General features: G+C 57.6%; 4 protein-coding genes across 6 annotated transcripts in view; 3 read left to right on the top strand and 1 right to left on the bottom strand.

The window, feature by feature from the left end:
* Window positions 1–3,401, top strand: part of MMP9 (matrix metallopeptidase 9) — a 7,636-nt gene extending 4,235 nt beyond the window's left edge. The window contains exons 9-13 of the mRNA XM_088154466.1: window positions 1–92; window positions 264–403; window positions 639–789; window positions 1,171–1,274; window positions 2,459–3,401. The exon at window positions 1–92 is cut by the window's left edge and continues 104 nt beyond it. Coding sequence (XP_088010592.1) covers window positions 1–92; window positions 264–403; window positions 639–789; window positions 1,171–1,274; window positions 2,459–2,568 — 597 coding nt within the window. The 3' untranslated portion in view covers window positions 2,569–3,401. The remainder of the gene's footprint in view (window positions 93–263; window positions 404–638; window positions 790–1,170; window positions 1,275–2,458) is intronic.
* A 57,063-nt stretch (window positions 3,402–60,464) lies between these two features.
* Window positions 60,465–89,243, top strand: SLC12A5 (solute carrier family 12 member 5). The gene is made up of 24 exons (XM_088154456.1): window positions 60,465–60,566; window positions 60,800–60,931; window positions 61,472–61,618; window positions 62,550–62,604; window positions 63,495–63,625; window positions 66,213–66,454; window positions 69,573–69,784; window positions 70,130–70,297; window positions 70,860–70,958; window positions 71,566–71,623; window positions 72,004–72,178; window positions 77,843–77,961; window positions 78,141–78,239; window positions 78,383–78,502; window positions 78,712–78,816; window positions 79,634–79,802; window positions 79,963–80,158; window positions 80,548–80,717; window positions 80,929–81,060; window positions 81,472–81,579; window positions 82,014–82,136; window positions 83,401–83,591; window positions 83,957–84,090; window positions 86,287–89,243. Exons 1-24 carry the CDS (start codon window positions 60,552–60,554, stop codon window positions 86,376–86,378), a joined length of 3,192 nt encoding a protein of 1,063 aa, XP_088010582.1. The 5' UTR covers window positions 60,465–60,551; the 3' UTR covers window positions 86,379–89,243.
* A 4,061-nt stretch (window positions 89,244–93,304) lies between these two features.
* On the bottom strand, window positions 93,305–104,336 carry NCOA5 (nuclear receptor coactivator 5). Its single transcript, XM_088154467.1, has 8 exons — window positions 104,226–104,336; window positions 98,742–98,808; window positions 96,777–97,016; window positions 96,593–96,708; window positions 96,385–96,511; window positions 96,010–96,209; window positions 94,651–94,974; window positions 93,305–94,546 (listed from the first exon to the last, which is right to left on the bottom strand). The coding sequence occupies exons 2-8, from the start codon at window positions 98,777–98,779 to the stop codon at window positions 93,936–93,938; spliced, it is 1,656 nt and encodes a 551-aa protein (XP_088010593.1). The 5' UTR covers window positions 98,780–98,808; window positions 104,226–104,336; the 3' UTR covers window positions 93,305–93,935.
* A 3,038-nt stretch (window positions 104,337–107,374) lies between these two features.
* CD40 (CD40 molecule) lies at window positions 107,375–119,644 on the top strand. Of its 3 annotated transcripts, XM_088154488.1 has the most exons (10): window positions 107,382–107,536; window positions 108,760–108,841; window positions 109,251–109,376; window positions 109,459–109,605; window positions 109,954–110,047; window positions 110,679–110,740; window positions 110,930–111,037; window positions 112,216–112,250; window positions 112,397–112,528; window positions 118,972–119,637. In XM_088154488.1, the coding sequence occupies exons 1-10, from the start codon at window positions 107,459–107,461 to the stop codon at window positions 119,047–119,049; spliced, it is 942 nt and encodes a 313-aa protein (XP_088010614.1). In that variant the 5' UTR covers window positions 107,382–107,458; the 3' UTR covers window positions 119,050–119,637. The 3 variants fall into 3 exon arrangements, with proteins under 3 accessions (XP_088010615.1, XP_088010614.1, XP_088010616.1); XM_088154490.1 differs by lacking the exon at window positions 118,972–119,637 and having other exon boundaries at window positions 107,383–107,536; window positions 112,397–118,949; XM_088154489.1 differs by lacking the exon at window positions 108,760–108,841 and having other exon boundaries at window positions 107,375–107,536; window positions 109,251–109,605; window positions 118,972–119,644.
* The last annotated feature ends 17,317 nt before the right edge of the window (window positions 119,645–136,961 follow it).

Below are 136,961 nucleotides of genomic sequence, written 5' to 3' on the forward strand. Positions count from 1 at the left end.
CCCCCTGTGGACGGCCAGAGCAGCGCCTGCCGCGTGGAGGGCTTTGAGGCGGTGGGCGAAATCCAGAAGGCGCTGCACCTCTTCAAGGATGGGTGAGAGCGGAGACGGGAAGGGGCTGTGCAGAGCGGGGACCGAGGAAGGGAGGCTCAGCTCTGCCCCTGCCTTGCCCATGGCAGGGTCCCCCTCCTCCCGCCACCAGCGTGGAGGGGCTCAGGCATTGGGGGCAGGCCAAGGGCAAGGCTGAGCCGCCTTTTCTGCCCCAGGCAATACTGGCGAAAATCAGCCACTGGGGCCGGGCCCCTTGAGGGCCCCCTGCAGATCCAGAGCACCTGGCCGGCCCTCCCAGGTGTGATTGATGCGGCTTTCCAGGACGTTGTGACCAAGAAGCTCTTCTTCTTCTCAGGTGAGGCTGTTTCCCCGCCCAAAGGACTTCCGCCTATTGGCCCCTGCCCATTGGTCCTTAAGGGGGCGGCTGGGGTCCCAGAGCAGCCATGAGCTTCAGGATCCCCCAACTCTCTCCCAGCCAAAAGCCAAGGAAAGGCAGCCTGCCCACTTGGGAGCTCCCAGGGGCCTTGTGGCTGCCCTGCCCGTGGAGGAGGAGGCCCGTGCTCCACGACCCACCCAGCTCCCTCTTGCAGGCCAGCGCTTCTGGGTGTACCAGGGGACGAAGGTGGTTGGCCCTCGGAGCCTTGACAAGCTGGGCGTCGGGAGGGAGGTGCGCAAGATTGTCGGGAGCCTGCAGCGGAAGCAGGGCAAAGTCCTGCTCTTCAGCGGAGATCAGTTCTGGAGGTACGTGGGCCTGGGGGGAGGGTGGCAGAAGTTGGGGGTCCTCTGCCCAACCCCCTACTCTTGGGAGCAAGGGGCTGGGGCTAGGGAGCAGCAGAGGGCTCGGCCCCGGGAACCCCCAAGCAGCGGCCTGCCGGGGGTGCTCCTGCATCACCAGCCAGGCCCCCCTTGGCCTGGGCAGAGGCTCTTGCCCTCTGGTTCCCCCCGGGCTGTCCTGGAACCTGGAGGGGCCAGGGAGGCCGCATCCCCGCCCCACCCACGCTGGAGCCCAGGCAGGAGGAAAGCAGAATCGGGATTCCCCCGCCCCCGCTCCCCCCCAGCAAAGGAAGAGGCGCCCTCAGGGTCCATCTTGAGGGCATCTGGCCTACTTTTGCTCCCCCCCAGGCTGGATGTGAAAAAGGAGCAGGTGGAAAAGGGGTACCCCCGCCCCATTGACAGCCTCTTCCCTGGAGTCCCCCTTGATGCTAATTTCATCTTCCAGTACAAAGGTAAGAGGGGAGGAGGGATCCGGGAGGGGAACAGCCTCCGGTGGGGTCCAGACAGCTATCCCCCGGAGCTCCCACAGGTGGTCCATGCCTGGGGGGAACCTCAGGAAGCTGCTTCCTGGTCCAGCCAGCGGCAGAGGCAGCAGGGGCAGCAGAGGGCTAGGGGGCAGGAAAGGCTCCTTGCCCACCTCCCATTGTGTGGGCAGCTACTGGGGCTGCAGCGGGCCAGAGCTCCCCGTGTCCCTCGACTGCCGGCTGGGTGGTTCTGCCACAGCAGCAGAGGGCGGGAGGGGCGGAAGAGGGAAGACCTGCCGCCCCCCCTCGCCTGTGCCTCACAGCAGTTGCAGGACACCCCTTCCTGCTCTCTCATGAACGGACCCCCCCCCCCCGAGATATAGGAAACTTTAACCTGTGGGCTGCCATCCAGTGCTGCTTGGAGCATGCTACTCTGGTCTGGCTCTGGGGAAAAGGCGCTCAGGTGGGGGCTCTCCTGGGAGGGAGGAGGGGGTGCATGCCTGAATGGCTGTATTCTGATAGTGGGAGGGAAAGAGGCCCCCTGAGTGCAGAGGAGGAGGGAAGAGGCACATTACGAGACCCTCAAGGGCTCAGGACCATGTCTGCTATGGGGGTGGAAGGGGGCCTTCCTCTCCCCTTTCTCCTGCCTGCTCTCAGTGGCTTGGCCCCAGGACACTTTCTGCGCCCCCCCCCATCCCTGGCACCCTTCTGGGATCCACAGCTGAGGGAGGGAGGGGTGCGCCAGCCCACACAGTGGACCACCTGGAGCTCCCATCTGGGTCAGTGGGGATGCTGGCTGGCCCTTGAGGGCCTTTCCGCCCCCCAGGTGAATAAAGGCAGCTTTCCCCAAACTGGGGAAGAGGTGAGGGAGCAGCATGGTGGATGCACCCTGATCCAGCCCCCTCGCCCAGCCAGGCGAGGCCTGCAGGGGGGCCTCAGGACGAGCCCCACATCGGCCACCTAGTGCAGTGCCGTGCTGGGGAGCTCTGGACTGGTTTCGGAAGGCGCTGTTCCTCCCTCCCTCCCTCCTGGAGAGATTCCCAGGGGGCTGCCCTGAGCCACGTCCCGCCCGGGCTGCCCTCTGCCCGGTCTCTCTGGCCGCGAGGAGGTTGGGATTCACATCGCGTGGCCGCTTCGCAGTGCCACGGCCCCAACGTTTTCTCCCGTTCCAGGAAAGTACCATTTCTGCCGCAATCCCTTCTGCTGGCGAATGACCTCCCGCTACCAGGTGGACCGGGTGGGATACCTGAAGTACGATGTCCTGAAGTGTCCTGATCAGTGAGGCTGGCCCAGGCCCACCTGGGGGCCCCCCGCTTCGAAATGCCTCTGGACTAGGGGGCTTCGCTGCGCAGCTTTGACCCTCCCCGGCCAGCTGGCCAGGGCTGTTTTTCCGCTGGCCGGCCAGGCGCTCCCCGGTGCCCTCAGGGCTGCGGCACAGCTTGCCGAAGACTTGCTGGGAGCAGGGGAAGGACTGCGGCTGGGGCGAGGGGCAGTTCTCCCTGGCCGTGGTCCTGCTCCACCGCGCTGATGGGAGCCCCCGGCCACAAGCACTCCTTCCACGCCTGCTGTCACTTGCATGGGGAAGCAGCCAGTCAAGAAGCCAGTGGAAATCTGGCCCATTCAGAGAGCCTTCGCTGGGGGTGGGGGGAGAGGGGTCAACATGCCAGGAAAAACCTTTGCTCTTTTGGAAGTCAAGTGTGGTTGAAGGGATGGGGGAAGCCCTCGTCCCCTCCCCACTTTGCTCCGCCGCAAGGGCCGCTTCACATTGGGGGGTGAGTTTGAGACACGGCTGAAATTCCCCCAAGAAGCAAAAGAAGGCTGGCCTGGACTGCTCTAATTCGACGCTGCGTGAAGGTTGAATTCCCTTTGCCCAGCTTGCAAGAAGCTTCCATTCCTTGTCTCTGCGGAAGTTGAGCATGTGGTGTGCTTCCAGACTCGGTGCAGGGTTTACTTTTCTCTTGATACATCCCTTGAGGGCCGGCTTTCTCCCCCGTCTCCTCGTCACGGGAGACGAGCCCTATCCGGGTTGCTTAGAGCGTCGCCTGTAGCGTTGTACTCTGGGCAGCGTATATCGTACCCTTTGAGTTCTTTTTGGGAAATAAAGTTTGATTTTGTTTTACCTCTTGCGAAGTTTCTGTCTGTCTGGCTGTGACTGCTTATTCGTGGGGAGTAAAATGATGTCTGGTCCCGTCAGTATCGGAGGAGGAGGAGAAGGGTCATGTTAGTCTTTGGGGGCAAAGAATCCGGAGGCGCCTGGTAGCCCCCTTTCCATCCTGTGCCTCGGACGAAAGCGCCTGCCTTGGAACAGAATTTGTGCCTTGGAGAAGGTGCCGCCAGACGCCTGGTGTTTAACTATAAAAAAGTTCAGTCGTGCAGACTAAAGACATCTTGTTTTATGGCTCCACAAATTGTAATGGTGGCCCTGTGAAACAGAGAGGAACTCTGTGCGCTGAAGCAAACAGTCCCTGGGAGGTGGGAGTCCCTCCTTCCCTTCTTGGTGGGGCCTGAGTCCCACCACTGGCCAGGAATTCTCCCCCTCTGTTCCTTCAGCAAAGGGGAGGAGCTCCACACCCTCAGCCCCGCCCAGCCAGCGGGGCGCTGACAGAGCCCACTGGTGCAGGCTTTTAGCTGTGGGCGTTTTGGTGCTTCCTTCTTCTGCCGCTGCAGGACCCACTTCTGCAGCCCTTCCTTCCACCAGCCCCCTCCCAGGCACAAAAGCCGCGCAGGTGAGCCCTGGCGGCCTCTGCTCAATGAAGTTGGCATCAGGAGAGGAATCAGGTTCACCAAACATCTGTGAAGGAAATGTCATGACACACCAGAGTAACTTCTGGGTCGCCTGGTGGCGACCCCATCAGCCCCAACCCTCCTTCACGCAGGCGGCAGAATGACTCGGTCGTCCACCTCGCCCAGCAGATGCTTCAACCGAGCAGAGCCGCCCTCCCTCTGGAGCTCCCCACTGGGGGAGCACTTCCCTTCCCGAAGCCATGGGAGTCAGCCTTCCCATCTGCCCTGCAGCTCTGCTCCTGGGGGGAGGTGACCCCCCCCCAGCTCCCAGAGGAACATTGCCATAGGCAGAGTGGGACCGAACGGCACTCTGCGCTCCTGAGGAGTGCTTGTGACCTCCGAGGCCATCTCGGGAGCTCCCCCAGCGTCCACTTGCCTCACCCACAGACCCCATTGGGCCCTGCCGGGCTCTATCGAGGGAGAAAGGTGTCTATGGTGTGCCTCGGTCTCAGTTTCTCCAGCAGAAGGTCAGGCTTGGCAGCCAGGGAGGTCAAAGCCTCCTCAACCCTGGAGCTGGAAGGGCCACTGGGGTCATGGGGTACCATGCCTGGTCAGTGCAGGAATCCAGAGGAGGTGCCCAGCCTCCCCCCCCCCGAGCACATTCAGGGAAGGAGGGCCCAGCCCCGCTCTGTAGAATGGGCCCCTCTGTCCAACGGCGGCTTCTTTTTCCAGCAGTCAGTCAGAATTTGCCCTCCTGGAACTTCAGCCCTTCGTTCCATGCCCCGGAGCGAGAGGAAAGGGAGCTCCACAATCGCTTCCAAGATGCCAACGGATTCATGTCTCTGCACTTCCCCCTGGAACTGGTCTGTAGCTCTCTGAGGACTCCTTCTGCCCATTTCTGAAGAGAAGGACCACGCCTGCCCTCCCCGAGTTCCTGCCCCTTCTGCAGTTTGTGTTCTCCAGTTTCTCAAAGATTACATGTGCCCTGAGAACTTGGCAGGACCAACACGAGTTCCTTCCTTTCCCTAGGATGAGGTTCACCTGACCCTGGAGATTCCTGATCTCATTTCTATCGATCTCAGCCTCAGTCCTGCCCTTCATACTTTCCTGGGACACAGAGCTGCTTACTGGCAAGGAATGAACCAAAATAGGGGTTGAATAACTCTGCCTTTTCTTATTATCTTAGCATTTTGTCACCATCTCTGAGTGGATGCATCTTTTTTTCTCCTTATACTTTGAACATCTTTAACAATCCCCTCTGAGTTGCTCTTAGCATCCTTGGTTTACAATCAGTCAACGATAAAGTATCCACCATACACAATCAAAACATTAAAATGTTCCTGGTAAGAAAAACAGCTGGAGAAAACGTAACCAATTGACAGTAAAAATACTTGCAACCAATAATAATGATATTCTTAACAAAATAAAATTCAAGAAAATTCAAAATTCATTTGGGGCTTGTTTAGCTTTGCTTTCACCCTTCACAGGATTCCCCTCCTGACCTACTTTGCTTTGGCTAAACACATCTTGGTGAGGTGCGTTGTGTCGCCTGCCACGTTTTTCTCTGCATTCTTGGCCCTCCTTCTTTCAAGGGCTGCAGCTATTCTTTGCAGCTTATACAGGTATCGGCAGAAAGGGGGAATTGTGCCCCTGACCTCCCTCCTAAGAGACAACATCCTTCAGGAGCTGAGGGGTCCAGTCAACATACATTCCTTTCAACTGCTCAAAGTAGAGTCACCCGCCCGCCTGACTCTTCTCTGTCTCCTCTTATGACACACGTGCATCCTCTCTGACCTTCAGGGATCCACCATTGTTTTCGGTGCTGTGGGACCTTTTTTCCTTCCCCAGGTCTTCTTATTTAATAACTCCCTCTAAGTTCCAGCAGTCAGATTATTTTCTAAGTCTCTTGCTTCTACTTTTACCTCCATCCACTGGACCTGCTCCTTCATCTTCCTCCTTCCACTTTCTGCCTCTCCTAGCAGCTTCCTTTCTTTAAACTGATTTTTTTTTTTTTAAATCTGCGCTCAGTCGTTACCGATTCTGCAGTGACTGCTTGGACGAGTCCTTGCAGTTTTCAAGGCAAGGTGTTTCAGAAGGGGTTTGCCAGAGCCTCCTTCCTAGAGCAGAGCCCAGCTGGCGAGCGCAGGAGGTGGGGTTTCCGTTGCTTCGCGGCCTTTTCGGGCGAGCGCGGTTTCGCGCTTAACGGCAACTGCTCCCGACTCCTTTTGCAAGGCGCCGCCAGCATTTTTCCTCCCACCGGCGTGAGAGTACCCATTTATCTACTCACGTGAGTTTTCGAACTGTAATCCTTGTAATTTCTCATCAGCTGGCAAGTGGCTACTTGCGGCTGAAACCTTGACACTTTCTTCCTGGACTGCTACAAGCTTGCATTTGCTGCTGACAGGGTTACTTCCAGGCCAGAGGAGAAACTCGCTATAAGCATGGCACGTCAGAATTGCAGACTCCTGCCAGCTCATTTTTTTTGTAGCCAGTTGCAGAGATAATGTTGGTGAAGGAAGTTAAGGACAGCTCAGGCCTGGGAAAGGAAGCACTGTGAGAAATAACCCTGTCTTGGTTCTGTTTGGCATAACAGGAGGCAGAGGGAAAATTCTGGCAGGCTTTCAAGAGTCAGTTATTATACCTGGCAACAGTAAGTTCCAGTAGTTCCTCTGGTATCTGTCCTAAGCTAGTCTACCTTGAAGGGCTGACATTTTTCTTTATATTCTTCTTTTTCCTTTCTCAGGTTTTCTCAGGTTAACTCTCAGCTTTGAAAATGTGATAAGCTCCCTAGGCAAAGTCCTGTTAACTCTCCCAATTTGCTCTCTCTGTCAGCTTGGTCCTTAGAAAGCAGGGTACCTTATAGTCCTCAAACAGTCTCTGTTTCCTCAACAGAAGGCAATCACCCACAATGGGCCGTCAGCAGCTATTGGGGAAATGACCCTCACAGTTCAGCACACAGCTTCTCTGATCACACTTCTCCTGCTTACTTCCCCCAGCAAATAGCTCTCCCTGTACACCTGCTCACACCACCTTCCTGTCCAGTGTTCCCACCCACCTTTCACCAAACTCTGGATGAGGGCTGGTCCAGATGGCCACAGAGGTTTCCTTCCAACTCTGTCGCTGGATTCACATAACACAACAGACCTGGCTGAACTGAGCAGCTTGTAATTCAGCAGGTTGTTGGATCCCAGCCAGAAAGTCTTGGCAGGGAGATTTCTGAAAATCTGCTCATACCAACATCTGGAGGCAATGCTTCTCAAGACCTCCTGACCGCGAAGGGACAAGATTTGATTTAATCAAGAAACTATTGACCAATATCTTTGTTGAATAATGATTACAAACTGTTCACCATGATTTCGGCTGAAAGGTTGAAGGTAATTTTACAGGATTTTATTCATGAAGATCAGTGTGGGTTTTTGCCTAAAAGACAACTACGAGATAATATTAGAAGTGTTTTGAATATTCTGGAATACTTGGAGCAAGGTAATGAAAAACAAGCTGCGCTGATATTCTTAGATCCCAAGAAGGCCTTTGACAATTTGAACTGGATTTTTTTGTTTAGAGTTCTGGGACACATGAACCTGGGAGATCATTTTATTAAATGGGTAGGGCCGATTCATACTTCTCAGAAAGCCCAAATAATTGTTACTGGAGAACTAACAAAACCTTGTGAGATTCAAAAAGGGACAAGACAAGGATGTCCACTGTCGCCACTTCTGTTCAGTTTGGTTCTTGAGGCATTGAATGGAGACATAAGACAAGATCAGAAAACTATGGGAGTTAAGATTAAAAAAGAAACTTATAAGTCAAGGGCATTCACAGATAATTTGGTGTTAATTTTAGAAGACCCACTAGATGGAGTAGAAGCATTAATGGGAAAATTAAAGGACTTTGGTATATTAGCAGGTTTCAAGATTAATAATCAGAAGACAAAGATGTTAACAAAAAATATGAAATTAGAAGATCAAAAACTGGCTTTAAGATTGAGAAAAAAGTAAAATACTTGGGTATTACAATGACAAATATGAATTGTACGTTATTTCAAAATAATTACGTTAAGACGTGGACTGAAATTAAGGAGGACATGTTAAGATGGGAGAAATTGTCACTGTTGGGGAGAATTTCTGTGATAAAAATGAATCTTTTGCCAAGAATGATGTTTTTGTTTCAGACAATACCTGTTTTGACAACAGATGTACCATTTAAGCAATGGCAAAAAGGCATATCTAAATTTAAATGGCAAGGGAAAAAAACACAAGTTAAATATAAAGTGTTACAAGATGCAAAGGAAAGAGGCGGATTGGGTCTGCCTGATTTGAAATTGTATTTCGCTGCTTGTTGTTTGGTCTGGATGAAGGAACAGATGTTGCTGAGAAACAAGAGACTTTTGCTCTTAGAAGGTCACAACCTTGAGGTTTGGATGGCATGGGTATTTATGGTACGATAAAGTTAAAATTAATGTGGACTTTGAAAATAATTTTACTAGACATACCATATTGAGAATATGGAACAGATATAAGCCCAGGTTGTGCCCGAAAACACCTTTATGGATCTCAGCTCAAGAAGCATATTATAGAAGAGAAACGGCAGATAAAGATAGATGGTTGAGCTACCGGGACTTATTGGAAAACTATCGGGGGGAATTTAAAATCAGATCAAGAGAACAGTTAATAGCAGAAGGATATAGTTGTCAATGGTTTTCCCATTTACAGTTACTTGAAAGATTTGAAATGGATAAAAAGACTTACGGTATGGAGCAAAGTAAGTCAGAATTTGAAATACAATTGTGTACTGATGATGGACATGTAATTGCTAAAACGTACAAACTTTTGTTGAAATTTGAAACAGAGGAAGAACAGGTTAAAGAATGTATAATAAAGTGGGCTAAGAATTTTGGTTATAATATACAGATGGATCAGTGGGAAAATATGTGGTTAAGAGAGTTGAAATTTATATTGTGTTATGATCTCAAAAAGAATTTTTATAAAATGATGTATTGTTGGTACATGATGCCAGAGAAATTATCTAGAATGTATAAAGGCACTTCAAATGTATGTTGGAAATGTGAACAACATGAAGGGACATTTTGTCATGCTTGCTGGACATGTAAAAAAGCAAAAAAAATAAATAAATCTGAATTCACATACTTAATTTGATACAGAGGACTTTAAAGATCAATATTCAATTGAAGCTGAAATTTTTCCTTCTAGGACTGATGGATAAACAGCTAGAAAAAAGCCATGGAAGATTATTTAAATATATGATTACTGCGGCAAGATTACTGTATGCACAGAGATGGAAAGATTCGACATTACCTGCTATGGAAGAATGGTTGGTGAAGTTGACAGATTTTGCTAAAATAGATACAGGTAGTTCTCACTTAACAACCATTTGTTTCGCGACTGTTCGAAGTTACAGCGGTGCTGAACAAAGGGACTTACATCTGGTCCTTGCACTTACAACCATCGCAGCACCTCCATGGTCACGTGATCACAATCTGGGCGCTTGGCAACCAGCTTGCACTTACGATGGTTGCAGTGTCCCGAGGTCATGTGATCGTCATTTGCAACTTTCCCAGTTAGCTTTCGGCAAGCAAAATCAATGGGGAATCACATGATTTGCTTAATGGGTGCAGTGATTCGCTTAATGACCACTGCAAAAAAGGTTGTAAAAGCGGGTGCGACTCACTTAACATCCTCCCCACTTAACAAAGTATTTTCTGGTCTCTGTTGTGGTCATTAAGCATGGACTTCTTGTAAATTGACTTTTTTGATTAGAGGAAAGATGCTGTCTACATTTATTGGTAACTGGAAGCCTCTTATGGACTTTTTGTGTAAAAATGAAAAAAATGAACTTGTGATTTATGGTTTTGATGATTAGACAGGATAGAGGATAGAAAGAAGAGTAATATGATGTGATGTTAGAGAGAGAGGTTAAAATATATTTGTATTTATAACTGCTGTGAAGAATATCGGAAGCCACATCTTTGTATCTTTTCTTTCTTTTCTGTTTTCCTCAACTTGTTTTCTTTTCTTGCACTCTTTGCTTTCTTTTTCCTTTTTCTTCCTTACTTTATGTTAGTTTGTGTCAGTTTTTATCTTCTTGTTTAAAAGCTTTAATACAAATTATACGGCCTCCTGACCTCAGCGGTGATTGTCTGAGTTCACGCAACGTGCCTAATTAAGCAGGCCAGGGAAAGATGGTGGCTGCAAAGCACGAGGTGCGGAACTTGATTAGGCTGTTGTGGGATTTTTGCCGAAGACAGGAGCACGGTGCCGAGCGGGAAAAAAGAAGTTATTGGAAGATGCCTGCTTTCCAAGAAAGAGGACCCCGCACAACAGAAAGGCATAGATTTTTATACACTTTGGGGCTGAGAGGCGGGAAATCTGAGGGATCTGATTTGCGGGGGGTTTTGGACTGGAGTTAAACAGGGGGAAAGTGTCTTTTTATTGTGATACAAGAAACACGCTTTTGGAACAAGGCAGCGGAGCCAAGGCGTCCGCTGTAAGGAGCCGTTGAGGAGCGCACCTAGGCGCTTCACAGGGTAGGGTTCCTGCGGCTCCTCCTCGTCTCCTCAGGAAAGGAGCCCTCGCCGAGGCTGCCCCGGACAATCTTTCAGCAGGCAGTGGGTGGCGGCCCTCTCCCTCATTGATGCTGTAAAGAGGGCTATTTCGGCAGCAGAAAGATGGTCGTTCTTGGGTCATGCGGTAGCCTGGGGGTGGTCCTGTTTCACATGTGCGGGGGGGGGCAGGAAAGGGCAGAGGGAAATGGGGCAGAGTTTGCTGCAGGAGAGGCAGAGGGGAAGGGGGCAGAAAGAGAGGCGGGGAAGAGGGGACAGGTCTGCAGCCTTATTTTATTATTTTTCCATCACAAAATAATCTATTTCCATCCATTCATTTATTTATCCATTTATCATCCATTTATCAATTTCTTCCATTTATTAATTTACTCATTGTTCATTTCGATTTCTGTCGCTGCCCATCTTGCAACCGTAGTGACTCCGGGCAGCTAACAAGGTTAAAAGCTGAAAACAAACAAAACCAGAAGCCACAAACATACGCGCAGTGGCAGCCGAGGACAGCAGCAGCAGCAGCAGCTCCCACCCCCAGAAGCAGCCGGGCGCTTAAGGCTCCCCAGGATGCCGGCCGGGGGGGAGCGGCTGGGCCTCGGGCGCCCCAGAGAGCAGGTGCTGCGCAGCAAAGGCGCCGGCAGAGGGGCCCAGAGCAGACGGGCGGGTAGGAGCAATCGCGGAGGCCGCCCCACAAACAGCCCGGCCCTGTGCTGCGAAGGGCTTGATAGGCTACCACCAGCCCCGTGAACTGCGCCCAGAGGCACCCTGGGAGCCAGCGCCACCAGTGCGGCTCGCGGAGCAAAGGGGTAACCCTGGTTTGCACCTGTGTGGTTTAGGATATTATGCAAACAGACGGTTTGGTTAGTTTGTGCTCCAGGGTGTGGTGCAAACTCACAAGATGGTTGAACTTGGTGAACAGACTAAACACACTGTGTGAAAGCAACAAATACAGTATATTCCCCCAATGGGTTAATTCAGTGACCATGTTAAGTATGTTGTATGAACCCAGCCATTGCGTTGGCTAAGGAGACCAGCCGATGAATGGAGATCTCACCCGCTGTCCCTTGGGATGCAGGAGGGGCCCAACCGCAGCTCCCCTGTTCAGCCTGGCCCCAACGCTAGACCTGGTGGAGAACTCATCAAGGAGGCCCCTTAGTGGGAGCTCTGTGCTGGAAGGGGCTGACCGGAATCTGCCAGCACCGCCATGCCAAGTGCAGAAGAGGCTGGGGGCTTCCACGCCTCCCCCCAGGCGAGGCTATAACATCTGGAGCCCCTTAGGTTGGACTGGAGGGGGGGCCTGAGTCAGGTGCATAAATTCACGCGCGGCCTGGAGAAGGAAGGCAGGGAGACGCTCCCCCCCTCCAAGGGCTTCTCCACCCAGCGCATCATGAACGGGGGGGGGCAGGGAGCTCACCCAGATGTCTTTAAAGGGCCTGGACAGACTCCCGGGGGAGGGGTCTGTCTGTCAAGGACTGCTTCTCCTGGGGGCTCCGTCACCTCCAGGCTGGGGGCAGCCACCTTGGGGAGGGGGAGGGGGAGGGGGAGGGCTCTCCGTCCCCTGCTTGCAAGCACCCACGAGAGGCATCGGGTGGGCCAGCAGGAGAAGCAAAGGCTAGGGGCCCTGGGGACGCAGAAGCAGGCTCCCCCCTTGCAGAACGTGTGTATATAATATGTATACTGCTGTACATGAGGCCTGGCCCTTGGCTCCTGATATCGAGAAGCAGGTCTTCCAAAGGGCATTTGGATCTGTGGAGGGAGGTCCACAGATTGGACCTGAGGCAGTTGGCGGGCTAGGAACACAATAAAATTAGATTTTGGTGAGGATAACTTGGAGATCTGATTATTTATTGATTTTTACACGTTAATGTATCTATTGTTGATTTTTGCCGTAAGGCCTTTAGATCTGTACATTTAAAGCAGCATACAAACGTCTGAGCCAAACAGAGGAACCCACCGAGGAGCCAGCCCCGCCCTCGGAGGATGCCGGACGCTCTCCTCCCTCTCCCAGCGGAGACCCTCGAGGCTGGCTCCCGGGCCGAGGAAGACCCCTTTGGGGAGCCGGGGGCTTCCCGTCTACCACCCGAGGGCGTGGCAGTCTTCCCGGGCGTGACCTGCAAGGGGGAGAACCCGGGGGTCTCGCTCATGAAGGGCCTCCCCCCGTCGGAGAAGGCGGCTTAGTCCTCTGGCACAGGGCCAGGCCGGGAGGGGCGGGGAGAGCCGCGTCCCCTCTGCGGAGCTCAAACCATCGGGCAGCCTCTGGGGCTTCCGGGGACCGCCGCTCGGCAACAGGCCGCCCGCCGGTGCTCCCTCTCTGCGCCGAGGGGGACTCCCAGCCAGGGGTTATTTATCCCGGTTGGCTTTCGACAGTTGGCCGGTTTAGCGTTTGATTTGCCGCTTTCATCCGTTTTCTTTCATCCGCCGCTCTCCACATTTGCGGCTTCCTAAGCGTGTGGACCCTCCCCGCTCTCGTGCTTTCGAACAGGCTGCTGATGCTTCATTGCTGCGCGCTTTTCCGAAGGAGGAAGCGCCGTCGCCCGTGCCCACCTCTCTCCGTCTGCACGCGGATCGGCCAGGAGGTCGGGGGCACGCCGTTTCCGGGGGCTGCAGCCCGCCGTCCTCTGGAGCCGCTGCCCCGAACGGCCGAGACCTGCTTCCTGCGACACCGCGCGCAGGGAGTTCCGCCGATTAACGGCGAGCTCCGTGACGCGCGAAGGCGAAGGGAAGGCGGCGGGCTCTCATTCGCTGCTGCTGCCGCCGCCGCCGCCGCGGGTCTCCCGCCCTCCTCCCTCCCTCCCTCCCGGTTCTGCTCCGCGGCAGACCAGGCGCGAGCCAGGGGCGCTAGGACGGCACGGCGGCCGGGTCCGCGCCAGTCTCCGCTCAGCCGCCGCGCCGGGAGCAGCAGTCTCGGCCGCCGCCGCCGCCGCCGCCACTCCCAACCGCGGCGGGCGAGGAGCGCGCCTGGGCCGGCGGATATGAGCCGTCGCTTCACGGTCACGGCCGGCGAGGAGCCGCGCACGGGCACGTTGGCGGCCGCAGGAGCCGGCGGAGCCCCGGCGCAGGTGCCGCGAAGCAGCGGGCAAGGTAAGGCGCGCGCTCCGCTCGGCTCGGCTCGCGGCCGGCTGGGGCTGCTCGGCCGCCGGCGCCACGCTGCGCCCCCCCGCCCCTGCCCGGCTGCGACTGGTCCACCTCGGGGCTGCCTGCTGGCCGGCGGCGGACCGGAGAGGCGATCCGGGCGCCGCGAGCGACCGGGCGGAGGGCAGCGGCGGGGCCGGGCTGGAGAGCGCCTCGGTGGGCTTGGCGGGAGGGGAGGGGAGGGGAGGGGCGGGGGGCGCTGCCGCCCCCTGGCGCCCCGCCTCCTCCTGGCGGGGGACCCCTCTGGCGCGGCCGGCCGGGCGCAGCCGCTCCCCGCGCCCCGCGCTCGGCTCGTCCTGGAGCGGCGGGAGGAGACACGCCCCGCCCTACGGTGTGGTCGGGAGGCCGGGGCCTGTCCCCTTCGGTCCGCCTGCCTCGCCCCCCTCCCGCGCTCCCTGCGCGGGTCCCGGCGGAGCGGCTCGCTTGGGAAAGAAACCCGACCCGGCAGCCGGTTCAGCACTTCCCGGCTTGACCTTCCTCTCCCCCGGAAAGGGCAAGAGGCTGGCGGGCGGGGGGGGCTCGGGCGGGCGGGCCTCGAAGGCCGGCGGGCCGGTCTCTGCTTCCCTGCGGTGCTGTGCGCGCCTCCGCCCGCCGGTTGGGAGCCCGGGGCCCCTTGAGAGCCCCTTGGCTTGTGGGTGCTCAAGAGGCTTCTTTCTTGCTGCGACGATGTGCCCATTTCTCAGAAGCTTGGAGCAAAAGAGAGGAGGAGCCAGATTAGGCCTGCAGATGCCGGTGTGGCCTGGCCATTTGGTGGGCAGCGGGATTAAGGCCCAATTCTCAGAACAGCCTGAAGGATCCTTCAGGAGTAGGTGCTGGTCCTGCCAGGGTCCTTTGGGGGTGCCAAGAAGAATGTGGCCAGGAGGGATTCTTTCAACCCTGATTTCTTGAACAAACCATCATGGCTAGCTTCACACAGAGCAGTAAGCCATCAAGCTCCCTGAGGCCTGCCCTTAATGGCTTTGTGGGGTAGCGGGTGGTGAATGCAGTCCCAGCTGACCCTGGGGCCGGGATTCCAGAGGGGTAGGCAATTCCTTTGGGGTCTGAGGAGCTCGCTCCTTAAGCTGCTCTTAACACCCCCTCCCTCCTCAGGAGGATGCTGGGAAACTGCTCCTGGGGTGCAGCAACTGCCTCAGAGGAATTTTGGAGGGGCTCCAAGGGGTGCAAGAAGGGTCCGACGGGCTGCACGTTGTCAGTGCCAAAAATCATGCCTTACAAACCACAACCGTTCTGTGGCTTGTTTGGGTTAGCCTGTGGGAGGATGCAGCCCCAGCTGACTTGGGCCTTCAGAGCGGTTCTGGCAAAATCTGCCTGGAGCTTCCTCACAGGCCTCGCAGCCGTGGGGGGCGGGGGGGTGTGACCACACAACACTTTCCTCCACGGATGGATGCGTAAAGGATTCCCCAGGGGCGGAGCTTGGATCTGATACTTTGGGACCGTAGTAGTGACCAGTGAGGCAGACAGATTCACGGAGGGTGCCAAGCCGTTGAGAAGGTGAATCACCCAGAGGCCCGTGGAGACCTTCGAAAGGATCTTCTCTGCCAACCGGGGGATGGGCAGCAAACGTAACAGGGTGCATTTGGGGGCAGGAAATCCTAGGGTCGTCCCTGAAGAGATTTGGGGGACTTAGAGGAAAGCACAGCGGGACACCAGTCAGCTGCTGCTGGCACCCAGGTGGTTGCTCTGCTGTGGACGATGGGAAGAGAGGTGAGAACAATACTGCCTCGCTGTGGTGTGACCGTGCTAGGAATGTCGTGCGCTGCTTCTCCAAATAGGTGGGGCTCCTGGGAAGTGTAGAAAAAGCCGCCCGGATGGTTCTGGGCCTGGAGCAGCTTCCCCAGGGAAGAGCACAACGTCTGGCCCACCTGCTCAGGGGAGAATGGCTGATGGAGGGAACCCGCCTGGTCGATGTCTAAAAGTAGGCATTGTGAGGAGAAGGTGGGGAGAAGGCTTGCTCTCCCTCCCACAATGATCCTCCAAGCTGGTGGAGCCCTCCGAGGAGACGGGGAGGGGGAGGGGAGGGGCCAGCTTCCTGCCTGCCTGCCTGCCTGCCTGCCTTTGTTCTCTCTGGATTCCTCCTTTCTTCCAGGGGTGGGGGGGCGCTTCTCTGGCGCCCTCCCCCTGCCTTTGTTTCCTCCCTGTAACCTCGTGAGGTAGGTTAAGCTGAGAGGGAGGGGCGGGGCTCGGAGAACAGGCTTAATCAACCAGGTTCTGCGCTTCCATAATCCTTTGATCCCCGAGGTAACCGGGCAGGATGGGTTCACAGGGTAGGCCGATGCTCAGGCGTGATCACGGCCAGTGGCAGCCCGAGGTGACCCCAGGAGCTTTGGGTCGGCCAGGGCTTTGAACTGGAGCCTCCCTAAGCCACGTCTCTGAGAGCCGCCGCGCCCAGTCAGCCGGACTGGATTCTCCGCGGCTGCTTGTCTGGGCGGCTGCCCCTGACTTCTGCCGGTGGGCTTTTCTGGCATCTGCCGGTCACCGTGGGCAGCAGGATGCCGGGCGAGAAGTCCTGGGCCGGAGCTCCTGGGCCCTTCCGAAGGGGAAAAGCACCAGATCGGGGGCTCGCGGGATTCCTTCCCGTCTCCTTTGCTTGGAGGAGCTTCTCAATACGCTCCTGGTGCGGGACCTTGGCGGAGGAGCTGTCCGTGGGTTGTGGCTGATGCCCGTCTGCGTGGGATCGAACCCTGCAGGCAGCTTGGGAGGTTTGCTCGGCTGGAGAAGTTGCGCCTTCGCCCCACCTGGGGTGCAGATTCCCAGAGCTCCCTGCACGTTGCCCTCCGAGGGTTTCCTCCAGGCGTGTCTGCAAGGGAATGTGAGGGAAGGGCTCTGCTCCGGGGAAGGGGCTCTTTTGAATGCTGCAGCAGTTGCACGAGGAGCCTCCAGTGCAGCTCCTTCCTGGAGCCCTTGCCTGGCTCCAGACTGCCCGACACCTCGGTGACATTTAAGCCACGAAGCTACTGCGCTGTAAGTGATGCTTCCGCCCACGTTGCGGTCAGGATCAGCCGATGGCATCAGATGGCAAAGTTGACGGGCAGGGCTTGAGGAGGGCTGCAGGAGTTCCCAGAGGGATTTCACATTTTCCTGCTCCCTGTGAAGTCAGCAGCTTTTTCTCCCTCCCTCCCGAGACGGGGAGAGCCTCCCTGCTCCTCGTGGGCAGCTGGAAAGTGGTTGCTGCCGGTGGCCCCCCAGCCTTTGCCCTGCAGCTCTGCTCAGAGGGAGCTGTGGTTGGGGGGCCACAGGCAGAGCCTGCCACTGAGGACGAGGGGATCCCCTTTGGGAGTTTCTCTGGGGAGTTGGAAGGGCAAGGACCCTCCCTCTTTCGTGCAGACCTGAGGAGGGGAGAGGAGATAGTTTGAGGACCTGGAGAAGGTGTGCGTTGTGGCAGCTGCAGATTGGTGGGGTGGAGGAGGCAGGTGTGGTGAAGAACCACTGTGGCAGGGACAGTGAGTGTGTGCATTGGCTGTTAGCACTGGGGGCTGAGCTGGAGAGCTGCACGGTTTGGTTTGAGGCTCTGTGTTGTCCTAAGGGAATCTGGGAGGAAGCCCCCCCCAGTCCAGTACCATTCCTTTGTTTAGCTCCCCATTGCGACTTGGGCGTAGAAGGGCAGGCAGCTGTGCGGACCACCGGGTAGGCCCAGGGCTGAGCATCGTAAGTCGTCTTCTGAGAAAAAGCCATGCCCGTTCTCCTCCCCAGGGGCCTAGAATGCCCACGGGAGCTCTTCAGGCTGTTGGTCGTAGAATGTCCTGCCATTCCAGCCACCTGATACCCGAGTTCCATGGGGAGTAGTCACCCAGTTCTTTGCGGGCAAAATCGGTTGCTTTTGTGCTGGGCTTGTGAAATTTGGGCAGTGCTGTATTTAGGGTGCTGTCTGAGCCACCATCACTTCTTGTTCCCTGAAGAAATGGATGCATTTCCTGGCTGTTTGGGTCACTCTTTGCTCTTAGATCCTTTTGTTTATAAGGGCCTCCATCCTGCCAGGGATGAAATCTCAGGTGGATGTCAAGAACCTGAGAGCAGCCCTGCTAGATCAGGCCGAGGCCCATCTGGCCAGCCTTCGATCTCCACGGTGGCCCACCAGGTGCTTCTAGGAAGCCCACAGGCAGATCGGGGCGGCCCTCCTCCTCCTCGTCGCTGTACAGAGAGGCAGCAGAGTCTTCGAGGCCGGGGGCCATTGAGAGACCCGCCCTCCAGGAATTTCTGGCTTCGTCTAAATTGTCACCCAGCAGCACATCTTATGGCAGCACATTCCAGAGGCTGATTACACACTCTACGAAGAAAGAGGTTATCCTTCCAGTTTTAAATCTTCCACTAGTCTGTTTCACTGGATGGTCTCTGCTTTATGGAAGATGGAGGAAACCTTGCCCCTGTTCACCCTTTCTTGCCTGTGCATAATTTTATGAGCCTCAATCATATTCCTCACAAGTGTCTTTTCTCTAAGCTAAATAGCCCAACTGTTGCATCCTGTCCTGGTACAGAAGGTATTCAGGGCCCCGGCTGGCTTGGTTGTGCTTCTCTGCCCATTCTCCAGCTCTCTCTTGGGGGGTGGTATCCAGACCTGTACACTTAGATTTATATACGGACATTATCATATCAGAAGCTGTCTCTGTATCTGACCAATTTTAACAAACATGGGGGGAGGGTTTGGAATGGATTGCCTTGACCCTTGGGTTCAGGCCCTGATTTGCCCCAGAGATGGTAGCCCGGTTGGTTTTATTGTACCAGGCAAGAAATTAATTCTGAATCTTATAGCGACTTTTGATACCATTATCTTAATATGTGAAAACATTTGAGGGAGCTGCTTCTGTCTCTTCGGGTGCAATCAGAAAGTGATGATGGGAGACTTCTGCTTGATTCCTGGGAACCACAGACCAGGGATTGAACATCTCCAGAACCTCCAAGTGCCTTCAGCCTGTAACTGATTACAGTAGATGGAGGACAATCAGATGAAACTGAATTCGGATCAGATGATTCCAGGGGCTGGATTTGAGAGAGAAACTTGCTCTTGATGGGGACATCCTCCCTCTTAAGGAATTGCTTTGCAGTACATGGGCCTTCCTGGATCTGAGCCTGACACTGGATGACCATCAAAGACTAGACTGTTGCAACTGCTTGCCACAGGGCAGTCCCTGAAGATGGTTGAGAAATTGGAGCTGGCCCGGCATGTGGCAGCCTGGTGCTGAGTCAGCCTTGGTGGGATCCAGTTTTATTCCATTTTGAAACCGCTTCCCTGGTGACCAGTTGAGTCAAGGGACTCAGTGGTGCATGGGGCCTTTTACACAGGTCCGGCTCCATTCCACGTTCTTAAGTCCTCAGTGGGGGCGCATTTTGTAGATCCTGCCCTGAGATACATTTGTCAGCAAGAACCCATTCAGCGTTTTCTGTGGCCTCTTTGGGGAGCAAATGGGGACTCCAAATGTATTACGTTACTTATTTATTCCCTTTATTTTTACAGCATTTCTTGGCTGTCTCGCTCTCAACCTTCACTACCATTAAAACCGAGCAATTCATATAATAGGATTCCTGTAAAAACCTTTAAACAACGGCCCTTTTGATTCCATGACCTGAGTTTACCTGTTTTATGCCTGTTGGTCTGTCTGTCTGTCTGTCTGTCTAATTTATTTTTGGCTGAGTGTGGAGGAGATGATTGTCCTGTTTCCAGGGTATTTCTGAAATGCCCCCGTGAAGCTTTGATCCCAAGCAGAGGACGACTTTCAGCATCCCAATTCTGTGGGCGACTGATGGGGAAAGACAGGAGCAGAGCTGGTTACATGGCCAGCTTTTGTTGTGGGTCCCCTCAAATCATTACCTAGTTGGGTAACGACATGTCTGAAAACAAACAGCCAAGTTCAGGGAGCCCCAAGGACTCCACAGTCCAGCCCTGAGCCACAGAGATTCTCTTCTGCTGGAACGCTGGGTACCGGCAGCAGTGGAGGTCCTGGGCGGCCCGCAGGCGTAGTGGCTTTCAGTGCCAATCTGGCGCAGTGATCAAGAGGTGGGTCTGGGACCGAGGAAACTGGACTGAGGTCCACCCTCATCCTACAGGCTCCCCGGGTGGCTTTGGGCCAGTGACCTGTCCCGTGCGGTTATCGTTGTGTGGAGAAATGGGAGGAGGCTGTGGCACGTATCCCGCTTTAGCTCCTGGAGGAAAGTGGGCTATAAATCTAGCAAAATATTTCTAAGCGTGCTGTATTAAAAATAGGAGCCTTTTTATTGTTCCCACAGAATGCCTTTATTTCTTTATTTGCAAAATTTGCATGCTGCTTCAATCACCCTGCTAAGATGGAGAAAGTCACCAGCCTTGGTCACACCCAGCATTCCTGGCACCCACCCCTTTGGGCACATTCTGGTCAGGGGCCACAGAGTAATCAAAGAGCTCGGTTTCTTTCTCACAGAACTCTCCTAGCTCAGAAGCATTCTTAGATCTCCTTGTCTGAGATTTCCCCGCATGTTTTATTGAAGACAAAGGCTTTGGAACGGTCTTCACAGTCCCCAAATTTGAATATTACTGAAAGCCTTGGGCCCTGAAGGCCATTCCAAAACCTTTCCCTTTCCCAGGTACTTCATAGTTGATTTGGAGATGGTGTCGGACTGTGGTCTTGATGAAACGGCCAACCTCTTTTCAACTTCAGTTTCATCACTGACTGTGGGATATCCACTTCTAGGATATGTTGATACTAGTCAAATTCATTCTTCCTCCCACTGGGTCACTGGCTGCTGTGCAGCATATTAGAGCCTCCCCCTTGCTTGACGGGCGGCAGCTTGGCAGCCTTTCATCTATTCTGAAAACCCCCCCCCCCCGCTTTTGCCTTCCAGAATTGCACAGTCCTCTCCCAGGCCCCTGGCTCTTCCCTGATGCCCTTATCGGTTGGGGTGGGAGTCATTGCCCAGGGAGGGGGAGCTGCTTCTGAGCCTTTGAAGGTCTTGGCCACGAGGCTTTCTGTTTTCCTGCTTAGCCACCTTGGTCGCAAGGAGCAAGCTTAGTTCCTGAGCATTGGAAGTTCAGGGCATCAAGAGCCCACTGCCAACTTCTGTTCACCAGGCAGGTGGTCCTGAGTGTGACGTTCTGGCAATCTACTGGGTAACCACCAGCTCCTGCTGGCTTTTGATGTTCATGGCTAGTTTTCCTGGCTGGGCTTGCTTACTGGGAAAGCAGTAGGAGACGGAGGGCCAGTTGTCCTGGTGGGAGCAACTGTTGCCTGAGAGATGGACGAGAGGCACAATTTTCATTGCAGGGGAGGATGGCAGCCATGGGGCTCCCTCTGCTGGCTACGTGTGGTGGCCACAGCATTTTGCATTTTCCACGAACTGATGGCACTTTCTGATACAGCGACAGCACGTGGGTAAAGATGTGCCGCTTGCAGAAAGTGCGATAGGGGTGTGTTTCATTCACCACATGCCCCTTGTAAATACTCAAAACTGGCCCCTCGTGTTCTGGCTGGTTCTCCCCTCTGACGTTTACCATTGGTTTCCACACCAGGGGATCAACCGCTGTGTTTGCAATCTTCTGCAAATGTGGCGCACAAATCAAGAGACTTGGTTAGAAACCCTGCAATTTCTCTGCTGCGGCGATGTCTGCTGCTGCCTCCTCCAGTGCAGCCTTCCTGCTGTGCAAGGCACCTGTTCCTTGCCCAGTGGCCACTCTGCTCGGCCACAGACACGATGTTATTGTGGCACTGCCACATCTGTATCCAGTTTCCTGCAGGGAATTATTGCAGAAGCCTTTTTGGACTACAGTCCTCTTTGTCAGCGCCACAAACCAGCATCTTCACTTGGGGGCGTGAGAAATAAAAATGTACGTCAGTGATCATCTCATCTGTCCATCAAAACCGCCACCTACGGAGACCAAACCAGACCATTCAATTGAAATGGATGTTAAGACACAACCAGAAGTAGATAGTGCCCAGACAGAAACACACGCACACGCACACACACGCACCGCCCCTTCCCGGACAGGCAAACACAGGCAAAATGTCGGAAGTTTGCCTGCGTGAGATCGGGCAAAAAACCCAAGGTTTAAACTAACCAGTTAGCATGTTATGCTAACCTGCATATCTGACCTGCTTAAGTATGTCACGGGAACCTTGCCAGTATTAAGCCATGGCTTGTTTAAATCAGTATTTGATTGGCTGGCTGGCTGGCTGGCCTCACATCGCATCCAGCGTAAACCACAGTGCCTGGGGATCTGCGGTGGGTGAAGCCACAGAACGCATCTCTTTCTGGCGAGGGCTGTTGGTGGTTCTTCCCTCCGTGTGCCTGTGAAGATGGGGTGGCAGAGAGAAGGGCTCTTCCAAAAGAAGGGAAAGGGGCAACCGCAGCCTTCCGGATAGGCTGGGCCAGGCCACACGCAAGCAGCCGGGGGTGTTTAGTCTGAAACAGGGTAGCTCCTCTTGGTCCCTGGCCATGCTCCGAAGTACCATGCTGGCAAGCTGACTTTTCTGAAGACTTCAGAGGCCGTGTTCAAAAATGCTCGCTGCTGAGTGTGATTAAGGGGTGTGTTGCTGTGGCCAGAGCTGGCAGAGTCAGCACTGGGCATGTTTCACATGCCAGCCGTGCTGCTGATGCCCAGCTGGAGAGGTTCAGGGCTGCAGCCAAGCATGAATCGGGACTTCTAAGGGAGCGTATTCCGTCCATCTCGCCAGAATCCTTATGAACCCTCTTGGGATCCAGCAGCACTGTCAGACTTCCCTGGCCTGGTTTAAACCTCAGCTCACCTGCTCCTGCACATGTCAGGGCCGTGGCTGGCATACCCTGCTCTGAAACCTGAAGAGCTTCCCTGGATGTATTTACTTGGCGGGGCAGAAAGGCACTGCCCGCATGGACGACGACTCCTCGAGGGCCAGAGATGGCTACTCTTGGGTGGGGAGCATGACCTTCCTTGTCTTCCAGTAGTCTTGGAAGCTGTTGGCCGTGGTCTCCTGGCCCATCTGAGCCACCTTGGCTCTTGAGTTCCTGAGGCGCAGAAGTCAAGCTCTGGGCCACTCCAGTGGGGGTGCTGCAGGGCTCAGCCCCCCCCCCCATTTAACAGTGACATGAAGCTGCTGGGGGAGGTCACCAGTTCATATGCAGATGATGCCCGGTTATATATCCTTTCCCTGGACTGTCCAGGAAATGCGGCGGAAGTCTTATTCAACAAATTTATATAGCCGTCCATCTCACAAACACGACTCTTGGCCTGGTGACGGGGGCTGTTAGGGTCCAAAGGGGAGAAGCCAGTTGAGACGCAGGAGAAAACCTGTTCAGACCAAATGGCTGTTGATTCGGAAGCCAGCCGAGTTGGGGAGTGGTGCATGGGATTGTGCTGGCCTGCAACTCAGGTGTCTCCTGGACTCACGGTGGCTGCTGGAACAAGGGGTGGAAGCCCTGGTCAGGAGGGCCTTTCCCTGGCTTCAGTAGGCGAACCAGTTGTGGCTGTTTCTTGGGCAGGAGGTGCCGGCCCTGCTCGTGGACTGGACTACTGTAACATTCTCCCCATGGGACCGTCCTTGAAGGGCATCCAGAAACCACTGTTGATAAAGAAAGCAGCTGCCTGCATGAGAGCAGGAAGAGCTTGCCCCGACCGCAACCCTGGCTCTTACTCTCTATGGCGATGATAACCTTAAACTCCGTGCCTGGGGCCTGCGTCGTCCTGGCAGGGAGGGTGTGCTCGCTGCTGGGAGTCGGGGGGGTGGGGCAGAGCGCACCTGCAGGGCAGGATTCTCCGTTGGGCTCCTCTCCCGCGGAGTCCCCGGGAACAGGCTCTGCGCCTCGCCTCCTTCCCGTTCCTAAGGGGGCCAGCGCCTGGGGGGTGGAAGGGCGGCTGCCACGCCGGGCTGGCGGTTTTCTGTCGCTCGGCGCTCCGACTCCTGCTGGGTGTGTGAGCCCGGGTCAGCTGCTCCGACGGGCGACATAAAACCACGGAACGGCTAAACCGGCGCGGCCCCGAGGCGGCCCGGCCGGGTCGCTCGAAAGGCCCCGCGGAGGAGCGGTCCCGGGCGTCTCCCTCCCGGCCAGAAGCCAAACGGGTCTGGATCAGCGGGCTGCCCGCAGGGCCGCCGAGCGGAGGGGCTCCCGCCCGGCAGCCGCTCAGGGCGCAGCGAGAGGCTTCTCCCCTCTCCGCAGGCGACGCGTCCCGCAGCCCCGCGCGCCTTCCTCGCACCGGGAGCCTGGCGGGGGGAACGAGGCTGGGGGGGGGGCCAGGCGCCGGCGCGTTGCTTGGAGGAAGCCGGGCCACCATGGCAACGCCGGAGCGCGCGCCCGCCCTCGTCGCCGTAGCAACCCGCGACTGCAGGCGGGGGCCGCGGTTTCCATAGCGACGGGGGCTGCATCCCGCCTGCCTTCCTGGAAGGGGTTTTGGCGGGCAGGCTCGGGGCTCCGGGCGAAGCCCCGCGGGTCCGGCTGTGCCGGTCTCCGGAGGCTCGGACCTCCGCCCAGCTCGCAGGGAATGGCTGAGCCGGGCCCTCGCGGGGGCCGCCCCTTAACCCCCTCCCCCGTTGGCAGCAGCCCGGGGGTCCTCGGGCCCCCTTGCAGGGCCTTCTCTTCTCGGCGCTGGGGTGGCTGTGCGCCTGCTCTGCCGAGGGGGGCGGGGAGGATGGAGCGTCCTGACCGTTGGGTGCCACGGAGTTTTGCCTTCCTTCGCAGCTTGGCAGTTGGGCCCAGGCTCACCCTTTTCCAGGCGTTCTGTGAGAAGGTGGTTAAAAGAGCCTTAAAAGTAACGTTGACGCTTATATTCCCTGTTGCGATCCCTCTTTTTCATGTCTGGCTGTTTATTCGAACCTTCCTCCTTGTGTTTCAGGATTGGCAGAAGGTTGGCTAAGTTCTTGCTCTCTGCCCTCTGGGGAGGAAGATCCACAGCCAAACACACACACGTTTGTCACAGAAGAGCCACTAAAGAAGGAGCTTAGCCCTGAAAGGGAGGATGGGCGAGAAAAGAACCTGACGATTGCCCACCTTGATTCTCTTGGGCATCCGAGGAGGGAAAGAGAAGCCCTGCCAGGCTTTCAAGGTTTTGTCTTGTACCGTAGAACAACATACTCCCAGCGGTTAGCGTGTGTCTTTTTCCTGACCTGGCCAACCTTGAAGGGCTGACAGGCAGACGAGAGGCTGTCAGGAGCTGCTTTGCCCTGACTGGTAGCGGTCTGGTGCCCTTACCTTGTATGGGGGAGCTCTTGGACGTGGGGTCTGCCCAGAGGTCATGAGTGACCCCCTCCCAGCTGCAATCCCTGGCTTGGAAGATGAGGCCCTGGCTCCAGGAAGGGGCTCCTGGCCCCTGCTGGGAGGCCAGGCCTCGCCAGGAGCCTGGCAGGTGGGGTTGTCCGGTTTCCCCAGAAACACCGAAGCTGCCTCAGTCCAGCCCCAGGAAGCAGCTGCAGCTTCACCCAGCAGCGGGCAGGGTTGGGCAAACTCACCAGGGCATGGTGAAGGAGGCGAAGGGGGCATTTTCACCCCCTCTCCACTCAAGTAGCCTAGGAGTTCTTGGGTCACCCAGTATGCTAAGCCATGGCTTGTTTTAGCCACAGCTTCCTGAACAAGCCACTATGGCCTCACATCACACAAAGCTGTGAGAGGCGATTTAGGAATCCATTCTAGCCCCGCCCAAACTGGGGGAGGGCAGGGATGACTCTGCCCAGCCAGGCACTCACTTGGCCCCCCAAGGATCTAGGAATCAATAGCATTTGGAGGTGTGAAGCCACCGAGGGTGACAGTCAGGATAATGGACCCTCCTCTCGGTGCCCTGAGAGGACAAATCCGGAAGGTGGGACCACCTGCAGGGAACCGGCCCCTCGTCTGATCCAGAACTGCCCTAGAGACCTGCTGTGGCTGGTCCATGCCCCTGCCCTGTCTTTGGCAGCACGAGCTTTCTTGCTTTGTCTCTTGCTCTCGGCTTCAGCCTGGGGGCTTCTGAGAAGATCCAGGCAACGGAGCACGGGCTTTCAGCATCCGCGGCTCCTTTGCTCCTGCAATGGGTGATTTCTCGGCCGCCTTGCAGTTTTATCACCAGTGCCCTCTTCTGCCCTTTCTCTGCCAGGCATCCATGTATGTGCACCACACACACACAACACCCGTTGTGAGGTGCCAAATAGGGGATACAAGCTCATTTATCGCAGCAGCGTCTCTTGCTCTGAAGAGCGAGGCGTGCCAGGCCCTGCGTGCTGCATGAGGTATGGGGGAGAAAGGGGGCCATCAGACCTCACCGTCAGGCAGAGGAGGGATTTGCCCTGTCTCAGAGCAGCCACGCTCCTGGGAACCGCAGGGGCCTTGCGAGATCGTGACCCTGCCTCTGCTCCCAAGGCAGAACCCCGTTTGAGGAGAGGAGGCGGCTTCCATGGGGTACGAGTGGTCGGTCACACATTCGAAATTACGAGCCTCCATAACGGAGGATAGTACGTCCACCTGGGGAGAAGGTTGCTGATGGGTGGGTCTGCCACAGCCCTTTTCCCAGGCAGATCGGGGAGGCCATTGCTGCTGTGGGCCCCCGAGGGTGGGGGGTTCTCAGTTGGCTCGCCTCTTGCCAGCCCTCCTGCGACCAACCCCTTCCGTCTGGGGCGCCAGACCCTCTTTCCACATGGGCCAAAGAGGCCCAGACAAGTAGCATTTCGCATACTTTGGACATCTTTGGGTCCAGAAGCATCACTTTGGTGAGCTCCTTTTTCATTCGTTTGTTCCATTTATATAGCCACCCTTCTCACAAATGCCACTCTGGGTGGCATACAATAAAACAGACGATAAAAAACAAACATTAAAAAACATACCATGATAAAAACATTAATACTGTATTATTTAGAAAGACCAGGAGAGAGCATCTTTGATGTTACATACAGTGTAGCCATATCACCGCGCTCTGTTTCCCTGAGATCCCCAAGCCTGCTGACATAGCCACATTTTAAGGGACTTCCAGAAGACACCCTTGCACCAAACATTGGATCCAGGCCCGGTTTCCTGTTTTATTTTGTGTCATGAAACAGAAGAAATAGCATGCAATCTGATAGATTTAGCACAGCTAAATACATAAGCATGACCACAGGTGCACAGACCAAACCTTAGGGCAACCCTGGGCCTGCTTGGTGGCCTGAAGCCATGTGGCCGTTGCCCGCTGGGGCCTGCACCCACCAAAGCAGCCCTAAGTTGTGAGGCACGTGAAGACCCGCTTCCTCCCACACGCGCCACCTCCTGGTTCAGCAGCTGCTGCCTTGCCCAGCCCTGATCTCAAGCATCATCTCAGGCCCTCTGGGACAGGGCAGAAGACGCCTGTACCCCACCCCCTGCTCTTCTACCCCCAGCAGCTGGCTCTGAGAGGCGGCATGGCACGGAATGGCCACGCTGGCGAGGAGCCTTCGCCTTGCTGGGTTTGTCCAGCCTCCTCGGAAAACTGGGGGAGCCGGTCGGGGGCTGTGCTCGGCCGCCCAGAAACGCATTCCGCTGCTTGCGGACTCTCCGTCAGGGGCTCTTCTTTCGGATGTCCCTGTGCTGCTCAGCATTTGATTCCCCACCCCACCCCACCCCGGCTTCCTTGATTTTAAAGCCCCAAATTGCGCAATTACCTCTCAGATATTTATCCCTCCTCCCTTCTGTACCTTTTCAGCTCTCCTGCAGCCTTTTTCTGAATTGCAGGGACTGTGGCAGCCCCTCGGACTGGCCAAAGGCTGCGGTGCTGTCACCCGCGTTGCCCTTAAACCCTTCAGTCTGAATCCCTCTTTTGATTAAGCATCCCAGTTCAGGCCCCACCGCTCTTTTACTCCAGCAGGCTTCATTCTCCTTGCCTTGAGCCACGCGGGTTTTGTTTGTGTAATCCATTCTGTGACTCCTCTCCTGCCATGTCTCCCCTGCCCCTCCCAGGCTGGAGGGGGCCTTGGGGGTGCTTCGTAGCCTCGTTTGCTGGAGTGGTAATCTGGCTGCTCGCTGCCTTCCCAAGCAGCTGAAGGCGCTGATCCCGAGGATGATCTTGGGGGGAAACACGCTTCCCTTCAGCTTGTTATGCAACCAGTCATCGAGCCACATTTGTGACCACCAAGGCCACTTAGGGGAATGGAAGCTGCCTGTCCTCACTCACGAGATGTTACAGTCTTCTACTTGTTGGAACCTGAGTTGGAACCTTTCTCCGTCTTTTTAAATATAAACAGCTCTGGAGGAGAAAAGCTTGAAAAATGTCTTTGAGTGAGTGCCCTAAGAAAGCCACCTAAAAGCCCCCCTTGTCAACCCGAGGAGGCAGCTCTGCCAGCAGTGCCTGCATCTGTAGGCTTCTGGACCTCCCTTTGAAGAAGCCATCTGGAGTCTCGTTTGACAGGAGTTGTTATTCTGTGCATCGGATATTTTATATAATAATGCTTTCCACCAATTTAGCTAAGAAGCACGTGCAGCAAACATTAAATAAATACTTCCCTGTTTGTTTGTTTGTTGATCTGACCTACACCCCACCCTCCAGTCTGATGAGTGCTCAAGGCAGCTAACATTTAGAACAAAAACACAGTACAAAGTTTAAAGGATAGATTAGAACTGAAAGTAGGTTCAGAACTCAAACCATCTGACTAAAACCTGGTGAAGGAGATGCATATTTGCTGAAGAGAGTGGCGCTCAGGGGCAGTTCCCCAGGGAGCGCGTTCCCCAGCCTGGGGGTGGCGCAGGAGGAGGCCCTCTCCCGCCCCCCACCAAAAGGATGGGCCTCTGCAGTGGGGAGGGGGAGGGGGCCCCTAAACAGCCAGGCCCTAAAGGCTTGTTAAGTAGTGCCCAGTAGACGGGCCCTCGGGACAGGCAGCATGTGGACCCCTGGACCTTGTATTGGCTAGTAGCCCAGATGCCACATTTTGTACCAACTGCAGCTCCTGGACAGTTTTCAACAGTAGCTTCACATGAAGTCTGTTGCAGTGGTCAAGACAGGCTGAAACTGATAGTTGTTATTCCCACAGAACAGCATCTCTAAGGTGCTTTAATTGGGGTGATGATCGAGATCTGATATACCTCCTCTCCCTCCTTCCTTTCCTCCCTGTGACAGAGATCCCCCCCCCCCCCACAGAGCTACCCAAAGCTCTGGAGAAATTGAGCTGGGGAGGGGAGTTCATGATAGAATGAGTTCAGACCCCCCCCCCCATCCTTGGATAGTCCAGTTTGAAAGACCCCACTCTCCCTTCGGGTATGGAGTTCGTCAGAATCCAGTGCAGGTCTCGAGTATTCTTGCTAAAAGAGCAGCAATTTCATCTTTGAGGTTTTGGAGAATGGTCTGATGGCCCCTGTGTCTTCTTTTCTAATGAAAAACCAGTTAATATGGCTGCCCAACAAAATCTGTACTGAAGCTGGGCACCGCTCATGAATTCAGCTATTGTGAAGTCTCTTGATCTTTCATCAGACTGAAGTGGAGACCTCCCTGGCTCCTTTTCCTTGCCATGCAGCTGTCTTCAGAGTTGGCTTCCTGTTTCTACGGTTCCCTTGGCTGCAATATTGTTATGTGTACCCTCCTCAAAGTCCTAGAGGCAAATGTTTTCAAAGAATCCTCTGTGCGCAAACCAAGAGTTCATGTTCCATTCCTGAGTAAAGTGGAGGCTTCTTCAGTCCAGGCGGTCTCGAACGTGGTAGGTTCTTTTCTATAATTTGGCTGGGTTTGACTAAAATTGGGTTGGGCTCTTGGTGGCTCAACATGTTGTGGGAATTCAAATATTGTCTTAGCATGTTGGGTGAACTGGACCATAATATGGAGGATTTGTCTGAGGTCGCATGTTATTATGGTTAAATTTATAAGGCTGCCCAACTTCATTGTGACCCTGGGCAATGTTGCATGTTTTGTTGCTGTCGTGCTTAGGGTATTGTTCTGGTCTGCTTTCGATGGAATTTGGGGATGGGAGTCAGCAGGTATTTGGAGGCAACTGGTGATGGATGAGGAGGAGGAAGAGGAAGCTGGAAATGAAGAGGCAGCGATAGAGCTCTGAGGGTGGGGAAGCTGGAGGAAGCGCGCACAATTTGGAACTTCTGGAATTCTGTCGGCCCTTTGAGATAGGCCAGGTCAACCAAACCTTGAAAGCTTGTCTAACAAACAAAATCAAGGTGGCTGGTGTGGGTCTTCCGGGCCGTGTGGCCGTGTTCTGGAGGTTTTGTTTCCTAACGTTTCGCCAGCACCTGTGACCGGCATCTTCAGAGTGGTGCTGGCGAAACGTGAGGAAACAAAACTTCCAGAACACGGCCACACGGCCCGGAAGACCCACACCAGCCATCGTATGCCGGCCGTGAAAGCCTTCGACAATACACAAAATCAAGGTGGGTTTATTTTGAGTTTCTACCTTGTGCGTCTCTCTTTCTCAGGACTGAGTAGTCTTTTCTGGAAGTCCCTCCTTAATGGTTTGCTAATTCCTCCCTGTTCCCTCCCCCAAGGCCATTCCTTCCCAAATAGTCCCTCTCGGAGGAGCCACAGGTGGTCAGAGTCATGCATCACTTTTGGCTAGTTTGCTAGATGTGTCCCCATCCAGAGAAAGAGGGTTGCTCACAACCTGGTTATATCCAGGCCAGGTTGCCATCATCCGCACGATGGCTGGGTTTTCATAAAATACTTGATCAAATCAGGAGGAGACCGAGTGGTGGCATTCACACAATGTGTAATTGTTAGGATTAAGGTTGCAGTGGCATTTGTTGGGCAAACTCAGGAGTGTGTGGTGTAAACCCAGACAATGGTTGAATTTAATCCCCAGATGAAGCATGTTGCGTGAAAGCAGTCATGTGAGAGGATTTTGAAGACAGTATAGAATGTGGGGTCAAATGACTCTCTACTGCACCACCCCTTCCCCTGGTCCTCTGGGCCCAGCTGGAATTCACAGTTACTATCTTTGAAGCCCCCCTGGAAGCAGCCAGTTCTTTGAAGGACTAGGAACTCTCAGAGGTGTTTGCCAACTCGTGGAGATTGCCCACTGGGGACCCCAGCAAGGTTGGTCAGACAGGCAGGCCGTTTTTTCATTAGTCCCCATTACTGTAGAACCACAGGCCATCTTCACCCACCATGCTTAGCCTGGTTTTTGAGTTAGCTCCTTTTCTGGGTGTGTACAATCTGCTGACTCATGCTAAACAAGTTTCACATGCTGTATGAAGGCATGTGCATGACCTGGCTGTTTATGTCTGCTTTTCTCTGATCAATTTGGTAGAATTGCAGAGTTGGAGGGGACCACCAAGCATGATCTGTTCCAGCATCTTTCCAGGGAAGTGTTGTTCAACCTCGGCAGCTTGAAGACATGTGGACTTGAAGTCCACGCATCTTCAAACTGCCAAGGTTGAGAAACGCTGTTCCAGAGTTTGATGTTAGGCTCACTGGTCAACAATTACTGGGATCCTCTTTTTTTTTCCTTTCTTGAAGAGGGGAACCATATTTGGTCTTCTCCAATCTTCTGGCACTCCTGAAAAATGATCGGCCGAGGCCCCAACAGCTCTTCCACGGGTTCCTTCAGCATCCTAGGGTATATTTCATCAGACCTGAAGGCATTTGACTCAGCTAGAAGCGCCTTTGCTGCATCTCTGCCGACCAGGACCCTCCCTTGTTGTGTTTGTTCCCAGCCTGTGCTGCTCAGCCCACCATTCCTTTGGATGTAAAGATGGAAGCAGAATAGGAGTTCAGTTCCTCTGTTTCTCCGGCTCATTTGTTGAGATTTCTCCATGTGGAGTCAGCAGCGAACCACCACTCCCCTTGGCTTCCTCTTGGTCTTCCTCTGGCTCCCCAGACTATTAAGGGATTATTTTTAAACATGGCTTCACTTTTATTATAATGTGTTATTGCTGTTAGCTTGAAGTGTTAAATTGTACTTTCCTCTGTTTTTACTGTATTTCATGACATTTTATGACCTCATGAAAGTTATCAACATTCTTAAGGTTAGAAAGTCTTCCATTTGGTAGACTCTCACTTAATGGGTGGCCCCAAGCAAAGCACTGTCTTTGGCCTGAACATACCCATTGACAGCCTGGGTATGTTTTAAATACTGGTTTATTTTGCAGAATTGTTGTAGGAATTTATTGGAAATGCTTTGAAAATAGAGGAAAAATAGAAACATATGTTGTATGGTTGAGCCTAAAGTGGGTATGAAAAATTGTTAGGGGATTTTCAAACAGAAGAAGTCCCCAGTAGCCTGGTTACTTAGGAGGAAAAGTGACATTTTTATATCTATTCATGGAAAAGTTCCTGGAGTCAGCAGAACTGCACAGGGGACCAGACCGGGGGTGGGGTGGGGTGGGGTGGGGTTGTCAGCCAAACTGGAGAATGACACCTGGCAAACGGTGAGTTGCCTTGAGTAAAACATTCATAGAAAGGTCTCTGTGGAAGCTGAAAACTAGCCTGTGGGTGTGGCAATTGCTGTCAGAGAAGAGCTTTAATCTGCTGAGAACCCTCTTGTCATTGGAGATCACTGGGCATGAAAATTGCAGTGAGTAGAGGGTGAGCCTGGCCTGATGGAGGGGCTCAGGGCCCCTTGTGTCTGATAGACAGCCCCATGGCAGTTTGCCAAAGCTGCTCCACCCCTCCTCTTTGCCAAGTCACTGGGCAGGCTGGGCTGAACCCATCTGGAGAGGGGCACAGCGGGCACGGCCTTGCCCCAGGGCAGGGAGGAGAGGGGCTGGCAGTAATGCAGAGCAGCTGCCAGGGCCCAGGAAGAAGCCAGCATTTAATTACAGCCATCCAGGAGTAATAAGTGCTGGTGTTTGCCATGATTGGCGCTGGAATCCTGAGGCGGCTTCCCTCCCCTCCCCGCTTGGCCAGGCTTGCTCAAATAGGGCCAGAGTTCCCAGTCTCTGTCCAGACCTCCCCGCTGCCCCTCTCTCTGTGGGCCTGGGCAGGAGGCTGGGAGAGTGGTCCAGTTGGAGCCCGGCTCAGCCATTCTCCATGCCAGCATGATGCTCCTGGACAGCCAGCAAAGGCAGTGATGCCCCCCACCCCACCCCATGTTGGCCTGCGGTGTGGCTGGCAGCAGTGGAGTTTCCAGCAGGAGGGGGCTGGGGCGGGGGGCATGGATTTCCAAAAGAAAGTCAGGGCAGCTGAGATTCTGTTCTGATCGGCTTCTCAAAGAACAGGGGCTGGGCAAGAAGCTGGAATGGGAGCCGGGCTACCTCTCCAGGGGCTCCCTTACTCTTCCTGGGCCTCAGGCTTGGCATTAGGACAGGTCACTCTCCACACTGCGCTCTCAGCTCCTTTGCTTCTGTTAGGCAAAGGATGCAGGAAGGGGGTGGCCAGCAACCACTGGTTGAAGCCAGCCCCTCTGGTACCAGCTTTCAGGGCCACCAACGGTGAGCCTCAGGCTCCCGCGGACAGACAGTGCCCACTCTGGGACCTGTTCTGGCAGGAACAGATGGGAAGAAAATTTGGGTCCTGGCCGTTTCTTTGCAATTACCCCCTTCTCCTTGTTGGGAGCTGGTGAGAACTGTCCCAGGCCCTCATTCCATTCCAACTTTGGCTTGGGCCGGGAGGGAGAGCAAAGCAGACAAGTGGGCCGTGCCATTGGCTGCCAAAGCCAAGCTCTTCCCCACGTAGGCAAGGGGTAGATCCTGCGGTCACTTGGTCTGGTGGCTACAAGAATAACATTCTTTGGGCCCCTGAGAAGTGCCCCCTCCACCAAACTGGTGTGTAGTTGGGGGAGGGGGTTGCTTGCTTCCCCGCCAGGTCCCATTTTGCAGCATTCCTGTCTGCCTGGGTTTTCTGGACCCAGAGGTTGAGGTGGCAAGAACTGTCTGAATGCCAAGAGAGAGGAAGAGGGTAGAATTGGGCCCTGAGCTCTCTTCCCCCAATTCCACTCCACTGTTGGGGGGAGGGGAGGGGAGGAGCAGGCAGCCCCAGACGAGACTGCATCAGCGCAGGCGGATTGCGGGGGAGAGCCGCAGTGCCAGCCCCCAGATGCCCTAATTCTTCTGCCGCTGGCTCAGAGCTGCGCTGCCCTCGGAGGTGGCGTGTGGCTTCGTGGACGCTCCGCACCCTTCCTCTGCCCGCTCGCTTACACTGCTGCGCCCCCGATCTGCGCCCCCCCAAGACCGAGGGAGAGATGTCTCCTGAATGCACGATGAAGTGAAGGGGGCTGAGCGGCGGCGGCGGCGGCGGCGGAGGGGACGGCTCTGCTCTGCACTGCAGCGGAGCACGAGGCGCGGAGAAGCCTCCGGACCGTGATCCGGTTGCCGGGAGCCGAGAGCTGAGAGCTGAGGCGAGCCGAGCTGCGCCATGCTCAACAACCTGACGGACTGCGAGGACGGCGAGGGGGGGGCGAGCCAAGGTAAGACCGCGCGCGCGGCCGGGGCTCTGCGCCCCGGTTGCCTCGCCCGCGCGGGCCATGTGCGGCGGCGGCGGCGGCGGCGGCGGCGGCGGCTAACGGGCGGCCAGCAGGTCCACTCGCCCCGTCGCCCGCCGGCCTCAGAGCGGGGAGCCCGAGGGCGCCGCGGCTATTCTGATCCGGGGGAGCCCCTGGCGGCGGCGCGGCCTCTGCCGCTGTCCAGGGTGCTGGAATGCGGCCGCCGTCTAGGCTGGCATCTGCTGAGCTTCGCGCCCGCCAGCCGCCGGCCGAAAATGGTGGCAACTCGCGAGGGAGACATTTTGGCGAGGGAGCGGCCGAGGGTCCCCGCCTGGGCTGCCCCGAGCTGTGCTGCCTCCTGCGAGGGCGCGGGCGGCTTGGCAGGCGCTGCTGCGGACCCCGGCTCCGCTCCCGGCTCCGCGCAAAGCCCCCGTGGCCCTCTCGAAGGCGCCGCCCCCCGTTGCGGATGCCACCGGGCGCCCTTCAGTGCCTGGCGCTGAACCTCCGCGGCGGCGGTGGGCGAGCTTCCTGGGGTCGCTTCTGCAACACGGTGGGACCCCCCCCCAACTCGCCGGCCCAGAATGCGGCGCTCCGTTTCCCGCGGCCTTTGAGCCTGTGCTGGGCTGTTGCGGGGAAGGCTCGCCTCTTCTGCCTGCCGCTAAATTCAGGGACGGGTCCTCTGCTGCAGGTCCAGTGCAGTGCCAGTTGAGCTGCGCTACCAGAAACAAAACATTTGAACCTAGCCCCCTGCTGCAGCCCCCCCCCCCCCGCCTTGCCTGGCAATGGCATGCCGGGACGGGGGCAGCTGCGTCTCAGAGGCAGAACCCTCTGGATGGCTGGGATTTGGGGTGGAAAACTCTGGTCTGGTGCTGCTGCCCGGTGCCAGCCCAGCTGAGCAGAGAAGGAAACCCAGCGGCCTCTGCGCTGGCGGTACTGGGCCCGGTGTTTCTATATGGGAATGTGTGGGATGGCATGAGGCAAGGCAGATACCAGCTGATTGGAGGGAGGGCACCTCCAGCTCTCTGCCCCTTTTTCCCCTTGCAGTCAGAGGCTTGGCGTGGGTGTTCTATGGGAAGCTATGCTTCCTCCCTCAAGGGACCCCCTCCTTGTAGAGGGGAAGGGGATGCTGGCTGTGGATTTGAGGGAGGAAGCACTGCAGGAGCCCAGCCTCATGTGGAGAGGAGCGTTGCGCAGAAGTCTCCTTGCCTGCTGCTGTCCCTTGGGCTGGCAGTTGCTGGTTGGAGCCTCCCCCCCCCCCCCCGCAGTTTACTCAGGCTCACCCAGCCCCCAGGCCCTGCTGAGACTATGTCTGGAAGCCGATGTGGCTGCTGTGTCCAGCTGGGGGCTTGCTTGGAGGTGGCCTGCCTGGCACATGCCCAGCTGCTGTGTCCGGCTAGGTGTGTTCTCCAGGGCCTTGAGCAGGGTATTTGGGCAGCCCTGGCACAAGGGCCCTGCAGCCTTGATCCAGCCGTGCCTCAGGGACGGGATCGCCCAGAAGGCACTGAGTGTTCACTGCCAGCGGCACTTGGCAAGGGACGGTCCTGGGAGCTGTCAGTTCTCTGAGCAGAGGGTGGAGTGGCCCTCGCAGGAGCCAGACGTTTCTGCAGACTGTGATGCCCAGTGTCCGACAGCCACTGTTGGAGGCTGGTGATGGGGAGGGGGTGGGACTCCAAGCCGCAGGTGCATTCTGTCTGGGCCATGGCCCCCGAGGAAGGAGCATATTCTGGGGAACTGGGGCCTAGCACGGGATTCCTCTTTCTATGGACCCTGCAGAAGGTTCTCCATCCAAGGAGCACGCTCAGCACCTTTCGCCTGGAGGGAGCCTTGGCATTTAGTCCAGCTGAGCAGCAGGGCTGCCTGGGTCCGCCACACAGGATCCACCCTACCCAAAGCTCCTCACAACGATGCTGAGGGCAAAGGACACCTGTGGAGCCCAAGCACCCAGTGCCATAAGTGCCTTTTTTTAAGGAGAGAAGTGGGATGAAGCAGCTTAGGCCAATAAGGTTGTTAAGAGAGATGCTTAACTGAAGTGTGGGGATACAGTTGCTGATGAACCATGTAGGGCTGTGGCTGGAATCTCTGACTTAGTGCAGGCCAGCTGCCTTCCAGACGGAGACCAGGGTGACGGGGTGGGGGTGGGATTTCTTGGTTCCTTGGGTAGAGGGTCCCAAAAGGAAGGGAAGGGCTCTGAGCCACAGTCTGTGGCATCATCTTCCCCAAAGTGGCAAGAGGAGGGAGCCACAAGTGCTCTGGAGGCCAAACCACCACTGACCCCTTGGCATGATGGCACTGGAATGGGCGCTGCAAGATAGTTCCAGGTGGGCATTTGCATGAAGGCTGGGGACAAGAGCTGCCACCGCAGTTTTCGTGTCTTCGTGTCTTGGCACTAACCCTTGCCGTGTAAAAAAAAGCAGGGTCTGGGGGCGGGCGGGCATGCAGACCAGGTGGGACAAGGGTGGGAGAGCTGTTTGGGTTGGGGGTCTCTGAGCGTTTAGCACCGCGTGGTTTCATTGCTGGGTAGGACTGCAGTTCCACCCATTCCACGGAAGTTTCTGTGACAGCCAGGCTGGTGGCTTTCAATGCCCCTTTTTCTTTTTTTAATCAAACGCAATGGACATGTACAATATGGCCGGACTTGATTGGGAAATGGAGGGAGCAGCTAAAGAGCCACTGGGGTGCAGTTCATCCACCCGCAAGCCCTCCTGCCCCTCAGAGCGAGGGTCTTGGCAGAAGCCGCCCTGCTCGGCACATGGGCAAGAGACAAGCCCTGGAGCAGAGGGAAGACCAGAGCTCTGCAGGGCAGCCTTCCCCTCTCAGGGCCTGGCCAAGGCCCGGCAGCCCTGCCTGCGTTCAGAGGCCTCCCTTGGGCCAGCCCTGAACCTCCCCGTTCTGCTCCACAGGGGACCCCAAGAGCCCCGAGCAGGACTTCGCTCGGCCTGCCTCCCCACAGCTGCCGCTCTCGGCCTCCCTCTAGGCTTCTGCCAGGCCCTCCTCCCTTTCAAAGCCAGGGAGCCTTCTTCCCGGCGGAGCAACCGAGTCCCCACTGAGTCTGGGGGCTGGGCAGCTGCTAGGGACTCCCCCCACAGACCCCATTTGATCCCCATAAACAGCCAAGGGAGTCCCTCCCCATGCTGCTTCCCGCCTTGGGCTCCCTGACTTCCCCACACGTTGTTTCCTTCCATCTGAGGCAACTGCTCCCAGATCCTGGGGGGCCATCTCAGGCTAAGTTCTCTAAGCAGGAAGCCTGATCCAGTTCCAGGATCGCTGGGTGGGGGTAGCTCCTCTGCGGGCTCCATAGGTGTCTGGGCAGGAGGCCTAGCCACAGGCACCCCGGGAGGGGGAGCAGCAGGGCGTTTGGGGAAGGGGCTGGAGGCTCCAGAAGGGCTCTCTAGCTTCCTGCAGCATGAGCAGCTCAGTGTAGCAGGAGAGGCAGAGGGGGAGCCATGCAGGGCTCCCTTAGATGGGCTGCCTGGCCAGAGCAGGGCTGAGTGAGCAGGTGGGAGGACGGGGGGCAGCGGGCCAGGCTCTCAGCAGACTCCCTCTTGGTCCGCCAGCACAAAAGCTTACACCTGACCCACTCAGGTTTTTTCCCGGCCAGACCCTGGGCCAGGCCAGGTTTGTGGGGCTTGTTGTCCTGAGCCGGTGCTGGTCATCTCAGCTGGCTCTGCAGGAGGCCGTGTGGAGGGTTGGGGGGGAAACCAGTCTACCTGGCATGCATGTGCTCTAACCAGCAAGACCAGGGTCCTCCCAGGTTCCAAACGCTGCAACCGGGGGGGAAAGGCTCAAGAGAAGGAGGGAGAGCTGAGCAGGCTCCTCCCGCCTGGGATCAGCAGGTGCATTCCGAGCGCGGGAGGGGGGGCAGTCCTCCTGTGGAGCCAGGGAAATGGCTGGCAGCTGCCTCAGCTATTGACTCTCCCTCCCTCTTTGGTGTGGGGATGACTGGATCTTCGCACTGGGGCTGTTGTTTCCCTGCCAGCAGTCCATGGCCAGCCTTGCCAGCCACCGCAGAAAATTAAAAGGCCGGTTCTTGTTGAGTGATCCCTGGGGAGGAAGTGGGGGGGGGGGAACTCTCCCAGAACTGAAATGCTGGCAAGGCTGCTGCTGCTGCTGCTGCTGCTGCTGCCGCAGCCAGAGAGCTGGCCGGCCTGCTGGCTCCATGCCCTCTGCCCTCCCGGGTCTCAGTCGGCTGGAACCCACCTGCCCTCCCCCCGCTTCCGTTGCAGGGGGTCCTAAGGGCCCCATTCCTGCTCTGTTCTTTGCTGGAGAGGTCCCAGCAGGCCAAGCACCTGCTGCTGCCCGGGGCCCGTTCTGAGCTGCATCTGGCTCCCCGACCTTTCCCTGGAACTGTCCAATGACCGCCTGAGGACGCCTGACCAAGGATTTGAGGGGAGATGGGGGAAGGCTGCCACCTGGCCACCAGGGAGGAGAGCCAGAGGTGCCCAGCGGGAAGGCTGGTCAAGAGAGGCCCGACAGACATAGAAGGGGAGATAAATCTGCCGCTTCCCTGTTGCTGGGCTCAGCCTTGGAGCCGATTTCCCTTGCTCAGCTCTTGCAGGCTTGCCTCCCTGCTCCCCCCACCCCCAGCTGATGGCAAGTAAGAGGCCAGGATGCTGGGAAAACCTGCTTCCCTCCCTCTGCAGCCAAAACGGCCGGAGCCCTCCTGCTCAGATCGCCCTTTCTCTCGTCCGGGGAGGAAGAGTCATCCTCAGTGGGGGGAGCACCACAGAAATGCTTGGGCAGGAGCAGCCCTGCTGGAGGGAGTGCAGGGATGACTCAAAGCGGGGGGGGGGCAGTACTTAGAGAGACGCAAAAAGATCTTGACAGGTTTGAGCAGTGGGTGAAGGGAACGGGAACGAGAGAGAAATGTTGAGTTCTGCGAGGGGGCGGGAGGAAGGAAGGGACGGGCGGGAGACCCGCTGGGAAGTTTTGAGGCATCCAAAGGGCTGTCCCGCAAGGAGGAGCCGGACTCTTCCCTCTTGTGCCAGCCAGAAGGCAGGCCCAGAACCAACAGGGAAGGAAGTTCGGCCTCGTTAGCCCTTCGAGGTAGGCCAGGTCAGGAAATGACTCCGGGGAAGAGCAGAATCCTGCAAGTCTGATTGTGCCTCCTCTCCCCTCCCCCTTGCACCCCAGGGGGTCAGGGAGGGGCCCCCTGAGCCTCTTCTTAATGCTCTCCCCCTCCCCAGGACTGAAGAAGGCTGCTGACCTTGTGGTTTAGCTGTCAGCCCTTTTAGAATATACACGTGTGTTTATATTGGTGTGCAAATGTGAGAGAGAAGATTCCAGAACACCATTTTCCAACCAGGGCAACGAGGGGGCTGAGGAATTCTGGGAGTTGATATCCACCCCTCTGGAAATTGCCACAGTTGGAAAACCCTGCCCCAGAAGTCCAGATGCCCAAGTAGTGCCAGCTCACCTTCCCTTGTGGTGGTGTAAAGGGAATCCTGTTTTAGGAACAGCTCCCTCCCAGCTCGCCAGGGGTGGGAGCAAGGGCAGGTCCTCTCTGCCTACGGACATCTGGGCAGACCCATTCTCTGTGGGTGCTGTGGGGTCCGGAGGCAAACCGTCTTCCATCCCGGAGCCTTTTACAGCCCCTCCAGCCTCTGGCAATTGCTGTCTTTGTGGCGGACAACAGGCTCCAAGGCAAGGAGAGGAGGAGAAGCCTCTCTGCCCATCCACTTCATCCGCTCCACGGCTAATTTCCGGCCTGCACCACGCCCTCCCCTTCCTTGGCGTTTTCTGGGCTTAAAAGCCTCCAACACTGCAACCCGAGGATGGGCACCCTCACCGCGTCCCCCCAGCCTTGCAGCTGCCTTTTTGTGCGGGTCCCTCGGCCCACTCAAGTGGGTGTGCAGCATGGGGTCTTTTCAGACTGGAAATCAGCTGAGGGTCTTCCCGGCAGCTGCAGAGTTCTTGGGCCTTCCCCCGCACCTGCCCTCCTTCGGGATCTGCTCACAGCAGGGAAACCACAAGTGCCCCTTTGGGTGGACAGGACATCTTGGCATTGTCTGGTTCAGCTGAGGACGCAGAACCGGCCTCTCTGCTCTCTCCCCCCCCCCCGCCTGTTTCCACACAGGAGGTGGCGGCCGCAGAGAGGGGCGCAAGTCCAAGGGAGCCGCTACCCCAAATGCCGCCCTTTTGCTCCTGCCCTCCTTGGTTGAGGCGAAGAGAGCCTAAGACGCCCCCTGAGAGGCCCTTGCAGCTCTCCACCCATCACAGGTACAGATGCGCCGGACGCCTCTTCAGCCCTTCGAAGCGGCCCTTTATTCGGCCCCATCTCTGGCTGTGCCTGATGGGAGCTTCGGCTGATTTCAGAGGAGCAGCGGCAGCAGTTGGGTCTGCAGGACCCCGTGGTGGAACATGGTGGCTTTCTGATCTCCTTGCTTAGAGATGGAACAGAAGTATATCCAGGTGGCACAGGAATCCTGCTAGGGGCTTAGAGCCCATTGACGGTCACAGTTGCGCTGAAAAATTCGCTATCAAAAGCACGGGGCACCCAGGAAATCAAGCAGATTTGGAGTTGCCGCTTGATCACTCCTGGCTTGAGGAGCAACCTATTTTTGTCTGTATTGCTGCCAGGCTGAGTTTAAAGCAATGGAGCTTGAAGTATTCAGGAGAGAAGGAGTGTGAGTGTGTGTGTGTGTGTGTAAGTGTGTAATCAATCTCTTTCCTGCTCTCCATCTCTTGTAACTTGCTTCCACTTGTGCAATCAAGCTACTGTCCTCTGAAACGGGAGGAGGCGGGACTGGAGGGAGCAAGCCCAACCGGCCGGCCGGCCTGGGCTGCCAGTGCTGCAAGGTCACTAGGGTGGCGGCCCACGCAGTGGGCACCAGTGCCAGCCCAGTGTGTTTCACTCCCTTCAGCCCAGGATGGGCAGTGTTGCTGGGAGAAGTAAGGAACCAAAGAACTGGAGACAGAAGGTGCAGGAAAGTCACTTTATGGGGTGCACCACTATAGTGACTGCAGGACAGCCCCAGTGCCCACAAGGTTAGAGATTATATGCCCTCTGAAGGACTTACAAAAGCAGCGTAAATTAGGACCTCTACTGCAGGAGTGTAGGAGCTGATAACAACAACGTGGGGTGACCTTACTAGGGGCTGACCGGGGCCTCCAGGTTCTGCTCTTCTAGAGCGATTCCGAGCCTGTGGGCCTCCAGTGGTATCCCTGGGCCTTGGGGATGCGAGAGAGCCTCCGGCAGGACCCACCCGGCACGACCCATCCTCCCCTGCCCCGCAGAAGAATTCTTAACAAGCGTGGTGACCATAGAAGGTTTAGCTAGAACCCTACTTTTCCTTGTTTTGAAGCTTGGCTGTCCTCCCCGCTGAAAAGGGGGTCTGCTGTTGTGAAAGAAAATATTGCGGCAGCCCCGTCTGAGGAAAGAGAAGAAGGTCCTCCCGCACCCCTCTGCCCGTGCTGCTTCCCCCTCTGTGGGGTTGGGAGACCACCGAAAGCCGCACCTTCTCTCTCAGGTCGGCAGACGCTGCTGCTGCGGCTCTAGCTACTCAGGACTTCCCTGCCCAGGGCAGAGTGGCACCAGGCCCCCGTCCTGAGTGGGGCAGGGCCAGGGCCAGGGCCAGTCCTCAGGGCTTTGGCCTGGGAACCCCCCCCCCCCACACACACACCCCTTGGGTGCTCAGAGTGGTTCGGCCTTTCATCCTCCCTCCATCTAGGGCTCAGTTCGGCTGTGCTGAGCCTGGCGAGTCTTGGGGTAACCGCCGTGGCTCGCCTTGGTCTGGACGTTGTTCCCGTGTTTCAGCTCACTGTGCCCCACGCAACGCTTGGCGCGGCGCGGCGCAGCGCAGCGCAGCGCAGCGCAGGGCCTCCAGCCCTCTCTTCGTGGCCGGGAAGGAAACAGGTTTGAGCAGCGCAGATTAAAAGCAGGAGCCGAGGCGCGTTGCCTCGGCTGAAAAAGGGGCTACAAGGCTCGGCCAATCTCTGGGTCGCCAGGAGCCCGAGGCCCTCCCGAGGGGCGCCGCGTGGCTTCCGCCGGGCCCTCGGGATTTGCTCAGGGCTTAGCGCGAGGCCGACCCTGCCCAGCAGCTGTCTGCCAAGCGCCCCGAACGCCGGAAGAGCGGGCGACGCGTAAGCCGCCTCCGACCGCTCGGCTGGCCTCGCTCCGCCCGCCGCAGGCGATTCGTGACGCCCGGCCCCGCAGCACCGCGCCTCGGGCGCAAGGCGGCTGTTCCGGCCGCCCGGCCGTCCGCGCAGCGCCTCGGCCCGGCCCGGCCCGGCCCGGCCCGGCGGGGGGAGCTTCGCCGCCGCTGCCGCCGCCGCCGCCGCTCACGCCTAACCGGCACGTGCAGGGCAGCGCGGCGGCGCTTGGGGCCGGAGACCGGCTGCCCCAGCCTGGCCCGCCGCGCTGAGGCTGGTGAGGAGCCGGGCGGAGCTGAGTCGCAGCGGGCCTGGGGGCGCCGGCCCGCCTCGGCGCGCGGGAGGCGGCGGCGGCGGCGCATCCCCGAGCTGGCAGCTGGCGGGTTACATAAGCCTTCCTGGGAGCCGGGCGCCGGGCTGGGTTGCCAGGGAAACCGGCCCAGGGCCGGGGAGGGCCGCGGCCTGTTGGGGCTCGGCGGGCTCCGTGCCCCCCCCCATGCTGTCCCGCCGGCTCTCAGCAGGTCCGGCCGGAGAGGGGGCCTGGCTCGGCGGCGACAGGGCGGGGGCCAGCTGCCCGCCTGCCTTGCGGGGGCTTCTCCCCTCCGGGTGGTCTGCTCTTCGGGGCAACGCGGGGGCCCCTCGGGCGGCGCGAAGGGGGTCCCGGGCTGCCCTCGCTAGCGCGCTGCCCTCGGTTCGCGGCCGGCTTTCCCGGCGGCGGAGCGGCGGCCGTCGCAGTCGCTCCCCCGGCCCTTGGCCGAGCAGTCGCCCAGCCCTCCTCCCCGCCGGCCGGGCTGGCTCTGTCGGCGCGGAGGGCCGCCCGCCTGGCGCTTGGGCCCCTGCACGCTGCGTGCCGGCAGCCTGACGGGGCGGCGTTGGCTTCTCGGCGGACTTGCGGGCCACCGGAGCTGCCTCGGGTGCGTGAAGCGGTCCTCAGTGGAGCGCGTGGGCGACGGAGCGGGGCAGCCAGCCTTGCTTGGGGGACGGGGCCGCGGGGGCCCTGGGCGTGGAGGGCGCCGCCTCTCCCCGCGAGCCCCAAGTCGCGCGCGCTCCTCCGCGGTGTTCGCTTGCAGTGTCGGGGGGTCCTTGCATTCAGGAAAAAAGGAGGCGCGGCCTGGAAGGCGGGGGTGCTGCTGGGGGGTGCTTCGACTGCCCTAGTGGGTGGTGGGGCAGGACATGGTTCAGGGGCTTCTTTCATCGGGGAGGACGCATTTCCTCAGTTTGGGGTTGGCGTGCCTTTGCCAGAATTTGGAGTGTGTGTGCGTGTGCGCGCGCATTTTCTGGGTGGCCTCCTTTTCTTTTCTGGAGGGGTGGCCTTGTGCTCGGGGTCTTGCTGGTTCTGCTTCCACTGTAGGATTTGGCAAAACAGAGTTGGACCCGCCTCTCCGTCTCCTGGTGACTCTCTGAGAAAGGAGTGCTGTGTTTTGCTGCTCAGGCGCCATTTCTCTCTCGGCCTGAAGTTCCGGGCACCCCTTCCGTGGGGCGTCTTGTCTCAAGTGGGCCAGCTGGCCAGCAAGGACAGGCAGCGGATTGGAGCGACTCCCGCCTTCCTCCTGAGCTGCCTTGGCACAGCACGCCGTGCCTGGGCGCAGCAGCTTGGAGGTGAGGGGTCTCTGGCACTGCGGTGGCCTCTCCTGCAAAGAACACTTCCGGTGCCCAGGCTGGAGGGTGAGCACCTCCATCGGCCAACCGCGGCCCTTGAAGGGAGGTTTGCCCAGCAGTGACTTCCTTCCTGTCTCTTGTTGCAGTTCAAGTGGTCTATGAATGGGCAAGCGCTCTCCCACAGCAGCCATTTTGTGAGCATGCCCACGACATTCTAAATTGATTTGTGTGTCTCAGGCAAACCTCTTAGATGCGGTGGCCCATCCAAGGCTCTCTTCTTGGAGCTGTGCTAATTGTGCCCACCTTGGGGGCACCTCTTCCCTTTCAGGACAAGCAGTTTTTGGTGCTGCTGGTGGAGATGCCCTTGATTCGCTTGGCCCTCCAATCCCTCCTCCTGGGCATTAGCAGATGCCAAGCCAGTTGTTCAGACCACAAGCACTACCTTGGGATCTGTCCAACGCTCCCACTGGGCGGGCAGAGGCAAGCCCTTTATTGCAGCTGCACTTAGTTTCAGGCAGCCATTCCTTGAAGAAGCGGGGTGCGGAGTGTGGACCCCTTCTCACGCTGAAGTGCTTGGGGAGCTTTCTCTGGGGCCACTTGCTTCATGTGGGGCTCTGCAGGACGGCTGCTGGGGTCTTCTCAGCTCCCTTCTGCCTGCATCCAAGATGTGGAGAGATGGGCTGGGCAGCACTGGGCGATACCAGTGTTTGCCCACAAAGGTCTGCCTGGCGGGTTTCTCTGTGTGAATGCTGCTCCTTCCCTTCCCGGGTGCTTCTGCACTGCACGTGTGGACGTTTGTGGAGGACGGATTCGTGACTGCGCTGAGAGGGAGAGAAAGCAGAGCTTGTGGGCCTAGACGATGTGGTCTGGGTGCTTCTGGAACACTTGCACCTCTCCCCAGAGACCATAAAGTTGCATTGTTTTTAAACAGGTCAGAAATGCGCATTGATATCAAAACGAGGCACATTCTGTGAAGGGTGAAGAACTGGGATCTTACAGACTATTACAGGCCATATACAGGGAGTAGTCGATTGACTGAATGACATCGTCATTTTCGACTCCTAGCGACCACATACGTGGACTTTCTCTATGGCAGTCTGTCCCCAGCCCGGTCCTTCCGTTCTCCCAAAGGCGCCCCCATTGCCTGTGACGGAGTCCGTGCCCCGGCTGCTGGTTGGCCTCTTCTTCCCCTTCCTTCCCCCTTCTCCAGAGAGCTGCTGGGTCCTCGCATCGAGTGTCCGAAGTAGGATCGCTTGAGCCTGCCTGTTTGCACCTCGAGGGAGAACTCTGGGTTGGTTTGTTCAGTGATCCATCGGTTTGTTTTCTTGGCTGCCCACAACGTAAATGCTTACTTTCAACAGTACTAAAATAAAATACATTTTAAAACCAGATACATGCATGTATATCCACCATGTGCATATTTCTCCTCTGGGGTTAACAAGGTTAAGCGGTATGCAGAAAAAAATAGGAAACATTAAGCCCAAAAAATTAAAGGCATGCAATAATGGAAAGGAAATACAGCTAAAACTAGTTTACATCAACACCATCCGCTCACGCCTCTCTGTAGCTTTCTCTGTGCTTAAGCCATCCTTGTCTCGTGGGTTGAGACACGGATTGCTTTTTATTCTGTCCAAAATGCCTCCCTGCCTCTCTTTGCCCATATCCTGTGCAACTCTGTTTTTTCCTTCTATACGCATTATGCAGTCGCTGTTTCCCATCCTCATTTCTGCAGCAATCCTTGTCTGACCTGCATTCTGTCATCCATCGCTCTTTCGCTCTTCACTTCCCCAAGAATCCTCTTTCATGTGTCCCGTTGTCGCCACTCCGTGGCACTGGCGTGGCTTTGTCCGGGGCAGCTTCCGCATCCTGCTCTGTCCACGTTATTCACTGGGAGGGCCTTTTTTTCATAGGTCTGTACTTCCTTCTCTTGCAGTCGTCCTACATCCACTCTTTCCCTCTCCTTTTCCCCCAAGTTTCACTCTTGATATTATTGCCAGGATGATGATAGCTAGGTAATAATGTCTGTCCCACGTTCAGACCCTCTGATCACGCTTGCGTCCGTCACTGATCCCCTCCGTCTTTCATCAGAAGCAGTCGGACCAATCGTGCTTTTAGACTTAGGGTCCTTCCTTTGCCGTGCGCACACGAGTTGACCTGCGTGTAAGTCACCTATTGGCAACAGACCTCCTCCTACGTGGACGTTCCCCAAACAGCCTTCTCGTGAATTCTCGGGCCTGCGAATGGCTCGGCCGCTGCTTCCGGGCGCCCTCGCCGCCTCCCGCCCGGCCGCTCGCGTGGCGTGGCGTACCGGGAGAGTTTCCCCCCGAGCCTCGCTCGTTCAGGACGCTTCACAGCGTTCTTCCAAACTCACCTCTGGTTCTCCCACTGTCACCACAGCGCAGCGTGCAACCCACGGAGTCCTGCTTCGATACCTAGCCGTGGCAACCCAGATGGCTCCAGTTTGTTCTTTCTGACATACGTTTTAGTCCTTCTGCTCATAATCAAATCCGCATCTTCACTTCCCTGCGCGCATTCGTCAATTTCTCTCTACAGTATCAGACCCACTCGGTTCAGATCGATTGTCCCCTTTGTCACAGGCAGTTTATTGACATGCATTGCGATGCTTAAGTAGGATCATAGTTAAATGGAGGCTCACAGTGATGGAGAGTTAAAATTCAGCAAAGCAATGTCATTAACTAAAACAGTTGTACAAAATGAAGTATGTTTAACATAAGCCAACTTAAAATCATTTTCCTATTTTTCCCACTCTTGCTGCTTTTGCTGAGCACCATTCTGATTAGGTCTGTGTTGCTCTGTAAGGAAGCCAGGGGAGTACAGAACTACATTTTGTTGACCATTTTAATGGTCAATAGCCCCCTGTACCTGGTGAACTTCTCTAGGTGCTGTACTGTCTTTCAACCAGTGCCTGCTTCCTCAAGGAAGGAACCCAGCTGCCAAGGAATATGTTGCCGTGCTGGCCTTATGCCTGTGATTTATAGACCAGGAGGCCCGTTACGAAACCTGCCTGCCTTTCAGGCTGTACCACGTCCCTCCTCCGCTCTGCAACTTTACGCTGGGAGACGGACATTCATCACAAGCCCTTGTTCAGGCTTCAGTGGGCTTTGCTCCTTTGCAGCATCCCTGGACCTGGAAAAAAGGGTCCAGACACACGGAAGTGGAGAACGGGAAAGGGTGTTTGGCAAGTCCAGCGTAGCATGGTTTAATCTTGGAGCTGGCAAATGAGGAAACACTTGTGTATTGCAGCCATGCAAATCTATGCAATAATAAATCCAACTGAGACAGAATCCTCTGAGTTCTTTTGAAGCTTCTGAAGAAATAGGTCATGCCTTCTGGAGGCAATATGATTTCATAAATAGATGTAACCGTAAAGAAAAGGAGGGGAGAGTTTCTTCTTAGCTTAGCCTAGGGAATATTCAGCTATCAGCAGTCGTCATAGCTGACCAAATGGTTTCAAGAATATTTCAGGATCAATTAGCATCCAGTAACACAGGCGTTTTTTGCTGAATGTTGTTTATTTTGGAAACGAATCACTCAGTTCAGGCGTTATCTGCCTGAGAGGACTAGAAAATGCTCAGTATAAAACCATTTTAATGTTTATTTTTTAAGACATCCATCTTGGAATGATAGACAGTGAGCTTATTGTCTGTTCTGGGTAAATTTAGAATTTTTATTCAGTACGTGCATATACCTAAGGCCTATTTTTCCCCTTAATAAGAACCTTGTGGAGTAGGTTGGGCTGAGAGAAAGAGAGTGACTAGCTGGAAATCATCCAGGGAATCTCCATGGCTGTGAGTGGGCTGGATCCCTCCTTGATCTCATGGTCTGAGTCCACTATGCCATATGGCTAGAGTGTTACTGGCCTAAGGTCACCCAGAGAACCTCCGGGGCTGAGGGAGATCTAGAACCTGGGTCTCCTGCTCCTGGAACTCCCAAGTCCAACACCTTAACCGTGACATCAAATGGACTCTGTCAAAAGCACAGTTAAAGACAAAATTACTAAGCTAGCCAGCTGAAGACTGTCTTGCCAAAGAAGAGGGAGCATGACTTCAGTTATGGTAGATCCTGAACCACGTTCCGTAGTTTTTTGAGGCCACTGACAATCAGATATGGAGTAGACCTCATGATGCAGACTTTTGAAAGGATTTAAGGAAGTTGCACTCTCACCAAAGGCTCCTGAGCAGATTTGGCACCTGTGGGAGAAAAGGCCCTCTGAGGAAGCAGTTGCTAGCAAAGGATACAAAAAAAGGGTAGGAATGAATGGGCCCCTCTCAGGAAATGGTCAGCTTAACATGGTGGAAGGGTTCAGTAGCTTCAGTGACCCTGACAGCCCTGGGAGAGTCACTCTGGCCAGTAAGGTCAGAAGAGGAGGAGGGAAGCTAAGAGTGATCCACTGCAGGGCTAAGGGGCAGGGGGCTGTGCCGGCAGGAGGAAAGCCAAGCCGCTAAGAGAAGAACTCCAAAATCAATCAAATCATTGGCAAACCACTTCAGTGTTGATGCCAAGAAAATGATGCACACGTGGTTGAACATTTGCACAACTTGGGGTGCCAGTTGAGACCCCCAAGTGGGAAGGCATTCCTCTAATCACCAGAGAAGAATGGAGGTCTTCCACCAGTAGATCTGGGAGCGATGACATGGGCAGCCCAAGCCACGAGGAGCCTGGCCACTGATGGTGCCAGCAACAGAAGAGTTCCTTGCTTTTCAGCTACGATGCAGTTGGGATCCAGAACGTGGGAGGTGTGAATCAAGGAAGACTTGAAGTGGTCCACCTGGAGATGAAGTGAACCAAACTGGATACTCCAGGATTGATGGACTGGAAGGGGCCACTTTAACTCAAATGATTACTTGATCAGCCGTGGACCGACAACATTTGAAAGGTCACTGCTAAATATTGCTCAGCAGTAATCCAAAAAATGATAGGGTTGTATTTGTTGCATTCGGTCTCTTAAGGGGGCCATGGGGTGTGCTGGGAGCACAGACGCAGCACCTCTCTACAACCCGTGTCTTTTCCTGGGATGGCGCCGAAGCTGCTTTAAGGAGGGGCAGACAGGTGTGCTTCAGTCCAAAGGGCCTTTCAGAGTTCAGATCAGAAGCAGTGCGTGGTCCCCACATCTGTCAGGATTAGTGGACATCCTTGGGTGTCAGCTAGGTTGTTAGCATTTATCGCGCCACGTGCAGCATTCCTGCCAATAGCGACAGGACCCGTCGGTTTGGATGCGTTGTGGCGGGTGTGCCGCAAGCATCAGATCTCAGTTTTGCCCCAGGCCTGCTCACCTGATTATATTCAAGCCAGGATCTCTCCTCTAGGGACTTAGGTTGCAGGTTAGTGCACCATCGCCTGCATCCCTCCAGCTCAGAGGTACGTGCAGCGCGGTGACACACGGTCCAGATGAATGTGAGAAAGAAAATTTATTGTACATTGGTAGGTTTAGATAAAACGTATGATAAAGTGAATAGGCTTGAATTATGGAACGGGTTGTGCATGAATATGGAACTGAAGATTGCTTGCTGGATGTGGCAAATTTAATATACGATGGCAGTAAAGCTTCGAAGTAAATTGAATGCTTAGCAAATGGTCCAACAGTAAGCGGGGAGAAAGGCGAGGGTGTGCGATATCCCCTCACTCGTTCAATATATTTATGGACAAACGTATGAGGAATGTTTGTGGTAAGGCCAGAACTCCACTGGTTGGGAACTCGAATGTGCATGTAGGTTGCATACAGATGATGCTGGGTTGTTGGTTGAGAATGTGACAGTTTTGCAGCCAATGACAGACTGTATGACGCAACAAAGAATATGGATGTGAAAATTAACATATCAAAGACCCAAGTAATTACTGTTTGATAAGGAAAATTGGGTGAACAGTTGCAAGTTATGTGCAGATAGTGAATCGCTAGAGCAAGTAGAGCCAGAGTGGTGTGGTAGTGAAGGCACCAGCCTAGAACCTGGGAGACCCTGAGTTCTAGTCCCGCTTGGGCACGAAACCAGGTGGGTGACCTTGGGCCAGTCACTCCCTCTCAGGAGGAGGAAAGGGCAAACCCTTCTGCAAAGCCTTGCCGGGAAAACCGCAGGGACTTGTCCAGGCAGTCTCCAGGAGTCAACATTGACTCAGAGGCATCATTTTTCTTTAAAAGCAAGTAGAAGAATGTCTATACTAAAGATGGGAAATTGGTTGGAGAAATTCACACACACACACACAAATACTGGCAGAAAGTTGTGGGCACTATGTGGCTGGTTGCAAGGAGTGAATGCTACTTGAAATAAGCAAAAGGTCTTCAGAAGGCTGTGCTTCTGCCCATTCTGTCCTGTGGAAATGAGATCAGGGTTGTTGAGGTGCCATCAGAGAGTCACCAGTTTGGCATCTACTTCCCAGACAGGGAATACGCAAACCCCTCCATCTCAAGCAGGTTTGGGCACGCGCACAACAAGCAGTTCCCCCCAAAGCCCCTTCTGCTACTGAACACAGGACACAGGTTTCTTCTTAAAATCAAGCAGAAGTTGCTAGAAAGGGTGGGATTTAGCATTTCCCACCAGCCTGTGCTTTAAGCTGGACTTTGCAGGGCAAAGAAATTCCCAGGCAACAATTGAAACTAAGAGGGAATTTGATTTAAGACTTATTATTTATTGCCATTTTTCCCTGTGTTTTGCATAACACTCCCAAAGGGAGGCTGACTGGTGTGTGTGTGTGTGTGTGTGTGTGTGTGTGTACATATCCAGTGAATAACAATATTACACAAATGTCTGTACTTACTCCCAATGCAATGATGGAAAACATTGAGCAAATATGGCAAATTGCAGGAGGTGCTAAGTACAACCCCAGGGAAGGATGCAGAAATACTCTTGGGTAATTGGGACGCAAACATTGATGAATGTTTGCATGATGAACCTGAAATTATAGGAAGACTTGGACTGGGTAAATGTAGTAATGCAGGAGAAAGGATACTAGAGTTTTGTTAAGAGAATTCTCCTTCATTGCCAGTGCCTACTTCAGACAACATACAGTACACGCAGACTCTACACCCAGTCTTCACTGGATGCACAATCGAGTGCAATCGGAATCAAATTGACTACATAATAGGAAACCAAGGATGGAGAAGCACAATCTTGCCAGCCAGGAGCAGACTGTGGAAGAGACCATGAATTGTTAGTCCTCCAGGTCAAATCTTCCAAGTCAGATATATTGGATCACTTGGAAGATTTGACCTGGAGGACCTGCCATGGTCAGAATATAAGATCAGTGTAAGGAACAGTTTTTGTTGTCTTAGCATATACAAAAGAGGCTTTAGGAAGAGATAAGACACATCCTAAAAACTGAGGCAGAAAGATATTCCCCAAATTTGAAAAAGGAAAAGGTCCAAGTGGCTTTCAGAACAAATTAATGTGATAGCCAAGCATGTAAACCCTGGGCAACATGACAGAGGTATAATGACCAAACACAGACCCGCAAGGTCAAGAAAGGACCAGGAAACACCTCAATCCAGAATGCGAACAAATAGAGGGAAATGACAAGAAAGGGAGAGAGGTTTTAAAATCTGAGAAGTTGTGGGAACATGTCATTGTTGGGCAGCTAATAATTTTAAATAAATAAATAAAATAATTTCCAACTAGGTAGGAATACTCCAGAGCAATCACAGAAGATTTCTAATAAGGCTAAAGGGGTGAAAGGAAGATGGAACTCTTGACAAATGGGATGACAAAACCATTTGTAGGGAGAACAGATTCAGGAACTGAAGCCACAGGTAGAGCCCCAGATGTAACTTCAGGCAGCTGGAGTCAGAATAGGAGGCCTCCTGGCTACAATATACAAATGGATCAGTGGGAAAATATGTGGTTGAAAGGACTGAACTTTACATTGTGTTCTAGCCTTAGAGAATTTTTATAAAAGGATGTATCATTGGTATTTATCACCAGAGAAATTGTCTAGAATGTATAAAGGTACTTCGAATCTTTGCTGGAAATATGAGCAACATGAAGGGACATTTTATCATGTTTGGTGGACATGTATAAAAAAACTAGAAAATTTTGGATTCGGATACACACACTGTTTCAGAGGATTTTAAAGATTAATTTACAATTGAGACCAGAGGTTTTCCTTTTGGGATTGATGGACAAACAGTTGGAAGAAAGTCATGGAATTTTTAACTGCAGCAAGACTATTACACTGCGTGCACAATTATTAGGCAAGTTGTATTTTTGAGGATGAATTTCATTATTGAACAACTACAGTGGTCCTGGTCAATCCAAAATGTTTATAAACCTCAAACCTGAATATTTAAGAAAGTAAAAGTGAAGTTTTGGCTTTCTTAGGAGCATATCTATGTGTGCACAATTATTGGGCAACTATTAGTGTGCAGAATTATTATGCAACTAAATGAAAAACAAAAATTCCCCCATCTCACTCATTTATTTTCATCTGTTAAAGTGAGAATAATAAACAACTCAAAATTTACGAATAAACATTTCTGAGATTTCAAACAAAAAATCAGTGACCAATATAGCCACCCTTCTTTGCAATAACAGTCATAAGCCTTCCATTCATGGCGTCTGTCAGTTTCTTGATCTGTTAACATTCAACTTTTTGTGCAGCCTCCCAGACACTGTTCAGAGGGGTATACTGTTTTCCTTCACCGTAAATCTCCCGTTTGAGAAGGGCCCACAAGTTCTCAGTAGGGTTTAGGTCAGGTGTGGAAGGGGGCCATGTCATTATTCTCTCATCTTTGAGGCCGTTACTGGCTAGCCATGCAGTGGAGTACTTCGATGCATGCGATGGAGCATTGTCCTGCATAAACATCATGGTCTTCTTGAAAGATGCAGACTTTTTCCTGTACCACTGCTTGAAGAAAGTGTCTTCTAAAAACTGGCAGTAGGTTTGGGAGTTGATCTCCAACCCGAAAAGGTCCAACTAGCTCATCTGTAATAATACCAGCCCATACCAGTACCCCACCTCCACCTTGCTGAGTCGAAGTGGAGCTCTGTGCCTGTTACTGATCCAGCCACGGGCCCATCCATCTGGTCCGTCAAGAGTCACTCTCATCAGTCCGTAAAACCTTTGAACAATCTGTCTTCAGATATTTCTTGGCCCAGTCTTGCCATTTCAACTTAGGTGTCTTGTTCAGTGGTGGTTGAGTTTCAGCCTTCCTTACCTTGGCTGTGTCTCTGAGCACTGAACACCTTGTACTTCTGGGCGCTCCAGGTAGTTGCCGTTCTGGAATATGACAGCACTGGAGGATAATGCGTTCCTGGTAGCTTCACGTTTGATTCCTCTCAAATCTTGGGCAGTTAATTTGCGTCTTTTTTTCTCAACACGTTTCTTGCGACCCTGCTGACTATTTGCAACAAAACGCTTGATGGTTCTGTGGTCACGCCCCAATATCTTAGCAATTTCAAGAGTGCTGCATCCCTCTGAAAGACTTCTTACAATTTTTGACTTTTCAGAGTCAGTTACATCTCTTTTTTGGCCCATTTTGCCTGAGGAAAAGAAGCTGCCTAATAATTATGCACACCTTGATACAGCGTGTTGATCTCCTTAGGCCACCCCCTCCCTCATTACACAAACACACATCACTTGATATGCTTATATCCAATAAGCATTCAGGTTTATACAGCTTGGAGGTAGAAAATGTGCATAAAAATGATGATATGGTCAAAATACTCACTTGCCTAATAATGGTGCACACCGTGTATATGCTCAAAGGTGGAAAGGTTCGACACGACCCACCATGGAGGGATGGTTGGTGAAGATGATGCACTTGCAGAGGTGGCTAAATTGACTTCCTTGGTTAGAGAAAAGTCAGTATCTACATTTATGGCTGACCAGAAACCCCTTGTAGACTTTTTGCATGCAACGGAAAAGAATGCACTTATGACTTGTAGTTCTGATGATTTAAAAAACTGGATAGTAGGAAAAAATGAGCTGTTTTTGTAATCATAGAGTAAGAGATAATTTCATAATTGTACTTATGTTTGCAGCAAAGGAAATCGGGCGCTTCTTCTATTTCTTTTTACCCTTTCTTTCTGAACTTTTCTTTTTTCTTTTTTCTTTGTTTCCTTTATTCTGTATTAGTTTGTGTTAGTCTTTATGTTCTCTTTAAAACTTCTAGTATTAAAAAAAAGGAACAGGAGGCAGGCAAGGGGGAATCAGAGTGACATACGTGGCGCTGTGTCACGAGGCAAGCCCTGCCCTGCCCTCCTCCCCAGGCCTGGTGGAATTGGGCACCCACTCGGAGGGGTGGAGGTTGCGCCCGCTGCTGCTGCTGCTGCTGCTGCTGCTTTGGTGGTTCTGACCAAAGCAGGGAGAGCCTGTGGACCTGCTGGCTCCGTGGCTTCAGGGATTACGTGGAGGACGTGCTTCAGCCTCCAGGCCACTGCAAGCACAGCCCTGTTGTGCTTTTCGTTAAAGGGCCCCCTTTTCTTCGGACTTCCATGTGAACTGGAAAATCTGCCGCCACTGCCGCCACTTTCAGAGCCGGCAAAGATCAGAACGGGGAAAGCAGTCGCGGGTGGCTGCGGAAGCCGGGCAGTGGGAAAAGGAAGGAAGAGGCTTCAAATGAAGGCCCCGTATCATGGGCTGCAGTCTGCCCTGGAGCAAGGGGCCAGCTGCGGGAGATCACGAGGCGGAAATCCTACCGCTTGGAGCGGCTGATGGAAGCGGCTGCCAGCTCGAAAGCCGCAGCTCTGCTGGCCGAGACCGAAGAAGGGAGAGACAGCATGCCGGGAGAGCTGCAGGTGGCTCCCGGGGCAGGTTGGCGCGGCAAGCCTTTGCCCATGCAGTGGCCAGGGCCGGAACCCGACTCCGTGGCCCCGAGGACGGCAGCGGCTTTCCCAATGGAAGTGTACACCGGCAGGGAGCAGGCCGTTCCGAGCGAGAGCCTCTGGGCTGGTGGCCCAGCCAGGGCTGGGACAAAAACTCAGATTTAAACGTAATTAAAATTACACGTGGTAGATAAGCTTATTCTCTAGTCTGGCGATTCTCACCCTCCGCAACGTTAAGCCCTGCGGACTCCAGCTCCCCGGATTCCCCCAGTCCGCAGGGCTTAACCTCGCGGAGGGTGAGAATCGTTCCCTGGCTTGTATCTAATAATTCTCTCCGATGGCGAATTGCAGCGGAGGCCAATTCTGCACCTGGAGGCCCTTCCCAGTCCCTGGGGGCGTCCCGGGACCCCCGGGTCTGGCCTCTGCTGGCCCAGGGAGCCCTCCTCAGCTGCGGCAGGGCTCCCGATGGCAGAGGCGTGTGCGTGCCCGTGCATGTTACCTGGGACGAGGGAGGAGCGGGGGGAGGTGACCGTGCATGCGGGAGGCACCCCCCCTCCAAAGCAGCTGCAGCTCCTTCCCCCGGGGGGAACAGGTTTTGCAAGCGTGGCTCGCTGCAAGGAAGCGCAGAGCAACCCGTATCGGGGCGTCAAATCCCGACTTGTCCCCCTTCCCCCTCCCCCGACAAGGCTAACTCCCTACAGTCAGACCGAGGGCTGCATGTCCGTGGTGGACTCACCCCTCATGCTGAGACTGAATGGCCTGCGCTCGGCTAGCTCCCCCTCGTGCCAAGGCCAAGCCCGGTGAGCCTCCTTGTGGGTCTGTGGCTCTTTTCACTGGCAGGACCTCCTGGAGCCCCTTCTAAAAGGTGAAAAACTTCCCGGGATTTCCTGTGGTTTTGATGCTTAGGAAAAAAGTGAGCTTTTTTGGTAATCATAGAGTAGTAAGAGAGAATTTTGTAATTATATTATTTGCTGCACAGAAAATCGGAAGCTTTTTTTTCCTTTTTCTTTCTCTCTCTCTTTCTTTCTTTCTTTCTTTCTTTCTTTCTTTCTTTCTTTCTTTCTTTCTTTCTTTCTTTCTTTCTTTCTTTCTTTCTTCTCTCTATTTTGTATTACTTGCTGTTTGTTTTTATGTTCTCTTTAAAAGTTTTAATACAATTTATTAAAAAATACAAGGTGAAAGACTTCCTTCAGGGAACTTTGCTGCTGCGGGGTGGGCGGGTAGGCAGTCAGTGGGGAACGTGCCCCTTCATACGTCTATTTGAAGCCACTGGAAGAGGACGTGCAGCAATTTGGGGTGCAATCCCGTCCACGTGCTGATGATACCAGCTGCATCTTGCTACCCCAGGCCCAGCTGGAGACGCTGACAAAGTCCTCTCCTAGTGCCTGGAGGCTGTTGGGGTCTTGAAGGATCCAGCAGCATACAAATGTAAGCAATAACAATGTCAGTTGTTGTAGCTGGCATTGTAAGGGCATTCACATAACCCAAAGAATGAGTTTCCCCTGACCCTGCACTGCGCAAGCGCTGAAGGGGACGTGCAGTTCTGGACACAGGCAGAGGCCGGGGGCTTCTCCTGGGCATCCAGGTGAGGTCATCTGGGGAAAAAGCAAGGCCTGCGAGGCACAGCTGGGAGACCTGAGCAAGAAGCTCTTCCACCGTCTGCAAGGCTGTCAGGAGAGGATTGTACCTGCTGTTATTGGGAGCAGGATTAGAACCTGCAGCAAACCAGTTTCAGACAACTCTGAGAATGCTCCTTCTCACGATGGCCGGCACGCTGTGGCCTCTGCGGTCAGCACGCCCTCCTTTTCCGGAAGCGGTAAAATCACAGAACGTGAGGATGGGAAGGGCTGTTGGAGACCTTCTAGTCTAACGCCCCTCCCAGTGCAGGGGTCTGCTACTATGGGGTCCCCAACAAACAGCCCTCCAGCGTTTGTTTAGTGGCAGAGGGACCACCTGTTCCCCTGTTGAACAGCTGCTTACTGTCAGGAACATTTTCCTGTTGTGTAGCAGACTCTGCTTCCTTGTAATTTCAATCCACAGCTTCTTATCTTGCCTTCTGGAACAACTCCGAACAATTCTGTCCTGTTTTCGCCACTGCAGCCCTCCTGATCCTGTTGTGTCTCCCCACAAAACTTGGCCAACCTCTGTAATGGTTCACCTTCCAGGCTCCTTGGCATCCTGGTTGCTTTCCTCTGGACACGCTCCAGCTCCTCAGTGTCCTTCCTAAAATGCAACAGCCAGAACTGGGCATTGCATCCTAGCCGAGGTTCGGCCAACCCAGGATAGAGGGATGAGGGCTTCTTTGGATCTGTGCATCATGCGTCTGCTGATGCATCCTAGGACTGCTTTTTTGCAGCTGCGTAATGTTGTGGGATCTTATTGACCGTGTGATCTTCAAGACTCCCAGACCTTTTTCATGTGTACTGCTGCCCAGAATGGTCTCTCCTGTTCCACACTCAGGCCTTTGATTTTTCCTACCCAAAGTAGGACTTTGAATTTGCTGAAATTCATCTTGCTGGTTTCTGCACAGTGTTCCAGCTGGCCAAGATCCTCCTGTATCTTGCCACTGTTCTAAAGTGTTGATATCCCCCTATGTTTGTGTCATCTCTGAGTGTGATAATCATATTTTTTAATCCCTCATGCTAGTGATTTATGACAACGATGGGCATCACGGGCCAGAACAGAGCTCGGGATGTCCCACTGAACTCTCCTTCCCGCCTGATTTCTGGCCAGCTCTATACAGTACCCGTGGAATGGCAGCCTTGTGCAGACCACATTTTGTTATCTTTTCCACTAGAATCCCATGAAGAGTTCATCAAATGCTTTGCTGAAGTCAAGAAATTTATGCCCACTGCATTCCCCATGTCAACTAAACTGGTCATTCTAACAAAAATAAGATCAGGTTTGTTTGGCATGATTTATCCTTGATAAGCTCAGGCAGCCCCTGCTGAAGAACAGCTTATTTTCTAAATGCTCACAAATCAACTGTTCCAAACTTTTGCCTGGTGTTGATGCCCGCTTGACAAGTCTGTAGTTATCTGGGTCCTCTTCTTCCCTTTTTGAGGACATGAAAACATTTGTCCTTCTCCAGTCCTCTGGCACTACTCCTGTCCTCTGATTTTTTGAAGATCACAGACAGGAACCCCAGGATGACATCCGCAGGCTCTTTCAAGACTCGCCGATGCAGTTGGTCTGTTCTGGAGACTTAAATCATTCGTGGTGGTTATATTTCACAGAGGCTGGACACCCATCTGTCAGAAATTGTGGCTGCAGATCCTGCATTGCAGACCTTCCCAGGGATCGGGGAGTTGGGCTACATGCTGCAAAGTCCTTCTGGATCCTTCATACTTTGCTTTTATTTATTTGCACGTATAGCAAATTCCTCTGAGTATTGGCTCTGGATGCAAGGCAGGATAGGGTCAAGCTGCTGGTATGTTGAGTAACAAAACAGCAGTTACTCAATTTGAGCTTAAATGTTTGCCAAATTAGAGCTCAACCCGGGCTTGACCTTCGGTCTGGAACTTGAGCTTCGTTGGGGTTTGGCATCAACTGCAAAGAAGACTGTAGAGATTGAAGCAGAGGGTTGGCTCCGTCCAGGTGTCTTTGCATCCAGTCCCCGGCCTGGGAAAGGCCTCCTGGTGAAGCCCCGGTGCCGTTTTTGAACGGGGCCAAGGCAGAGGTCAGCCAGCAGGGCAGAAAGGTTGGGAGGCTCTTTTGGAGCCAGCAGGGCAGAAGCCCTCAAGGGAGGCTCAGCTGGCATCTCACTGGAGCCAAGCAACCACGTCCTGAGAAGAGGGGTGTTTGTTCTGCTGGTCAACTGGGTTGGGGGGATTAGTACAACGTGTGAACCCTGACAGTTGTGGTTTATTAGACCATGGTTTGATCAATGTGCGAAGCCGCCTTCCCAGGCTGCTGTTCACCAGGATTCCTCTGAACCTCTCTGACCCTCGGTGGCTCACGTGATCCACTGTGAGGGTGGCTGAAGGGCAAGACTAGTCTTGCAGAAGGGGGCTGGTTCTTTCCCCGCCTTTCTTTCCATGTGCTTCGCCATTTCATTTGCAGTTGCGCTTTCTAACACCCAATCACAGCAAGTATTAATTAAAGCAACCAATAATTGCCTTGGATGCTTTTAGGGGCAAGTTACATTTTTTGCACAGACGTTTCGGTTCTTCAGGATCCTTGGGGCATTCAGAGGGAGCAGTTCAGGTCCAGGTGCATTTGCCCGTAATGCCCACAGACGCGGGCCGGGTGCCTCTTGGTCAGGAACGGCCTGCACCGCATCGCCATGAGGTCAGAGGAGTGGGTGATGCCCAGTCCTCTCTGGCCCGTTGAGACCATTCATAGCCACTCTGGGGATGGGGGGTGGGACACAAGGGACGAGCCATGGACAGCCAGTAGAAAAGGGCAGAGCGGTTCATGGAAGATGGCCTTTGGGTGACCTTCAGGCTGACCACTGGCCCCAGACTGACTCAAAGCAGAGTGGCTACTACTCTGCTGGAAGCTGCCAGCTGCTCTAGGCCACTGGCCTCCGGTCTGGGGGGGGAGGGGGAGCCTGGACACCTGGGGGTGTCTGTAAAAATCCCAGAGTCAGATGCTTTCATGGGCCACCCTGGACTCCTCTCTTCTGTTCCCCGCCCCTTAATCACCCCAGAGCAGTCCAAGTCCTGCCCTCATTCGCACATTGCTCAGCTCTCTCCCACCCCCTGCCCCCAACCGGGAGCCATTTGCAGCTCCCGGGGGGGGGGCTACTCTGGACTCAGCATCCAAAGGGCAGAGGTGACGCCAAGAAAATCACTCCTGGATGTTCCTGCCTTTTCTGCAAGAAAAATTAAAAATTAGGCTCTAAGTGACAGCTCGTTCTGTTAAATTTATCGGCAAGTTTTTTAAGGAGGGAGCAACAGGCCTCAGAGCATTACTAAGTCTCTATGCCTGTCCCGTTAGGTGGCCATGAAGAACATTTCAGCATTTGCCCCGTGGGGGAGGAGAAATGCCAAAATCTTCCGGCCAGACTTCACCCCCGCGGCCACAATAGCTCGGCCTATCCCCCTGTGCCTCATTCAGGGCCACCCAAGGGCGGGGAACACGTGGCGGGCTTTTGTGGTTCAGCTCATCTGTGGCTTAGCAGGTTGTAGGAAGCCTGTCGTCCCAGCACACAATGCTGTAGCATGGCTCACCTGCTTGGATGTGGAATGTGATGCCAACGTGGCCCTCGTGTTTTGTTAACCCAGATTGAGATATTAAGATGCTGTGTGAGGCCTTCCTGAGAAGCGGGGTTTGGCTTCTTTGTCTCCTGTGAGAACTGTGTAGTGTCTGCTCCCATGCAAAGTTGCCCTTTGCAGAAAGCATTATGCTGCTCATAACTGGGACCTCGTGTGTTCTCTGATCCTGGAACTTGGGGAACTCAGAAACATGAACACTTGGAGCCACTCCAGATGTTCCAGCCACATATCTGTGAGGAGAATGGCTTCTGTGGGGTGGGGGTCATTAGTCCAGGGCTTTCTCAGGTGGAGAGCCAATGTTAGGGTCACTGAGAGCCTCCCTGGCAGCCACAGAATCAGCCTGCAGGGATGGGGGGCAGGCTGAGAAGACCACTGCTGATCCTGGGCACAAGGATGGATCAGCCAAGGAGCGCCAGTTGAACTGGTCCTGCAGCAAGTGGCTTGGGAGGAATACCAGAATCTGCCCATCAGGATCACTCCAAATGCTGAGTTTTCCCAACTCCTCTGTAGGAACTCTGGTTTCTGGGCACCTCCTTTTGGGGGAATTCTGCTTCTCAGGTAACCTTGATCAAACCTTCTGGGGTCAAGCAGCTGCCCTCTTTTTCTTGTTTCTCTGGCCTGGAGCTGCCCGGACTCTTAGAAGTGACCTAGAAGGGTGACGTGGCACCCTCTGTTGGGTACTGGCTGCTGGCATGCCCTAGGGAAGAGGTCCAGCAGGCAAGTCTGGCCTGGCTTCCTGGGTGGCTTCCCAGCGGCTTCAGAAGAATGGGCTTCAGGGGCAGATGGCTGGGGCTTGGATCTGGGGGGCTGGTGAAGGAAAATAGGGAAGGCCGAGGGGGGTCAGCACGGCCGGCATCAGCCTTCTCTCTTTCTCTTCAGGTGATGGAAACCCCAAAGAAAGCAGCCCGTTCATCAACAGCACCGACCTGGAGAAGGGGAAGGAGTATGACGGGAAGAACATGGCGTTGTTTGAGGTCAGCCGTGTGTGCAGGTGGGGCGGATTCGGCCAGCGGGGCCTTGCCAGCAGACGCTTCCATCCTTTTGCCCGGAAGGGCTCCTGGATTGCCAGGGGCTGCCCACGAGTGGCATCTGGCCGAGCCGGGGAAGCTTCCGTCCCAGGAGCCTGAGGATCGGGCTGGCAGGGTGGGCTGGGCACGGGGCCCCGAGGGCAGCTGCCAGCCCTCCTCTCCTGCGGCTTCCTTGACAGGAGGAGATGGACACCAGCCCCATGGTCTCCTCCCTGCTCAGCGGCCTGGCCAATTACACAAACCTGCCCCAGGGCAGCCGGGAACACGAGGAGGCGGAGAACAACGACGGGGCGAAGAAGAAGCCTGTCAAGGTGCGGCGGGGGGCACTGGATCTGGGCGGCCGGATCTGGATGGCTGCAAGAGGCCAACAGAGAGCAGCCGTCCCGTGGGGGGATTCGCGGCCCAGCGGGAGCCTTGTTCTTTCTCAGCTGGTAAGGGGAGCCCCCGCCGGTGGGGCTCCTGTCCAGCCGCCTGGGTGAATCCAAAGGACGCAGAGGGGCAGAAAGGGGAAGGCGGGGTTTATGTCCAGCTGTTCTTTCTCGCGTGGGGGTAGTGGGCCCTGCTTCCTTGCCCTCACCCCCCCCGCACTGGGCATTGTGAGTCCTTGGTGGAGCTCTCTGTTCACCCCCCCCCCGCGTGCGGAAAGCATTTTAATCCCTCCTGCTTCACTCAGGGAGGCAGCCGGAGGGCTGGGGGGTGGGGGGGAGGGGTGGGGGGTGGGGGGGAGAGGCAGGTCCTTTGGGAAGGAGAGTCCACCAGGGCCGCTTCTCAAGCCTTCCTCAAGCACCTGCTGGGGGGAGGGAGCCCACCCTGCTTGGGCGCAGCCGCACAGCCCTGTGCTTTTCCCGCAGGCCCCCCGGATGGGCACCTTCATGGGCGTCTACCTGCCCTGCCTGCAGAACATCTTTGGCGTGATCCTCTTCCTCCGGCTCACCTGGGTGGTGGGCATCTCCGGCATCATGGAGTCCTTCTGCATGGTCTTCCTCTGCTGCTCGTGTGTGAGTCCCCGTCCAGCAGGAAGAAGAAGAGCCCAAGCAGGGGGAGGGCCTAGCCAAATGTGCTCCCCCGCATCAGCTCCCGAGCGGGTCGTCCAGCCGTGGCCCACCCAGAACCTTGAAAGCCCCCACCCCCTGTTGGCCCGTTGAGATTTCAGCCTCGCTATCTTCTCTCGGTGAGGAGGTGGGCAGCCGAGCGAGACCCAGAAAGGCAGCTGATGCCCAGGCTGGGCACAGATGCCCTGCCCGGGCAGACAGCGGTGCAGGGAGGCGGAGCCTGATGGCTGATTAATCTCAGCCCCCAGCCTGGCCCGAGGGAGAGCTCTCTGCCTCTTGCGCAGCTCCTCCCTGAAGAGTGTCCGACCCGCCCGGGCTCACTGCTTCTCCCCCAGGGGCACTGGGTGCCAATCCCAGCTGCAGCCATCTGGCCAAACCTGCGGCCCCTCAGCCCGGCCTCCGGTCCTGGGGTGAAGTCCAGGCTGGTGGAGGCCGGGCTGTGGGTTGCCCGAGAGCACGCTTGTGCCCAGCCATGCAGATCCTGCCCTGCAAAGGTGGGGCTTCCTTGGGCCCAGGGCTCTCAGGTAAGGCGCTCCTCCCAATGGCTGCCTTTGGGGCTGAAGACCCTCCTGGCCCCCCAGGGAAACCTCCCAGGCATAAAGCCCCACCAGCTGGGGAGCAGCAAGCGAGGTTACGCCAACCCCTTGGGCTGGAGAACTACTTCAGGTTCCCCCTTGCTTCCAGTCTCGCTCCCCCCACGCCTTCTGCGACTCCTCCTCCCTGGGCATCAGCCAAGTCACCCCCAAACTTGCTGGGGAAGGGTGGCCTTGGTCCCGGGGGCTGCTTGGAGTCAGCTGACCCTGCCCTGCCCTGCCCTGCCCTGCCCTGCCCTGCCCTGCCGGGCCAGCCCCAACGCAGCTGCCTTCTCTCCCCACAGACCATGCTGACGGCCATCTCCATGAGCGCCATCGCAACCAACGGAGTAGTGCCAGGTGGGTAGCAGGGAGGGGGCGATGGGTGGAGTGGCTGGAAGACCCCTCCTCTCCTGAAGGCAGGGGCACCCTGACTTTGGTGGGGTGCTAGTAGCCACATGCCGAAAAAGGAGCGGGCCAGCGCAGAACCATTATGTCTCTTCATGCGAGCATCCGTTTTGATTGGAGCTCTGGGGGTTTCCCTGTGCGTGAAATCGCGTTTCTCTTCTGCAGCATTAATTGGGCGGCCACCGTAGGAGGCTTTGAGCTGCACCCCGGCTGTAAGCGTTTCCCAGAGCCTCTGTGGCCCCCGGAGGGAGGGCCCTCCTGCAGTGCCTGAGCAAGACCCTGTCTGGGCTCCTGGCTGAGAGGAGGGTCCCAGCGGGAGGGAGGGAGGGAGGGAGGGAAGGAGGGTCTTCTCTGCAGAGCCCAAGGGGGAGGAGCTTTCCATCTCTGGGGGAGCCTTGCCCCACTCTCCCTCCTATGGCTTCTTTGCTGCCTGTGGATGGCGGTGCAGCCAGGCGGCATGTGCTGGTGGGGCTGTGGGGGGGGTCTTGCCCCTAAGAGAGCTCCCCATGTGGGGGAGTTATAACAGAGGTGTGCCACCAACAGCCCTAGGGGCAACTCTGGCGTCTCGGTCACCTCCCAAAAGCTCACCCTCTCCAAGGAGTTTGCTGGGCAGGGAGGAAGGGAGACTCCCCCCCCCCCCATTTTATCCCTACCAGTCCCAGCAAGAGCCTTTGGTGCCTCTCCACAGAAGAGCAATGACAGGGCCCACTGAGCCAGTTGTCCATGAGGCAGGGCAGGGCAGGGCAGGGCAGGGCAGGGCAGGGCAGGGCAGGGCAGGGCAGGGCAGGGCAGGGCAGGGGTTCGTGCCCGGCTGATGGTGCTCTCCCTTCCTCTCTCTCCAGCCGGCGGCTCCTACTACATGATCTCGCGTTCGCTGGGCCCAGAGTTCGGAGGGGCCGTTGGACTGTGCTTTTACCTGGGCACCACTTTTGCAGGGGCCATGTACATCCTGGGCACCATAGAGATTCTGTTGGTGAGTGCCAGGGAAGGGGCCAGGCAGCGGCCTCCAACTCTTGCAACGACACAAGGAGCAAAGCATGGCGGGGAGCGCCCCTTGAGCTCCCGGGGAAAAGCAGAAGAGGAAGCTGGCGTGCAAATGTTTGCACCAACAGTTGTCAGTGAAAAGGGGGAGAGAGCGACGCGCGTTCACGTCCCGAAGGCCGCAGCTGCTCACACAACAGAGTCGACTCAGTTATTGAGCAGACAATTTCCTGGTTGCCTTCAGTAACCCAAGAGCTGGGTTTGCCCAGCGCCTTAATCTGCACGAGGCCAGCGCACCTTATGCAAGCCGGGACCACGAGTGGGCAGCCCATCTCGGAGCCTCCAAAACTGGTGCACGGGGCCGGGGGAGCCTCTGTCCAGTGTAGCGTTTCTTCTCTGTTTGCACGGATTCTCGGAGAAGGTTTATGTGGAAATTAGGGAATGCTACCGCATTTGTTCATCTGCACACTATGCTTTGGTTGCAGAGGAACGTAGGCTTTGTTTAGGCCCCTGTGCTACGCATGGAAGCATCTTGGGGACAGGAAGAAGGTGCCAGTAGATTTATCTCAGTAGGATGCAGGATAATTTTCCCAAAGTGTTTTGGATGCCCAATGCTTTTTATCAGAGGAATGGGCAAAAAAGCAGAGCCAGACAAAGACTGCAGCCTATCCTTCTTACATAACTAAGGTCTGCAGTTTGAGAGCTGAAGAAAAGCCTCCTCCCTCTCTTTTCGTTCTTCCCCAGGCGCTCTCTCCCTCTCCCTCTCCTTGTATGTGAGAGGCGAGGCAGGTTACTAACGGTCTGCTCCTGGGTCCCGTGCACCCCTCTGCCTTGCCAGGCTCAAGGGTGCACGCCCTGGGGCAGGCTTAGCCTAATATGCTGACCTCGGTCACCGAGCAGGCTGGTTTTCTGGCTCACACGCTCCCCGAACTATCAACTCCCCGAACTGGCTCCTGTAAGGGAAGCTGCAGAGCCCGAGCCAAGATCCGCGAGGCGTCTTGGCCGGGCTCGGTTACGCCCGGGCACGGCCTGCGGGTAACTCCGCCCCCCCGCCCTCTCTCGGGCAGTGCGGGGTGGACTCACCGCTATGGGCCGCAGGTGGCCAGGACACGAATAACCATCTGTGTAGAAATAAGAGGACACAGAAGAGCGAAGCCGTACATGAATCTCTGGCCAGCAACGAGAAACCAAACACCGGACCTGCTCCTAAAAATCCAGAAAGCGCACACTGACGCAAAGGAAGCTGTGTGTCGCTGGTGCCCAAGCAGCCTCCCGTGGGGACTTGGCTGCTTCCACACAACCCTGCTGCTGCTCCCCAGGCTTGGGGCCGGGCTCCTTCGCTTGCCCCTCCCCGGATCATGGTGTCCACAGTCATGCAAAGGGGGGCCCCGGGGGGGCGGAGGCATGCCGTAATGTAAGATCTCGCTCTCTGAGAGCTCCAGGGTAGGGACCCCCTTCCTGGGGGAAGGGCCCTGCCCAGCTGCCCCTCCTGGGGGGGCGGAGGTCCTGCAGGCTTGGAGGAGCGCTGTCTTCGGCCCCTCTTGTGCTCTTCCATGTCCTGCTGAGGCCTTCCTGCCAGAACCTCCCCAGCCCCGGCCCGCCATGACCCCAGACCACCACGGCTCTCCTTCTGCGATTCTCTGACGAGGATCGCGTTCCCCTTCAGGCCAGCCTCATTTGCAAATCGTAGCAAAGCAGTGGAGCCGTGGTTTGACATGAGAGCCCCCCCCCCGGGGCCGTCCCCTCTGTAGGGGCCAGGAGTGACCCGAGATGCCCCGTCCAGCTGGCAGAGGGGCTTGGGGGTCTCTGCGCCCTTCACTTTTGATGCTGGTCTCGCCACAGGACTTTCCGGGGCTTCTCTGTCATTCCCAAGCCAGCACGAGGCCGCTTAGCTGGCCGTCCTTTGGCCTCGGCCTCTTGGCGTCACCCTCCGGTGGGGGCGGGGGCTCCCCGCGGCCCTTCAAAGGACAGCTCCTCTCTGAGGCCCTTTTCAAGCCTCGTCCCAAACGGGACGCACATTTCACTCAGTATGGATGTTTATGACGGGGGCATTAATGTCAGGTCACGGCTTCTTGTTGCGAGAGAGATTGTTCCGCTGATCCTTCCCACCTGCAACGCTGTGACTTCCTCAGGAAGCTGCACGGTGCCGGCGCAAGAGTGCGACCTCTTCCCCGCTGTTTCTGTGGTCGTGTTGGTTAAGGACCTGGCTGCCCCGCGCGCAGCTGATTCCTGAGGCTCGCTGCCTCCCTGATGGGGGCTGCGGGCAAGATTCGGGCCCTGACCGGGGAGGGGGCTCCACTGGGCCGGGCTCAGTAGAAGCCCCTTGGCTCTCGCGTGGCTGCGTGGCCTTTCCCTGCGCGAGGTGGGGGGGCTTCCTTCCCAGCGCTTGCATGGGCTGCCCCGCAGCCACCGTGGCCCCTGTCTGGAGAGGTGCTCCCTCTGGTGGCCTGGCGAAGGCCGGAGGAAGCCGCCCCTTTGCCTCTGCGGGCTCCTGGGGCAGCTCCACAGCTGTTCGGGGCAGGCGATGACTTTTTTTCCCCAGAGTGGCCACTCAGCCCCACTTCCCGTCTCCTGCGCAGGCTTACATCTTCCCCCCCATGGCCATCTTCAAGGCGGAGGACGCCAGCGGGGAAGCAGCAGCCATGCTGAACAACATGAGGGTCTACGGGACGTGCGTCCTCACCTTCATGGCCACCGTGGTCTTCGTGGGCGTCAAGTATGTCAACAAGTTTGCCCTGGTCTTCCTGGGCTGCGTCATCCTCTCGATCCTGGCCATCTACGCGGGCGTCATCAAGTCTGCCTTTGATCCGCCCACTTTTCCGTAAGTGCCTTGCCAGTCCGGGTGGGGCTTTGTGAGGGGCCGCCCGCCCGGCTGTTTGCAACGGCCCCGGGCCGTGGCCTGGCCTGGCTCCTTCCGCCCTCCTCGCGCTTGCTTTCAGCACTGTTGCCCATCGCCTGATTTCACGGGGCATCTGAGGGGCATCTGGGGGAAGGCCTGAGCCCATGGCTGAGCATTGGCTTCCCAGCCGAAGGCCTGGCCCAGGGGCTGGCATCTCCAGCCCGAAAAAGGAGGGGCCGCTGGCTGGGGGGGCTCTTGCTGCACGCCTAAGAGGGCTGAAAAAGCCTCCAGCAGCTTCCCGTGGGGTTCCTTCATCCTTCTTAAAAATATAGTGCCGAATATGGGAAGCGACGTGCAAACGCCCAACAACATTGATCTGAGGAGCAGGGCGGAAAGAAAGGGCTTGAGGAGGGCCAGAGCTGGCCTTCTGCGGGACTTTGGCATTCCGCTGGGCCCTTTGAGGGCAGCTGGACTCTGCGCCGTTCAGCTTTACGCCCCAGAGCAAGAGCACCTACTGGTAACCCAGCAGGAGGAGGGGCTGCACGCATCCCCCCTCTGGAAAACGAAATGGAGGAATAAAGGGCACCCGCAATCATAGTCATAGGCTAGAAGGTGCCTCGGGATGCTGCAATCCAGGCCCTGCACAGCGCACGGGATATGCAATCCCCCCGCACGCCCGGAATTGGCAGGAAAGGGGGGTCAGGAACCGCGCGCGGGGCCGGGCTTTGGAGTCCTTTTCCCGTCCAGGTGAGGGAATGGAAAGCCAGACAGACCCCATCCTGTTACGCTGCCTCAGGCGTGCCGTAAAATGCACTGAAGGATCTGCTGAAGCAGGATGTGGGAGCTCCTTGGGATGGAGAGAGAAGAATTTTGTTACCACAGGTGCAGAAGTGCGTGGGTTCAAGAGGCTGTAGAGAGGGAGAGGTGCATGTGAGTGAATTATTTCTGCACAAGGTGGGGATGAGTGAAGGGTATTGTGCAGTGTGTACCGAGAGAAAAGGATAATTCCGAAGAACGCAGTCAGGGAGAGCAAGGGGTGGTTCGGAGTGAGAGAGGCGGAGACCCTGCAGAGCCACGCTGGCGGAAATAGGACGTGGCCCGAGAATAGAGGAAAAGGCACCTCCAGCAAAGAGTGTGGAATTAAAAATAAAAGCGATGGGGGGTCCAACTAAAGTGAGGGAATGGTGAGACATTATTTAGAGATTTCTAGTGACAGTAAATAAAGTAGAATAAATCTCTTATTCTAGAGATTTAGTGACAGTGATAGCAAAGACAGGAACCCAAATGACTGCTCTAAATGTTAGTGCCTGAGAAAAAAAAATGACCCCAAAAAGGAAGTCATAAATGGTGCCAGTATGCTAAAAAGTGTAAGGCATGGGTGGTGTAGCTGGAAAATGTTAAATTAGGGATGCAGTTGGCTTATGTGTGAAGGCTGAGCTGGAAGAATGCTGCTGTTGCTCCCCTGCGCAAAAGGAAAACAAGAGCAAGGGCCAATTCAGGAACGACGGGCAATTTGCCGGTTCAGTGTGCCGGGAAGGGGCTTGGCAGGGCTCACGCTGGAAGGGTTCAAAAGGCAGCAGTCGGTGATTCTGGGGAAGCGAAGAGTGGCCTCCTCTTAGGCAGCGTGTGTGCAGACCAGGTGTTTGCTCTTTAGCAGGTCATTAACAAATGCAGCAATCTGGGAAGGAAAGTTTACTGCACGCTTACTGATTTAGAAAAAGGGTGCAATTAAGTCAATAGGCTTGACTTAGAAAATGTTGAACATGAATATGGAGTTAAAAGTTGATTGCTGAATGCAATCAGCACAATAGAAGTAAAGCTGAGTAAGAATGTGGGGTACTTCGCCAAAGGTTCGACAACCCTGAGTAAGAAAGAGGTGAGGATTTGTCATTTCATCTTTTATGAATGAATGCATAGGAGACGCTTGTGTCTGTCAGGGATGTGAGCATCCGTGCTGCTGATTAAGAACCCAGATGATTTGCAGCAAATGTCAGATAGATGGTGTGTTGCAATGAGGATTATGAATCTGAAAATTGATATGTTAAGACCAAGGTGGTTGCGTTTGACCGGGAAAATGGAGCAAGCAATTGTAACTTAGAAATTGTGAAAAACTTGAGCAAACAAATGAATTTGTGTATTTTGGTGGAATGCTTATTCAAGATGGGAAATGGATGGAGAAATTTTAAGATGTGCAAATGCTGGTTGCAAGGCAGTGTTCATAGTCTGTTATGAGGAAGGAGTGTTTGTTGAGAAGCGAAACTGCTTGTGCACAGCTTCTGCCCACTCGGTGGCATGGAAATGACAGCTAGTTGCATCAGAGGAATATAAAAGTAAATGGAACGGGGTTCGTGGGAACCGGTCACTTGAGAAGCACGTGTGGCAAAAGCGATTGGGGCAAGGATGGGCGGTGCTGAGCAAAGTGGACTGAAGGCGGGGGTGAGCCGTCAGTCAGAGAGAAAGAAGCACGTGGAGGCGCTTTGGTCATCTAGAGAGAACGAACGAGGAGGATCGAATTGTGAAACCAGGATATGAAGGGGAAGGCCAAGAAGGAGAAAGCCGTGGTTGGAGGAAGTTGATGGGATCCTGCAGAGGAGCAGGTGGGACATCTCAAGAAGGAGAGGCGAGGTGTGGACGTGGTGGGAGCCGGGATGTTGGCAAGGACAGAAATTTAGGAGAGCCGTAGAGGGGTGTTGCTGTAAACTGGATTGTCTCTATGTCCTTTCCTCTTCCTCCTGCTTTTAACTTCCAGTATGTGCCTTACTTTGCACACAGCACCCCTCACCCTGAGAAGGAGGAGGGCGATGGGCAGAGGCGTGGGTGTGTTCTTCTTCCGGGCCAGAAGGGGAGTTTGGGGCCTGGAGATGTGACACAGCTTCCGAAGGAGTGGAGGGGGGGGGGCAGAGAGACCTCCGGGGAGACCAGAGGCACGGTGCGACGCACCCCTTGGTTCCTGGGGTCCTGAGACCAGCTGACGGCCTGGAAATGCCACCTTGCAAAGGCTGTCACTTCCTGAGGTGGGAGGGGAACTGCATCACCCTTCCCATTCCCTGGCAGAGCTGAGCAGCCCTTGTTTTCCCTCCGGTTTGTGTGTTTTGGCCAGGATCTGCCTCTTGGGGAACCGGACTCTATCCCGCCATGGCTTTGACGTGTGTGCCAAGGTGGTCCAAGTGGGCAATGAGACGATCGGCTCCGAGCTGTGGGCACTCTTTTGCTCCTCACGCTTCCTTAATGCCTCCTGCGATGAGTATTTCGCCCAGAATAATGTCACTGAGATCCAGGGCATTCCTGGAGCAGCTTCTGGTCTCATCCAAGGTACAGGGAGCCCAAACGTTGGTGGGGGGGCCCAGTGGGCTGCTGTCTACCAATGATGGGGGGAAGGGCTGGCTGGACCCCCTTCTGTAGGGCAGAGGGAAGGAAAGCCCCAGTCCACAGGGGGCTGGCTGGAACTGGTGGAGTATCCTGCCCCCAAGGTGCACGCACGTACACATACACACACACACACACACACACACACACACACACACACACGATGGCACAAAGCCACCAGCTCCAGGAGAGGAACCCCCATTGCTCCTGTGCTGGGGGGGGAAGGTGCAGCGAGGACGACCCCCAGCAGGGGAGGATGGTTCCTGGAGCTGCAGCGCCCTCTCTCTGCAGAAAACCTCTGGAGCTCCTACTTGCCGAAAGGGATAGTTATTGAGCGGGCCGGGATGAGCTCTGTGCCCCCCTCCGAGTTGATCCTGGACATGGACCAGCCCTACGTCTTCAGCGACATGACCTCCTACTTCACCCTCCTGGTCGGCATCTACTTCCCTTCAGTGACTGGTGAGAGGCTGCCCTGCTTTCCTGGGAAGAGTTGGGGGTCCCGGCCAGCCCCTTTCTGGAGTGGAGATCCAGCGCGGCCTCCCGCCTGGTCAGCCTGGGGTGCCTCTGCTCCCTGCAACGCCTGGAACAGGCAGAAATGCTTTCCGGCTTGCCAGATTGATGCCAGCCTTTGAGGAAGCACCAACCAGGAGCACTAACACGACCTTTACTGTAAGGTTGCAGTAACTGAATCTTGGAGGTCTGAAAGCGTTTCTCCCCTCCTTCCCTTTTGCTTTCCAGAAAACTAGGGAGGATCCCTTCTGGGGCACTTCCCATGTCCCCTTTGCTTCAGTCTGTGGGCTGAGGCCCCTTTTGCACGAGGGTCGTCTAGGCGGCTCTTCCTCCTTCTCCCAAGGTCATTCCCACATACCCTCACCCGGCCCTGGGCTCCAGCCAGGAGCCCCTCCGCCTCCTCTGCCACCGCCTAGTTTCAGGGGGAGGGGGCGTCTGATACAGGCTCCTCCCCAGCTGGAGGACCAGGGCCGGGAGCAGGCAGACCTGAACCTCCAGCTGCTTCCTCCAGGGATCATGGCTGGCTCCAACCGGTCTGGGGATCTCCGGGATGCCCAGAAGTCGATCCCCACTGGCACCATCCTTGCCATTGCCACCACCTCAGCCGTCTGTATCCTTGACTTGTGCGGAGGCTCGCCTGGGCAGCTGCCAGGGGAAAGGAAGGCCGAGCACCCGCTGGTGGCCAGCCTTTGGGGGTGGCCCCCTGGTGCCAAATCTCCTCTTTTAAGCTGGCCTAGAGAGCCCTTCACGTGGTGCCCCAGAGTGGGGGGAGTCCTTCACACACACAGCCCCCAAAGGCTTTGCTCTTCGCAGCAGATTCCCCTGTGCAGCAGGCCCCCAGGCCAGGCCGTGGCGCTGCGGGCAGAGCCTCTGCTCTATGGGTTGGCGGCTTCCAGGGCATCAGGTGCAGAATTTCCTTCAGAACCCTCCTTCTGCCTGGGCGCAGGCTCTTTTGCTGTGTTTCTCTTACAAAAGCTGAGCCCGCTTCTGGGGGGCAGGAGGAGGCCCGGGTGCTGCCAGGAAGGAAACCGGCCCTGTGGGGCAGCCCCTCAGCCCCCTTGCCAGCCCTCTCTGGGTACTGCTTGGCCTGACTGACCAGGCTGGGCATGGGAGAGGTGGGCCCGGCTGCCCTGGAGGATGCCCAGGCCACCCTTGGCATGGTTCCCTGCCGTCAGTGCCCCACCCGTCCTCCCCTTGCTTCCTTAATGCTCCCACAGACATCAGCTCTGTGATCCTCTTCGGCGCCTGCATTGAGGGCGTGGTGCTCCGAGATAAGTGAGTGCTCTGCCTCGACCGGACGAGTGGGGCTCCTGTGCAAGGGGGCCAACCCCCTCCACACTGCCTCTTGGGGAGGAGACCCGTGTGTGGCTCAAGCGCCCCCGCCCCCCGGTGCTGCGGGCAGCATAACCAGCTTCCGGGGCTGGGGAACAGGGATTGCAGGGGAAGCCAAGCAGAGGCTCCTGCAGTTGCCTTCTCTTCCCTCCTCGCCACCAGCCCTTCTGCAGGCGTGTGGGGAAAGCCGTTCTCAGGACAAGTGAGGACCCGCTCTTCTGGCCTCTCGGGAGCTGGAGAAAGGGGGCTTCAGCCCCGGGGGCTCAGGAACCGGGTGGGGGGCTGGGACCCAGCCTTGCGCTCACCGCCCTCTTCCCTTTCAGGTTTGGTGAGGCGGTCAGTGGGAACCTGGTCGTGGGCACCCTGGCCTGGCCCTCCCCCTGGGTGATTGTCTTCGGCTCCTTCTTCTCCACCTGTGGAGCTGGGCTGCAGAGCCTCACTGGGGCCCCTCGCCTGCTGCAGGCCATCTCCCGGGACGGCATCGTGCCTTTCCTTCGGGTAAGTGGGCTGGGCTCCTAGGGGTGGCGAGTCAGACTCCCTGGGGGCAAGTCCTTGGCATGCTTCTTCCTGGGGCATCAGGACAAGGCTGTGCTCTGCCTGTGCATCCTTCAAAGTGGCTGACAACAGGCCATGCAGAGGCCAACGTTAGGGCTGACCTTGTGCTGTGAATCTGCCCCGGGCAGCCATCGGCAAGACCTCGACTGGCCCTGCGCCGGACCTGGTGGGGCCGCTGCAGGCGTTCCAGGGAAGCTGCAGTTCTGCGGATCCAAACCAGCAGCTCTCTCCCGGGGACTCCGCAGCGCCCTTCCTGTCCCAGCCGTGCGCCTCGCCTGCTGTGTTCTCCTGGAGACAGAAAGAGCCACTGGCCTGTGCAAGGAGTAATCGGTCCTCTCACCCTTCTCACAAAGACCTGTGTGCGCTCAGGCTGGGGGAAAGGGAGGGTGCCCCCCCCAATTCAGCCAGTCTGAGCAGCTGTCTTAAAATGCTGCTCCTCCAAACCGCAGAATCCGGAAAGCGTCCCAAGCAGCACCCTTGCGGGAGGTAACCTAGCCCCTCAGCTTGGACCCATCTTCCCTTGGGGGGACCCGGCCAGCGCAGCTTCACCCTCTTTCTCCCTTTCAAGGCTGTGGCTAGCCTTTTCCTGCAGGAGTGGCACATCGTTGCCGTCTGCTTCTGTGACTGTCCAGCCTCTGCTTGAAAACCTCCAGGGAAGGGGAAGAAGCCCCTCCAGGCAGTATCCTGTTCCCCCGATTCCTGTCCCGCCCTTCCCTCATATGTGTCCGCCTCCTTGAAGTGCCGTCTTGCTAGTTCTAGTCGTAAGGACCCTGGGAGAGCGGAGTCGGTCCCTTTGTCCAGGGAGTCGGTCCGGAGTCTTTCTCGGAAGGGCAGGGAGCACGTCTCTGGGCCCAAAGCAGGATCTGCCGCTCAACCGCAGCTGCACTGGGCCCCTCTGCAGACAGCAGCGGGGGAGGGTCTGTGGGGAATGCCTTGTTGGGGGGGAGGGCGAGAAGAAACGGGTGGACTCAGTGAAGCTCCCTTTTTCCATCCGGCCACACCTTGTGTGTGATGTGGCATCCTCAGACGTGGCGTATGCTGGCTGTCCACTGATCTGCAGCCCTCCAGAAACAGGCTAGCCGTGCTCTCCGTTGCAGAGAGGAACAACGGGGTCTTCTGACAAAGCAGGCTGCTTTTCTTAATGAAAGGCGGGAGAGGGGAGATGACATTCCAGGGCTCTTTCCAGCTCCCCTCCTTCCGTTCGCTCCTGAACGGTTGGGCTGGGAGGAACCCTGGAGTCCTCTAGTCCAGCCCCTGCTGGGAGAGGAATCCACCACGGCAGCACCCCGACCGATGGGCAGCCAGCCTCTGTTTCGCAGAATTGCGGGATTAGGGTTGGAAAGGACATCCGAGGTCATCTAGTCCAACCTCTGACCAGTACAGGAACCCGCTACCACAGCAGCCATCCTTCCACCGGATGCCACCCCCCTTCATTGGTTACCTGAACAGGAAAAATTAGCGAGTGTCCACTTGCTGTTTTTGGATCTCACACTTCTTAGAAGGAGCTGAGAGCCGAGTTCTTCTCGTCATTTGATTGCGTTAAGGGTTTAACTGCCCAGAGTTGCGCTGGCCAGTGGGCAGCCACATCAGTCCAATACAATCAACCAATCAACATCAGCCCTGGGAGGTAGGCTGGAGACAGATCCCCCCAGAGATGACACCCCTAGCCCAGGTGCCCTTTTGCCTCTTTGAAACAGGGAGGCCCGCAAGGGAGGAAGGGAGCGGGGCTGGCCTGCGCAGCACTCCTGGTGGGCACTGCCGCTGTGGGAAACGGGTGCCGGGAGTCCCAGTGTTCGCAAGCAGCAAGCGGGCTAACGGCGCTGCTGCCGCCACTTAGATCCTCGCCGCCGTGCACGGGGGGAACGGCAAATCCCCACCCGCCCCGCCGCTGCCTTCCCGCTTGGCGCAGGGCGGAGCAGACGGAGCGCGGGCCCTCTCCGGCCGGCAACCCGCTGTGGCTGGGCGGCCGCCAGGCCTTCCCTCTCCCTCCGGGCCGGCTGGGCTCCCCGAACGCCCCGGGGCAAAGGGGCCGCGCTCCCCGCCCGGGCCGCTCCTGGCCCTCGCCCGGGGCTTTCGCGGTGCGGGAGGAGCCTCGGTGAGGACCCCCCACCAGGGCCGTCTGGGAGCCGCTGCCGGCCCCCTTTCCTTCGCCCGCATTTATGAAGACGCCCCAAGGGCGACCGGCCGGGCTGCTGGGCGGCCTCTCCTCTCCTCTCCTCTCCTCTGCTGTCCGGCGCCTTGTTATTTAAGGCTCCAACTCCGTCCAGGCACCGTCACCACTTTCTCGGTCTTCCCCTTCCTTTCACCCCAATTCTTCTTCACCGATTTGCTTGGCACTCCGATCCTCGTTCCTTCTCTCTTGATGACCCGCCATCTTGGTATTTTCTTAATGGCGACACTCACCAACTCATCTACTTGCTGCAGATTTTCACCTTTTGATTTTCCCTGTCAAATACAGCTACTTTCATCCGATATGTTAATCTTCAGATCCTCCGTGCAATCTACGTAATATTCTCAGCAAACCGTGTGGGTCCTTAGCCAACAGCGTGGCATCATTGCATGCAAAAAGGCTCTTGCACTCACATCCCCGACCGACGTACCTTCAACAACTCTGCAAAGTATATCCAGCTGTACCTTCAGCAGGGACGTCCCAGTTCCTTCCGTCATTCCCTGCCCAGGGCAGAGCCACTCCTGGAGCACTGCATTTATTCCCACACGCGCTCTGCTTCCATCCCGTCCTGCTCCTAGCTCATTCAGCTGCTCCCCTCACCCCCAGAAACTCCCCGGAGGACTTCTCCAGCCCCAGCCTCCTTCCCAGGGAAAAGCTGCGTGCCCTCCCTTAAACTCTGAGAAGAAAGGCGAGAGAGACATCTAAGAAATATAAATAAATAAAATAGCTCTCCCCCTGCCGCTTCAGCCTCGCCATGTTCCAGAGTTCTCATAGCAGTCGTGCTTCATGCTCTGAGGAAATCCATCCTTTGGCCAAGGGAGGCACCGGGATCTGCTGCTTCAGGAGTTCATGGCGTTGGGCGTGGGCAGGGCCGGGCACTTGCACCGGCTGGACTCTGGGCAGTCCAGGAGGAAGGGCGCCCCTCCCTTTCTGAGGCAAAGAGGGCTGGAGAGAGAGGCCCGGAAGGGAGGAATGATGTGCTGAGCCCGGGGGGGGGGGGCTGGAGCATTGCCTCCCAAGTCCCAGACGAGCCCCATTGCCAGGCAGAGACGGGGCCGGTTGCTTCTCAAGAACTCTGTCCTGGCCAGGGAGGCCAGCGAGGAGCAGCAGTCCCAGAGGGCCAGGGCTGGGTTTGCATAGGACGGGGGCCATTGGTGGATCCAGCAGACACCCAGGCCTGTCGGCACTGAGGGAGAGGGCCTCATTGGAGTCCAATTATTCCCCCTCCAGCTCTGTTAACCCATCTTCCTGCTTTCAGCACCAAGTCTGCAAAATGGGGCTGCAGTCCTCCCCCGCCCCCCGGGTGAGCCATCTGGACCCTGAGGGGGCAGCAGCCCCTGGTCAGGCCAGCCCAGCCTTTTCCCCTTTTCAGTGGGGGGTGAGAGCTGGGAGGTGGTCAAAGATGGCATTTCCCCATCTGGCCAGGATCCATGATGGGGTGCTGCTACCATGCAGCGCTCTTCCCCGGGCTCCCCAGGATCAGAGCAAGCAGGAAGAGGCTGCCGCACGAAGCAGCGAGATCTCCTGCATGGGGCCTTCCGAAAGAAGCTGGGTGGACTTCTGTCAGAGGGGCGCTGGCTGGTGGGTCCTGCACTAACCAGAGGTTGGCCTAGATGACCTCGAGAGTCCCTTCCAGGCCTGTGATTCTGTGGAAGACGCTTCACTGTAGGCTGCCCAGCCCAGGAGAAGATGCAGGCGGTTGCAAACAAGAGCACGGGGCGGATCGTGCAAAGAGGGTGGTGTGCCGCTTCCCTTGCCATCTGTGGGGAGGGAAGCCCGCCCAAGCCGGACCCTCCCTGGATCCTTGACACGTCTGGCAGGTGACTCTCTTCCAGAGGGTGGAGGATTGGCTGTCCTGACCGGCCATGGATCACGAGGGGAGACTTAGTGGAGGAAGGCAACCATGTAATGCTCGCCCTGGGAGAAACGGAACAAACTGGGCTCAGTCCTGAGTTTCAGAGAAGCAGATGTTCATAAGCTCAGAGCCCTGGAAAGAGGGATCCTGTGGCAGCAGAAGAGCTTAGGATGGGGGCGCTCCTAGGCGGGAGATGGTAAATGAACAGTTCCAGTGAGGTGGAGAAAAAAAAGGAAAAGAGCAGAAATGGCTAAGGTGGCTTTGCAAAAACCATAGGGAGGACCTGAAACCCAAAACGGGCCCAGGGAGGAGGTGGAAAGAGAGCCGGGATAGTGAGGGGTGCAAAGCTGGACAAAAAGGCTTATTCAGCCACGCTCAAAATGCAGGGAAAAGAGCGGCTGTCCGTTTAAGCGGGCAGCCACAGAGAGACAAAAGCTCTCACCTCCCATTTTGTGCCCGGTCTTCTCCAACAAGAAAGAGGGTCTCCCGCTAGGAAATGGGGATGGGAGGACAGAAATAGGGCTACGGATGGAGTCCTGCTTTGAACATCTCCAGGAGCTGACAGATTGCATCAGGGGTGGGGGTGGGGCTGAAGGGGTTCGCTGGTGGTGTGCCCGAGCCTTTACATATGGGGAAACTGGGGAAGTGCCAGAAGGCCGGAGCTCTTGGAGGGGGGGCACTGCAGCTCCACAAGTCCAGCCGGGAAGGGCTCCAGGGCGCACCCTGCGGTGATTGGCCAGCCTCCCCCTCACCATATGTGTTCGGGCAGAGGCAGAGGATTCCTGCACCCAGCGGGGGTTAGGCTGGATGGTCTCAAGGCCTCATTCAGCGATGTGGAGCTGCTGGAGAACACAGCCGTTCCACGCCCACCATCGTGGTCTGCTGCATCCCAGGGCCACTGGCTGGTAGCCAGGGTGGGAAGAGGTGGGCTCCCTGGTCGCCCAGGATTAAACCAATTAGATACGAATGGGGAGGTTTTACTGTTCCTCTCTCTGGCCATGAAGGAGGAGTGCCTTTGGCATAGTCTTGACCCACTTGGTTCAACTGCAGCCTGAAGGAAAGGAAGCTGGTCACCTGCGTCCCTCTAATGGCCCATAGCGGCCCCCCCCCGGCCTCTCCTGCTGCTGCTCCACCTGTCCTGCTTCCTCTTTCCCCATCTCCCGGCATGTTGCCAATTGCCAGGCTCTGAACCCCCCTCCCTGTATTCCCGAATCCTCCTTAATACCCGGTGTGCCCTCCATCCCCTTGCGCAACACCCTCCCCCCCCCCCGGTCCCCAGCAGGATTCTCAGGGAGCCCGCACCATCTTGGGCAGCTGTAAGCCCACAGCAGAGGAGGCCTGACCTTGCAAGGGGGCTGCAAGGGAAGACAGGGAGTTGGTGGGGCTGCAGCCCGCTCTTCTCCCCTCTTCCAAAGGCCCATGGATGCACGGAGCTGCAAGGAGGAATGCAGTTCAGTCGGAGGCTCCTCTCCAGAAGGGCAGCTGCTGGAGGCGCCTGGCCCACCCCAAGAGGACTTGGTGCAGCTCTGGGTTGGCAGGGCCAAGCCCCCAAAGGTGCCTTCTGTCTCCTGTCTCTCTGCAGGTCTTTGGCCATGGCAAGGCGAACGGGGAGCCCACCTGGGCCCTCCTGCTGACGGCCTGCATCTGCGAGATTGGGATCCTCATTGCCTCCCTGGACGAGGTGGCCCCCATCCTCTCCATGTACGCCCCTCAAAACAGGGTCCCTTCAGAGCCCTAGAAGGCCGGCAGGGTAGCTGAAAGGGGCCTTGGCTTCCCCCTTGCAAGCCTGGGGAGGGGGGCTCAGTCCTTGCTGGGGCTTCTTGGCCTCTCCCTCTCCATCCCCTTCCCACCGACACTGAGGACCCTCCTCCAATCCCCAGGTTCTTCCTGATGTGCTACATGTTTGTCAACCTGGCCTGTGCGGTGCAGACACTGCTGAGGACCCCCAACTGGCGCCCACGCTTTCGCTACTACCACTGGTGGGTGCCCTTGTCCTCCTCCCAGTGGGGGGCACTTCCTGTCCCGCGCCCTGAGGATTCTGCGTGCCTTGGGGCTGGGGGCAGGGGGAGGCACCGGGTGAAGGTTGCCTCCTGGACTCAGCGTCGCCTCCCGGGCCTTCCAGGACCCTCTCTTTCTTGGGGATGAGCCTCTGCCTGGCGCTGATGTTCATCTGCTCCTGGTACTATGCCCTGGTGGCCATGCTGATCGCAGGGCTCATCTACAAGTACATCGAGTACCGAGGGTAAGTGTCGCCACCGCTGGGCCCCCAGTCTCCCCCGCGCACCTGCCAAGCAGGGCAGAGCGTTCCTCCTGCTGCTTGGCGGGGGAAGGGAGGGGGCATGCTGTGGCTAAGTAGTGGCCCAGCTGGGTCTTGGCCCCTTCTTGGGGGTCTGGGGGATCCTGGGGGGCAGACGGGCGTGTGGGGCGAAGCTCACACCTGTCCTCTTCCAGGGCAGAGAAGGAGTGGGGTGATGGGATCCGGGGGCTCTCTCTCAGCGCAGCCCGTTACGCGCTTCTGCGGCTGGAGGAAGGGCCGCCCCACACAAAGAACTGGAGGTGAGTCGGCAGCAGAGGGTGCTGCGTGCGGGGCGTGTCGTCGCTGGCTCAGCAAAAGTTGTGCCCGGCGGGGGGAGCCCAGAGGGCGGGGCAGCCCCCAGGTGGCAGCTGAGCAGGGCCACCTTGCCCTGGGTGCACCTCCGGAGGGCACCAGCTCCTGCCCCAGGCCCTTCACCTTCCAGCAGCAGCTGCCCCTTCCCAGGGTGTGGCACATGGAGCCCAAAAAATGTGGGCTGTGCGTTCTGTAGAGCCAACGAGTGCCCGTCTTTTGTTACTCCGAGGAGCTGAACTAGAAATTCCGCCAGCCGTCTCCACCTGGCTCCAGATCTGTCTTTGTGGCCCAGAGGGTTAAGAATCCTTTTTTAAACCTAAAAACGAGGTCTATTTCCACTTTTGGGCCCAAATGGCATCATCGTGCAGAAGTGACCTGTCAGGATCTGAGCATAAGACTGAACAGACCCCCCCTTCCTTAATCTCTCGAGGAGCCAGGGGTGCCAGTACGATGTGGGGAGAGGGCCAGGAAGGGCTGGTGATGACCAGCAGAAGGTGGGGTGGCTCGATAGAGGCGTGGTGTGTGGGGAGGGCGGTGGGAAAGAGCCGGCGGGCCGGGCTGTTCCAGCAACTGGCACAGCTGGCTGATCCAGGGATAGAAGACGGTGGAGCAGGAGGCAGGACAAGCAAGACAACCATCCCAAAACTCAGGAGCGTGGGGGGGCAGTGCCCACATAACAGTGTTGAAGAAGGAGGAGAGGTGGCTCCAGGAGGCTCAACCGGCACCAGGACCGGGCTAAACGACTTCAGCTTCCCGTCTTCCCAGGCCGCAGCTGCTGGTGCTTGTCCGTGTGGATCAGGACCAGAACGTCGTTCACCCGCAGCTGCTGTCCTTCACCAATCAGCTCAAGGCGGGCAAGGGACTGACCATTGTGGGCTCCGTGCTGGAGGGCACCTTCCTGGACAACCACCTGCAGGTCCAGCGTGCCGAGGAGGTGAGTGGAGCAGAACTGGCTCAGCTGCGGAAGACCTTCCCCCTCAGCCAGCCCTGCTGGCCCAGCCCGGCTCTGAGCTCCTTGCAGGAAGGGTGAGCCCCAGGCGCAAGTTTGGGGTGCAGGGGTAACGTCTCCACCTCTCTGCTCCCCCCGCCCCCAGTCCATCCGACGGCTGATGGAGGCAGAGAAGGTGAAGGGCTTCTGCCAAGTGGTGACCTCTTGCAACGTGCGGGATGGCATGTCGCACCTCATCCAGTCCAGTGGCCTCGGAGGCCTGCAGCACAATGCCGTGCTGGTCGGCTGGCCGCGCAACTGGCGCCGCAAGGAGGATCACCAGACCTGGAGGAACTTCATTGGTAAGAGAGGAGGAGCCACAGGGCTGCGTGGAGGAAGCCCCCATGACCCCCGTGGCCTTGAGAGGGAACAGGGGCCAGCGTGTCCCACATTTTGTGCGGCTTTTCTGGCCAAGAGAGAATCTTCCTTGTGGCTCACTGGCCACTCTGTCCTCAAGGTGGGATCTCTGGGCCCCCCCAGCTTCAGCCTGCGGCTCAGCCCTTCGTGAAGGTGCCATGTGCGTTGAGCATGGGCTCCTTCCTCATTTCTCCTTGTGGCCTCTTTGTGGCTCTGATGTCTCCCTGGAGGGCAGTGTGCTGCGGGAGGACCTGCCTTCCTTGAGGATTGTCCTCCCTTCCTGGGAGCCTCAGTCAGGCGTTGGCCTTTCTCTCCCTTTGCTTGCCTCCCACAGAGTTGGTGCGAGAGACCACAGCTGGCCACATGGCACTGCTGGTGGCCAAGAACGTGGCCATGTTTCCGGCCAACACAGAGCGCTTTTCAGAAGGCCACATTGACGTCTGGTGGATCGTGCACGATGGAGGGATGCTGATGCTCCTCCCCTTCCTACTGCGCCAGCACAAGGTGCCTGCGGAAGGGATCAGGCCCCGGCTTCTGCAGGGACGGCCCAGGGCCCTCGAGGCTATCCCCTGCGGAGACTGTCTTCCGGGTCCCCGAGCCGAGGGAGCCTGGGGCCCCCCTTGGAGAGGGCTCGGCGTTTCTGAGGAGGGGGCGGGCTGTGGGCCAGCCCTGGGGTCCCTGTGCTGAGCCTGCCTGGCCGGTGTCTCCCATGCAGGTCTGGCGCAAGTGCAAGATGCGCATCTTCACGGTGGCCCAGATGGACGACAACAGCATTCAGATGAAGAAGGACCTGACAACCTTCCTGTACCATCTGCGCATCACTGCAGAAGTCGAAGTGGTGGAGATGGTGAGGCGGGGGCAGGGCGGGGGCAGCCTGGCCCTGCTCTCTGGGTTTCTCTTGTTCACTCCTGGCCCCGTCGCCCCCCCCAGCACCACCCGACACGCTCTCATCTCTTTGTGGCCCAACTGGCCATCTTACTGTTGAAGCAGGGGGCAGCCCAGCGTCAGCCCCCGGTTCCCCATTTTCACCCTGAGTGGGCAGGGGACAACCGTGCTCGCTTGGCCAGGTCATTTCCTCTTCCTACTGTAATGGAAGTGTGTATTAGGAGAGATCTGTTCTGGAAGTAAGCTGTTCGGAAGCTGTGCTGTGGTTGGGTTCCTGGCTGACCTCTGCCAAGGGGGACAGGTGCTGGTCCTTGTCAGTCCACCGATTCCAGCCTCCTTGAATGCAGACCGTTGCTCCCTCTTTGACCCACAGCATGAGAGCGACATCTCTGCCTACACCTACGAGAAGACGCTGGTGATGGAGCAAAGGTCCCTGATCCTCAAGCAGATGCACCTGACCAAGACTGAGCGGGAACGCGAGGTAGCCCCTGCCCCCGGTCACCCCCTTGGCATGCTGAGGAAGGACTCGGGTGCTGGGCTCACAGGATATCCAGGGGGGAAGTCCTGTTTCTTCTTGGCTGGCAAGGCCCAGACTGACGGCCAAAGCTGCTGCCAATGTCCTCCCCCAGTGCCTCTCCCTGAATCAGCCTCTTGGTGCCCGTCCCCGCATTGGGGCACGTGATGCACCTCAGTATGATTGGGTCAACCCTGTCTCAAACCCTCCAAAGGGCGGAGAAGGATGCTGTAACTTCAGGTTGTGTATTTTTACCGGGGGGTGGGGGGCTGCGCTTGTGTGTTAGAAAGGGACTCGGTGTTCTCCAGTGTCGGTTTCCAGCAGTTCAGCTGTTTGGCTCGAGCCTAGCTGGGCTCCGAGCAAAGAGCCCGATGCCTTGTTATTTTCGGTGTCTGCTGCAGATCCAGAGCATCACGGATGAATCACGCGGCTCCATCCGGCGCAAAAACCCCACCAACACCCACCTGCGCCTCAGTGTCCCAGACGAGCAGGTGGGCGACAGCGAGGAGAAGCCCGAAGAAGAGGTAAGGCGGCGGGGCACGGGGAGGGCAGCGACGCCAGTGGCAGGACCAGGTGAAAGCGAGAGGCAGCGCGGTTCGTAGCAGAGAGGGGAGCTGCGGGCCCGGGGCTTGGAACAGACGGCGGCCAGCAGCCTGTTTCATGGAGTCCTGGAGGGTCCAGGTTGGGAGGGCCTGGGGTCACCCGCTCCCGCCCTCTGCCACCGCTCTGGCATCCAGCCTGTTCCATCAGCTCCCCCAGGAGCCCCCGTGTTTCTCGTCCTGTCCCCTGAACCAACTGTGAAGCGTCCTGCCTGGTCTTCCACCTGGCGGCCCTCCAGATACTTCACCGCAGCCACCATGTCTCCCCTCAGCCTCGCTTCCCATGTTAAAGGCACCCAAAGCCTCCGGCAGTTCCTCTTTTCAGATTCGGAACCACCTTGCTTGCTCTCCTCTCCAGGTCCTCAGCGGCCTCCCTCAAATGCAGGGGTGGCAACGGGACGCCACATTCTAGGTGTGGCCCAGCCAGCGCAGAATCGAGAAGAGCCATGGAGTGGCTTTGTCCTCTCCCGATGAGCCTCTGCCCTGGCTGGGAAAGGCCCCCTCCCCAGGGCACCCCACTGCATTTGCCATGGCCCACACTGCAGGGTTGGGCTAGGACTGAGCTTGCTCCCCGCTCTGTCCTGCTGCTTCCCCCCGCGGGCCAAAAGAAGGCTATGGGGAGGATGAGCAGAAGACCCTGGGAGGGAGGCCAAACTGGAATTGAGCCAGATACCAAGAATGGTCGCTGCTTCAAAGGGGGGGCTGGCTCAAGCGATGCCTAACCCGGGGGGGGGGGAGAGAGAGAGAGAGAGAGGTCCACACCACAAGGGACTGAGCCACAAACCAGCCAGTCACACTTGGGCAACGCAGGCTGTGGGCACCCAGCCCACCTGGTTTGTCGGTTCAGAGTGACACGCAACTTAGAAAATTAGGTCTGCCGAGTCAACCGTGATTCAGTTAAGGGTGGGTGGGTGTGCCGGGTGAATGCAGCCCCCTGAAGGCTGGTATGCCCTGTGGGTTGCTCAGCACTGCCTCCCCAGGATTGGGACCTGCCCTGTCCCCAAGCACGTGCTCTCATGGCCCACTTTTCTCCATCTGTCTTCCCAGCCCACCGCTGCCTGCTTTTCCTGGCAGCCCGGCTCCCCCCCCGGCCCGCAGCTGCTGTGCCGCTTGCCCCCCAAAAGGTTTGCGAGCGCTCCAGAGGCTCAGCAGGCAGGAGGGGTGAAGGCGCTCCATGCCCACTCAACAGGTGCAGCTGATCCACGACAAGAACGCCACCACCTTCTCAAGCAGCTCCCAGTCTCCGGGGGATGAGCCCGAGGCAGAGGCCGCCCCTGAGAAGGTGCACCTGACCTGGACCAAGGACAAGGCGGCTGAGAAGAACAAGGCGAAGAGCCCCGTCAGCTCCGAAAGCATCAAGGACTTCTTCAGCATGAAGCCGTGAGTCCGCCCCCCTCTGGGCGCCCCGCTCAGCGGGGGAGGACCCTTCTGGCGCCAGAGCCAGGCTGCTGAGCCCAGGAGGCTCCAGGCAGCGGTGTGGGGGGTCAGGGGGCCCCCAGGCAATGACGTGGTCTCTCTTCCTCCCTCTGCCGCTGCTGCCGCCACCGCCGCCACCAGGGAATGGGAGAGTCTGTAAGTCCCCCCTTTCTGCCGCTCTGCTCTGCTTGGGGACGGGGGTCTCCCAGGGGTCCCCGCCAGCTCCTCCCTCCCTCCTCGCATGCTGGGCCCAGAGAGGGGTGGAAGGTGAGGGGGGCCTGACCACCCCAGCCACCCACCCACCCACCCACCTGGCCCGTCTTCCCTAGGAATCAGTCCAACGTGAGGCGGATGCACACGGCCGTCCGGCTGAACGACGCAATTGTGAGGAAGTCACAGGATGCGAAGCTGGTGCTGCTCAACATGCCGGGCCCCCCCCGGAACCGCAAGGGGGATGAGAACTGTATCCTTCCAGACCACCCGGCTTACAGGGGGAGGGAGGGCAGACATTGGGGGCTGGAGGGTCCAGGTAGGCTGTGGAAGGGTTGGTGGTTTGTTGGACGAGAAGGAGGCTGGCAGGAGCTTTCATCCATGGTTTCTTGGGGTTCTCCCCTCGGCCTCCTGTAGAAAAGAGATGGGTCCTGGGCCCTGCTTGGCTGCCCAAGGCTGAGCGCCAGGATTTGCCAATGGCCCACAGTGGGCTAGAGGAGTCAGCCAGGGAGGCCCTTGGTACTGTAGGTCCTCGGAGGTGTCTTGGCAAGCTGGGCCAGAGCCAGAAGGCGTGGGCAGCCGAGGCCCAGAGGGCAAGAACAACTCCTACTTTCTTGGGGTCAGTCTCCTGGGACCTTCTGGACTCGGTACAGAAATGGCCAAACTCTCGAGCAGGCAGGGAACGGAGGGTCCCTGGTCCAGGTGCTGCAGGGCACGACCTTGCAGGCTGGGAAGCCAGTCAGGACCGGGCAAGTGCCGGGCAAAGGGCATGGGGGATTTGGCCAGGGCAGTGCAACATGCATTGGGCTCAGGCGAACTGTGGGCTTACCTAGGTCAACTGATGGCTGAGGGCCTGCATTCGCCCAGCCTGCCAAGTTGGCTTAGTTTTTGTGGCACAGGATCTCGGGGCAATCCAGTTCACTGCAGTGTGTAACCACTGAAAAGGGGTGAACCAGGAGGGCTGGCCCTATTTCCCAGAGTGCTTTGCTCCAGCAGCCACTGGCCCCACACATTTTCCATGCGGGGGTTCTGGCAGTGGACCGCTGCGTAGCTCAGGTCCCGACCCCCCAGGATCTTGGCCTTTCTCCCCAAAGCGCCTCCTGTTCCCAGAGATGAGGGCCAGCAAAGTCCTTCCCCGTCAGCCAGCTGGGCGTGGGGGTTGCAGCCAGTCAGTGCTGGGGGGGGGCTGCTTCTTCAGCCACTGCTGCTTGCCATCCAGCTGGCCCTCGGAGTTCCCTGGCCCCAACTGGCCACGCGGAGTTGGTCTAACTGTGCAAAATTGTGGTGGTTGGGGGTCCCCCATGTTAGCTTCTCTTCCTGCAGCATATCAACCCCCCCCCCCCCGCACACACACTCTGATGCAGAAAAGGGCTGTGGAGTTGGAAGGAGGCATTGGCTGTCAGAGCCCAAAGGGCAGCGTCTCTTTAATGCAACCCATGGCTTGGCCACATTCAGCCAGGAGGCCCACTGCTTCCGCAAGGCTTTGATCGCACCATTTTTCACGTGGCTCACCAGAATTTATGCGCCCCTGAAAACTCTTGTTCCATGTCTGCCTGAGCCTTCAGTGTGGGGAAGACCCTCATTCCCCTTTGCAGAGCTCTCCCTCTAAGCGCCCTTCTGTGCTGGACTCTTGTCCTGGGGAGGAGGGCTGCGGGACTGTGGCCACCCTGCTTTGGACACGGCGCTCGGAGGCTTCTGGGAAGTTGGACTCGGAGGAAGATTGGCGCGATTCCCAGAGAAGGCAGGAGATGAGCCTTGCAGATGTAGGGCCGGGGTCTTTATAGGGAGGGCACGGTCGGCCTTCCAGTTTCCACCACTTTGAAAAACGAGCAGCAGACGCAGGAGTGTCGAGAGACCACGAGGGTCTTTCTCTGCCACGCCTGGCTGTCTGACCAGCTGCAGCGCCGCCTGCCAAGGTTTCTGGGAGGGGCGATGAGTCCTGCCCAAGGGGAGCCCCTTGGCACAGCAGCAGCCTGGGACTCAGAGCACCAGTCATGTGGCCCGCCCCCGCCCAGGGAGGGATCCACTAAAGCCCTTCTAAGCGGTCTCTGTGGGGCGGCCTGTGCCACTGGCCAACAGCTCACACAGCTGGGAGGCCCTTCCAGTGTCTGGCCTGAAGCTGCTTCCCACGGGGCCGCAGAGGACCGACCAGTCCCCTCCCTTCAGGCACTTGAGCCTGCCCGCAGCTCCTGCGGCCAAGCACGCCGGGTCCTGCAGCTGCCACTTGTGGGGCTGGGCACCGAGGTGTTCTTCGGCCTTCTGGAGGAACACCCTTCCCGCGGCTTCGGCCTCTGGGGGAAGAGGCTGTGCCGCTCGGGGATGCCCTGTGGATGAGGCTGGGTTATCCCAGAGCTGCTGGGTCGGGGCGCCCGCCAAAGGGCAGCCGTACGCGGTTGGGGCGGTTGTGGGCATGCTGGCTTTTCTGGCAGGCCTTGACTGCTCACCCCAGATATGGAGTTCCTGGAGGTGCTGACCGAGCATCTGGACAGAGTCCTCCTGGTTCGCGGGGGTGGCCGGGAGGTCATCACCATCTATTCCTGAGCAGCTGGCGGAGGCCCTTCCTTGCCCAAAGGTTTGTGCCCCCGAGAGTCTTGCCCACCCCCTCGCACCCACCACCCCCGAATCGCAGCGAACCCCAAGTCGACCTCCATCTCGGACTGACACTCGGGGTGGGAGGATGAAGCCCCACCTGCAGCTCAGCAGGGCTTCCGGATCCGCTCGGGGGGCAGAGGCTCGGCCGTGCTGTGCCCTCACCCCCTGCCAGCCTGCTTTTCTACTGCTGCCTTGGGCCAGATGGACTCTCCCCATGGACTCGCCCAGCTTCTGGATGGGGAGAGGGTGCCAGCCAAGGTCACCAGCATGCTTTCCTTGCCAACGCTGGCCTCTCCCCCCCACACACACCTTCTGTGCCAGGCCAGGGCTCAGGGCCCTCCCCTCTGTTTGGACTTGATGCATGGGGGGCTCTTCGGGGCAAGGAAATCCTGGGGGATGACCTAAGCTGGGATACACCTTCCCCCCCCCCTCGTGCAGTCTAGGATTGGGGGGACAGAGCTCAGCTCCCTCTTTTCCCAGGTGAGCTGGGAGCCCTCGGCACCCACTGAGGCCAGCTGAAGCATTGCTGAGCCCACCGAGTCCTCTCCTGGCCTGACCCCCAACTCTACAAGACCCCCCCCATGGAGGCTGGGGAGGAAAAAAGGGCTCCACCCAGCTTTGCAGCTCCAGTCCTTCTGGTTTGTACACGGTCTTCTTGCCTGAGCTCCCGTCTCACTCACATGCATGCAAGTGTGCGTGTGCAAGGGGGTCCTCCTGCCACTCATTGCTCCTCAACCCTGTTGCACTTTAGGGTCTTCCAGCCAGAGGCTCCCCTCAAGCCAGGATTAAAGTGAGCCCTGGAGAACAGCTGCAGGGGTGGGGGGCATTTGAAGGTCCTCCCATTGGGACCCCCTGGTTAGCACTCGCCAAATGCTCTGCATTGCCCCAGAGCCCCCCCAGGGATTCCTCACAGGAGCACTGCTGCCCCCTCAGATGCCTCGTCCTCCTCCAGCGTAGGGAAGAGCGGAGGGGTTTGGTGGGTTCTGCTTCTGTCCCCCCATTTCTGGTGCCTCACCTGATACCAAAACATGTGCGTTGGAGCCCCTCAGGACAGCCCCCTCCCCCCAGAGCAGGAAAACTGTGGAGCTTTTAACCAATGTGAATAGTTCTCCAAAAGCAGAACGTGCTGCCCCTCCAGGGAGGCTGTATATATATATTCTGTATATAGCACAGGACGTGTATTTTTCAAGTAGTCCTATTTGGGTGAGAAGAACTGAGAGGAAGCGGGGTGGGGTGCGCAGGAGTGCTTGGGAGGTCCCAGGATTCTCCAGCATCTTCACTGGGCTGGGCGGGGCAGGGCGGGGGGTTTCCTTTCCGACGGCTCCCTGGCCAGAGCAAGACCTGCTGCTCCAGCATCCAGGATGCCTCCGAAAGCTGTTCCCTGGAGAACGGGCTGCGGCCGAAGGGCAGGGTCTCTCCCTGGCGCACAGAAGTGCCCGCTTCTTCTCAGGGGAAATGGCAGCCCCCTCCCTGTTTGGCAGAGCTGAGCTTCCTTCGGAGCCTCCCCTCCCCAGCCCTCTAAGCAGCTGGGCTTTACCTCCTCCCCAGACAATGAGCAACCCCACAGCTGAGGGCAAACCAGTGGAGAGTGAGGGTTGGTGCTTCACGCTTGGAGGAAGGCACACTCGCTCGCTCTCCCTCTGTCTCACACCCCCACCCACAAAGCTCACGCTTCCCTCCAAGAGCAGGGTCCTCCCATTTGGGACCCCCTGGTTAGCACTTTCCCAGGGATGTACCAGGCTGCTGGCACACCCCATGGAAGGAAGATGGGCTTCTTGCTTGCTGGCAATGCCCAGCCTACCTCTGGCAGTTCCAGGGCTGGGAGGGGGCCAGATGCTGTCTCCTTGACCATTGCTGCCTCTCTGTTCCCCCCGAGCATCTAACCTCCCGGCACCTGACCTCCTGTTCCGGAGACGCCGAGGCTAGCAGGAGCGTTGCATGCTAGTTTACACTCCCACCCAGTCCTGGCCCTGCATGTTTGCCCCCGTTGCCCTCTGGAGTGTCCTTCAGCTGGCCTGCCTGGGAATAAAACGGGCACCCCCTGACAGAAGCAGGAGGAGGGATCTGCAGGGAAGTCAAGGGCCTCCTTGGTGCTCCCGAACAGCAGCAAGGAAGAGGAAGGAGCATCAGCCTCGGACACTTTCTCACCCGGATCTGCAGCCCACCGTACTATTGCTGCATCACTGGGCTTCTGAGCTCCCCACGTCTCCCTTTTAAGGCGGAGGCAACTGGGGGGCTGGCAGGCTCTGGAGGGTAGCCCTCAAGCGGTCTGGCATCCTGCAGGGGAAGGAGCAGAGGCAGGCCCACGGCTGCGTTGATTACACACACTTCTTTCCGTGCTCCACGTGCAATATCTTTGTTATGAATGTGACACCAGTCAGCTCATGAAGTACCTTTATAATCCGTCACTGTAGCTAATCTGTTTTATGTCCATCCAAGTGACTCTGATTCACGTGCAGCCTTGCCGTAGCCGTTGTGAGCTTTTCCACAGGCCTTGTGTTCGAGGGAGCACATGTGCAGCGCAGCGCCGATCCATTTACCCTTTGTAAATACCCTCGGTTGTAAATCCAAAGGAACGTGCATTGGGCTTGCATTTACTTTCTGCGAGTGTTTGCGTGGCCGGTGCTGTTAGATATCCACGGGTTATGGCCCTTCTTTGCTCGTGTTGATGCTTATACCGTATATTTTGTTTTTTAGACTTCTGTCTGCAGAAAATGCAATAAAAGGATTTTATTACACCCTTCACTTGCTGGCCACGGCGACTATTGTCCTTGATGCTGTGCCGCTGGTCCTCAGTGAGGACACTCAGGCCAACTCTGGGGCATCTTGGTCCTTACCATACTGCATCTACGAAAGCCCCACGCACCAGACTGGCACCTACGGAGAGGCCCTGCACCTCACCCAGACCTCTCCCCGGCTCTCGTGCTGCCAAGTGGGCTATTGTGGAGGTGCTCGGTGCTCCACGAGGAGCGCCCCTGCCCTTCGGTGGCTTTTCACAGTATCCGGAAAGGCCTCAGAAGCAACGTCTCCCTTGCGAGGTCAGAGCCAGGGCCAGGACTGTCTGGGGCGGGATCTGAAGGGCTTTGGCCTGCTGCCGAGATGGCCGCCCGCAGCGTTCGCAAGAGGAACGCGACCTGGTGCCCGGTGCAAGCGTGGCAGAGCCAGTGAGGAGCAGGGGCCGCGGGGCTCTTATACGGAGTACCGTATATGGTCCCTGGGGCAGGCGCTGGAAGCGTGCCGGGGGGCCCAGTACGGTTGCACTGACTATGAAAGGGCATACTTCTCCAAAGAGGGGGCTGGTGGAAAAGAGAGGGGTGGGACAAGCCAAGAGGCCAGCGTAGCTTTCGGGTACAATTCAGAATGGCGCGAAGTTAGAAGAGGGCCTTTCAGGAAGCAGAACACCTACCGTAATGCAAAGAACGAAAGGGAGGCTGTAAACGTGTAAGATGTTAACGAGGAACACAAAAATAAAGTTGTGGGTGCGTGGCCGAAACACAAAAGGGGACAGGAAGAGCCGGTCGTCCGAGAAGACCGGTGAGGGAAGCAGCAAAGGAAGGAGATGGTAGAGAAGCAGAGTAAACCATTCGCGTCCGTCGTTAGCACAGAGGCTACGAGGCGGATCCCGGAGCCAGCATCAGCTTTCTCCGAGCGGGAACTGGAACTATTATGGCAAAGGGGGGCGATGAGCGGCAATTCTAGAACATCTCGAGGGACGACACAATGACCAACCAGGTCCCGAGGGCCACCAGCCGAGAAGGAATGTAACGAACTTGCATGTGGAACTGCTTGCCTTCTTAGAAAAACGTGGTTCCCCCCCAAAATGTAGTGCCGGAGGGCTGGAAGGTAACCAATAGCAATTTTTAGAAAGGGGCCAGAAGAAAGCAGTGAAACAGTTTAGCATCTGTTTCAGGCAAACAGATAGGAACAGCAATCAAAATAAAAACAGCTAATAGTGGAATGAACCTTACTGAGGGAAAATCTGCCTACCTCGCCAAGATGTCTTTAAGAGTAACAACAGGCAGGTAGATGGAGGCAACCTGTTGATATGACATACCTGGATTTCCCAAAGATTTTGAGTAAACTTGCATTCTACAAAAAGGGGACCTTTCCTTTTATAGATTGCTAATTGATTAAAAAAAACCCCAGCAGAGTGGAAATAAATGGACAACTTTCTCTAGGGGGAGAAGTGAGAAGAACGGCATTGGAACAGGGGCTGTATAATGTCTTCCTAAATATTTAACTTCCTGACTCAGGGGTAAGCAATGAGGCGGCCCAGTTTGCAGACAGATTGAAAGTCTATTCTGGGTACTGAAAAATAAACAGCAGAGAACTCATCAAGGAGGCCCCTTAGTGGGAGCTCTGTGCTGGAAGGGGCTGGCGGGAATCTGCCAGCACCGCCATGCCAAGTGCAGAAGAGGCTGGGGGCTTCCACGCCTCCCCCCAGGCGAGGCTACAACACCTGGGGCCCCTTAGCTTGGACTGGAAGGGGGGCCTGAGTTAGGTGCATAAGTTCACGCGCGGCCTGGAGAAGGCAGGGAGACGCTCCCCCCCTCCAAGGGCTTCTCCACCCAGCGCATCATGAACGGGGGGGGGCGGGCAGGGAGCTCGCCGGGATGTCTTTAAAGGGCCTGGACAGTCTCCCGGGGGAGGGGTCTGTCTGTCAAGGACCGCTTCTCCTGGGGGCTCCGTCACCGCCGGGCTGGGGGCAGCCGCCTCGGGGGAGGGGGAGGGCTCTCCGTCCCCTGCTTGCAAGCACCTGCGAGAGGCATCGGGCGGGCCAGCGGGAGAAGCAAAAGGCTCAGGTGGGCCCCTGCCTTACCTAACGGGTGGCTCTCATGCTCTTGCATAAAGAACAGGAAACAGTGCTCAGGCAGAGACACCAGAGTTTCCTTTCTGGGGCTGTTCATTTACCTTTATTACAATGGTTGATTTGACCCGGGCACCTCAAGATAAGGGGGGGCTCTGAGGCTCTTCTCTTCCAGGCAGCGTCCACATGATGGCGCTGGCGGCCTGCTGTTCCACACGCACGTAACCTCTGGGTAAAACCCAGCCAAGACAGGCAGGGCCTGACCGGCGCGTGGAGATGAACACTCGGCTGGTCCTTTCCCTTCTCCTCGGCCTGCAGGAGAGGCTGCTGCTGCCGCTGCCGCCCCGGCCCTCTTGGCCGCTAGGGAGCCCCTGAGGATTTGCCTGCCTCCCCAACATGGGCCCAGAGACGCCAGTGTGCCGGCACACTCCTCTCCTGGGGGCCTGGGCTTCCTACCCTGCTTGCCCCCCCATTACTTAGAAAATGAAAATGCTGGAAGCACGCTAACCTGCCCAGAAAAGGACGAAGGAAAGCAGAGAGAGACGAGGGCCTCTGGGGAGCTTCAGTGCAGGCCGGGAACATGAGCATCAGTTAGGCTGTTGCACGAAATCCACCAAGGTTGTGCTCCCAGGTGTAAGTGACCCGCACAGCCGAGGTTCTGTGTGACTTGGCTATGTGCGCACGCTGCCTCGGGCGCATCCGTGGGCCGCAACGGTCGCTCCAGGGCTACGTCCACAGCGGGGAAAGCTTCCTCACTCCCAAGGTTCTGATGAGCTGCTGCAGGGCAGGCCTGGTCCGGCACAAGCAAAGCCCGCGCCCCTTCAGCTGGATGAAGCACCGTTTGGGCGAGAGGTGGCTGGCTCCCCGCTCGTCTCCCCAGGCAGCAGCACGCCCCGCCGACTGCTCCCCTCTTCTCTCCCTGTGCCACGGCTGTCCCAGGGCAGCCTGCCCCATCCCGCATCTTCCCGGCACCTCGCTTCCATCCCTGCAGCCCCCACCACTGCTGATGGCCAGGCGCCAGCCTGTCCGCTTGGCCCACCTGCCCAGAAACCTGGCCGGCCCCCCAATACTTCTGCCCAGAGGGAAACAGACCGTTTCATTCCGTGCGTGGGCCGCAGCTCCCAAGCCAGAAAGGAACGGTTCTGCAAAGAGACCGCTTGGGCACCGCTGTGGTTGGGCCCTTTGGCAACCACACTTCCTCCTCCTCCTCCTTCCTGCTTCCTGCTTCCACCTTCCTTTCCTTTTGGCATTACGTCTATCAGGTTGCGATGTTATTATTCTGGACTGAAAACCACCCTGAGTGGCCGTTTGAAGAAAGGCAATATATAAACGCAGCAAATTCAACAGAGTCAATATTCTAAAAAGGTTGTGAAGAGAGAAGCTGAGACCCATGAGAAAGAAAAAAAAACCTAAAGGAAGAAAATTTGTTTGGGCTTTTCCAGGTCAAATTATTCTAGCAACAAATGTGTGAAATATCGCACAGTGCTTAGAAGGGCCTTCTTCTCTTGCTTCACTCATTCATTCAAAGCCAGGGTGTTTTGTTTCAACACAACGGGGGAAACGCTTGCCTGTTCCTCACGACAGTGATCCTGGGACACTCGCGGATCGGATTTATATCCCACCTTCCCACCAGGAAACTCGCACTCAGGACAGCCAAGAACTCCAAAGCGAACTTACTAGGAGGGCAGTAACAGCAGACTGCATTAATTTACAGAAGTCAAGCAACCCCAGTCTTAAGGCCACGACTACAAGAAGGCTCAGCGCGCCACGGGAGAACCACTGCGGTTCAGCTCCCAATGAAGTAGGCTCCGGCTCCCCCAGTGCTGCTGCAGCTGGCCTCTTCAGGGCCTGAGGGAGGGTGACCCGAAGGGCACTGGCTGTGGAGGCAGAAACCCGCTTCTTGGACCGAGCCGGGGAAATGAGCGCTCGGCAGCACCAGCTGCTTCCTGGTGCTCCAAACTGTGACTTAACGGCGCTGGCAAACGGGTGGTGCTGCCGCTGCTGCCAGGGGGACACAAAACCCCTTCAGACCTCCAAATACCAGCAGCAGTCTGCAATATTTGAAACGGTCACATTTTTTTAATATATATATGTACATATGTATACTTTATTAAAAAGTTAGGTCCTCTTGCTAACAGTACAGAGGCGGCCTCTACATAACAGAACCATTGAAGAACAGAACATCTACAGCTCCAGGGGTCAGTCGCCACTAAGGACCTCTGAGCAGAGGCTCCTCTGTGGGAAAAGAAACTGACATCTGAGGTCCCCCAAAAGTTAACCTTCAAATTTTACAACATTAAATCAAAGGGAGCGTCGCAGGCCAAAGGAAAGCCAGAAAAACTCTCTTATCGCCTTGGAGAAGGACCACGTTCCCGCCTGGCAGGGCCAAACACCGGCTACCAGCAAGTTATTCCCACGGCAGCCACACATTCGGACTTGCCCTTAAGCCCACTGACCCTCGCCAGCTCCAGATCGCCCTTCCTTGCTCAGGAGAGCGTGCCCGCCTCTTGGTCCCCCCTTCTCAATGAAAAGACAAGAGGCAGGGGACAAAGGGGGCTCCAGCAGCAGAGGATGCCTAAGGCAAGGCAGCCCCTGGTGCCTCTGCCAGCCCAAGGTGACCAGAAGTCTGCCAGAGGGGAGGGGAGAGACATGCACCATCCAGAACATTCCGCAGCGGGGGCAGGCAGGCCCGCTGGGCATCAGTAATGCCGCTGGTAGGAGCCCAGGTTCTGCTGGGCTGGGGGCACTGCCCGGGCCTGGCCCACCGTCTGGCTCACCAGGTGTGAGAGGGCGGGGCCACTCTGGATCAGGGTGTCGAGGGCCTTCTGCACGCTGGGGTTGTCGAAGTTGATCCCCAAAGATGGCGCTGGTCGTGAGGCGGCTGCGTTGCTGGGAGCAGGGGGCCGGCTCTGGTAAAGGGGCTGGGACGGCTGTGGAGCTGAAGCCCGGGGACCGGAGACCCTGGCGGAACCCGGATGGTTTGGGACCTGGGCGGCCTGGGACGAAACTCGCTGCTGGGCCTGGGAGACTCCAGCCACGCTGAGCTGCGGGGCACGGCCAGGCGTGCTCGGCCCCGGAGCAAAACCTGGGTTCTGAGATACCCCCACTCCGGAACTGCCCCCAGTTGCTACTGCTGCAGAGGCCGCCCCGCTGTTGAAGAGGCTGAGGATCTTTGCCTGCAACTCCTGCTGAGGATTGGAGGCGCCCGTGGCTGCGGCCGAGGCTGGCAGAGGCTGACTGCTTTGGTGTCCCTGGGAACTCGGCCCCGAGGACCCTGAAGGGGCTCCCATGGTCTGCCTGGGAAGCGAGGCTGCAAGGAGGGAAGGCGGCAAGGTGAGTCAGGTCTTGGCTAGCCCCCCGGCATTCTTGGGGGGTGGGAAGTGGGGATCGGCTCCCCCGTCAGCCAGGACTTACCGGGAAGGGAGTCGGCACTGGCGCGCAGCTGGCGCTCCTTGCGCTCCCTCAGGTAGTTGATGATCTTGTCCGTCTCCTCCGCGGTCAGGTAGCGGTTGTCTGCCAGCAGGTTCAGAAGGGCCTGCATGGCCGGAGGGTGGCCCCCCCGGAGACCCTCCTCGGCAGGCGGGGGACGTTCTCGCTCCTGCAGGATGGTTTCGTCGGCCATCTTGGCTGCCCGCCTGGCAATCTCTTCCCGCTCCTTCTCCCGGACCTCGGACTTATAGCGCTCGTAGTTCTTGGCCACCAGCACCATGGCGTCGGCCTGGGGCATATTTCGATGTTCTGCGGCAGAGAAATGAAGCATGCCTTTACTCATTTAGAGGCCGCTCTGGGCAGCTTAGAGGTTTTTTTTTTAAAAAAGCTAGAAATGATATCACAGAAAAACAGGTCCTGCCACGTCCAGAAGAAAACCCACCCGTAACAAGCAAGAGGAGAAGCCTCAACGGCCACCCCACCCCAGGCCTGGGGCAACAGCCAATTTTCAAAGCATTTTGGAGCCTCCTCAGGGTGGGAACCACGCGGATCAGTCAGTGGCACAGACCACGGCACGTGGCTCATCTCAGAGGTTGGGGGGGATTAAGTCCACCTGGAAAAGGCCCATTTCCTTTCCCAGCACGCACGGGTGTGGGGTTTGGGTTAACAAGTGGCTGCTTGTTTTGGTGTCAGCATCTGTGTGTATCTTCCTGGGGATTAGGCAGGGTTTTTTCTTCTATTGAGCTGTTAACGAGGGGCTGCTGGGGGTGATTAGCAAGTTCATTGTGTGAACTGTTGAGTTCGTTGACCTTTTGCAAGCTGTATTTTTCAGGATTGGTAGCCAGGTTTTGTTGATTTTTAGACTCTCCTCTTTTTTATTGAAGCTGTGCTGGTGTTTGTGAATCTCAATGGCTTCCCGGTATATCCTGGTATAGTGGCTGTTGGTGTTGTCCAGTATCTGTACCAGTATTGGGTTAACAAGCAGCCACTCGTTAACCCAAACCCCACACCCCCACACACACCCCCAATCCCCCCCTCAGATCTCTATAAATACCCACAAAAAGGGTCACATCACCCTGGGCACAGAGAGAACTGCTCCTGTCTGTGCTCCTGCTCTCTGAAGATGCTGGTCACAGATCCTGGCGAAACGTTAGGAAACAAAACTTCCAGAACACGGCCACACAGCCCGGAAGACCCACACCAGCCTTGATTATGCTTTGCTTAATCAAACCATTAAACGAGCCATGATCAGCTGGACTGCACCAAGCCTTAAGCAAAACTACATTATGGCCCGCCCAGTCCTACCTTTTCTGCACAGCCCACAGCCTGGTGGAGGAGCCCTACCTTGGGGGGTGCCAAACATGATGTTGACTGTGCAGGAGTGATGGACCTGGTGCTGTGGGGTGATGACGATGGCAAAGGCAGAGCCCCCTTGGCTCACATCATCCAGGGCTTGCTGCAAAGACATCTCTGAGTTGAGAAAGATCAGATCCACCATCATGCCAAGGTCACGCACCTTACGCCCCACCGACTCGGCGTAATCCCTGCATCGAGCAGAAGCCGAGAGAGAAGGAGGTCTGCTGGGGGCATTGGACCACTTGAGCAGCAGCAGCAACCCCAAAGGAAGGGCACCGCCAGCATTTCTGGAAAGGAGCTGAATGCAGCCATCCAGCCCTGCCCAGCTGGCAGACAAGCTCCACCAGCCACCCAGGCCCCTACTTGGTCTGCTTGTTGACCACAATCACTGAGCAATCCACGGGCCGCTCGGCATCGATGCGCTTCTTGATGTCCTCGAAGAACTGTCGATAGAGCTCCTCCCGACGTCGCTCCTCCCGCTTCATGCGCTCTGCAGGGAAGGGCCACTGGCATGAGGGCACGGCTTGCCTTCGCCACCCACCCCTCGCCCACCGCCAGACCCGTCCCTGACCTTCTGTGCTCGAGGGGGGCCTGTCCAAGTGGTCACGGTAGCGGTCGTAGCACGGCTCCTCCCGCCTTCGGTAGCATTCGTCGGGGCGCGTGTAGCGGTCATAGGCCTCTTCTCGCCTGCAGGGAAGCCAGCCCGTGACGGCGTGCCCAACTCAGCCCCCCAGCGGTCCACCCCCTGAGCGTACCTGTACGGAGGTTCTCTTGGCTCCCTGTAGCGGTCGTAGAGAGGGTCTCGGGGATCTCGCATATCACGGGGATCCCTCAGGTCTCTGGGGTCTCGGTGATCTCTGGCCCCGCGCATATCTCGCACCCGAAGGTCCCGTCCATCCCTGGAGTCTCGGCCGTTCCTGCCATCTCTGCGCGGACTGCCCCGGTTAGGAGAGCGATCGCGCCGCGCATCTCTCTCACCGTACGGGATGGGCTCTCTACAAGGAGGACCAGGAAAAGCCCTTAGGAGGGAGGTGGTCAGGGGAATTAACCAGAATGGTTGCCCGTGGAGCTCCACTCCAATAAAAATCTAGAGACGTGCCCACCTTTTAGGGAGCCATGTAATCTTGGCCTCCTTCTGGGGTGTGGCCTAGGGCTCATCTCCACAGAAAGCAAGCACCTCCAGGCCAAAGAAGGGAAGATTTCTAACGCAGGAAAGAGGCGCATTCGTCCCTACGAGTTCCTACCCTCCGTGACAAAGAGGCTTTGGTCAGACGGTCCTGCTAGACCCAAACATTAAAAATGTCCAAAAGGAGCCCGGAGCGAATTAGGTCCTGCTGTGTACGGCTCGGGGATGGCTTAGCCTCTGGATTTGCTCAGAGGTCCTAGAGTTCAGCAAGATCAATCTTGGCCCTGAAGCAAGTTAATCATGCCACAGAAGCTGATGGCTTGTGGATGGTGAGAATCCTGGGGTGTCCATCCGCAGCCAGCCTGGAGGAACTGTCCACTTTAGAACAGGCCGCTGTTGCACTTCCCGTTACACGGGACCCTTTACACGGCCCCACTTCGGGCAGGAGTGGGCCATGCTCCCAGAGAGACAGGCAGGGAGATCCCCTCTTCCAGAACAGCCAGAAAAGTTAAGGAAGCCAACCCCTGACCTGCCCCCCACAGAAGTGCACACCAAGGTATCCGCAGCACTGGACTCCTGGAAGGGTTCTCTGCTCTGCCGAATTCAGGAGATGTGGAATAACTGTACTTTAATATGTAGATCTCCCTCACCAAAGGTTTAGCATCGATCAGAACATATTTACAGATTCTTTGACTTCGCGTAAGTAGAGCCTTAAATTGATTTCACAAAGTCCAAATGAACAGTCTATTTCAAGGGGGATACAAGAACAGCCAGAGAACCAGAAAGCCTGCCCAAAGAGGAGCTAGGCAAACTGGGGACAGGACAGCAGCTAGGATTGTGAAGAGAAGCTGGGCTGATGAGGGGTCATGATGCTGCCCTTGGCAGACGTAGGCACGCCACAGGGGCTCTGGAAGAACTCCAGCCAGATGTCCCAGCGACCACTGTCGCTTTCTGCCCACTTGCACTCTAGCCCCCAGCACCAGGGGCAAGGCAATGCCCGGGAGCCCGCATGCGCGCTGCCCACAGCATTAGACAGTGCAATGCTCAGGCATCCGCTTGCGCGCTAGCCACCAGCATCAAGAGTAATGCTTGGGCACCTGCTTGCGCTTTGACCGAGGGTCCCCCGGTACGCCCCAGCTCCTGCCCTGGTAGAAACGGTCGTCAGGTAAGAGGCTTGTGCTAATGCCAACAAAAGCACCCACGCATGATGGGCACAACGCTGATGGAGTGCCAAGAGAGGACCGAAGAATCCTCTATCAAAGGAGATCTCGCGTCCATCTTCGGGGCGATATGGCTGCAAAAAAAGGCGTGCCTCCATAAGGGGAGCTGCTCCCCCGAGGTCTCTGCCCTCGACGCAACCCCCGTTGCTGCCCATCCTCCGTGGTGGAGCCCACCCCGAGGCGCTCTCTTGGGACGCCCCGGAGTCCAATCGACAGCCAGACTCTCCTCCCCCGCCTGTGATGAGCTCAGGAGGCACCCAGGAGGCTCGCAAGGAACGGGAATCCCCACCGGATTCCCCTCAGAGGAAGCTCCACCCGGGGCACAGGACGCAGCACCGCTGAGCTAGGGAACTGGTTGCTTCAGAGTACTTTACCTTCGCGCTGGGCTGGACCTTGAGGGAGGCTTATTCATATTTCTTCTTTCCGCTGCTTTATTAATATCTGAAAAGAATAATCAACCCATCTGTTCAATGCTATGAAACAAAGAAAAGATCATCAGTATATTGAAAAGAAAGCAACACATGTTCAAAGTCCACCAGCTGGAGCAAGGAAATCCACTCAAGGAGCCAACCACCGTTAGACAACTTTTATTACATCAAGGGTTCGGCACACACAGATCGCCGGGTGAAGGTTTCCGCCAAGGCATCCGTTTTGAGACAGCCCAGAGGCCTGGGGCTCTCCTGCCCTGCAGCTCAGCCCCTCACCTTGTCACGGTGATGCGGGTGGCTTCTCAGACTGCCGGGGACCCCTCACTCGGCACGCAACCGCCACGAGAAAGAATCCAGAGGGAGGGGTGCAGCAGCATCGCGACGAGCTCAACGCGGTCCGCGTAAACCGTACGAAAAGGAGGGCACTTGAAAAGCGATTCCTTCCCCCGTGGAACCCGGGCTGCCAAACCTCCATTGAGTCATTATACAAATGTGAACAATTAAACCTGAATATATTTCGACTTAAATAAAACAATGGCGCTGGGAGTGTTTCTTTTTTCAAAATGGTCCTTTGCAGAGGATGCAAAGAAAGATCACAACAAGGGCAGCCTTTGAAGTGAGAGAGGAGAAAGGAAAGGGGGAACTTCCACCCTTGGCTTCTCAGGTGGTACCTGCCTCTAGAAGCCCCTGGAAATACTTACTGCTCCCCCTCCCCACAGCAAGTAAGTTCGTTATTGGGAAACTTTATTCCTGATCAACCTAGCTCAATTGACTGACCAAGAGTGCCCCGCCCAGTAGCAGGCATAATGCAGGAGGGGTGAGAATTGGTGGCCCCCTCCTTGGGCTTGTCATTCAAGCCGCAAAGCAGTCACTGGGTGGAAGACCTGCCAGTTCGTCATACAAAATTAGGAGCAAAGGCACCTCTCAAAAATGGTTCCTTTATTTTCAGGGGAGAGGGGGTAGAAAGGAAAAAGAGAGAGACCCAGGAGGGAGCCGACACAAACAGAAAGGCCTGAAGTACGGCATAACCGTTCCAAGCCGCAAGAGATATTCTTGCTGTTTTATTCGCAGGCCTCCCTGCTTCCTGCCCGTGTTTCTGGGGCCCTGTGAGTGGCGAAAGCCCCCGGCATGTCCCACAGGGCTCTGCACTCTCCTCAAGGCCATACGAAGCATCTCTTCCACATGCTGGATTGCAAAGGCCGTGTGCTTTTCCAGGTCTGTGCCACTGCCTGGGAAGTGGTTCCCACTTCTCTCCCTGTGCCTCTGTGCAGATCCCAGCTCTGCTGGGAAATCGGCTGGCAATGCACAGAATCAGAGACAGCTCGGGACAGCTTCCATGGCTCAAAAGCAGGGCCTTTGTGGGTGCTCCCAAGCACCTTTTCCGAGGATCCAAAAGCCCTGCTTAACAACCTGTGAAGTAGAGGGTTTTCTACAGAAACGTTTGGCGCTCCAGTGAATTGACAAAGATGAGATGTATGGCTGTAAGTAAGTTCCCTGACTAAATAAAAGTAGTCATCAATTTTAGCCAGTGTTTCTACCCATTACCGCTTTTCATCACCAGAAAAGTAGTAAATGCTGAAAACAACGTATTTAAAAACACCAATATTACACAGCCAGGGCCAGGACGCCAGGTAGAGCAAGGATTATGGGCCTTCAACCTTTATGGAAATAACTGCTTTGAGACGGGACTGGGAAGAAAAAAGCCCTCCGCCTTCCAGAGTGATGCTGAGAACTCCCCAGGCACAAGCTTTGTTCCTTGCTTAGGTATCTGCCTCAGAAACCCAGAGGAGGAAGGGAGCGCACAAACCGCCCAAGCAGGAAGCCAAGCGCTAAACAGTCACTCAGGGGAGATGGGTGGCAAATCAAATCAAATCAAATCAAATCAAATCAAATCAAATCAAATCAAATCAAATCTCCTCAGTGAAGGGCTCCCTGCCCAATGCCTCCCTTTGGGAGGGAGAGGGAGGTGAGACAATTGCTGGTGAGATTCCTTTAGGGCTGGGGCTCTGGGAGCAGAAGGGGCACAGAGGGAGGGTGAAGGTGGTGATGGCCAAAGGAAGATAAGGGGGGAGGCAGCGGATGGGCCGCTTCCAAGGAAAGAGGCTGGGCACCCAAGACTAGTTTCCCCAGCGGGGCTACAGGTTACCGGGTCCTTGGAGGCCTTGGTCTCTGGCTGCTGTTGTGCAATGCCAGGTCTGCCACAGCAAATCTTCCCTCATCCATGGCCTTACTGTGGATGAAAGGTGAACCTGGCTTGTATTAGCCAAACATGGATGGTTGAGGAGGGTGTGCACCCCCTTTGCAAATATGCACCCATCCTACTTTCGGGCTTGGCATCAGCTGAGAGCCCAAGGAAGGGGGAAGAGGGGTGGGCATTTCATCCAGGAAATTCTGCAGGTGACCAGAGACTTAATTTTGCAGATGCGAGGACTTGCTCTAGAAGCTGGGCTCCAGGGACAAGCTATACTGCCCCCCATCACCAAGGCTGCTTGACCCTGTCCTGGGCTGGCAGCAGGGTTTCCCATACTTACACTGCTGGGACTTTGACGTGCCTTCCTGGGGGGGAGGGGGGAGGTCTGAGCAGTCCACAGGCTCCACCTGAGTCAAGTCATTCCTACTCACATGGAGGCCTACATGTCACATCTGGGTTTTGTTTCTCAAAGCAAAAGTGGGGGCAGGAGGAGACATTGGAATCTGCCGCTTGTCACGATCAGATCCCGCCCTGACTACAGTGGAGGTGACTATGCTGGCAACTTCCACAAGGAACCTACTCAGTCGGGGCACCCCAGGTGCCCAATGGATCTATTTGGTTTCCACAGGGTTAGAAGGTAAGAGCCAAAAGAGATCTTGGAGGTCATCTCGTCTTCCCCCCACCCAGCAGTAAGCACACAAAGGGTCAGTGGAAGCTGCCAATCACCCAGTCCATCCAGCCTCAGTGTCCTCTGGACTTAACAGCAGACTTCCAAGTCTCCTTGCAACGACCACTTCCCTCCAGGGTCTCCACAGCTCCTGCCACCTTCCAGCTATATTCTGGTCCTGCAGGACCCAGCCATGTGGGAACCTGCCAGGAAGCACTGGACGGGAAAAGGGTTTCTTATGTAGCCGCAGGGCTCCTTCTGATGGCCATGAGAACCAGCAGAGGATAGTACCTGTGGCGTTGCATTGACGCAACAGAGACCCAAGTGACACGGACATGCTGGAGGCTTTTAGAGAATCACTATGTCTCAGACCAATCACGTGACCGTGGAGGATAAAAGGAAGGGAGAGCCTTGGATGCACTGCCCTGTTCCTAGCCCTGGGGCAGGACAGGCGTGCAGGAAATGGGAAAGAAACATCCCCTCTGAGCTCCATCATCTACGCAAAACTGTATGGGAGGGAGGGAGGGAGGGCGAGCATGATAGGTAGCAATTGGGACCCAATGCTGAGGAGGCAGAGTTAATATCTTCCTCCTCCTCATGTGTGCATGTAGATACGTAGACCAAATGGACATGGACCAACTTGCACTGCACCAGTGTGGTAGATTGGAGTCTATATCCTCGAGCGGATTATTTCCTATTCAATGGAAGATATGAATACTTCATTCTCCTCACGTGCTGAGGTCTTCTTTAAAGTTTTCAGAACTACTGTAGCTTGCTGACGTGGAATCATTTTTCATCTTCAACAGTTCGTGCATTTTGCTTGTGAATTATGCTGAGCGGCACCAGTTCCAACTGCGATACACGTAGCTTGAATGACAGTTTAGACCTCTTGTAAGCATCTCCTCTTCCATTTCAACTTCTTGGCTGCAGATCTGTTTATAAGGTATTTTGCCAAATTCTATAGAAACGCAAAATACTGTCCACTGACTAACTTTAACTGTGTTCTTCTCCAATTCTTGTAAAATCTCAGTATTTGGGTTGCAAACGTTTCCTTGCTAGAAGCTGTGTTCTGTCGCGTGCATGGCTTTGCTGGAGCACGCGCCTGCTTCCCTGGCCTCTAGCTCTGCTTCGCCTCTCAAACTCTATGGGGATGATCTAGGAGGCAATCGGGGGTCCATTTTGCAGTCACACAGCAGCAGCTTTCACATCCAAGTCCCGACAATATTCTCCATCTGCCATCATCCAATTCTACAGACTTGACGGGTCAGCAACTTCTTCAGAGTCCCTGTGAAAAGCTGCCTGGGAACACTCTTTTGAGATTACCCAAAGATGCATTTAGCTGACCTTGGCCAATCAGGGCTGGATCTGGTTAGTACTTGGATAGGAGGCCACCAGAAAATCCCAGGGTTGTACACTAGACTGGGGATAAACGAAATAAAAGACCCAAACCTGCCACAAGTTAGGGCAGGCAAATCTTTCCTGTATCGCTGCCAAGAAAACGACACAGAGACAGAACACAAGAACTAAGTTTGAACTAAGGGAATCAATTCAACTCTTTTTAAGAGCTTCTCTATTATATAGTGCTGATCCTCAGGAAGGCCCCGGCCCCGGATGATCCTCTGCCGACACCGATGATCTGCAAGTTGACTTCTCAGTGAAGGACAAGCGGCGTATATGGAGAACTCAGAACGAGCCCATTATGGGACAACAGCTTGAACTGAATACAGCTGCAGCCATTAATAATAATACGTTGAAGCAAAACTGAACACTAAAGGTATTTAAGCACAACGTTCTCTCGAGAGAGCAAGGCGGCCGTCGGGTGGAGCACAAAACACAGGTCTCGAGGTCTCGCACGCTTTTTTATTGCAGAGGATGCTGGAGGGCGAAGGCGCCCCCAGACCCAGACCCAGACCCCCCCCCCGCGCCTCGACGCAGGGCCTCCGGCGCGGCCGCACCTCGGGGGGACGGATCCGGGCGAAACGTCGGGGAAGAGGCGCCGCTGCCGGGGGCTGCGGGGCGAGACCGGCGGCTAGTTCGGCCAGGCAAGATCAGGCCCCGCGACGCTTGTTCTCTCCGCGGAGAGCGACGCCGGCGGGCCCGAGGCGCGACAGGACCGCCCCCTCCCGGAGCCCCGAACCCGCCGGAGCGGCCTCCCTCCCCTCAGCCGCTGGGAGACGGGCGGCGCCAACCCCGGAATCCCGCGGCCGGTCTGGGCGGGAAGCCGCAAGCCACGCCGGCCGGGGAGTCCGGAGCCGGAGCCTCCTCGGGAGCCGCCCCCTCCCCTCCCCTCCCCTGCCGCCCCCCCCCGGGCGGGCGGAAAAGGCAGAGCCGCGCCGGGGCGCCGACGAGCCGGAGCGGGGCCCCCGAGGGGCCGGAGGACGCGATGGGCCGTCGCCGCGCGGCGGGCGGGACACGGGCGCCAAAGAACACAACAAGCCACTGGCGGGATGGAGCGTTTATTGCCGGTCTCCCGGAGGAGGAGCGCGCGCGCGGCCCACCCCCCGCGGCCCCGCGCGCGACCCCCGGCGCCGAGGCGATGCGACCGCCAGCGAGGGACGGACGCCGCACTCACCGGGATCGCCGGGCCTCGTCCGGCTCCTGCTGCTCCGCAGCAACGGCCTCCTCTCGCCTCGCGACGCGTCGCCGAGCGGAGGGCGGGGCCGGCCTTTCCGCTTCCGGGCCGCCTGCCCGCCTCGAGGCGCGCGGGCCCCGCCCCTTCCTCCCGCGCTGGCCAATCGGCCCTGGGAGCGGGCAGGCGCCTGCGCGTGGCTCCGGCCTCGTGGCGCCTCGGACTTCATCTCCCACAATCCCCCGGGGCTGGCCAGGCGGGGCGGGGCGGGGCGGGGCGCATCCCTTTTTGCTGTAGGTGTCCTGGGCGCGCTTGCCCCCCGGCCTCCTCTGGGGCGCCCCGGAAGAGGCCGTTCGGCCGTCGAGCTTCGCCGGGCGGGACTCTGGGGCTCCCCCTCCGGGCTGGCACCTTCTGGCGCGGGCCCCCTCGCCCCTTCCCGCGGCTCCGTGGCGCTGCCCGCGCCCGCCTTCCGTCGGGCCGATATTCCCCCGCCGGAGCCCCCCCGAATGGGGCGCAGCAGCCAAGCGCCGTTCCCCCTTGCCGCCCCAGAGCGGCAGCTGGGAGGGAGGGGTCCCGCAGCAGGCCTGAGAGACCCCGGCCCTCCGGGCCCCCGGGAGGCGGCGGAGCCGGCTTTCCCCCGGCCCCTCCATGAAGCAGGGCCGCCGGGAGGGGCTTCCCTGCGCAGCCTCTGCGCCCGGGAATAGCCCCCCGCGCGAGCATTAGGGCAGGGCCGTTCCGCCGGCCTCGGCTCGGGGGCTTTTGTTTTCCTGTGCACGGGAGCGGGGGAGAGTGGGCTGTTGTCCCCCCCCCCGCCCTGGGGGATTTTATTCTGATTTTTTCTGTGTTAGCCACCAGAGTCATTGCAGTTGAGCAGCCTAGAATTTTAAATACTGTATAAATAAATACTCGCCGACTGCTGCATCAGAACCGGCCCGCTTCAAGACATCCACGCCACAATCGGCAGCTATGTTCCGAGCATCCACTACAAATCCACTAACTATTTACAATTGCCTGTAGGGTCTGCATTTTATTTTCTTCTGACATTACAGATTGGGCTGAATCTGTGGAACTTCTGTCATAGTAAGCGTGGTGGGTGCCGATTGCGCCGCTTTCTCTGGCCACGCTCGTGAACAAAACCTTCTCCGGGGCGCCATTGTTTCCTGGAAAGCTTTGTCACAAGCAGCTAGTCCTCAGTCTTACCCACAGGGACTGAGTCATTTAGGTTCACCAGGAGAAACTCTGTCTCAGCACCTGGATATGCGGGGGGGGGGGAGGCGGGGGGAGCCCAGCATGGCAGAGGAACACATCAGCTGCGTTTCGTTAACCTGCTCTCAGAGCTTAGGGGGTTACTGAGGCAGCCACACAGGACTTGTAGCATGTCCTTCCCTTCCTTTTAAATGGAGCTTTCGCGTGGCTGAAATGGAGCCGCCTTGTATTAGGGAAAGGAGTAGGTTGCAGGGGTTATTCCTGTTGATGAGATGGGGAATGGGGAGGGGCTTTCCATGGCCGTGGGTCCACCCACAACACCGCCTTTTCCCAGCAAGACTTTCAGCCAAGCCTAACAGCAAATGGGGAAGTGGCCCCTCCTGGAATTTTGCAGTCTGGGATGGGGGGACATTCCTTGGGTTGCATCAAGCAAGCCCCTCTACCCTGTCAGATGGGAAACCCCAGGCCTGGAGGAAGTTCCCTGCTCTGCTGCGCCCCCCCCACCCCGTGCTGGTTTCCTTCCTCAGAGGCAGAAATAGAATTTGGGGTGCAGGCAGAGTTCCACTGTCCATTCCAAAGCCTTGGTGTGGGGGGGTAGAAACATGCCGGGTTCTGACTTCCCAAAGGGCAGAAGGCTGAGCCATGCCCCCCCCCGGGGGCTGGAGACCTCCGGGCTACCTCCAATGCTAGGCAGGAGGGAACTGCTGGGGCCCCTCCAGCTGACTAAATTGGGCTGGGGGTAATTGACCATTCCTGAGTCTGTAGGGTGAGAGTTCTGATGCTGCAGGCATCCCAAATGGAAATGGGTTGTGGCCCCAAAACAGAACAAGTGGGGCAGGCTATTAGCCAAGCCAAGCCCCCCTCCCATTGGGGGTGACCTCTGAAGGCAGTGGGGTCCAAGGGCAGGGCAGGAATCCAACAGGATGATCCAGGCGAGCGTGTGTGAGGCCGGAGGCCGCCCTCCTACAGCAGCTGGCCGGCTGGCAGTGGCCCAGCAGACCCCCCAGGCAGCCGCCTTGACCCAACGCCCCTTCCCGCAGGGTGGTATTCCCTGTGACTTTGACTGCCGCGTGTCCGGCTCGTCTTATCCGGAGCTCGGCAGACCGAGGCACGTAACCACGAATCTCTCCGCTCTGAGGGCTCAATGGTGGGGAGGCGTTCAGAGGGACTCCCCTGCTCCCGAACCGCAGGCAGACCGATTTCGGGCCTAGCTCCTCGCTCGCTTCCGAAACGAGCAAGAGCCGCAACAGGAGCAGGAGCAACTCTTCTCGGGCCTGGCCGCCCGCCGGCCCGCCCGTCTGCTGCCCCCACCTCCGTCCCTGCCCTGCGCCTTCGGCAGGCTCGGCTCCCGGAGACGCTCCTCCTGGCTGTTACACGTCCTCAGGCCACCGGGGGCCGCCCTCGGAGCGCCTGGCGCCCCCCGCGCTGGCTCCCCACCCCCGGCTGGGTTCGTGCAGAGCCTGCCCGAGCCGGGCAGAAGGAAGAAGAGGCGAGGCTCCCAGAGACACGCAACCCTTTGGCGAGGAGCCGGAACGAACTCCCGCCGTCGCTGCCAGGCCGCTGCAGCTATCGAGAAGCTCCCCCTTTTACTGGGTGTCCCCTGCCCTTTTATCTTCACAACAACCCCGCGAGGTAGGCGAGTCTCAGCTCAAGGAGCCGCCCTGCGGGAAAAGGAGCCCGGGATGTCCCGGGCCGCTCAAGGAGGTGCCTGCGGAGCCCCACGTCCTCTAAACCCTCCTGCTGCTGGGCGGGAGGGGGGCCAGGGCTCCTGCGAAAAGTCGCTGCCGCTCCCCCCTCCCCGGCCGGACAGCCTTTCGAGTCTCTCTGGACGAAGGCGGGGTGGGGGGATGCCGCCGCGCCTGGCCGAGCTCGGGACTTCCCTCTGCGGGGGATTCCGGGTAGGCGGGTGACAGGCTCGGCCAGCTGCGGGGCCGCCCCTAGAAGCTCTCCCCCCCATCCGATTGGCCGGCTCCGGCCGGCAAGAGCGCCGCCCCCCCCCACTCCATCCCTGCACCTATAAAGGGAGTGGGATGGGGGGGCGGGCAGCGGCGGCGCCGATGGAGGGGCGAAGGTGGTCGGTGGGGCTGCTTGCGGTGACTCTGCTGGCGGTGAGTTTCGCCTTCGCCCGGCATTACGCGCCCCCGAGAGCCCCCCGCGTCCCGGCTGGGCGCTGTCCAGGAAGGCGAGCTGAGCCTGCGCGCCGCCCAGCCGCCTCCCCGCCCCGAGTTCCCCTTTCGGCGCCTGGGTTTCTCCGCGACGCGTGGAGCCGCGCCAAGCCCGGATGGCGGCGCCTGATCTGGAGGTGCATGTGTTCCTCCTGCGCCCCCCCCCCGCCCTCATATCTCTCCGGCTTCTCCCCTCCTGCTCCACCCGGTGGCTTTCCTCCGGCGTTAGGATCTCCCAGGCAGGTTTGTTGGCCCGAGGCCGGGCTGGCCGTGCCGGGAGCCCCCTGCCTCTTGCTAGCAGCCCCCTTGTCCTAGTCCTGGCTGGCTAGCGCGAGGGGAGCGCAGTCCCCTGGGGATGCAAAGGGCAGGGACAGAGTCTCTGCTGCTGTGTTTTGCCTGGTGGAATCGCGTCTCTTTTTATCTCCCTGTTTGTCTATCAAATTTGTGTGCCGCCCGACTTTGGGGGCTAAGCCCCGCTGCGTGAAAAGTTAAGTATTGAGGGGTTGGCCGTGTTCTTCAGCTCCTCCCCCCGCCCCATCACCTTCTCTGCGCTCCCAGATGTGCTCTTAACGGATCTATGAAGCACCTGGCGGCATTTCCTTCATGGTTCAGTTTGGGGCACACCGAGCCCATTGGTTGCATAACGGCTCAGCAGCATTGTGCCAGTCCAGAAAGGGGTTAATTTGGTGAATGTGTTCCACATGGTGTGGGTACAGCCTAGATGCCACAAATTGTTCCCTGAGTTTTGAGGTTGGTGGGGTTGGTTCCCAGCATCCAGGCTAGCTTTTGGGCCCAGGGCAGGGGGAGGCTGGAGGTGGAACACCATGGAGCAGAAGCCCTGCAAGGCACCAAGTGTCACGTCAGGAGGCCAAGGGGAGAAGCAGGACTTTTTCGAGAAATTGCAGTGGGTGGGCTTTCCTGGTTGCCTTGGCTGCTGAAGCTGGTTCCACCCAGCCCTGGTAGGTGGCTTGGGAAGAGCAAACTTGACCCTGAAGGCTGGGCCATGCCAGGTCTGGAGATGGGCATCTTGGTTCACCTGCCAGATTGGGGGGGGGGGGGGGCTGTCAGCACTGATCCTACCCAGGCTGCTTGAGAGAGTGCTCAGTTTGGGGGGGAAGTGGGACGTAGATGCGGTCACTAATCACCTGCGGTTTTTCTGGTTGCAGAGCCTGGCTCTTGTACAGGGGTTAAGCTGCAGTGGGACTCAATACCTATGGAATAACAGGTGCTGCAGCCGATGCCCACCAGGTAGTGTCAATGTGGGGCAGCTGCCTCTTCCCCAAGCCATTTAGTCCCCCCCCCCCACACTGCCCTGCTTAGACGTGCAATTCCTGATTCTGCTCCTGCCCTACCCTGGCATGACAGGTGGGCAGGTGGGGGGGCAGGAGCGCTCAAGTCCAGCACCTCGAGTCCCCGGAGCTCTCTTCTGTGCCCTTTGTTGCTGACTGCTTTTGTCTCCAGCGCTGCTCTGCCGGATTGTTCCCATCTCTGCAAAGCAAAGCTCCTTGCTGGCCCCCTCGTGGCCCCCCCATCCCCACAGAGACGTTCTTTCAGATATTCCCACCCCTAGCCCCCCCCATTCCTGCTTCAGGCCAGCCCTGCCCTGCTAGCTCCGGGCTGGCCCCAACCATCCTGCTTGTTTCTTGCCATCTTGCAGGCCAGAAGGTGGAAGAGGACTGTTCAGGGGAGTCAAATACCACATGCAGTCCGTGCGAGGAGCACCACTTCCAGGGCGGCTGGACCAAGGAGCGATACTGCACCCCGCACCGCTCTTGCAACCAGCGTGAGTGCAGCTGGGGGCTCCCTTTGCTCGACTGGAGCCGTCCTGGCCAGCCACCCCTCGCACGTCCCTCTCCCTCTTTCAGAAGCCGGCCTGACTGTCCATTGGAATGGGAACAAGGAGCAAGATGTCATCTGCCAGTGCCAGGAGGGCACCCACTGCTCCAACCGCGAGTGCCAGACCTGCCGGCCCCACAGGCTGTGCGGTCCAGGGGAGGGTGTCCATCGGGCAGGTAGGGGGCAGCCGCCCCAGCGCTGCTGGTTTTGGAGGCGGGCTGGCCCAGGATCTGGGGCCCTCTGGCCCGCTCTCAGAGGAGGTCACCTCCCTGAAAGGCCCTGCAGCGTGGGGCCAGACAGAGCACCCACATCCACCTCTCTTCTGCTGCAGGAGGCGAGAGGGGGAGTGTCTGGAAGCTCCCCGGCCGGGGAGAGGTCTTCCTCTTCCGAGCAAGCCTGGCTTGCATTGCTGCCGGGGGCTGGCGCAGGGGGGCCGGAAGGCAGGGCCGGTGCGTCGGCCCGGCCCTTCCTGCACGCTGGACGTGCCATCGGCCTCTCGGTGACGCTGTCATGTGTACTTCCAGGCAGTCACGAGAATGACACTGTCTGCATCCAGTGCCCTTGGGGCTTTTTCTCCAACGTCTCGTCCTCCACAGCTCGGTGCCAGCCCTGGAGCAGGTATGCCATGCAAGGGGCCCACCAGAATGGCTGCTGGCTTCCTGAAGTGCTGCCTCCCTTGGTGCCTCGCGCTGTGGGAAGAGCGGGCAGGAAGGCAGCAGCGTTCTGCCGTTCGGGCCAAGAGTGTGGGATCACCACTCCTCCGGACGATAAACTGGTGTCTGGCAGCAAGTGGCGACCTCATGCACCTCCCCCTCCCCTCAGAGGTGCCTAAGCAAGCCACATTTCATCAGAACAATGTTCTGCCCTTCCCTGTGACGTTGTGAGGCAGGTACAAAAGGGGTGGGTGGCGTTCGCATCAAGGGGTTGCAACGCACGCTTTGTCATTTGCCGCCTTGTCGGAAACTGTGGTTCTCAGAAGTTGCGCTGCTGCACTGGGCAGCTCTGTGAGTCGCGCCCCGCCACGCTGACCTCGCAAAGCAGGCAGTTGCGCTCTGCTGCCCTTTTGCTCAGAGCAGCCTGGAGGGAGGTCTTTCCCTGATTCCGCTTGGCTGGAACCCCCCCCCCGGGAGGCCAAGCGTCTCTTCCCCAGGGTGGCTGCTTTGCAGTGGGGCCCGGGGGGTGCTATTTGCACGCATGTCTGTGGGCGCGAGAGGCCCGGCTCCATGCTCAGGCTGCCCTTTCTTCGCAGCTGCAAGGGAAACGGGATCATCTCGAAGGCAAATGGCACGCGGGCAACGGACGTCACTTGTGGTAAGCGAAGAGTGGAGCGGCGGAGGCCGTGGAGGAACGGGCAGGTGGGGGGGGGCTGCAGAAAGCCAGCTAGCAGCCTGCCCCCTGACCACACTGGTGCCCCAGAGGGGAACGGAGTGGGCTCGGCCTGCGGACGGAGCAGGAAAGCCCACTTTTTGGGATTGCAGCGGGAATGTTTTCTTCCCGCAGGCTCCCTGCCCCACCAGAAGCCCAGGCAGACTCACCTGCTGGCGCTGCTCCCTCTTGCTGCCTTACTGCTGGGGGCGCTCCTTTTCTTGTGGCATCAGCACGGCAAGTGTACGTGATGAGGGGGTACCTGGGGCAGAGGAGGGAAATGGACAGCGTGGGGACAGAGCTGGGGGGGCCTGGGGGTTGACCTCCGCCTGCTGCCAGAGCATCTCTGATGGATGATCTCTAGCGAGGGAGAGCTTACCACTTTGCGTGGCAGCCTGTTCCACTGGTCCACAGCTTGTACAGTCTGGAGGTGACTCCCAATGTCTAGCCCGAGCCTCACTCCTTGCAACTGCCGCCCACCTGCTCCGGCCCTGTTGTCTGGGGCAAGGAAGAATAAGCCCACCCCCTCTTTGGTAGGGCAGATGTTTGAAGCCTGCTATCGGGCATCCCCCCTCCCCCCCTGCTTACACACTCCCGGACGTGCCCCCTGGCTTTTCTGCTGGGGGCAGCTGGCAATAGAGGGGGCGTGGGGCAAAGCCCTCTCCCCCAAAGGTCCCATTTCCTGCCTGGTCCTGCTTCAAGTGGCCATGCTTCCCCAGAAGGTGTTTTGCTCAGGCCTAACTTGGTTTCTCCTTGGGAGGAGCACGCAGGGAGATGGAGGCGGGGGGGCCAGCTACTTGTGGCGCTGATCCCAGTGAGTGGCTGCCCCAGAGCAGAACCTGCCTTGCCTCTGAAAGGGCCCTCGGAGACTGGGGTTCCCCCTGACGATCAACACTGGCCCACCTTTCTTGGGCTCTGGGGTTTGGGCTTCCAGACTGCCTCTGCGGCTGTGTTCTTTGGCCTATCCCTACTAGGTGGGCTCAGGCCCTCCAGCTCCAGGCTTCTTATAGTCCAGAGGGGGAAACCAGGGCAAGAAGAGAAGGGTCTGAAGGAGAGAGGAGGCATCAAGGAAGAGCAAGAAGTTCCTGAGGCCGTTAATCTTCAGATGTGCCTTGCCTTCCAGCCCAGTCTGACCCCCTCCAAGCCTGGAGAGTCTTCAGGACTTTCTTGTGGGGGAGGATGGGAGCGACACCTGGCGGCTGCATCCAATACCACCCCCCACCCCCCCCGGTTTGGGGTGGAAAATTCTCTTCCAACCCTGGCGTGGAAAATGTTGCTCCACTGCTGGATCCAGGAGAGGGCTGCCAGCCCTGGAGCTCCCTCCCCTCCTCCCTGTCGGGCCAGTCTAGGCAGCCCACCGGGAAGCAGGCCTCCTCCCTGTGGATGCAGAGTGGATGACATCTTCCCTTCCTCCTGCCTAGGTGCTCGGAAGCGACTTCAGGGACATCAGAATCCGGTAGGCGCTCCCTTTCGTGGCCCTCCTGGGCAGAGGTGGGAAGGTGGAGGGAGGGGGCCAAGCCCTGCCTCGAGGGATGAAGCGATGGCAGGAAGGCGCCGTGGGAGCCCTGCCTCCAGCCTCCAATGCCCTGGCTTCTCTTGCAGCCCCAGGACCCCCCCGAGCCCACTGAGAACGAAGAGGATTGCCCTACTTTTCCCACTCAGGAGACCCCGCTGGGGGAGCAGATGGGCATCCAGGAGAAGGGCAAGGACTGCCATCTAGCTCAACAGGAGCAGGTCTGACGAGGAGAGCCACGTGGATGCAAGGCCATGATCCGCCCGGGCGGGCGGGTGGGCGGCCCTCCCTCCTTCCCTTCCGCACCCCCCAGGGGCCCCCTTGGCTCCTCTCCTCCAGAGCCACATGCTGGAGATGGACCCCCCAAAGGGAAGGCTGGTGGGGCCAAGAGGGTAGAAGGATCAGGGCACTCCTCAGAGGACCCCAAGCACCGTCTTCTCCTGGATCCTGGCACAGGTCCTATGAACCTCTCTCCCGGGGAGGTTCTGGGCACCATCTCAGCAGCTATTCTGGATGGAACGGCACAGCAGGGAGTTCCGATGCCCTTCATGCTGTCCAGCAGTCTTTCTGAGCACCAGAATTGCTGGAATTGCACAGAGATGAGGAAGCCTTCCTGGCTCGCTTGGGCTTGCAGCTGTGCCAAGTGGCTTTTGGGTTGTGGTGTCCAGATCTGGGGAAGGCCCCTTCTCCTCTCCTCAGACACGTCCACAAATGCATCCCAGCTGCCCAGGAGCTGCGGCCGACTCCCTCCTCCTTCCCGGCCAGATCGCGCGGAGCAGCCTGAGGTGGTTCCAGGTGGAGGAGGCTTGTGAGGAAACTTCTCCCGGAGCCTTTGGCAAGGGGCAGAGGCAGCCCGGCACGTGCCTGGGCTCTGCCAGGCTGGGTGCCCCCCTCTGCCAGGCCAGAACGTCCCTTCTAGCAGCTTCTCTCTGCCACTAAGGGGAACCAACTCTCTGAGTTTCTGCATTTCAAAAACAGAGCCTCTCTGAGTCCAACTCGTCCCCCTGTTCCGAGAGGCCTCTGAAGGCGTGTGCCCTAGGTCGCCCTTTTCTGACTGCCCTGAGCAGGTCCAGAAGTGCCCGGGAGGCTGAGATGATGATGTTTGGCTCCACAGGGTTTTTACTGAAACAAGAAGGAAACGGGAGTACAATGGAGCAATGTTTAGCGTTTAAGTTTTTTAAAAGGCAGGTCCAAACAGTCCCTGATGGGTATCCCAGAGCAGGGACTGGCCCTGTTTGGCCCGGGGCCATTCGTAGCCAGATCCGCTGCCACAACCAGCCCCTCCTAGGGGGGAGGGCCCTAGAGCCTCCCTGCCTGGCAGCCCGAGAGAGGCCCTCCCAGAGAGAGGCCCTCCCACCCCTCCGTCGGCTGCCTCTTAGAACAGCTGGGCAACCTGTCCACGTTCAAGCCTACTTTCTAATGCATGCGTTCCTTGGATAGCAGCTCTGTGTTCCTTCTGTTTTTATAAATCTGTTTTCTTCTTTGGTTAAGCAAGTTCTGTTCCTGGGGTCATTCAAACTAACAGCTGCGGGGAGGGAGAAGGTATGCTGAAAATGCATTGCCAGAATGTGGTTTCCCTGTTTATGGATTCTAAGATTATGAACTGGTCAACTGTGATCTCTTCCCTGGCTGAGCAAACCGCAGGGGAGCGCACTCTGGGAACCAACAGCCACTTGGAAGCCACGGGGAGGGTGGCTTCTAGATGAGGCTGCTGTTTCCATCTTTTTCCTGACCCACACCAGTCTGTGAAGGAGGGCAGCCCCATGGAGGGATAGGACCCTGGCTGCTGATCTAGGCCTGCTCTAGACTCTCCCAGCGTCAGCCGAGCCTGCTGGCTGGGTCTCTCCTTGGGGCTCCAAGGGCTTCCCTGTCACTTCTCTGTCACTCCCCCCCCCTCCCCCCCAGTTTCGTGTGGCTTGCCTGCTCTCAAGGCTTCCCAGGCCATCCCTTTCCTTCCCAGGAGGTCTTGCCTTTCTCTAGAAAAATTCCCAGCATGATTTACGAGAAACAGAAAGACAAACCGGACCGAAACAGAGGCAGGGCACGCCCAGGCTTACCGGCTCAGCTGAGGATGCAAATAGAGTTAATTGCATTAATTTTGAGGAACCGCAACCGGGTGGGGCAGGGGAGAAAATCCCACCCCCGGCCGCATCCGCTCTGCTGTTCTTGGGCGTTTCCTCTGCCAGCCAATAGTGGGCTCCCCCGCCGCCCCCGCACCCCCGGCTCATGTCCAGGAGGGCTACAGTGGCAGAGCACGCTTAACTTGGATAGCGCCTTTTCTGGCCCCGAGTGCTACCTGCCCGAGGGGCCGAGCCACACGATGAGCCCGCGAACCCTCATTACGGTTAACCTGCTGCGAGCTGGACACCTGCCCCGGCGAAGCGGGTGGTGGCAGGGCAGCTGGCCGAACCTGGCAGCGCCAGCCGCCGCGGGGTGTCCCGGCCTAGCGGGGGGCCCTCGGAGGGCGCCGCTCTGCCCGGGGCCGGGCTCGCGACTCAGCAAGGTGACTGAGCGCCCAAGAGGTCCCCGCCGTCGTTGGGCGGCGCTGTCCGCCTGTGGGGGCGCGGACTCGCTCTGGCCACGGAGGGGCGCCGGCGACGCGCGCAAGCCGGCCGGAGCAGAAGAGCGCTGGGTTGCTCCCCGGCCGAGCTCCGCGGACTCTTCGGGCCCCCCAACGCAGCAGGAGGGGCGGTGGGGCGGGGCGGGGCTCGGCTTGGTCGACCCGTTGGCCCCCGGTTCGGTTAGGCTCGGGGGTTCAGCCTTACCTGGGGGACTTACGGCGGCAGGCATCTAGAATTGGGTAGCCGCGCATTTTGCCGCGAGACGTCTCTTCGACCAGTTCCAGTTCCACGGTGCCGCCCCCGCCCCCCACACCTGGATGTTGCTGCTTCGGGGCCCGTCCGGGGCGCTCCATGCCTGCGGGGCGGGGCGCTCGGCTGGCCGGCCGCGGGGAACGACGGCGCCCTCCTGGGTGCAGCCTCCGTCGGAAGCGAGCGTCCGCCGGCGGCCCAGCCCGGCCCCTCTGCCGCCCAGTCACAAGGGCCAAATCCGGCCCCGCTGCCCACCCCCCGACCCGCTGGCCTCTGCGACTGGAGGGGGCCGAGCGCCGTCCCTCCCACTCGCGCGCTGACGGTGCCCTGCCCAGGTGCCCCGCGGCGTCCGGGATTTACCGCCTGAAGGTCGCCCTCGGCCCGCCTGGGGCAGCGCGGAACCTGGACCGTCCGTCCCCAGAGCCCTGAGCGCAGCCACGGCAGGGCATGGGGCAGTTCCCGCTCCCGGGGGCTCCACTCCATTCTGGCAAACTTGGGGGCTGCGGCTGATTTCTGAATTGCTTTCTTGATACCTGGCACCCGCCACCCCATGCCTCCCCCAGTCTGTGGCCTGCTTCTTGCCTTCTTGCAGCCCAGCTGAACCAGGGCTTGGGGGAAGGCAACCCTGCTGTTGAGGGACTCCCCCGCCCCCGCTGCCACAGCAGCAAAGAGGTACCAGCCAGAGATGGCCCTTGCCCCCTTGCCTGCCAGCTGCTTCTTCCCCTGTGGAAAGCAGGTGGGCAGGGTGGCAGCCCAGGGAGCAAGCAGACTGGAGGGGACCTTCCAGGGAACCTTTGAGGTGAAGCTTCTGCCCAGGGAATCCGAGGCAGTTCTGGTCACCGAGTGCCCCCAGGCCCTGCCCTGGGACTTGGCAGCTGAAGGTCGTGCAGGTGGGCGTTGGGCACCATTCCTTCTCAGCTAATTGCAGCTGCCCAGGATTCATGTTCTCCCCGTGCCCATCTTCAGAGGGACTCCTTTACTCGGTGGGGTTCATATTGGTTGTACAGGCTCTCCAAGTTCCTCTCCAAGGATGAATGAATTGTCCAGCACTTGTGGACTATTGGAAGCGGGCCATATCACTGTGGTTGTAAATTGCCGAACTACGCCAGGTGGGTAACCTGGGTAGCAGAAGCCAAGCTGGCCAGGCCCTGTGCAGATTAGCTGCTGTCCAAATGTCATCTGCATCTGAGTCAGCCGAATCCTGAATCCTGGGTCAAATCAGACTGCTTGGGAATAATTTGGAATTGCAGCCTTGCAAATGGGGCTTAGTCAGCAAACAGTGGTGGCAAAGTAACTGGTGAGCAACATCGTGTTTGGGGTGAATCCCGTCACTGGAAAGCACGCTTTGATCATTTGGGGAGGGGGAAACAGGTCAGAAGCTGCCAGAAAGGCTTATGGGACATAGAAAAGCCAACCCGAGCCAGGGCTCCAGACAGGGAGGCTGAGCAGTGCTGCTTGAGGGGGGCTCCAGTGAGATAATGCCTTCTGGATTCTTTTTCTCGCAGCCAGCTAAGCTTTTGTGTATTTGGGCATTGTGAATTCTGCTGCGGTTAATTGCCTTGTTTGTTTGTTTAAGCCAAACGCCTGCTTGCCCTTCTAAGGGCCTTCTTGTGATCTGCCTGCTCCCTGCACGCCTGCCTGGAGGGTCAACTAATCTTGCACTCGGAATTCTCATGCTCAGATGTGTGTGTGTGCACAAATAATTCTAGAGGCTAGCTTAAAATGTGTGTGTAGAGCCAAACTAGAGGGTGCAGGTTGCTGGTTTGCAGGTAACATGGCCGTATCAGTAAGAGGCAGGCTAACGCCTTTCCCCTCCCTCCCCCCTCCCCCCCCAGAACGCCATTACTTCTGCCCTTTGAGCCCCCAGAAGGTGCCCAGGAATGAAAACAGCGGATGGCTTTCTGGCACTCGATCCAGAGCCACAGGCTGTCTGTCTAAGGAAGGACAGATGCCTCTGCCAGGAGAAGGGAAAAGGGAGGCATCAGACGGGGGCAAACTTCTTCTTGCTTTCCCCAACAAGGGGCGCCTGGGCCAAGCCTGCACCCCAGAAAGCTGCAAGTGGATGAGGGATTTGGCTCTGGGTTCTTCACCAGGAAACAAGCCGGCTGAGGCTGAGGCTGAGGGGTTCCCTCCCAGCCAGCCAAGGCAGGAACCAGCTCCGGGGCTGCCCCACTGCAACATTAAAGAAGGGCACCCTGAGGAGTCCTGGGTGGTGTGAGCATGAAAGCCCCATGCCTGTTGCTGGGGAAGAACTGTCTCTGCTGGAGGGGGATACGCAAAGGTGCCCAAGCCGGGGCTCCCTTTCTCCTCAGGGGTCTGGATTGAGGGTCAGCCTCCCCAGCAGAATGTCTGGAGGAGGGGAAGTGAAGGGGGGCAGCCTCAGAGGATTGGCCTGGACTCCTGGCAGGGAGAGCAGCTGCAGCTGATGGGGAGGGAGGCCTGGGCGTTGCCCCTTGTCCGGCAGGCTTGGCTCCTGCTTCCCTGGAAGGAGGTACTATTTTTGCAACCACCTGATGCCCATGGCCTGGTCCAGCCAGGGGCCTGATGGGAGTGGTCTTGCCCCATCACTGAGGGCACTCGCAGCCGCCTCCTTTGGGCAGCCCCCTGGTCCAGGCCAGGAGAGGTGGGGCTGCTGCAGGACCTTAGAGGCTCCCCCAAGCCAGAGCCCCCTCCCCAGTTTGGGCAGCTGCTCCTGCAGGCACCCTGTCTTGTTAGGCTGTCAGTCCCTGAAGGGGTTGGGGAGACCTAATTGAATGTAACTAATTATTCACCCAGTAAATGCTCTGCTTAAATGGGATTGTGAGGGACAGAATTACTCATTCCAAGAAGGGGAACGGCAGAGAGAAAACAAATAGAGGGGGATTGCAGTACAGCAGCTCCGGAGCTCCCTGGAATACCAATTACTGAATAAAGGGATTGGATAAATCTTTGTGGCGTGAATGAACTGTACAGTCACTTACTTCTGTCCGGCTGTTGTTTGCAAACGGTGAGAAATTATTTCTGCTCACCTGGCTCAGCAGCCCTGCCCTCCTCCGACAGCGTTTTCCCAACCTCAGGCTGGAGTTCGGGACTTGCTTGGAAACAAGGGGGAGGGAGCGAGCGGGGTGTGCTCCAGGCAGGGCCCCCTGCCCTCCCCCTTGCCTTCTCGCCCGGCCAGGTAGGCCTCAGCAGGCAAAGAGGAGCTGCCATCCCCCGATGAACCGGATGTGTCCTTTCTGCCAGCATGGCTGGGCTTCCGGGGAAGCCCAGGAGGGCCCTGGCACTGTTACTCTGGCTTCTCCCCACAGAGCCCGGGGCAGCGCCACTGCATGCGATGGCTTTCGGCCGAGGCTGGCCCTCGCTGACCCACATCCACATCGGAAGGACACAATTGCAGACGCGGCAAGGAAGCTGGCCCAGCTTTGCCCCCACAGAGACCAACCCCCCCCCCCGGGCAAAGCAGCAGCATCGGCAGCCTGGCCAGCCGCCCCGTCCAGCAGCGCCTCTCAAGGGCCTGGCTGGAACGAGTGGGCCCGCCTCTCCGCAAGGAAATGCTGGGAGTGCGTCGGACTGCAGAAGGCGTGGGGGCCCGGCAGCTTCCCAGGGCGCTCTGCTGCCCGAAGGAACCTCGATGGAAAGCGCAGCAGGCCGCCTGGCTCCCTCCTCGCACGAGGGTTCGGGCCACTCCCCGTGTGCTCCTCGGTCTCTTGGCCCCCTGGAGCATCCCGAGTCAAATCCAGCATTCTCCTTGTCCTCTGGTCACGATTTACGAGCCTCACACACCACATCTTGGAAGAGTATTCCATGCATGTGATGAAGTGGACATTAATAAACATGTTCATCGTTAAGGTGCTGTAATGCCTTTATTTCTGCAGACTGCACCTTTGGGAGACTCTAGGAAACAAAACGAACACGTTGGCAAGAAGAGAGGAGGAAAACAGAAGATTCACTGATCCGTACAAAAGATGGTGGACTTTTCTGGTGGCCTCAGCTGCTCCGACACGTGTGTGTACGCATTCTCTCAAGCATTCTGCAGATATCACAGCCCTTTAATCATCAGCCCCGTGCCCGGCCTCCCTACGGTTTGTTCCTTCTCCTAATGGGGGCGATCCACTTAGGAAGAAAGACTCCAACAAAGAATAGCCACATCTCCATATCTGATTCTTGCCTCTCATGTTGCTTCGCTCCTACCAATGTGTCGTGTGCGTCTTCGGCACTGGGTCACCTCTGCGCAGCTTTCTATATGGCTGCCTCCACCTGTTTTGTCCTGGGCCAGGAAGGAGAGGTGGATCTACCTGCAAACAAGTGTTCCGAGTGCCTCCATTGCTCCTCAGTTGTGGGGAAAGAGCGTAGAAGGATGAAGCAGTCGCCAGCCTCCGAGCAGATGATGTCTGAACTGTTGCTCCCAAGGGACAACCTCTTTACGCACTGATCAGCCTTAGCTGACCTCACGAGTGCCGTGTTATTAAATGTTTGGTTGTAAATAACAGCTTCTTTCATTATTACAAAGCACGGGAATGAAAACGTTATGGAAGAGAGCTCAGCGGTGACATGACCTTGGCATGTTCTGTAGTTTCAGAACTCCGATGCAAATAAAAGAGGTGTGCAAAACTCCCCCGTGCACGTTTCAGGGAATGGCTGGAGAGGAGACTGCAATGTCAGGGAAGGGCCTGCTCCTCGTGTGGCAGCCCACAGTGGCCTCTTCGCAAAAAAGGGGAACCCTTGGCATGGACCTGCCGCCTGGCTGTGGAACAGCACTACGCAAAGCAGACTGGCTTGCACCTGGCCTCACATCTGGAGGAGATCACAAGAACTAGACTTTTCTAAAGCAGATGTTTATACCTTTAGGACAAATATGTAGGGCTCTCCTGCTCCATTCAAAGGCTAACAAAGCAAATCACTCTGCTTCTTCCCATGGAAATCCTACCCCGCCCCCATCAGCCCCCTTTGCCTGCTCCTGCAGCACCATGCCAGCTGGGGACATCCAGCCCAGCTCTCGCCTCTGAGGCTGTCCCAGTGCAGCCCTTCACCTTCCGAACCCCCAGCTCTTGCTGCTCCAGGGGCCGTAGGAAGGGGCGAGATGTTACGGGAGAAGCTGGCGCCTGCTGGCTCCCCTCGCCTGGGCCAGAAGCTTCCCGACCCACAGGAGGGCCTTCAGACTCCCTGCACGGTTGGGGCTCGAGAGAGGCCATGGAAAGCCGCCGCTGCTGCTGCTGCCGCTGCTGCCGTGTCTGCAGCGACCTTCCTCCACCGCCACCGCCGCCGCCTCCTCCACGTCCTGATCAAGGGCAGGGAGGACAAGGCTGCCCAGGAGCCCTTTTGAGGCGGGTGTTCTGGCAGGTGCAGCTCAACACTCACCAGGCAAAGCCCTCCCAGCTTCTGTTCCAGTCACCGCTGGCACACCCAGAAAGGGCCCCACCCCGGCCCACCCGGGGTAATGCTCAGCCTCCAAAGCTGGAGGCCTCCATGGCTGAGAAGAATTTGCCAGCTTTCTCAGGAATGAATAACGCAAGAAAGGCGGCATCTGACACAGGCGCGCACCCACACCCTCTGCGGGGTGCCAGGTGGACTCAGGAAAGGGATAACCACTGAACTGGCAGTCAGGGAGAGTTTGACCTCAGGAAGAAAGTCAAGTCTCCAGGCCCAGATGTTCACCCCCCAGGGTGCTGAAGGGGGAGGTGACCACACGCTCATCTCTGAGAACTCCTTGGGGACTGGAGAGGCCCCAGAAGACTGGAGGAGGGCAAACAGTGCCCCTTCCTTCAAAGAAGGAGCAAAGGGGATTCTCTTTTCCCATCAATGCACCCCAAGATCATACTGGCCTTTCTAACAGCTGCACAGCACGCTTGGCTCAAGGTGATTTCTGATCAACAAGGACACCATCGCCCATAATGGAAAGAGGATTCTTTGCTTTGGGAAAATAGGACTGCGGCTCATCCAGGAGAGCCCAGCATGGTTGTTTGAAGGTCTCCAGCTCTCTCCAGCTCATGAAGAGGGTAGGGATTTGCCGAGACTGAATCCGCCATCATTTGGGAAACAGGAGGGCTGCTGTGGCCCATGTCCTCCCAGCTGCTCCAGCCATCCGGAAATGAGCCTGTGGAGAGCAGAGCACAGCTTGGGGAGTCTTCTTTTGTCCCCTGAAGCTCCTGAACTGGCCCGGCTGGGCAGAGGTGCTCTGGAGCAGCCCTGGGCGCCACCACAGCTGACACTCCCTGCAGAGCGGCCACTGAGTCTGGGAAGGTGGGATGGGGCTAAAGCAGCCTATGACCTCTCAGGGCCTCTTGGAGATTCGGTGCTGGCCACTCAGGAGGGCAGAATGGCCGGCCGGCCACCAGGCAGGCCGAGGCTCTCGGATGCCAAGGGGATCCCATCACAAGGCACGTTGGTGAGCTGGGCGGACCAGAAAGAGCAGCCCCAGTGAGGGCCCCTGCAGCCCCTTTGTGTCCAATTAAGGCTCTGCAAGAGCAGCAGCACCCTGGACGCCCTCCTGGGGGCTGTGCCCTTTCCCTGCAGCCCCGCTGGGCTTGGTGGTAGAGTGGCCAGGCTGCCGGCTTTGCAGCCTAGCCATGGCACAACAGCCCCCTTGTCACCAGCCGCTCCAGCGACTCCCATCCCACTGCGTGGGGGCTGCGATAGCATCGCCCCCCTCATCACTTATACTGCGGAGCGAGCGCGGCCTCATTCCTGGCTTATTGGCTTTCTTCTGTTTATCTGTAAATAATTGCTGGGACACAAAAGGCTTTTAGGACTGCTGAAGAGTTACTAACTGGATTGCCCCCTTATCTGCCTGAGGGAAGGGAGGCAGCAATATTTACTGCTGGGGATATGTGTCATCAGCAAATTACAGCAGCCAGGAACGCAGACCTTTACAAGGGAGGGAGGGAAAGCGCATTGGGATGGTCCAAGCCATGGAGAAGAGGGGGGTGGGATGGCCTCTGTGGCAGGCCTGGGAAGGGGAGGCGGGGGGGGGTTCCTCCCTGGGGCGAGCGGGCAGCCGAAGCAGCAGAATGTCCAGAAGCAGCAGTCTGGGGTCTGCAGCTGGGCTCTCCTGGGATCCTGATCTGACTTCACAGCTCCTGTGCCCAGGGAATCCCGTCAAGGCGCTGTCCCTGCTGTGCCACCCTAGACTGGGCACTCACAGCTGATTAGGTGCCCCTTTCCTCTGCCTGCAGAATCCCCACAGGCAAGGACGAGCGAAGGGGAGATGGACTTTGTCAGGAGAGCCACACTGAGGAAGAAGAGGCCTCGGATGACGGTTTGCTTGGGGTGGCTTCCCCAAGACCTGGGGAACAAGCAGTGCCCCTCCTCCCTCCCCCTCGGCCATGTCCAAGGGCTGTGCAGAACATTGGCCTTCCAGCAGGAAGGTCTGAGCTGCTCTTCTCCTTCCTGAGCCGGGACAGGCTGAAGTCCAGACGGGTATGGAAGGCCAGCTGCTGCTGAGCCGCGAGGAGCCCTGACGCTGGGGCCCCAAAAGGCTGGTCCCCTCGGGCATCAAGCTCCACACCCTGGGTTTCCCTTGGGGCAACATTCAAGCAGCCTCCCCCCCGCGAAGCTCTCCCTTGTCCAACACCAGGCACTTCCTCATGCCTCCCCCCCCCCGCCCTGGATAGCCAGCCTTGCTTGGCTGTTCCAGATCACCCCAGGTGGGCACAGCGTTGCTGCCTCAGCCGAGGTGGGTTGGCAGCAGAGTCACCGGAGCAGAACCAAGGGAGGCCCCATTTCGAGCACACCTTCAGCCATGGAAGTTTCCTCTCTCAGCCCTGCCTACCTCACAGAGTTGTTGTTTTTGAGAAAAATGGGAGGAGGGAGGTAGCTCGTTCCTGGAGAAAAGGGGTGCTACAGTTGAATGCCTCCCTACTAGGCCCAGGAACCAGAGAGCTCGGCTGAGGGCTTGCTGCTTCATGCCCACAGGATCCCTATGGCCACTGGGGACAAGGCCTGAGCTGCAGTTCACCACTAGGAGGGCGGCTCCAGCTGATGCCAGCCCTGCCTGCAAAGCAGGTGTTTTGGACAGCGGAGGGCACCCTTGCGCCAGGGAGGAGAGCCACGCGGAAGAGGCTCCGGCTGCAGCTCCTGCCCAAAAGGTTGCACGCCCCGCCCTCCACACCTCCCCAGCAGATCTGAGCTCTAGGAGAATGGAGGGCGTGCCTCCCCTCGTGCATGGCACTCCTTCCCTGTGATGGCAGTGCTCTTTCACTCCCCCCAGGGCTCCTGGACCCGTCCCCCTGAGAGCCACTGCCTCCCGGTCATGTGGGAGCCAACGCCGTTTCTTCATTTGGGGCAAGAGCCCTTCCTGTGGAAGCGGTCATTCGGCAGGGCTGAGGTCTCCCCAAAGAAAGTTTTCTGTCTGCGTGGCCTGTTCCGAGGGCCTTTCCTGCCTGGCACTTCACCCAGGCACACGGGGTAAGGGGACACATGATATCATGGCACGATGCAAGGTTCCATGCCATCTCATGCAGGAATGCAAGGTCAACGTGCAGCGTTTGAAGTCTGGGCGCAACCATTTCCCTGTTCTGTCCCTTCCAACAGGCCCCAAGGGAATGCCCCCCTCCTCCTTCATCCTCTTGCAGCGCAGCCCCGGATGTCTTCCAGCACCCCTGGGGCCCCTCCCGGGGGATGGGAGTGGGGCTGGGGCATCTGGCAATGCCACCATCGTTTTCCCACGGGGCAGAGGCACCTGTGCACGAGGGCCTGCTGCCTTGCTCTGAAAGGCCTCTGGGCCCCGGGCGGATCTTCTCTACCCAGGGCGCGAAATGGCTCTGTGCAAAGCGTCGCCTGGCTTGGCTCCTGCTTGATGCCGCAGGAAGGACCTGACTGTTGGGCTGCTGAGGGGATCCCGGCTGGTCTGCGGAAGCTCCAGCCTTTGTCAGGCTCTGTAATTCCCTCTGATGGGGCTCTGCTGCTCTGCCAAGTTCTGGGCCGGCTCCGGCTCCGGCTCCCTTCGGCTTTCCTGGGCCAGACCTTCTTAACTGTTTCCTTACCCTCCATTAAGAGGGCTCTTCATCCAGTTATGCCTGCAAGAGCAGGGGTAGCTGATCTGGCCGCCTTGTAGATTTAAAAGCAATTTAAATTCTTGCCTGCGTTTGAGCCCACGAGACTAAATCCACAGGGGCAACTTCCCAAATCTAGCAAAAGTGCCTCAGGAACCGAATCCATCCAAGCCAAGCCCAACAGCGCCCGACTAGGGAAACAGGTGCCAAGGCTGTTCCTCACAAGCCTCTCTCAGCCCCCGTGCCACCCCCACTGGACAGACGCTGAAGGCTGGGCCCCAGGGCCCCCCCAAGCACCACAGGAGAATGGAGAGCAGTCCCCCACTTGGGGGGGGCTGACGACCTCTTGATACGTGGCCGGGCCTACGTCCACATGAGATGCTTGACCAGGTCAGTGAAAGACTCAGGGCTTCAGTCTCACAACAGCAAGCTTAACCAGTTTCAACTGTGGCTAGTGGGGGGGGGGGGCTGGCAGTTTTTTGGTTCCTTTATGGTCCCGTGGGTAGCCCAAGACCAGAAAACGGGCCAGTTCGATTGCGAGGTTGAGCCTCTTCAGTGAGGGCGGCCAACGAACTCAGGACTTCTCCTGCCAGGACAGGCCCTCCCCCCACCCCCGTTGGCTTTCTCTTGATTCGGCACAGAATGGGGCGGGATGGCCAACGTGCCTGTGGAATCCGGGCCTGCTGCTCTGCTGCTTTCCTGGGTCCTGCCTGCGTTGTCCCAGCAGAGACTCCCCCAAGGCAGGCTTCGTGGGGCCCAAGCAGCGGGCCCCAGGCCAGGCAGCCGCCCCCAGAGGGCTGGTGCGGTGGGGGCAGCTGGGTTGCCTCCACAGTCCCAGGGGCCGCTTCTGCTTGTGCCCTCCATCTCGCCTGGAATTTCACAAGAGCCCCCCAAGGCCGTGTTCTGTGGGCGGCCGACCGCTCCTTACCCCCCTTGACAGAAGTAGGCCCACGGGGAGGCCTCTGGAGCTTGACGCCTGTCAGGGCCTCGGCAGCTGGCAGGGATTTCAGGAAGAACCCTTAATGCTCACTTGGGGTGAATGCCGAATCTTGGAAACCGGTTCTAGTGAGCGAATCGAGGCAGCGTCTCTTTGAAAGGCCTCCTTCCCACGCCTCTTGAATCTGGACTGCGTTGCCTCTTCTCGGAGAAATCGCCTGCGCCTGCTGTCCTCCCGCAGCCTCCCTCCAGAGGCTGAGCCGAGCTCTCCTGCCTGTTTCCGCAGCCAGCTGCCGGCTCCTTCTTGCGCCCGCTCTTCCTCCTCCCGTCGCCTGCGGATGGCTGGGAGATGCCAGAAGACGCTGCAAGTCACCAGCCAGGATCATCCCTCGGAGCAGGGCTTGCTTCCTCCAGGAGCCAGCCAGAATCCTTGGGGCCACTCACGAGGAGAGGTGGAGACTGCAGCACGAGCGCGCTGTGCCCGGAGGGAACACTTGAGGGCCTTATGTTGACAGGGCACCTCCCAGAGCAAAACCTTCCCTGCTGAATCCCACACTGTCTAGTCACAGCCCCAAGGGGTGGAGCACTTACTCGGGGGCAGAGGAAGACAGGCGTGAGCAGGGCTATGTTGGGGGCTGCTCCCTCTTTCTTCTAATTCCTGGTCAACACTCCCCTTGGTTTCCTGGCCTGGCCAGCCCCAAGGCCCCAAGGCACTGCATTGCAGTGGCCGCTCCAGGCATCCTGCCCTGCGCCAGGCCGAGGAAGCGGAGAGCAGAGCCGAGGGCCACAGGCCTCCGGACAAGGTTGCGCAGGGGGAGAGAAGCTGCAGAACATGGGCATGGGGCCAGAAGAGACCCAATGTTTGCAGCATCCTGAAACAGTGGCTTTCAACTGGGTTGTTGTTGCCTCTTCGATAACTTTCACACGTCGGTCAGTTTGCATCACCTTCCCCCAAACGGAGAGGTCCAGCTGCAGAGGGTTGCCGGACCGTATGATTCATCCGGCTCTACATGCGAGCATGGCTGGGGCTGTCTCCTGCCTGTCTAGGGCAGATCCTGTCATGGTCTCTGGGCGGCAGAGGTGGCGGGGCTGGTGGGAGACAGTTTAAATGCACATTAACCCTTTAATAGGTCCTGCGCGTGACTGGGAGTCTCCTCCCGTCTGCTTCTCCAGCCACTGTATTGGAACCGCCAATGCCCCAACGGGATGAGGAGGGGCGGGTCAAGAACTCAGAAGGTGGGAATCCTGCAACTGCATCAGGACGCCACACCTCCCTGTTAGCGGGCCCCTGCCCTGATGTGGGTGAGCTTTCCAAAAGGCATCCCGCAGCATGCGAGTACGGTGTGTTCGCCAAGGAGGACGTGGGAGGTGGCACTGTGTCAGCATAGCTGCTCCAGATCCTGGATGGCATGGTGCTCTGGGCCGCAAATTAAAGATGGCACTGTTTCTTGCCACCCTGAGGAGGTGTGGGGATGCCTCAGCCAGTCATGGGGCAATGCCCAGTGAAGGGCCACTCCTTTGCAGCTCGGCCTCCCGGGACACTCTCTGCGCTTGAGGCCTCCGTCTCTCACCTGCCGGAGGATCCTGCCTAGGCTGCCGCCCCCCCTCATTTTGGTCCCTGGAATAGCCCAGGGGACCCTTGGGCGCCTGGAAACCTCCTTGAGGGTGACAGTTAAGCTGGTCCCTGCCTTTGCAGCACACCAGCCTTCCATCTTGTTTCAATTAACAGAATCTAAAAAAAAAAAAATCACCCAGTTAAGGTAGGAGAAAATCTGTCTACGTGGTCGCTAGGGGTCGAAAATGACTTGATGGCACATAATCAATCAATCAATCAATCAAGGGAGGAGAGCCCAACAAGCGCCAGGTGAGATGCTGCCAGGTTCTCTGGCACCCATGGGTGCTACTCTAGGGATCCGGGAGCAAAATGTAAGTCTTTCTGTAAAGTTACACTTGCTGAGAAATGTTCTAATTTGGGCTTGATTAGACAGGCTTTCCTTCCCCCACAGCCAGGTGTTTCTAGGGAAGGGAAGATCCAGCTGCTGGGTCCGGTGGGAACCTCAGGCGCAGGAAGGGGAAGAGCAGCGTGGTCTGGAGCCCACTCAGCAGCCGGGGCTTCGTTTTGCTGGCAAGGACACCCCTTCGGGAAAAGCGGGCAGGAAGACGCGGCTCGCTCGCACCAGCTTCCTTGGGCTACCCTGCGGCCCCATGGAAGAGGCCAGCTTGTGGGAGCCAGGGCAACAGGAGCCCCACTCCAGGGTCCCGGGAGGAGGACCGCTGCCCGACCAGCTCTGCCGACCCTTGGTAGCCTCCCACGAAGACGACAGCGGGAAGACTAGCGAGGCTCGCGGGCCGACCCTCGCCCCCACCAGGCAGCGCTGGAGGGGCTCCCCAGGCCCCGCCGCGGCGACCCCACAAAACTGCAGCAGCAAGGCGGCAAAAGGGCCTCGCTCTCCGCCGGGGCTCGGAGACTGAAGGCCGCCCCGCCCCGCCCCGCCCCGCCCCGCCTCGCCCCGCCTCGCTGAAAGACCCTGGTCCTGGACCGCGAGGCGAGCATGCAAGGAGTGCGGCGGCGGCGGCGGCGGCGGCGGCGGCGAGACCGCAAATTTACGACGCCGGCGCTGCCTCCCCGCTCCGATCCGGGACCAATCCGTCTTCCTGGCGCTGAGGATGGAATTAAATTATAGTAAAATAAATCTGCACGGATGATGGAAAGTGTGTCGGCATCGGGCGGGAGGCAGGGCCGTTGACAGATAGACTCCGGCCGTGCTAAGCGAGCGCCGGGGCTGGGGCTGGGGCCAGGGACGGCGCGCCCATCGCCTCTGCTGGCCCGCGGCGTGCCGGGGGGGGACCCGGTCCAGGGAGCCAGGGCGGGAGGAAACCCCCTCCCGGGGCCCGACGGGGGGCGGGGCGGGGGGCAGCCATACATCGGAAGCCGCGGCCGCTCCGAGGCTTCGCCCCCGCCTCCGGGCGGAAGGAACAGGGCCCGAGCCCGGGCCCGGGCTCCCTGCCTTGAACCAGGGACTTCCCCCGAGGATGTCAGTCGTCTGGACCCAATAAGATGAACCCGGGTTACTCGAGTTAAAGGCAAAGCCTGCGCTTCCGTCGGATGCGATGCACAAACCCCCGTCAGGGCTTCCCGCGAGTCGGGCGGAGGCAGCCCTGGGGAGCGGCGGGGAGCTGGCAGGAGGAGGCCCGGCCGCGGAGCACCGTCTCCTTGGCCCCCGCCCAAGGCTCTTCCAGGAAGCCGCTCTCGCCGCCGGGCCCGGGGGACGAGCCCAGCCGCCAGCCAGAGGCCCAGCAGCCATCGATCCGGCTCTTAAGCTGATTACTGCGGGGCGGCGCCTGCTAAGGAGAGCCGGCAAGTCAGGAGAGGCGCTCGCGGGCTCTTCCTCGCTTCACGCGCCTGGGCGCAGCGGAGGCTCCCGGGAAAGCCAGGCCCGGGCCCCGGACCGCCCCGCGCGCCGTGGCGGCGAGGCTGCTCCCAGGAGTTCGGCGGGAAGGAAGGGACTCGCGCACGAGCCTCCGTCCCTGGCCCGCGGGGCGTCCCTTTCTGCTCTTCCGCGTCAGGCTCCCGGGGCCTATGAAGTGGGAACGAGCGCCAGCCGCTAGAGGCCAGAGCTGGGCGTCCGAGGATGGCGCTACACTGATGCTCCCAGTGCTTCGGGGGCGTCTGTCCGGTGTGGGACACTACCTTGTCCCTTTCTGATCACGAAGCAGCCCTGCTTTTGCGCCACCCCCTCGGCAGAGCAATGGGAAGGGATCGGAAAGCTCCTGAGGGCCGCCCTCTGGCCGATGAACCCTCAGAGGTCCAGGGAGGAAACTTCCCTTCCCAGCCGCTAAATCTGGGCTTCAAACCACCTGATGTTGGGGGGAGGGGGGTGCAGGCTGGCAATGGGTATTTTTAACACAGGCTGGGCATGGGAGGTTTTCATGTTGTTCTCGAAATAGGAAGTTTCAGCGTTTTATCTGCGCTCAGCCAAGCAGAAACCGAATTTCGCTTCTCCTTTTGCAGTGCTCCGCAGTGGCCGTAAAAGGAGCGACCTGCGAGGATCCGAGCAACTGGACGCTCCCGGGGCGGAGGGCCTCGTCCTGGCCCAGGAAGGGGCTGAAGGGCGGGAGGGAGCAAAGCAGTTTTCGCGAGGGTTTGGGTATTGTGCGGATGCGGAGCTACCCCATCCCCCTTTTCTAACTGGCTAGGGGTGGCACAGCGACCCGGGCGGGGAGCGCTGAGGGGGATCCCAGAGCCAGAAGCGCCGGGTCGCCAGCCGTGGAGGCCTTCCTACTTCCCGCGAAGGCAAGGTGGAAAGGGCTCAGCGATCGCCCGCCCTCCCGCCTCTCGGGCGTCAGGCTGTGCCCGGAATGGCCGCTCGCAGCGTGGCCGGGCACGGCTGAAAGCAGGCTGGTGTCTCCCGGGGCGTTTCTCCACGCGCGGCCCTTGGCAAGCCTGGCCTTTCGCAAGCGCCACCGGCCACGTGCTCCAGCTCCGCCGGGACCCGCGGAGCATCCTCCCCAGGTGGGACGCCCCCGCCTGGGCGCAGCGGGGCTCCCGGTGGGAAAGCGCCCCATCCCTCGCCGCACGCTCTCCAACTTGGCAGGACCATCCGGGCTGCCGGATGCAAGGTCAAAGGCCGACCCAGGAAGGAGCCAACGCAGCCGGGGGGGGGGGGGGCGCGCCCGCCCGCCTGCTGGGAAAGTGCCGGATCGCGGAAGAGGCAAGAAAGGGGCAATCAGCGGCGAGTGGCGCGGAGCTGGGCCTGAAGAGGCCGTGATTGGGGAAGAGAGGAGAGGCAGATCCGGGGCGAGACGCTGAATTCACCTGATTAGGAGGCGGAAGAGCCGCTGGGGGGGGGAAAGGGGAGGGAGGGGAGAAGACCCGGCAGACCAGTCTCCCCCCACTCCCCCGGCTGCTAACCAGGAATAGACTGCAGTGAATCCAGCAAGCCCTCGCCCCCGCCCCCCGTCTCGCCCTGGCACCAGCCACGTCCCGGACTGTTATCCCCTCCAGAGTCGCCCGGTCCACTGCCCAGTTCCTCCACTGAGGGCGGGCGCAGTCTTGCTGGTTGCACTGGAGCCTCTGCAGCCTCCTTTCGCAGCCGGGGGAAGCAGGGAACCCCAGCCTCTGCCGGGAGTCGGGGAGGCCTGGCAATTTGGAGGGGTCTCCCCAACAGGTGTCCTTGCTGAGAGGAACACCTGGATCCTCCAATCTGGCAACTTGTTCCTGTTGGGGGGTGGGTTCATGCTGTCTAAGGCAGATGGCGCTGCTGGTGCTGGGCTGTTCCTCGCCATCTGTTTGATTTAATTGACTTCCTGCAGAAGTTTCTCTCCATCTCTCTCTCTTTAAATTAAACCAGTTGCAAGGATAAAATTGTTAATTAAAAGGCCTTTTGATTAGATAGACAAATATTTACCAGTTATGAATGACCCCAACCATTCTTTCCTGTTTCTGCAAACTCAACACTCAGCAGATCCCGGCAATTATGTTGGCACTGGTGCTTCCCTCCGTCCCCGGTGACTGTCTCTGGAAGGCCGGCTGCAGCAGGGCGGGGCGGGGGGATCCAGGCGGCACCCTTGTGCCCAGTCAGCGCTTGCTCTCCAGGCAAAGCAACTCGGGGTGCTGCCGCCGGTTGCCAGAGTCAGCAGATCCGTGCCCTCGTTAGCGCCAGTGATGCCTGGCAAAGCGCCTCCCTCCCCCCACCCCAAGCTGGGCTTGCAGCTCTCCTCCGCTCCCGGCCCTCCCCTGCCATCCAGCAAGGTGGGCGACTGTGCAAAAATGGCGCCTTGCCTTGCTCTGCTTTTGTTCCCAGTAGGAGAGGGCTGGTTTCAGCAGACATTCGCCCCCCGAGCACAGAGGCCCTGGGCTGGTGGTGGGTCCCGGGGGACCGAGCGACCGGCTGCACCCACGGGCTGCCACCTCCCAGGGCGTCTCGGCGCTTTGCGAGATGAAAACCCCGCGGCCTCAGCTGCGCCACCAGAAGAACCAGATCAGCTGCTCTGCCCGGATTAACTCCCGAAGGCCTCCCCCGGAAAACGGGATACGACGCCGCCGCCTCTGAGCTGCTGCTTCCCCCACCCCCACCCCCGGCCTGAATTCGGTTTTTTCCATGAAAACGCCGCAGAAGCCAAGCCCCGGCCGTCCTTCCGCCGAGGCTCAGAGGCCGGCCGGCTGGCCGGGCGGGCTGTTGGGCGAGACTCGGCAGGCCAGGTAGCCGCCTGCTGGGCCCCTTCTCTGGCCGGCGATCCGTTGCCGTGGAAACGAAGTCGGCGCCCAGTGCCTCTTCGGCCGGCCGGCCGGCCGGCTTCCCGGGGTCCCGGGGGCGCTCCCGGGCCTCTGGGCGTTTGCATGTGGACCAGCCTGCCCCCAGGGCCCCCCTCCGAGAGAGCCTGCCCTCTGGCCCCAGTTGGCCCCCCCAGAAAAGAGAAGGCGCCCCTGCCGGGAGCAAGCAGGCTTCGGCCCTGCTTTCCGGGAGCTGGTGGGAGAAGAAGAAAAGGTGCCCAGTACCTGAGGGATGAGCCCGAAGAGTGTTTGCTTTTGCTCTCAATCCCCCGCCCTCGCTCCGGACTCCGGTTCCTGGCTCATTCACTGGACTGGTATTCCTCCCTCCCCAAATGTACAAAGGCCCCTGAAGACCCCTTCGGCCCCATTTCAGGGGAGGGGAGAGGAGGGGAGGGGAGGGAGGCGGCATGTGCCAGCTGCAAGGAGGAGAGCCCAGAATGGCAGCTCCATGCGTGGGCTGAATCCCAGGGGGGTGAGAAGGTGAGAGGAGGAGCAGCCCAACTCCAGAATCTCTTCCTGGGGCCAAATCACTGGGCCCCAGCAGGGTCCACCCCACAGCCAGCTGTAGGTCTCCGGCGAGAGGCGAGGCTGCTGCCACTCGGGTTCAAGCGCTGGCCGGCCAAGGGCTCCTCCCCACAGGCCCTGCCTGGGATGCTGGGCACCTCTTTCAAGCCTCAGGAGAGGGCCCAGGTGTTGGCACGGTTTGCCCAGCAGCACTTAGTTGCACCCACTTTCCAAGCGGGGAAGAGTTCCAAGCGGGCTGCTAGACTCCCCGGGCAGGTAGCTGAGGGATGGGTGAGGCTCACTGCAGAACAACACAATTGGAGTGTGTGCAAAAGGCCTGGTTGCCACCCCCCAAGAGAAACAAAATCCAGCACAACCAGTCCCCCCCCCCCCCGTGTCCTGGCCCCTTCCTGCACCTCACCCGGACCCTTTTATTTCACGCACACACTCCTTACAGCAACCCTTGGCTGAGAGGGACAGCGGGGGCGGGGGGGGCGGGGGGGAGGCTGTGGAGGCTTCCTCAGGTAGCTCTTTCCTCCTTCCTCCACTCCTTTTCCTTGCTTTAAAAAAAGTCTGATGCAGAGCCCTCAAAGGCTTGGCCACAGTGCTGTACGTTTGTCCTAATAAATAGATGGGCTGTCTCTAAAATCTCCAAAACGATTCTTTCTGCCAAGAATGATCTTGGCCATTTCTGCTTTTCTTAACTGTGGAATTGCTAACCCGTGCCAGTGGTGTCAGTGTGTCCCCTCCCCCCTTCACTGGCACCTTTGAGGCTCTCTGCCTCATTTTAAAAATATTAAAAAGAGAGAACCTTTCTTTCTTTTTAATAACACACGTGCACGTACAAAAGCAAGGAGCTGGCATGCCGCAAAGCATAGCTCTGAGCCCTGAGGTCAGTCTTATTTACGAGAATGCTGCCCACTGGAACTGCACCCACCTGCCACCCCAAAGGCAAAGGAGCTGGGGCGGCACGGCAATATTACTTGTCAGTCGTGGCGATGCTGGCTGGTTCCTTCTTCCTGAGTCGTGCCTTCCCCGAGGGCTGGGCCATCGTAAAGACAGCGTCTAATTATGCGTGAGGTGCCCAGCAGCGCTGTTGTTTGTAGCTGGGCTGTGGAAATGGTTCCAATTCTTTCTATTGCACCTACGCCCCAATAAACGCCAGTTGATACCCCTGTTGACTTCTTCCAAATTTTTATGATCTCTGTCTGCAATTCGTGGCATTTTGTGATCCTTTTCCATTTCTTGTCTTCAGTGTTACTGTGTCTGAATGGCTACATCCATAAAGCAAACGTGGTTCTTTTCAATCACAGTAACGTCTGTCTGAATTTTAAAATCCCATAAAATTTTTGCTCTGTCATTTTCAATGACTTTATCTGAGGTTTCATGTTTCCAGTAACTCTTGTTGACTGTGAATCCATGCTTTTTCCGTAAGGGCCAGCGTAAGAGCTTCCCAGCTCAGTCGTGCCTTGTTTTGTAGCCAGTCTGTGATTTTGCTGCACCCAGTTTAGTGTTTTATTGTTGTTGTTACTACTTTTGGGGGTGGGGGGCTTCAAGTCAGTCTTGGCTCCTGGTGACTGCCTGGAGTGGTCCCTGCAATTTTCTTGGTAGGATTTCAGAATGGTTTGCCATTGTCCTTGTAACTGAGACCGTCTGCCTTGCTAATGGTTGTCCTCTTCTTCTTCCTTCCATGTTTCCCAGCATTATGGACTTTTCAAGGCAGCTGGGTCCTTGCATTTGTGTCTGCGTGTGCCTTCGAGTCAGTGTTGACTCCTGGAGACTGCCTGGACAAGTCCCTGCGGTTTTCCCGGCAAGGCTTTGCAGAAGGGTTTGCCCTTTCCTCCTCCTGAGAGGGAGTGACTGGCCCAAGGTCACCCACCTGGTTTCGTGCCCAAGCGGGACTAGAACTCAGGGTCTCCCAGGTTCTAGGCTGGTGCCTTCACTACCACACCACTCTGGCTCTACTTGCTCTAGCGATTCACTATCTGCACATAACTTGCAACTGTTCACCCAATTTTCCTTATCAAACAGTAATTACTTGGGTCTTTGATATGTTAATTTTCACATCCATATTCTTTGTTGCGTCATACAGTCTGTCATTGGCTGCAAAACTGTCACATTCTCAACCAACAACCCAGCATCATCTGTATGCAACCTACATGCACATTCGAGTTCCCAACCAGTGGAGTTCTGGCCTTACCACAAACATTCCTCATACGTTTGTCCATAAATATATTGAACGAGTGAGGGGATATCGCACACCCTCGCCTTTCTCCCCACTTACTGCAAGCCCCTGCAGTTTTCTTGGCAAAGCTTTTCGGAAGTGGTTTGCCCTGGCCTCCTTCCTGGGGCTGAGAGAGAGAGACTGGCCCACGGTCACCCAGCTGGCTTCGTGCCCAAGGCGGGACTAGAATCTCCTTGTTTCTAGCTTGGTGCCTTCACCGCCACACCCAACTGGCTATCCTGTTTTACTACTGTGACTACTATGACTCTTATCCTGAGAAGCTACCACCAAATTCCTTCCTGGCTGTGCCTGCTCTGTCCACAGGGGCAGCCATTTTGTGGCCGTCTCAAAAGCTTGAGGACCCAGACCCACAGAATCCGAGAACTGTGGAGCTGGAAGAAGCCAAAAGCATCCTGCTGCACTGTGCAGGAAGACCAACTGAACTGTCCCCGAGGGGTGGCCATCCAGCCAAAGACTCCAGAGATGAAGAACCCGCTGCCTCTAGAGGGAGACTCTTCTACCGTGGTCCAGGTCTTCCTGGACAGTAACTTTCACCTTATAGTCAACATCTAAGTAATTCCAACTTTTGCCCGTTATCCCTGGTCTCCTAGTCAGGGGCTGGAGAGCGCTGGATGGGCCTAATCCTCAGCCACGTACTCGCAGGCCAGCTTCCTCTATTCCTGTCACAGATGACTGTCACTGGGTATAGCTAGTACCAAGAGGAGACCTGGTAAGGCATAGAATCATAAGACTGTGGAGTTGGAAGGAACCATAAGGAGCATCTAATCCAGCCCTGTGCAATGTGCAGGAAAACCATTTAAGCCTCTTCTTAAACCTTAAGAAGAGATGGAACCCCCACAACCTCTCTAGGTAGACTTACGCACTGTTGGGCAGATCTTACCACCAGGAATTTTCCTTATAGTTAAATGAAATTCAGGTAACTTACCCTTGCTATTTCTGGTCCTCAGTGTTCTCTGTGGCCCCTGAGAACAGTTCTTGGTTGTCCTCCTGGTCCTCCCTTTTACATACCTGATTGTGTCACAGGCTGAAATCCAGTGCTCCTTCAGCCTGTCCTTCAGTCACCTGGTCACCCCCTCTGAACCTTCTCCAACCTGTCAGTATCCTTCTGGAGATGGGAGGCCCAGAACTCTACACAGGACTCCAGGCATGGTCTATCAGGGCCGAGCGGAGGGAAGCAGGACTTCATGCGTCTTTGATGTGAAGCTTCTTCTAGTGCAGCCAAGAACTGCAGTAGCCCTTCCGGTAGCTGCCCCACACTGCTGTCCTGTGTCCAGCTGAGATAAAGGGTTTCCCTGCCCTGAATCCCCCATCTTGTGTGCTCTAAATTTTTCCTCCCTAAATGTAACAGCATGCATTTCCCCCTCTTAAAGAGTGTGCTGTTCCTCCCAGCCCAGTCTTCCAACATGTCCAGATTAGGCTGCAATCTGGTTCTGTTACCCTGGTGGTTGGTCCCACCTCCCAATTTTGCATCATCTGCACATCTGATAAACAGTCCATCAATCCCATTATCCAGGGCATTAATGAAAATGGTGCATAACACTAGCCTCAAAAGAAATCCCTGCAGAGCCCCACTGGTCACTGCTTTCCAACTGCATGGAGACCGTCCCAGTCTTCACAGCAATATGCCTTACGGGCTGCTGAGGTGTTTTCCAGGGAAGGGCTTGAGATTCTGACTCAGGACCCACCAGAGCAGCAGGTGACCCAGGGGTGAAAGAGGGGCTGTGACCGTAGGCGAGCCTTCCTGGGAGGAGGGGGCTGAGATCTCCAGCGGCAGCACCCAAGGACATTCGCTCCCAGGCGTGGTCTGGAAAGGGACGGCCCCCCGACAGACCTTCACGGGGCCCACTTGCTCGGTGTCTGTTGCCCCCTGGGAACCCTGGAAGGAGGCCCTCAGGTGGCCAGGAAGTGGGGGAGGCATAGAAGGAGTAGCCGGCTGTGCCTGAGCAGGGCTGTGGCTCTGTCGTGTCGCCTCCCACAACTGTTTCTCTCCTGAGGAGCAAGGCTAGGAATGGAGCAGGGAAGAGAAACGGGAGTCCTGGGCGAGGGCCTTGCGTGTGAGCCCTCGTCAACAGCAGGGCAGCAGGAGCAGCGCTGAGACATTTGTGAGCCTTTGTGGGGGGGGACACATTGCACTGCTGCTTAAGTCCTGAGTGTCAGCCCAGCAGTGAAGAAACGCTCTGCCCGTGCGCCAAGGCCCCAGGAGCTCCCTCATTTCTATGACAACCACGCTTTCTGCAAGGAGAGGAACACAGAGCAGGTGCTCCAGGGGAACCGCAGACACACACAAGCGTGCTGGCGCATGTCAGGCTGCCTCCCCTGTGCACATGCTCAGCCTGGTCTGGCTTGGCCTGCTATTCAGGGAAGCAGGAAGGGCAGTGGGGAGATGAAAGAGGCGGCCAGGCTGCAGGCCAGGCCACCCCCATCCCGGCCAGATCTCCCCACACCAAGCTCCAGCTCAAACCCTGCTGACCTCCCCTTGGCTGCGAATATACGCGATCCTAGGGGATGGCCGGGCTGAGCAGGGGCCGTCCGTTCCTCCTGCTCAATGGGTCTACAGCGCAGACCAGTCAGGGCTTGTCCACTGCTGCGGCCAGGGATGGGCGCGCCCGCCCCCTTGAGCCAAAGTGCTGGTCCTCCAGCGTCTTCGGTGTTCCATTGGCCGGAGGGCGAGACTCAGCCAGCACCTATTCTCCACAGCCTCTTTGCAAAAGGAGGAGCACGAATGGCTGTGGGTGCAGGCAAGGGGAGGGGAGAGCTTAAGTCTCCTTGGAACCCTTCTTGCTGCCCACTCCTGCCGCCCCACTGCAGCCCTGTCCGAGAGAGTCCACACTGGCTAGTTCCGCACAAGAAGCCTGCCCCCCTGACCAGCCCCTCCCTCTCCACGCTGCAGTGGTGGAGGCAACCTGAAAGGCACCT

This window comes from Python bivittatus, unplaced genomic scaffold, assembly GCF_059951505.1.
Source record: "Python bivittatus isolate LINGU-HERP-01145 unplaced genomic scaffold, Pbiv_v1 ctg000700_np1212, whole genome shotgun sequence".
Classification (NCBI taxonomy): Eukaryota; Metazoa; Chordata; class Lepidosauria; order Squamata; family Pythonidae; genus Python; species Python bivittatus.

What these genes read in the sequence shown, in the direction of transcription:
- SLC12A5 (XM_088154456.1), top strand. An exon ending in TTTGATCCGCCCACTTTTCC is followed by an intron (nt 66,455 to 69,572) that starts GTAAGTGCCTTG and finishes TGTTTTGGCCAG; the next exon opens with GATCTGCCTCTTGGGGAACC. An exon ending in GGCGTGGTGCTCCGAGATAA is followed by an intron (nt 71,624 to 72,003) that starts GTGAGTGCTCTG and finishes CTTCCCTTTCAG; the next exon opens with GTTTGGTGAGGCGGTCAGTG.
- NCOA5 (XM_088154467.1), bottom strand. Translation starts at nt 98,779, where the DNA reads ATGAATAAGCCTCCCTCAAGGTCCAGCCCAGCGCGAAG. An exon ending in CATGTTTGGCACCCCCCAAG is followed by an intron (nt 94,975 to 96,009) that starts GTAGGGCTCCTC and finishes TCTCTGCCGCAG; the next exon opens with AACATCGAAATATGCCCCAG. An exon ending in CAGTGCCGACTCCCTTCCCG is followed by an intron (nt 94,547 to 94,650) that starts GTAAGTCCTGGC and finishes CCCTCCTTGCAG; the next exon opens with CCTCGCTTCCCAGGCAGACC.
- CD40 (XM_088154489.1), top strand. Translation starts at nt 107,459, where the DNA reads ATGGGGGGGCGGGCAGCGGCGGCGCCGATGGAGGGGCGAAGGTGGTCG. An exon ending in GGAGGGTGTCCATCGGGCAG is followed by an intron (nt 109,606 to 109,953) that starts GTAGGGGGCAGC and finishes GTGTACTTCCAG; the next exon opens with GCAGTCACGAGAATGACACT. An exon ending in GGCAACGGACGTCACTTGTG is followed by an intron (nt 110,741 to 110,929) that starts GTAAGCGAAGAG and finishes TTCTTCCCGCAG; the next exon opens with GCTCCCTGCCCCACCAGAAG.